The 144,179-nt window shown below is 29.3% G+C and overlaps 3 protein-coding genes across 12 annotated transcripts in view; all 3 read left to right on the top strand.

Annotated features, from left to right (window-relative positions):
- Positions 1-1,836, top strand: part of LOC142327352 (uncharacterized) — an 80,031-nt gene extending 78,195 nt beyond the window's left edge. The window contains exon 8 of the mRNA XM_075370322.1: positions 1,658-1,836. Coding sequence (XP_075226437.1) covers positions 1,658-1,733 — 76 coding nt within the window. The 3' untranslated portion in view covers positions 1,734-1,836. The remainder of the gene's footprint in view (positions 1-1,657) is intronic.
- Positions 1,837-5,313: 3,477 nt separating this feature from the next.
- Positions 5,314-49,995, top strand: LOC142327939 (coiled-coil domain-containing protein 149). 5 transcript variants are annotated; one of them, XM_075371331.1, is made up of 11 exons: positions 5,314-5,455; positions 5,794-5,955; positions 11,956-12,105; positions 17,875-18,155; positions 27,846-27,918; positions 33,654-33,743; positions 39,636-39,726; positions 41,095-41,239; positions 42,210-42,403; positions 46,549-46,707; positions 49,556-49,993. In XM_075371331.1, the coding sequence occupies exons 1-11, from the start codon at positions 5,423-5,425 to the stop codon at positions 49,675-49,677; spliced, it is 1,500 nt and encodes a 499-aa protein (XP_075227446.1). In that variant the 5' UTR covers positions 5,314-5,422; the 3' UTR covers positions 49,678-49,993. The 5 variants fall into 5 exon arrangements, with proteins under 5 accessions (XP_075227446.1, XP_075227448.1, XP_075227447.1 ...); XM_075371333.1 differs by lacking the exon at positions 39,636-39,726 and having other exon boundaries at positions 41,100-41,239; positions 49,556-49,995; XM_075371332.1 differs by lacking the exon at positions 33,654-33,743 and having other exon boundaries at positions 49,556-49,994.
- A 13,251-nt stretch (positions 49,996-63,246) lies between these two features.
- Positions 63,247-137,864, top strand: mtm (phosphatidylinositol-3-phosphate phosphatase). Of its 6 annotated transcripts, XR_012757263.1 has the most exons (14): positions 63,248-63,641; positions 76,430-76,614; positions 84,106-84,207; positions 96,162-96,371; positions 101,365-101,472; positions 103,995-104,147; positions 106,408-106,724; positions 111,863-111,993; positions 117,149-117,324; positions 118,732-118,839; positions 120,367-120,551; positions 123,652-123,969; positions 132,049-132,132; positions 137,614-137,864. XR_012757263.1 is itself a non-coding variant. In XM_075371963.1 (13 exons), exons 2-13 carry the CDS (start codon positions 76,489-76,491, stop codon positions 131,995-131,997), a joined length of 1,995 nt encoding a protein of 664 aa, XP_075228078.1. In that variant the 5' UTR covers positions 63,247-63,641; positions 76,430-76,488; the 3' UTR covers positions 131,998-137,226. The 6 variants fall into 6 exon arrangements, 5 of the variants coding, with proteins under 5 accessions (XP_075228078.1, XP_075228082.1, XP_075228080.1 ...); XM_075371963.1 differs by lacking the exon at positions 137,614-137,864 and having other exon boundaries at positions 63,247-63,641; positions 131,937-137,226; XM_075371967.1 differs by lacking the exon at positions 137,614-137,864 and having other exon boundaries at positions 132,049-137,225.
- Positions 137,865-144,179: the final 6,315 nt, after the last annotated feature.

Genomic DNA, 144,179 nt, shown 5'->3' with positions numbered 1-144,179 from the left:
TTCATAGTTAGAAGTAGTTGTAGAATGAATTCTGATTATATCATTATGTACCTTTAAGTATAAAACTGAATCTCCCATGTTTCTTTACTGGTACAGTTTTGCTGTTAATCTGAAATTATTGATAAACACTTAGACTTTGTTTTTTTTTTAATTTTGTTAAGCAAACAACAAGATCTTTGAAATCAATACAAACCAATATATATGGTAGTATACTGAGAATCCAGTATTTTAATAGTAGCAAAATTAGAAGTAATGAATACAATTTTGTTAAGGAAAAATAGTTTAGTTAACTGGATTTAGTATTATTAATTTTAATAACCCACCGGGTTGGTCTAGTGGTGAATGCGTCTTCCAAATCAGCTGATTTGGAAGTCGAGAGTTCCAGCGTTCAAGTCCCTGTAAAGCTAGTTATTTTTACACGGATTTGAATACTAGATCGTGGATACCGGTGTTCTTTGGTGGTTGGGTTTCAATTAACCACACATCTCAGGTATGGTCGAACTGAGAATGTACAAGACTACACTTCATTTACACTCATACATATCATCCTCATTCATCCTCTGAAGTATTATCTGAACGGTAGTTACCAGAGGCTAAACAGGAAGAAAAAAAAGTTTTATTAATTTGAATAACTACAAACAATTTACTGCTCACTTCAACTATAAATTTGGATGGTTTATACAGTTCTGTATACACAGATTTAAATGTACACCAATTTAACCTGCCTGCATACTTGTGAACTCTCGACTTCGAAATCAGCTAATTTTGAAGTTTAGAGTTCTAAGTTTATATATATATATATATATATATATACATTGATGGAATATTATTAATTAAGCTTTATTTGCTCCAATAAGTTTTAACACAAATTTCTTCCTTTTACACTAACATTATTCCAGAAAAAATGTTGTAGTCAACCTTGACTTGATGAAAATTTTCTGTATTCCTTTTTTATTTCTGAAGCTATTTTTCCCCATTTCTGTGATTACACTGTAATACTAACTTCAAGTTCAGGAGGCTGTACCCTTTTCTTCTGAACAAACATAATTTTTTTATAGCAATAAGCACTTATTTACTTTTCTTCTTATTTATGGAATTTGTGGAGATATCAAATGGTTTTTCTGCTGTTTCGTATTACCAACACAGATTGTGTTGCAAAAATATTATTATTAAAAAATAATATGATTCAAATCTACAATTTTCTTTATAGAAGTTTATCAAAAGATTCTGGATGTTAAATGTTACAGTTTTCTTTATAAAAGATACCTTTTTCTGCAGAACTGAGTGAAAATCTTTGATTGTTTTTACAATAAAAAAAGGTTATTTGGTAAGTATTACAGTTAATAAAAAATGCAAGGATATATAGCCTCTTTTTTCCTATTGATATTTTAATAATAATGTTAACAGGGGAAAGACAAATTTATATACAATTATATCAAGTGAATATTTTTTATATAATAGAAAATTTATATATAATAATAAAATAATCTATAAGTTAAGCAAAGGTCAATAATAAGATAACAATAATAACAAGTATTAGTTCTATACAACAATATTAACGATACACCCCGCCAAATATATCTACTCTTCCCGTCAACCAATAGAATGGCAGGAAACAAGATTTTTTTTATGGTTACTTGTATTTTTTTTTTCCAAGATACAGCTCTCTGCCTGGCAACCTAATAATGGGCAAGGCAATGGACTCAATTCAGAATCGCAAGTTATGGAACTGAAGGTCCAAAAACAGGGCACGTAGCTAACATCGGAAGTGGATAAAGATCGTAATATTATAATATATTTGGCAGGCTGATTTTTCATTTTATAAATTTTTAAAATTGTATGAGTTAAAATTAAAAAAAATTACGAATGTGAAAAATGTTTTGCCTATTTATTTCTTAAATAACATTGCTAATTTTTGAACTTTTTAATGAAATCTTTGGCTAAGTAATTGTGAATGGTAATGAGTGGCTACTCATCACCATTCATTGAGTAGAGGTGCAGTAACTGCAGGAAGGACTGCATTCAAACCTGAAAGAGATCTGAACAAGGATACACATTAGGTTTGTCTAAACATTTGCTATGTTTCTGCACATGTGGTGGGTTGATAAAAATATTAATTCAAAATTTATTCCCAAATTGTAGAATTACTGAGGATGGTTACAAATATAACTGAAAACATTTTAAAGATTAAAGAAATGTTTTATTGTAAAATATTGTTAATTTTGTTATTACTAAGCCTTAAATGTTAAGCTGATTATTAGGTTTCACGATTATTAATCCACTTTGCATGTATATGTGTGTGCATGTAGATAGGTGTATTGTTTTTTTTTAACAATATTTCATATGGAAATTGTCAACTTGGCCTTACTCCTACTCAATAGGAAGAAAAAAAATTGATAAAACATACTGGAAAAAAGACATTGATATAAAAAGAAACATTTAAAAAACTGCACATGAAATTAAACAAAAATACGTTCACAATAACAAAAACATTTATCTACCAGGGAAAATCTTTTAGGTCAAATACCTGAATACAAACAAAAAAATAACTTTTAGATGTGACCTTTTATCAAGGGTAAAGTGCTGCTACCACGCATTGATAAAAAGTTACACTACATTACAATTTTGGTTTGGTTTGTAATAAGCCAGTTTTTTTCAATTTTACTATCGTCTAATAGACTATGAATACATAGTGTTATGCATTTTATTTTTTTATAGCCAAGAGAAAGTGTGTGGTAGATCCTTAACAGAAATTTGTAAAAATTACCCTGCCCTTCCGCAAAAAAAAAAAATATTTTTAGTCAATTAAGTTATGCAATGCTCAAGATTTTGATCACAGGCAGTAATTAAAAATTACACTGATAAACATAATTATTGTTTCTTAACATGCGATACATGATTTTAAACTGTTTTTTGATGCTGAAAACAAATGTGAACTCAGATTCTTTCAATCACCCACCATTTTTGAAAAATGTTTAAATTTTAATTAAAGGATTTTTCATGTATAGTTAGCATTTTAAGCTCCTATATTGTATATTCAGCTCATTTTTTATTGTTTGACAAAGAATTATATCATAGTTACATATTATGACATATCTAATCCTGAAGAGTGAACCTTCATGGACAAGAGTAATCATGTCTGTGCAGGTCAAAATATGTAGCTGAAAACACAGCTGTGTTGTTTGTACTAAGCACTGAATTTAGGAATGAATTAATTTTATTTAGTCTTATTGCTGTCTCAAGTTTGTTAACAATCCAGTGTCATAATGCCTTGAAATTGTATAAACGTTGTGGATGCCTTTTGTTATGTATGTGGTGAGTTTGCTGTAAAATCAAACAGAAAAAACATTACACCTTTAATTAAAAAACCATATCATCTGTACTTTGTGTAAAACTGATGATCAGGATAAGATGTGGGCTCCTCATACAGTATGCACTAATTGTTCTGTATATTTAAGAGGATGGCTGAAAGGTTTATGAAAGGCTTTGCAATTTTGTGTACCTATGATTTGACATGAACCAAAGGATCATGTAAGTTAACCATTGTTACTTTTAACAAGTGTGTCTGGAATTTCTAAAAAATCTAAAGATACTGTAAAATATGCTTCACTGCAATCTGCAATCAGGCCTGTACCTCACAGTGAAATTGTTTCAGTTCCTGAGCCACCTGTGAATGTATTTTTCGAAAGCAGCGATGAAAAATCAGCCAGTACTGAAGAACACAACAATGATTTTGATTTTGAATTATCTTCCAATAAGCCACAAGGTGAATTAAATGACTTGGTTATGGATTTAAATTTATCAAAAAATCAAGCTGACTGTTAGGATCAAGATTGCAATTTACTTCAAAATAATACACTAATTTTGGGCTTTCGAAGCCAACAAAAAGAACTTTCTCAGTACTTTATTGATGAAAATAATTTGGTCTATTGCACATTGATGAGTCTTTTGATGAATTATGTTGCACTTAGGTCAAGTTCATAAACCTGAGGACTGGCGTCTTTTCATAGATTTGTCCAAGTATAGTTTAAAAGTGGTTCTACTACACAACAGTAATAAATATCCTTCCATACCAATCACTTATGGTATTAATTTGAAAGAGACATACAATGTGATGAAAGATGTTCTTGAAAAAATAAATTATAGAAAACATAGCTGGATCATATGTGGTGATATGAAATTTATAGCTATTTTGTTAGACTGTACTAAGTACATGTGTTTTCTTTGCAAATGGGATAGTCAAGCTAGGGATAAACATTATGTTGCCAAAAAGTGTAAGAAACACGACAACTTAACTACAAATGGGAAAAATATTATTCATGAGCCGTTAGTTACACCCAAAAAAATATTTTTACCCCCTCACCATATTAAGCTAGGACTAATGAAAAATTTTGTAAAAGCAATGATTAAGGATAGTCCCGGATTTTCGTACATCAGGCAGAAATTTCCGAATGCAAATGAAGGAGAAATTAAAGAGGGAATATTTGTTGGTCCTCAGATAAGAGAGTTTGTCAAAGATGGTGTATTTACTCATTGTTAGATAATGTAGAAGGTGCAGCTTGGGCTTTATTTTAAGACGTTTGCAAAACTTTTCTCGGTAAACAAAAATCCGACAATTACCACGATCTTGTTAATCAAAGTCTTACTTCATACAGAGCAGTGGGATGTAATATATCTTTAAAAATGCATTATTCCGCTCACATCTGGATTTTTCTCGGAAAACCTCAGAGACGTACGTGACAAACACGGTGAACGTGTTTGACTTTCCACCAAGACACTTTGGTGATGGAAAGCTGCTATAAATGAAACGCAATCCTAACATGTTATCTTATTACTGTTGGACATTAATTCGGGATGTGCCCGAGGATATTTGTAAGAGAAATCATCAGCGAAATCAACACAGGTATGGCCATGGGAAATTATAAATTTTACAGATTTTAACTATATTTCCCTTCATTTTTTTTTAAGCGTAATTTATTTAAATTTAAGGGTGATAGAAAAATTGTATTTACTGATCTGTAATGTACGCAAAAAAGTAATTCAAAAAATGGTATCACACTTAGAGAAACATTAAAAAGTTTTTTTTTTATCTATCAGCGTTATCGGATTCATAGTCAACGACCATTTTTCATTATATTCTAGGATTTGTGAAATAACATTAAATTAAGCTTTTATTGCTGTAATACCCTTTGGGAAATATATTATTTTATTTAAATGTTGAATATTTTAAACATCTAAACATGAAACACAGTTGCAATATTGTTAATATTTTTTTTTACATTGGCTACACTGCTTTTGGTTTGTTATGCTATAACAGTTTTCTGTTGTCTGCTGGTTAATTCGTGAGTATAAATGTGATCGGTAGATTTTTTTTTTAACAAAATTTAGTTAAAATTTTAATCCAGTTTATAATCGAACAGTCATGGATCAGTATTCTGATAATTATATTTCTGAGGTAAGTGTGTGAAAACAATAATTTAATACAGTATAAAATTTTATAAAGTGGAATTGCGGTTATCAATGACACATAATCTTATCAGTTTATTTATACTCTTTTATTAAATAAATTTGTTTTTAGATCAATAGCACTCGAATAATGGAATCTTTTATTAAAATAAATGTACTTGCTGATTGGTTATGTAATTAGTTTTATTAGATTAATTTTCTGTAACATATTTATAAGATGCAAATGTGTACAAAATTAATAAGTCATATTATTTACGTAATATGTATATTAAATTAATTATTAACAGTAGGTCTTTCAATATCTGTTAAAAACCTGAATAAATTTAGAATTCTGCTCTTCGACGTAAACTGCAAAGCAAGGCAGAAGCACTTCTAATACTAAGTCAGCAGCTGGAGCAGTGTAGAGTTGAACGAGATCAGTTCAAAATGATGGCAGAACAAGTGCAAGATAGATATATGAAACTAAAGAAGATGTCACCTGATATTTTGGTAAGTTTGGCAAGATGTTCATAAAATATTATTGAGTTTAAAATATTTCTGATTTAACTTTAATTACTTATTAATCTTAACTCAACTTATTTATCTTTTAAAATTATATTCAATTTCAGTAGATATTAAATGTAGTTACAGTTAATTGCTGAGATTATATTGTAAGTTTGGTTTAAAAGTTAAACATATTTTCCCTTCAGTTGTAGCAAACATCTTGACTGTTAGTCAAGAAGTTTAATAATTACACAGTCACACTGTTGCTTCATTCATTTTGTAGACATATATATTCCATATGAACTATAGTTGATTCCAGAGCACAAATTTAATTGTGATATTGAAATAAAATATGTATGAACTTTGCAAATTCAATAATATCTAAATTAATTTTAGTAAAATTATAAAACTAAGTTTATGGCATTAATATTAGTAAAAATCTAAATGGAAATCATACTGATCTGTCTGGAACTTATCAAAGCTTCTGTTAATCCATATTTTCAGCTCTCTGCTGCGTTTCATAACATTCTATTCATAATAAAATTGTCCTCAGAATATGCATGACCTGCATTTAGCATAGTTCAGTATTTTCTGAAAGTTCAAGTACTGGTAAGGTGATGCCATTTTATTAGCAAAGAACATTATTGGCAACTAGAAATCTTCTTAAAAACCTTCCTGATATTATTTTTTAATGTAGTCTAATAGAACTACTTTTTATTTTTTCATATGGCTTGTTTAACTGTTATTTATTATTTAATTCATGATAGCTATTCACTTTTCTTTATTTAAAAATATTTTGTTAAGTTCTTTACTTCCATTTATTTTATTATTTTGATATTTTAACTTTTTACCTTTTTTATCCAAGGAAAATCACAATATTTGATGCTGTAGAGCCACATACAGATTTCTTAACTTCAATGCTGCTGATTAAGTTGTTATAAATTTCTAGCAAATTACTATAAAACTTAATAGTAGGTTGTCATTTAACTAAAATTTGTTCATAGTATTATTTGCATGGTCACATTTATAAATATTATCTCCATTTCACCATGATATTTTTATATTTACGCCAATCAGATTCAGCTAGTCTCATTTCTTGTGGATGAGATCAAAACATAGGATTTTATCATTAGGAAAACTCAGAGACCTATGATGTCTGGGTTTTGCTCCTCCAGACTTTGATATTTTTGTATTAGTCCTCATTTATAGACTACAGAGTGGCGTAGAACCTGAATTTCTAGATTAAATAGCCAGCTGAAACAAGTGTCTATATAGTCAAGGTTTATTTTCACTTTCTTTGTATGAGATTATTCATTCTGACTGACAGAATAGTCTAGAAGAATGCTTTGTAAAATATCTGTGTCACCATTCATAGAGATATAGAATAAAGTGGAATTTATTGTTTATAGACTTAGAATACAAATATGGATTTTGACTGCACAATTTTTATGTATAAGTACAAAAATGTTAGATATAAAATATTTGAGGCCATTCAATAATTTGGAAATGTAAGGGCACACAGTAATCATTTTATTCCAGTAAAAAATAAACAGCACAGCATAGACATGCATTCACAGACATGTGGTAAGCAGATCTTCAGTCAGCTCAGTATGTCCGCACTGAGCTATGTTGTATGTTGTTATGACCATGTACATTTGCTGCCAGGATCTCCATCAACAAGATGAACCAAACTTCATACCAAGAGTCTTTATTTACGATCCAGAAATTAAAATGAGTCATCACAGTGGAAGAACTTGCACTTTCCAAGACCAAAGAAAGCAAGGCAGGTTAGGAATTCAAAGAAGGTAATCAAGACCAAGAACATGCTTATAATTTTATTTAAATTTGTTGTGCTACATGAATTTGGACCTAAGGGTTAGACTGTCAATGTTGAGTTATATAGTAACATGCTGACATGTCTGAGGAATGATGTTTGAACTGTCATTTGAGTCAATTGGGTGCTCTACAATAACAATGCTTTCATCCTCATTTTTAACAAAATACATGAGTTTTCAGCTGCAAGTTGATTATTACTAACACCCCACTTGTTCATATTTTCTTCTTCCTCTTCCTAAAGTTAAAACTCAAGTAGAAGAGTTTAACACTTGATAACAGACTTATTGTGAGTCTGTGATTGATACACTTGATATTTTTTAAACTTTATATATTTCTCACTATCATCTGATTTTTTTTTTTTTTATTAAATGGGAGATAATTCTTTTCTGTAAACTTTATGTTATGCATACATAACATAAATCCATTTATTAGATTCCAGAGATTTATCATTTCTTTCAAAAAAAAAACCTTGTGGTAAAAATCTTCACTCCACTTCAGTACTCAACATAGATAAATCTTAAAGTGGCACATTTATACTTTCAGATAGTGAAAAATTACCTTGTACTTTATAAAAAAGAGAAAGGATTAAAATATTCAGCATGCCAATAGCTGTTTGTTAAGAAAAAAATGGAAAAAAGAAAACTAATCATACACTTGTCAGTGTAAGAAAAAAAACAAGCTGTGTGCTACAGAAGGTGAAAAAGCACCTTAGTTTTCCATTCATTATTTAACATATTGATTTAGTATCATATTTGCTCATGATATTTGATATCTATCTTTTAATTGTTGAGGGCAACAGAAGACCTGTAACTTGATCCTCTTGAACAAATATTATTAAATTTATTTTCCTTTTTTGGGTGAGAGATTGCACTCCATCAATTATTCCAACAATACATGATAATATCTTAAAAGATGTATTCAAAAATCATATTGTTGTCACCTAGGTGTTCTACTTTGTTACAAGTTCAATTTAATTTTTTTTTTTGTAATTTAACTCTTATCAAAGTTTACACATTACTGAATTTACATTTATTTACACTACAGTCTGATTTACCAATTACAATTATGTTTTCTTTGTCGTAGAAGAGAATAAATTTTTTATAGTGTGTGAAAAAAAATATCAGTGTTTACTGGTATTCAAACCAGTTATAGAAAACCAATAGTTATAGAATAGACTTTAAATCAAATCTTTTATATGTAATATTCAGTAAAATTGTAATTTTTTTTAGATAACAAAATTATGTGAGAATAGATTAAAAGAAATTAAAATTAAAGATGTTAAATATATATGTTAAATATCTATATGTTAAATATAGATTTGTATAAAATAGTAAACAAGAATAAATATTCTTTAATTGTTTTTGTTATTTGTGATTGCTGATATGACAGTTGAAACCAACTGAGCTAACAAATTCTACACCTGTGGGTTATAATTTTAGTTTTCTTAATGAGTAACTTGTCATTTAAAATCTTGATGTTACTCATTTTTCATTGACAAAGAACAAAGTTATTGAAAACATTTTTTAGTTGTTTGCAGTTATATTTAAATTTTTTTTAAATTTACTTATTGATACTTGAAAATGGTTCTTCTGTTTCCGGATCGATGTATGCCAGCATGGATTTGATTTAATTACATCAAGATCACATATGATTGCACAAATTGTATTCAAATTTTATGTCTATAATTAAAAAATTCATTTCATTGTATTCTTTAAGAATTAAAGCATTAGATAAAATGTTGAACTAATTAGTGATTTTTTTTTTTTTAGTAGACTATTTCATTAATCTCCATTAAATTTAACATTATAAGTCTTATTAAGTAACAGATAATTATTTATCAGTTGTTGACTTTCTTGTACATAAATAGCTAATAAAATGGGCTAGTATTTAATTTTGATGTTTATCAGGTATTTCATTTATACACAAATATAGTGGAATGTTTATATATATATATTTACATACACACATAATTTTCACATATTGAATTATTTATCTTTGTATTATCTAAAAAGAATAAGCTCCTATTTAATTTTGACCTTATTCAAAATTATCAAGATAATGTAAATTTTTTTCATTTCTTAATAATTTTCTGTTAAGCAAACTTTAATCTACTAAACAACTTAAAAATATAGTTATATATTTGATTTAAATATTTTTTTTTACCTGGCTGTTCCTAAAGGAGGACAGTATCTTAAGCTGATTAATTTGTTTGTGTGTTCTGTCCATTTGACTGACCAATTTTTAACAAATATATTTCGGATGATTTCTGTCATTCAGTTGCTTAACTAACACTGGGTATATGGCAGTTTGAAGAAAACAAAAATGTTTGGTTTTATTTCAAATATGCCTTAAGGTTTTTAAATCCCTTAAAATGCCTTAAAAGTCAGCAATATATAGAATACAACTGCAAAAATTAACTTATTGTTCAGTAAAGCATTTTGGATCCCAGTTGACCCTTTTAACCAATGATCTTATCAAAATTATGCAGTATTAAAGTATAATTTGTAAAAAACAATAATCAAAATTTTTAATAAAAAAATTGGGTCTCATTTGACTTTCCTTGAAAAACAAATAAAATATCAGAAATTACAAAAAAATTTAAAAAAAATTTAAATCCTAAGTCAGGTCCCATGGAACCCTCATTTAAAAAAGTTATCATGCTTTGTACTAAGGAGGGTTGGGAAACATTGACATTTGCAAACCCAAACTTGCAACACTCAAAGTTTTGGCTGATCACTATACTTTTCCTTTACAGTGTTGTTGCTTCAAAAGCAATAGAGCTCTAGCCGGAAAATAAAATTAATGATATACATTATCTTCTAGGAAAAAATTTAATTTAAATTCCCTTTTTTATTAATCTACAAAGAAAATTAAAGATATTATACATTTACGAGGGTAAGTCAATTATTATCCACAATGTATTTATAAATTTTATTGCAATACAGATAGGAAACTTACATGTACATAATTTTTCAACATAGTTCCCTTGCATTTCAACGCACTTGGTCCATCATTGCACAAGCTTCCTGATACCCTCATAAAAGAAGTTTTTCGATTCAGCTGCAAGCCAGGAATGCACTGCTTCTTTCACTGTTTAGTCCGAGGTAAATCAACAACCCCTTAATGCTCCTTTGAGTGGACCAAACAAGTGGTAGTCAGAAGGGGCAAGATCAGGACTATATGGAGGATGAGCCGGTACTTCAAAGTTGAGTTTCTGAAGCGTTTCAGCAGTATGTGGACGGGCATTGTCGTGCAACAACTCAACACCTTTCGACAGCAGTCCTTGGCATTTGCTTCGGATTGCAGGCTTCAGCTTGGCAGTAAGCATCTCACTGTAATCTGCAATGTTTATTGTCATGCCCCTTAATTGTCATTTCCTTATAATGTTTATAAGGTTGTTTATAAATGAAAATTTATGTCGATTTCTTGAACAATTAGTGAGCTTGTGAATGGCAATTTATGTTAATATTACTTCTGTCATTCATGTTTTCATACAATAAATGGTAATAGTATGCACAGTTCAATTTGACTAGGTTTTAGAACTTTTGAGACTCACATTCTAACTAAGGAACTAGGAATCACAAAGATATTGTCATATTATATGAGAAGTGTTGTTTTCTGCAATTGTGATGTGTTTTGTGGACCAGTTAATTCTAAGCTTGTTGGTATAGTTCTTAGGCCATCTGTTACTGTTGGTACTACCTTGGCCTTCTTTTTCCGTAGTTGTTGGATTTCAATTTGTAAGTCCTTGCATCATGTTATTTTTTCAAGTTCTTTTTTGTGGAGTCTACGGTTACCAGGACTAGCGATAGCTATTAGCCAAACATGATCTTTTTCCACTACTGTGATGTATAATGTGTTTTGCCAAATGACAGTCTTTGAATTCCAAAGTCCCAGAGGATTTTCAAATGGTTAATTTTTTATTATTATTATTATTTTTTTTTTAATTGCATATTTAGTAATGAAATTTTATTAACCAGTTTTGTTTTAAATATAAATATTTTCTCTCTTGAGCTTTGTTGACATCCAATTTTACTGTCTAATCAGTGTTAGTTCTCTAAACCTTTAAAAGTTTTCCAAGTTTTGACTATATTTATAGAAATTAATTTGTAATTTTGATTAATGTTGCAACTTTTTTTATTAAAATTTATTAGAAAAATGTATGTTTAGAGTTTTGATGGAGGAAACACCAGCAGATTAAGTTTAAGTGGTCGTACTGTGTCACAAGTTTTTGAAGAATTAAAAGAAAAAAATAAAGTTTTGCAACTTGAAGTTGAAGATTTAAAACAAAAATTAAGAGATGCTCTTGGAGATATGAAGGTGATGTTTATTAAAATTGCTACCTTTGATTATACTGATAAACTTTGTGCTTGCAATTTATTATACAGCTGACCAAAAAGGAATGTAATGTATTTAGTTTGTAATGTATGTATCTTCCACCATAGCAGCTCAATGACTGAACCAATTTAGATGCAGTATGACCCTGTGTTGGAATTCTTACATTACTAGGGTTATAGGTTATATATATATATATATATATATGTAATAATGTGTATAGTAATGGAGATTTGCCGGTTGAAGTACAAAATTCAATGAATTTTATTAATGAACTGTAAACTGAGCCTTTATTGCTGTGTGAGCTGGGTGTGAACTGAGTAATTCGAATCCATCGAATGAATAATATTACAAAAATAATAGAATTAAATTTAACTTAAAATAAAATAGTTTTAAAATAATTTTTATAATCTTTGTTTAATAATAATGGGGACTGCATGTAAAGCTAGAGTGGTGAGGTGATGTGAGGCTAGACCAATCATCACCACCAGCTGGGTCCTCCTAGGGTGGCACTGTTTTGGGAGGTGCAATGGGGTGCTCTTATACTATATCTGCAAACAATTATCTGATTTTCAAAATTCAAATGGGGTATTTATTAGAAGGTTGAAAGATAAGTGGCCAAGTGATTGGAATACTGCCATGAACAATAAACTTCACCCAGTTAAGAACGTTGATTCACTGTGGAGCTCCTTATGCAGAAATAACCATCGATAGGAGGTTATTATCTGATATTTATTTATGGGCACACTAGGCTCACTCATGGATATCTGATGAATCAAACAGATGCACCAGTTTGTGCTTACTGCGATTGCCGGCTGACAATGCATCACATCCTTGTGAATTGTATCTGTTATGCAGCATTAAATCACAAGTTTAAACTGGGAGCTAACATGCGAACTATTCTAGGGGATAATGAAATGATGTTATCTTTTTTTTTATGATTTCTTAGGGCCATCCATTTACATTCAAGTATTTGAGTTGACTGTAATGTGTTTCATCTATTTATGCCAGTTGGCAGATAGCAGATGGTAATTCTATTATTCTAATTGAGACATAAAATGTGGTATCTGTTTGTTTATTACAACAGATATGTCGTGTCTGGGCAATCATAGCACCGAAGCATTTTTCATACACTCTCGATTTAACAGATCATAGTTATTTAGAAATGTTATATCTTCGCAACCAATCTTCCAGTTTTCAAAATTCAAAGGAGTATTTGCTAGTATCACAAATTATAAAATATATTTGGAAAATCACAATGGAACCGAACCAGAAAAAATTAACTGAGATACTCAGAAATAGACCTTATTTAACACTTCATAGCATAAGAATGTACTGTTTACAATGCAGCATCTGTTAAATAAAAAGAATGAGAAAACATATTCTTAGATAAAACTACATCCATAGTTTTATTGAGAACAAAAAAGACATAATTCAGCAAATTATAATAATAATAATAATTATAATTATATTTATACCAATTTAAATGATCTTCGATTTTTAGGTTGAATGTATGGATGTTTGTTGCACCATAGCAGCTCAATGGCAGAACCGATTTATATATATGATCCTGCGTTGGAATCCCTACATTACCAGAATTGTTATAGGCTATATATGTATATATTATATCAATGTTTAAATAAATTTGAAAAAAAATATACTATATGTAAAATTGTCACCCACAGTCACTTTAATTATCCTATAAAAGAGCAATATTTGACAACAATGTGTTTTTTTTGGCAGTCCTGTTTTTTAATTTTAAATATTTATCTCTTGTTTTGAAGGTATTTTAATAAAATTATATTTCATTTAAAGTAGAATATATACAGTATTTAAAAAAAGGTCAAGGTTGGTTGTGAAATTATCTAAGTATTTTTACTGAGTTTTTGAAGAAACGTATGGTGTTACAATCAGCACACAGTGGGATTGAGGTGTGAAATTGAGTATTCTTTACATTTTGAGGTATTAGGAGTTTGAAAATACCAATCACTTAAAGTATAGTTTCCTTATGTAGAAAGAGAGAGGCTTATATACAAAATTTGTAGCTCAAAAATTTCTAAAACTACTTCATCAATCTCATTGAAATTACATATGCTGTAGAAGTATTTATAAAGTTGTGCATGTGAAAATTTGATGAAGATTGTTACAGTCATTCCTGAGTTATGCTTAATTTAATGTCAATAACAGACAATATAATCTCAATTTGAGATATTTTTTTCAGTCGCATGGTGGTATTGCGGTGTAAAAATGAATTTTTTTTTACATATTGAGGTATGAGTAGTATATAAAAAAGCCCATTCATATATAAAATTTTGTGGCTTGAAAATCAGAAATAACATTCATGTATATCTTGAAAATCTCCAAAACTACTAGATCAATTTCATTGAAATTTAGAGTGTTATAGTAGTGTAAATGAAGTTGTGCATGTGAGAGTTTGATGAAGATTGGTTGAGTAATTCTTGAATTACATTTAATTATTCCAAAATTTTTTTAATTTTATGGCTCAAAATCTCCAACACTACTGAATAACTTTCATTTAAATTTAGATGTTCTGTAGTAATTTATCCGAATTTGTGTATGTGAATATTTGACGAAGATTGGTTGAGTTGTTCTTAAGTTACGCCCAATTTAAAGTCAACAACAGACTAGTACTGATGCATTTTTCATACACGCTTATTAATACAAGATCCAGCAGCTGATTTCTGCAGGTATCTGTTTTTTTAATGAAATTTGATTTAAATGAATTATTAATGATACTTTAATACATTACTTCCGGGTTGCCTAGAAAAAATTAGCCGCAATTACCTTTAATTAAATATATTATAATTAATTTAACGAATTGCAACTATGTTTTTTTTTTACGTGAATTAAATGTCATTTGAAAGAAAATGATGTGAGGAATGTAAATAAAATGGTTGCCAACTCTCAGTCAGCCGCAACCTCCAAGTTGCCAGGTGTAAACAGATATGTTATTGTTAATTATTTATGCTAATCGTGTTCTTCAAAAAAATTATATACTAAATTGAACTTTAATCTTTTCTGTACATGATAACACATGGTTGCCTGTAAAAAGTGACTGCAAGTAGTAGTTGCCATTATTTGAACTAATTACTTTCAGTCTTGATGTGTGAACGAGAGAGATGGAATGCTTGCGCTGCTTCATTTTGATTAAATACATTGACAATCAATTTTAGACTTCTCATCTTTTTTGTTGTTTTCATTATTTATTATGTAATTAGTAATTAGTTCAAATAATGGCAACCACTACTTGTGGCCATTTTGATGACCGTAAATAATTAAAAGTAACATACCCGTTTACACCTGGTAACTTAAAGACTAACTGAGAACTGGCAACCATTGTTTTTTATATTCTCATTATTTTCTTTCAAATGACATTTAATTCATTTAAAAAAACGTAGTTGCAATTCGTTAAAATAAATAACTGTAATATATTTAATTAAAAGTAATAGCGGCTAATTTTTACTAGGCAATCCAGCAGTAATGTATTAAATTATCATTAATGATTCATTTAAATCAAGTTTCATTAAAAAAACAGATACTTGCAGAAATCAACTGCTAGATCTTAGACTATATACAATGAGTCACATTGTTGAGTGAGTTTAAACTTGTTGCTTGTATATGGTCTATTGATTATTTTTAATTATTTCATCAATAAATTATTATAACCATAAATTGATGAAATAATTAAAAATAATGAAAATTAAATTATAACCGTAAAATTTTCTTATAAATAGAAAGGGAGTGTAATGTTTAGGATCAGACTTTGTAAATTTTCTCCAAAATAACAACCAAAGTCGGATTGAGTCTCCATGAGGTGTGCCAGGATATATCTGAAACAAGTGGAGAAATTTTTCCCGTCTAGAAATGGTAATGAGGGAATGGCTCAGAAATTCCCATCAAAAGTAAAAATAGGCAGAAAAATCAAAACAAACTGTCTTGGTTTTACCAACGACTTGGCACACTACTAGGAAACAACATCAACGAAGCTAAATTGTACATATTAGAACTTCAAAACATTACAAATAAAATTAGCCCTAAAATTTCATTTGAAAAGCCAGATAGAACCCCCAAAAACCAACACAATTAAAAGAAGCAAACATAAATAGTAATAAAATCATAATATTAACCCAGTTTAAATACCTCAGAGAAATAGTACCATTAATCTAAATGAAAAAAACCTTATACCAAATAAGAATGAACAAACTAGATAAAGCTCAAAAATTAATCTGGTACACTTATAATAAAAAATTCTTATTAATATATGCAAAAATAAGACACTACAATCCAACTTAAGTGGCTTCTGGTTATGAAACCAAAAGTCACTTATGCAGCAGAAACACTCTTCCACTTGAACGAACAATGAAGGACAGACAGACTCAAGAAAATTGAAAGAAGAATTGGAAGAACCTGCATCAATAAAAGGTACCAGAAAGACAGGCAGTGGTGGATTGTGCCCTACATAGTCATGTACAAAGAGTTAGAACCCATCACTGATACCATGCATAAGAGGAGACTAGGATTCTTTAGACATATCATGAGGATGCAAGATTCAAGACTTCTGAAACAGCTAGTACAGTACGATCTCAACTCAAAAAATACCAAGACAGGATACAGATGGATCGGAGAAATAACAGAGGATCTGAAGGAAATTGGCCTAACACCAGTAGACACCTAGATAAGTTAAATTTAAACAAGAAAATTATGAACAAAAACACTTGCTTTACACTCAAAAGAAAGAAATCGCAACACGAATGAACATTTTCAACACTAGAAAGGGCACAAAGATTAAAACATATGTAAAAGTACTGGGAGAACTACAAGGCCCAAACAGTCCCATCAAAGAGACTTGCATAACAGACTGAATAAAGTGATCCAATGCGGTCATAAAAGATGATGATGATGACAACGACAACAATGATAATAATAAATAGAAAATAATTTTATATTAAAAAAAATAAAAATTTATACTTATTTTAATCTTCTCAATTCATATATATTTCTTGTGCAAAAAATCATACAAATTAAAATAATGAAAAGTCTGTCTTCTTGCATAGAACAGTGCAAGAATTTTTTTTTCAAAACTGTTCATCAATTAAAAGATAATTTTAATCTTGTTAATACTACATTATTTAATAATAAATCAAAATAAAAACATATCTATTAATCTTTTTATCAAAAGGTTATACCAGATTTATTTAAGATGACATTTACAAACTCATATCAGACTACTTTTAGTTGTTTTTATGGCTATCATCAGTGCTCATGTTTTTCATATGCCAGATTGAAAAAATGCTTTGAAAACTAAATATTGCATTTATTTATGATATCTGTTCACATATGAATTAAATGTTTCTTCAGTTCAGTCCTTAAAACATCACCAAAATGGCTCATCTAGCAAAAATTGACACTTAAATTTTCAAAAGGTGTGATTTCATTTATTAAATTGTTAATTGTAAATAAACATTGTAAATTTTATTCAAGTATCTTCTTTTTTTATTTGAATATTTATTGTAAATTATAAATTTACACGTATGGAAAAATCCAATTGCTGTTTCTATGTAAAGGAGTAATTCATTTAATAATGCGATTCTTTGTTTAATATGTGTCTTGATCTGAATATTATAAATGCACTCTGTTGTGAATTTAAAAGAAATAAAAAATTTAAGTAGAAGGTAAAATAATATGGTGAAGATAATTTAAATATATATAAAGCAAAAAGTTAATTGTTATCAGGTTTTGCGTGCTGGTATGAGCCAACAGCGTGGTGGCGGTGATAATGGAACTATTCCATCTCACCAACGTGAAGAATTAGTTCAACAATTAGAAGCGATGAGCGGACAGTGTGCACAGCTGCAGTCTGATATGCAGACATTATTAGATGAAAAAGAAGAACTTGTCATGCAAAGAGACGCATATAAATGCAAAGTTCATAGAATGAATCATCAGCTAAGCATTTTACTTCATGCAAATCCATCGCAGCTTTTTGATATAGATGCTTTAGTAACTGAAAACAAGTAATTATTTTGTTTATTCTTGTACTTACATAAATTTATGCATGCTTCTTTATCTGACTAGTTAACTAACAGTTAAGAGAATTTATGCTCTCACTTTCCAATTAGGTATCTAGTTTCAAACACATAAGTACTAAAGCCACTTTTATTAGTACTAAAGCAAGTTATATATAATTAATTTTACACAAAAAACAAGTCTTATTCTTAGTTTGCAGCATCACTGATTTATATGGTATATTATAACAGATTTGAATGATGATTGTGTTTTATACAATTGAATGTCTTTTAGCAGTTTCATTTAATTTGAAGGATGGTCTTAGGCAGAAATTTATTAAATTGCATTGTTGAGTTAGCAGGAAAGCTTAAACAAAGAGCATGTAGTAAATCTATTTGCATTTTTTGTGAAGTATAATTTTTAGTCACTGTTTATATCGTGGTGTGTAAGATACTTATACATGATTCCCTTGAAAAAGAATTAGGAAAAGTCTAAATTTTATTTTGTTACTTTTCCAGAAAGTCACAAAAAATTAATATGTATAAAACTTGATTTTTAGAGCTCTACATTATACTAAAATAATGAAAATAAACTGAAAAAAGAAATATAGATCAAATAAAACAATAGCAGTATTTAATAATTTTGATGGTAAAATTGTAGAAAAAATACATAAAAAGCAGAGTATTAAATACCATGATAGTCAAGAAAATAACACGGAGGATATTAATAGCTTTTTCTTAGAATACAATTGTACAAATAAATTAATAGATAAAATTTCTAATGTTTATGTTAAATATAAATATAAAAAATATTATATTTATAAATTTAAACAAAAGTATGAGATGATTAACCAACAGATAATATATGTTTTTCATGTTTTAATTAAAGACATAGTGGGTTGTAGCAGTTGGCAGCAATGTTTACAAATGTAGTTTTGTGATGTTTTAAATTTACATCATTCTAGTAATGGCAGTGGAGTTGTGTTGTTACAAATTTTGTGGCTGTTACAGTTTATGTTTTATAAATTATTAAGTTTTTATTTATTTATTTTTTTTTTTTATTTGTTGTATTTTAGAATTATGTACTGACTGATGATGCAGGACCCTGCGAAAGTTGACTTTTGGTTTTTTTTAGGTTTGGTTAAGTTACTGTTTTTTGTTTTTACATGCGCGCGCGCACACACACACACACATATACATAAAAGGAAAATGATCTTATTGAAATGATAGTTAAAGAAGGTACATTTTTTAATGTAATTTAACTCTTATTAGATGAATAAGCGTAGATCCCCCGAATAAGCGGAGGTAAAATAGTCCCCCGTTCGGATCTCCGGGTGGGGACTACTAAGGAAGGGGTCACCAGAAAATTAAAAAATAACATTCTACGAGTCGGAGCGTGGAATGTTAGAAGCTTGAAAAAGGTTGGTAGGCTAGAAAATTTAAAAAGGGAAATGGGTAGGACAAATGTGGATATAGTAGGAATTAGTGAGGTTCGGTGGGAAGAGGAAGGCGACTTTTGGTCAGGTGATTTTAGAGTAATTAACTCAGCGTCAAATAATGGGCAGGCAGGAGTAGGTTTCGTGATGAACAAGAAGATAGGGAGGAGAGTGGAGTATTTCAAAATGCATAGCGATAGAATCATTGTAATAAGGATAAAATCAAAACCTAAACCGACAACGGTTGTTAACGTCTATATGCCTACAAGCGCCCATGATGATGATGAGGTAGAGTGTGTATACGAAGAGATTGATGAAGCAATTAAACACGTAAAAGGAGATGAAAATTTAATAATAGTTGGAGATTGGAATGCAAGCATTGGAAAAGGCAGGGAAGGAAGTGTAGTGGGTGAATACGGGCTGGGCAAAAGGAATGAAAGAGGGGACCGACTTATAGAATTTTGCACGAAGTATAATTTAGTAATTGCCAACACCCAATTTAAAAATCATAATAGAAGAATATACACTTGGAAAAAGCCAGGCGATACTGGAAGGTATCAGATAGATTATATCATGGTTAAGCAAAGATTTAGAAATCAACTCGTTGACTGCAAAACTTACCCTGGAGCAGACATTGATAGCGACCATAATTTGGTGATAATGAAATGTAGATTGGGGTTTAAAAACCTGAAGAAAAGGTGTCAGATGAATCGGTGGAATTTAGAGAAGCTTGAGGAAGAGGAGGTAAAGAAGATTTTTGAGGAGGACATCGCAAGAGGTCTGAGTAAAAAAGATAAGGTAGAAAATGTAGAAGAAGAATGGGAGAATGTTAAAAAGGAAATTCTTAAATCAGCAGAAGCAAACTTAGGCGGAATAAAGAGAACCGGTAGAAAACCTTGGGTTTCAGACGATATATTGCAGCTGATGGATGAACGTAGAAAATATAAGAATGCTAGTGATGAAGAAAGTAAAAGGAACTATCGGAAATTAAGAAATGCTATAAACAGGAAGTGCAAACTGGTGAAAGAAGAGTGGATTAAAGAAAAGTGTTCAGAAGTGGAAAGAGAAATGAACATTGGTAAAATAGACGGAGCATACAGGAAAGTTAAGGAAAATTTTGGGGTACATAAATTAAAATCTAATAATGTGTTAAACAAAGATGGTACACCAATATATAATACGAAAGGTAAAGTCGATAGATGGGTGGAATATATTGAAGAGTTATACGGAGGAAATGAATTAGAAAATGGTGTTATAGAGGAAGAAGAGGAAGTTGAGGAGGATGAAATGGGAGAAACAATACTAAGATCTGAATTTAAGAGAGCATTAAAAGATTTAAATTGCAGAAAGGCTCCTGGAATAGACGGAATACCTGTAGAATTACTGCGCAGTGCAGGTGAGGAAGCGATTGATAGATTATACAAACTGGTGTGTAATATTTATGAAAATGGGGAATTTCCATCAGACTTCAAAAAAAGTGTTATAGTTATGATACCAAAGAAAGCAGGGGCAGATAAATGTGAAGAATACAGAACAATTAGTTTAACTAGTCATGCATCAAAAATCTTAACTAGAATTTTATACAGAAGAATTGAGAGGAGAGTGGAAGAAGTGTTAGGAGAAGACCAATTTGGTTTCAGGAAAAGTATAGGGACAAGGGAAGCAATTTTAGGCCTCAGATTAATAGTAGAAGGAAGATTAAAGAAAAACAAACCAACATACTTGGCGTTTATAGACCTAGAAAAGGCATTCGATAACGTAGACTGGAATAAAATGTTCAGCATTTTAAAAAAATTAGGGTTCAAATACAGAGATAGAAGAACAATTGCTAACATGTACAGGAACCAAACAGCAACAATAACAATTGAAGAACATAAGAAAGAAGCCCTAATAAGAAAGGGAGTCCGACAAGGATGTTCCCTATCTCCGTTACTTTTTAATCTTTACATGGAACTAGCAGTTAATGATGTTAAAGAACAATTTCGATTCGGAGTAACAGTACAAGGTGAAAAGATAAAGATGCTACGATTTGCTGATGATATAGTAATTCTAGCCGAGAGTAAAAAGGATTTAGAAGAAACAATGAACGGCATAGATGAAGTCCTACGCAAGAACTATCGCATGAAAATAAACAAGAACAAAACAAAAGTAATGAAATGTAGTAGAAATAACAAAGATGGACCGCTGAATGTGAAAATAGGAGGAGAAAAGATTATGGAGGTAGAAGAATTTTGTTATTTGGGAAGTAAAATTACTAAAGATGGACGAAGCAGGAGCGATATAAAATGCCGAATAGCACAAGCTAAACGAGCCTTCAGTAAGAAATATAATTTGTTTACATCAAAAATTAATTTAAATGTCAGGAAAAGATTTTTGAAAGTGTATGTTTGGAGTGTCGCTTTATATGGAAGTGAAACTTGGACAATCGGAGTATCTGAGAAGAAAAGATTAGAAGCTTTTGAAATGTGGTGCTATAGGAGAATGTTAAAAATCAGATGGGTAGATAAAGTGACAAATGAAGAGGTATTGCGGCAAATAGATGAAGAAAGAAGCATTTGGAAAAATATAGTTAAAAGAAGAGACAGACTTATAGGCCACATACTAAGGCATCCTGGAATAGTCGCTTTAATATTGGAAGGACAGGTAGAAGGGAAAAATTGTGTAGGCAGGCCACGTTTGGAGTATGTAAAACAAATTGTTGGGGATGTAGGATGTAGAGGGTATACTGAAATGAAACGACTAGCACTAGATAGGGAATCTTGGAGAGCTGCATCAAACCAGTCAAATGACTGAAGACAAAAAAAAAAAAAAAAAGATCAATACTTAATGAAATAATAGTGTAATAATAAAATATAATACAGTAATTATATTTATATAAAGTAAATGTTGGCTGCCTACTTTAACATTCATTTTAACTAGACATAAGAATTAGAAATATTATTCCTTAAGCTATTTGCTATGTTGATGTATTCTGAATACTTAAGTAAATGTCATTTCTTTAATACATTAGGAACTTAAAAGCCTTTCTTTTTTTTGAGAAGTATTTAAAATTAAATTCAGTTATATAAATTACATCATGTTTGAATTCTTCAGTCTATATATATATATATATATATATATATACAAAAATTATACCAATTCTGTCTGCAACCATTTTGCGGCCGCAGTATTAAACATACATTAACCAAACTTTACAGGGCCCATATTCCCAATTTCAGGATTGTTTTAAAACAAAAATTCAAAAGTTACAACTAAAAAAGTTAAGAAATGACTACACCGCCCTCTCCATTCCTAGCCATGAGTGGCTTAATCGGTGAACATCTTCTTGTTGGCATTCTTGGCCTCAGCTGATCACATTCCACAGTCATCAGTCCAGCCTCATCAGATGCCATCGATGCAGATGCCCAAAGAGACATCCACATCAATAAATTCCACTCTAGTCAAGTTTGCCTTCAAAGAAGACACCAAACACCTTACTTTACCACGTAGTTCTCAGGAACTAATCTAAAAGCCTACATGTGGAAGTTCAAAGACCCCGCGCCTAACTCTGCAGTTCTGTCACCAACTAAAACTGAATGTACCCACTTTACAAGCGATTGCAGTAAATTGTTTATGCTACGACAGCATAACAAATTCAGCCAAATTTTCATTGCCACATCAGCATATCGTTATAATTAATGATTGGAGTGCTACCAGCAAGAATAAAATGTCCCAGAGGACCTCAGGTCTGGTCCATTTGGGAGCTGAGTATAACCTCTAGTCTCCCACATCAGCTCCAACTTTGAGGACTGCTTGGATTTGCAGTTAGGTTGATCACAACCAACATTTAAACTTATTAGCACCAGTGATAAGTGTGCATTCCAATTCAACAAATCGCCATGCTAAGGCAGTAAAATCACACCCAGGAGAGTGAAATCACACTCCTGGGCACGACCCCCACTGAAACTTGAACTAATCTAACAGAGGCACAGTACCAAGCACACCTACCTCTGGGCAATTCAACTGCCTGGACAGAACCCTAGCCACCCAGGATACTAACCATGACACATTACCCACAGACACCAGTGCAGGTTAAAGGAAAAGTAAGCTAGTCAAAATGAGTTGAAGAAACACAACGGTAGAAACCACAGAGAAATTAGAAACTTTACCAAGTTTAACAACTAGTAATTACGGCACTCGGTCAAAGACTGAGACTAACACAAATAAAGGACATCTCTATTTGAGTTCGATGCGAAGGCGACCCTGCTATCACAGTCACAACCTGCAAGAAATGCCCACAGTCACCACCTAACGACAGTCACCCACTGTCGCCAAAGTAGCGATTTGGCATCAGACACCCAAAAACCTACAGCCCTCTACATCGAAGAGCAAATGGATCATAATGATACAGAAAAACGAAGCCCCGCATGACCTGGTGGATCACCCAGCTTTTAATGGGCGTTGCAAAAAGCAACCCTAAGACTCATAACATCAATTCACCTAACACTACGTACAAAACATCAAGCTTCAAACAAGGATACTAATTATCCAAGGAATTGAAATACAATTCTACCACATGTAAGTAACAGCCACAATCCTTACTGTTGACCAATTGTTTGCACCCTTTGCACAACCTTTTACAGTTGATGCAGGATAGAGGCTCAGCTTTCTGCAAACAGTCGTCATGCTTGTGACCTTCCTCGCCACAATGTGTGCAGACCGATGCATAATTACAGAATTTGGCTCTGTGGCCAAAATGACAGCACTTGAAGCACCTTTGTACATCCACGTATTCCTTAACCCTACAGGACGCATAATCAATATACAACCTACCCTCAGACACAAACTTCTTAAAGATGCCAGCACCAAGTTCAAACCCACCGAGATACTGCTGGGCATCACACTTACCAATCTTGAAGAGTAGCCTACACACTTTCCTGAATTTGGCCTCATCCATTTCAGTGTTTTGCTCTCTGATGACAGACAGAACTTCCTCATCGGATAGCTGTTGGTCAATGTCATAGACAATGACACAGGGCCTTTGCTTTCGCTTCGGGTCGACCTTATCATCAAGCTTCTTTACCTCAGGAGACTCTGAAATGACTTGGATTGTCTTCTTGTCGTTCGCAATACTACGAGACCCTTGCTGGTCTCTTTAATTTCCCTAATCCTGAGTTTTTTCCAGTCACTACAAAGTGGGCAGTTTTCAATATCCCAGACACCTGCCTAGTAACGTTCTGGTCGCAACATTGCCCCCCTCCCCCGTTCATTGCCCTTTTGGGCTTTAACAGCCTTGTTTTCAACATCTCAATTCCCCATCGGTAAAACTCACCCGAGATAGGTTTTAAGTTTATGCCTTCAAAAGAAGGCAACGGACGCCAGCAGCTACCATGTCGCCCTCAGGAACTAAGCTAGAAGCCTATCCGCGGAATGAAGACCCCATGCCTAGTTCTAACCATTAATAAGCCAATTTCATTGAATGTCTCGAATTCGAGGCAAACTAACCACTACAACAACTTTCCCACTAAAAGTGTTAATCACAGTGAAATTTGGTCCTAGTTCCCTTAAAGAACCCCGCAAAATTAACTCAACATGAGTACAAAGCTAACAGACTCCGCTCCGGTCTACCAGGGAGAGGAGAATGAACGCCTACTCCCACTCAGCTCCATCGCGGAGTCCCGCGTGACATTCATCATCTTTCATAACCGCCGTCAAGACGCCGCTGCATACCACCGAAGTGGCACCCAGTCACGTCCCGCTGACAGCGTCGTGTGCTCATAAAAAAAAAAACCCGTCAAAGCGGAACCGCACCCCCCAGGACAAGGAATACCATGCTCGTTGGCAGCGGCCGCAACTCCGCCAACAGCTTAATTCCAAAATCAAAATGACACCTCTTAAATCTAACCGAGGCACGCTACCTAAGCTCCTACCTTTGGTCAATCAATTGCCCAGGCGGAACCTAGCCACCTGGGTTCCTACTCTAAATCCCTTCAGCCGCCCTGCACTGGGCTCTTGTTTTCAACTGTGAAATTTACAATCATAGACTTATTTTGTTGGAAAATGTTTGCACTGATACTGCCTCTAAAACATTATCCGAATTAGGACTTCAACCATCTCAACGTGATGCTTTCAATGCGATTGATCTGGAGTTTGACAAGGAAACAAATTACGATGAAAATGAACTAAGAAGATTCCTTTTAGAGAATAAGGAAAAACTGACAACTGAACAACTTTATGTTTTTAACACCGTTGTTAATGCCACAACAAAATTAAATAGATTTATGTTTTTTTTTTTTTGATGCCCCTGATGGAACTGGTAAAATGTTTCTTATCAACTTAATCTTGGCTGAAATACGACTCAGGAAAGGAATTGAGTAGTTATTGCATCATCTGAAATTGCTGCTACACTATTGGAGGGAGGTTGGACAGCACATTCAGCTTTAAAGTTGCCACTTTATATTGACCACGTTAAAAAAGTTACATGCAGTAATTCTAAATCATCAGGAAGAGCAAAATTATTTAAAGAATGCAGTCTCATTGTTTGGTATGAATGCACAATATCTCATCATAAAGCTTTTGAAGCACTTAACAAAACGTTACAGGATTTTCAAAATAACATCTCTATTTGAAGGGAATGTATTATTATTTGCAGAAGATTTCCGACAAACCTTCCTGTTATACCAAAATCAGCATGATTTCATCAGCTGATGAAATTGATGCATGTCTTTGGAGAGAAGTTATGGTAATATCACTTACAGCTAGCATGCGAGTTCATCTTTTAAATGACTGCGAGGCTAAAACAATTTGCCTCAGCTACTAAGAATGGGAAATGAAATTTATCCGTTTGATAATAATCCTTTCACCTTTCCCAATTTTTTTTGTGTTTGTGTACAATTATCAAATAAATTAATTGAAAGAGTTTTCCTGAATTTCACTGAAAACTACAAAAATCATCACTGAATTCGAGAAGGGCAATTTTGGCACCTTATAATGATGATGTTAACATTATAAATTTTTAATATTATGAAATTCATCCCAAGACCATCAAAGATTTCCTTTTTATGGATACTGTAATGGAACAAGATGAGTCAGTTCTGTAACCAACAGAGTTTTTGAATTCCATCAACATCAACAGAATGCTGCCACATTACCTGGAGCTAAAGGTACTGTTATGCTCTTGTGGAATCTGAAGCCACCAAAATTTTGCAATAGCACTCGACTATATATCAAGAAATATCATAGAAGTAACATTTCTTACTGGAAAAAAAATATAGGTGTTTTCATACTAAGCATTCCAATAACTTCAACCAATTTTCCATTTCAACTTAAACGTTTGCAGTTGCTTTTAAGAATATCATATGCAGTGACTATCAGCAAATCACAAGGACAGTCTCTAAACACTGTTGGAAAATAGTGGTTTTGGTCATGGTCAGTTATGTGTGGCATACTTAAGAGTTGGTTCACCAAGAAATTTATTCATTCAAGCCTGAGAATTACCAAACAAACAACATAGTTTACAAACTAACCAATTAACCATGTGGATATTATTATTATTTTTTTTTTTTATTTGGCAATATTATCTAACATCCACGAGGTGTCGCTGGTAACATGTATATAAGTCAGTTTTAATTAATTTGATTATATTCATGGCTAATGAGTAGAATATCAATAAAAAAAATCTTACAGAAATTGTGGTTTAAATTTTTCCTTCAATTGTAAATCATTTACTCCATGAAAAGGCAATGGCCAGGATGGCAAAGCTGGCCCAGTTGCCTTACAATAAAAATTTAACCTTTTCCCTCCCTGAAAGGATAGGTGCTGCGCTAGCCCAAGTTGCTAGTATGGAAATATAAAATCATATGACATTTTACTTTTGGTTTTGCATTGTAACTTTTATCTTTATTTTTTTGTCAATTTATCAGTTATCAGATTTTGGTTGTCTGTTGCTTGTGCAGAATTTAAAATCATTGTATTATTTAGTAGAACACAAATTGTGTACTAAATAATAAACAATTTGTATTATTTAGTACACATAAAAGAGATACATGTATTTAGTACACGTAAGAGATATTGAGTCTGAAAAAAAACTCAATATCTCTTACAATTGAAAACAAAAAAATAAGAGTTATATCTTTAGTTTTGTTATTGTACAAAAATTTGTTGATCTTCGAGTATTATCAGGTTAATAGAAAATATTTATATCAATTTTCTTATATCCCACTAATTTTTCTAAAACTATTTAGTAGTTATAACAGTGTTTACTTAATATTAATTATATTTTCAGATATTTACATGAACATCTAGAACAGCTTAAAGAGGAAAATGAATTGTCACATCAAGCCTTACTTAAATATAAGGTAATGTTACAAATGATTGATAAATCTGTTTGAATGTTTTTGTGTTCTTGAAAATTATTATTGATATTTCATCTGATTTTCTTCACTATTAGATAATCTTAATGAAGATTAGATTGTACTAATGCAGGAAACTTTAACCATAGTCTGCCTTCCAAAGGAGCTTCCTGCACTGGTACATTCTAATCTTTATTAATTCATAATCTCATTATTACTATACAGCTGTCAAACAATCATATATTTATCAGTTTGGGAGTTTGCAATTAAATATAAAACATAAGTTTTATATAAAATATTTTGCATTGCTGCCCTACCAGTCAATATAATCTCAATTTTTTTTTAAATCTTGACCCTGAGTCACTCAGTGGATTGAGAAAAAGATTTTGATGCATTGTTTTTAAAATGAAAATTCAATTGTTTTTTATTTTGTAAAGTTCACTTTTAAAAAAAAATTGTCTAGCATTAATTTGTAATCTCAGAAATGTTCAATTAGCTAATATACTGAATAATATTTTTATCCTTCTGGCTAAAACTTATTCACAACAATTTAGAGATGCGTATGTATTACACAATGAGTAACACATTGATAGATGTTTGTATACTGGATTTATTTGTTGATTTACTCCTCCATAAAAAAAAAACTATTAGACAGGTTCATAAATCCCTTACAGTCAATGAATTACATTTCAATTTATAACTCCCTGCAAAACAAAAATATTAAAACTCATTTAAATTTTTTACATTACCATACCCAACATAGACAAAAATCGTATATTGAAATTATTTAGAAATCCACACACTATAAAAACAGCTACATTCATACATAAAAACAATACATAACTGCAATGCATCAGTTACCCCTAACACTGTGCAGCATGTAACTTTTTCACATGTAAAGGGTATAAAAAAAATCAGGGTTTTTAAGTGTACAATGTCTTAACTTTGACTTACATTAATGAATTATAAATAAAATGAAAATATAATTCTTACAATTTTTTACTTCCAAATGTTCAATGTGAGCACCTTTCATCATGTGGCATACATCCAACCCATAGCAGAGTTTGTTCCATAGCATGTCTCAAACAATGTAAGCGACAGCTGCTTCAATCCTGTCTTCAAATGTGGTAGATCAGTAGGTAGCAGAGATGCAAACACAAGATCATGTATAAAGCCCCAAGGAAAAAAATACACGGGATCAGATTGGGTGACCTCAAAGGCCACCACAAATAAGCTCTGTTATGGGTTCATGCCGACTAATCCATTAGTTCGGAAAAATGTCATTCTTCCAATTCTGTACAGTTATGCCACTGAGGAGGTGGACAATCTTGTTGCTGAATAAAATTTGTGGTTCATCTTGTAATTAAGGAAAGAGCTGTGTACACATCATAACCAAATAAGCAACACCTGTTTCACTTGCTTTAGCGAAAAAGAACAATTGTAAAATTCCCTTCAGGATATCACAAAGAAAAAATTTAATTTTGGGAAGTTCCTTTCGTATTGTAAGAGTTATGGGAATTTTCTGATGCCCATATGCGATCATTAAGTGTATTAACTTTTCCATGAAGATGAAATGTTGACTCATCATTAAACACAATATAATCAAGAAATTCATTTTCATACTGACATTTTTATTGTGAAGTTTATATGACAGGGTATTCGTTAGGCTTCAGTGCTTTTAAAATCTGTAAATGGTATGTACGCATATTCCTTAAAACATTTCTCATTGTCATCACTGCCATTGCTGGTTCTTGGCTGGCCTTTCTAACAGATATTTGTAGGACTTTACCAGAAATTCTTAGTAATGCATTCAGAATTTTTTCAGACACCCTTGGTCATCGTCCTATACTCTTCCCTTTACCCAGATATCCAGTTCTTTCAAACTAATTATGCCATCAATGAATGAATATTATTTTGTCGCTTGAAGGATCACAATTAAACTTTCTACAAAATGCACATTGGGTTGGTCTAGTAGTGGTGAACGCATCTTCCCAAATCAGCTGATTTGGAAGTTCAGAGTTCCAGCCTTCAAGTACTAGTAAACAATGATAAACATTAATTAGTTGTACAAATTTTTCAATATTGTGATATTAAATAACATTTATGGCTTTGTTTAATATTCCATTGTAAATAATGTGCTATAATAAAATTGAATTAACTATATGTAAAATAGATAAATCATTAAGAAGTTAATTTCAAAATTTGAATAACAATTTCTATATTATATATAGTATTATTATTTCTGCTTAAAAGTCCATATAACAAATACTGTTATAATGATAACGCATTAAAAAATCTATTAATTTTTATATGTACTAAAGATTGTGGGTCCTAATGGACATGCAGAAAAGGTTTATTAACAAGAGTACATGATCAGATTAGCACTGTTAGCTGTTCAGTTGATCTATAAGTACTGTGTAGGCCAGTTGCACATTCATTGTTATAAAGAATATGCAAAAAAATCCTGTTATGAAAAATGAATACAGTTAAAAATATATTTACCAAAATTTTAAATTTTATACATGACCCATGAAATCTATAAACTGAACATTTTTAAACAAGATGGAGTTGTTTGATATACCTAATTTGATAAAAGTGAGATATTAGTTGAACAAACATAATACAATTGACTTGACTCCATATTAATGAGATTTACTTAGCACTTAAATCAGATACCATTAACCACAGCATAACCAGCAACACCACTACGAAGTAGTGGCTGAAAAAAATCATATGAAACATTGCCATGTATTTAGAAACCAAGTTGATTTTTTTTTTTTTATGTTGAACCAGATTTTGTTTATTTTACACATTTAAGTGATTTTGAGCTACAAAATACTTCTATAATTTTAACAATTTTTTCCATAAGGGGTGGTTATTAAGGGTTGAAACATTACAATAAATCATAAATTATATTACAAACAGTAAAGGTATTTTATTTTAATTCATTATAAACGCACCATAAAACATTCCAAACTGTTGAAAACTATTTTTTTTTATTTTACCATAAGAGGTGGTGGTTTCTAAGAGTTGAAACATGTAAAAAAATCATAAATTATGTACTGCACATAAAAGAATGTTTTTATTCTATATATTTAAACATGATTTTAATCTGTGAAATGTTGAATTTTTTTAAAAAGGATAGTTTCACCCCCAGAAACAAAAAGCACACATCAAGAACATATTACTTTTGAAGCAGAGGGTTAGATAAGCTTAATTACAAATTTTCATGAAAATTGATGTTGTCTGAAAGAATTCTGAGATAATACTCTATTTTTACTGTCAAACACTGGACTATTTGTAGCTCATGAAATAGAAAAGATGGTTTTAAGTTTTAAGGTAAAAAACTGCTTTTATAATTTATTTGCTCAAAGTTAAAATCTTTAATTAAACATTATTAATTAATTACATTCTTAGTACCACAATTTGATTTACTGGAGACTTAGCACTGATTATGAGGAGTTCCATTATCCAATCTGTTTTACGAATTGGAACTATCCATTCTGGTTTCATCCAGATACAGTTTCCTTAATAATTTTTACGTTATGTTTACAGTTTATTTCGTTTAATTTTTTTGTTGTGTAGTAAAGCAATGCAATTCGAATTAGCATTGTATGACTTATCATCAGAATATTTTCATTTGTTTCTACTTCATAATATAAATTACAGATGTTTTTAGTAATAAGAAATCATTCTTTCTTTTTATTTATATAATAAAGTACAGGAGAATATACATTCTATTAGCAAACTTTTTACTATTTTTGTAATTTATAGAAAAAACAATTTAATATCAATATTATCTACTTTTTTAAATAATTTAAAAGGATTATTTTATGTTTAATATTCTTTAAAGAGAAATTTTTTGTTTCTTTAAAAAAAGACAAGTTTAAAGTTATGTCTATTCAAACCTAATCTTAAAGTTGGGAGAAAACCAGGTGGGATGTAGGAAGTTTCTGATCATACATGACCAACACTAAGAAGGTTAATCAAAACTTCAGTACTTTGCAAAAATACTGAAATTTTAAGTTGAAAAATAAAAATTGAAATTGTTATTTGAAATTTTTGTTAATTCATCAGTAAATTCAAATTTTACTTATAATAAGATCAACTTTGTCTAAAAAAAAAAAAGAAGGAAAATACTAGGAAGTATTTTGCATGGGTATAACCACACATTACAGTCACCTTTAATGAAAAAAATTTAATGATCTCAATATGCTGTGTGGTTTCAATGCTTGCAGTCAAGTATAAAAATAAGTTTCTAGTTGATGAATCTGTAATCTATAATGTTTAATTTACTGATAAGTAAAGTACAAAAAAAATCTAGATTTTTTTGGTTTTAAAATATTCTTCTTCCCTAATTGTCTTGGGCAACTCTGCGTATTCTAGGAATCATATTTTCCTTGGGTGACCCACATTTATTTATGTGACTTCATGGTTGATGTCTCACTGATAATTGAGTCAACCTACTTTCTTCCATATATTCCAATTGATTACACAAAGCAATTTTATAATTCTTCATTTTATCTGACAGTCTATAATTTGTAAATCCTGCCTTATATCTTAATTCCTTATCTTATCTAGCAAACAGCAGCCCACAAAACTGAGGGCTTTTTTACTGCCCTTAAAACTTCATTTCAGCAACTCTGCATTTGATCCTGATTTCTGTTTAAACGACCCTATGTCTTTAGTCCCATATAGAAGAACAAATACTATCATAGTCATATATAATTTTACTGACTTTTCTTCTTTATTTTATTTTTTAATGTTTTATTAATTGTCTATATATACGAGGTGCGACAATAAAGTAATGAGACTGATTTTTCTTTACAAGATGTGGCAACCCTGCAGCTTGTGTAGGCACACCATCTTTGACCTTGGTCTATAAGCTACTTCTAGTCCAAGCGGCACATTGATGCAACTCTTCAGTCGTGAGTTGTGCTGTAATAAGTATATGCGTGTTTGTGTCCCTCGTCACATACAGTAACCCTGTTTAATACTTTTGTTTATCCCCACTTCTGTGATCAATTCCCTGCCTGTGTCAGTTATAAAGAAATGCCTTTGTACAAACTTTTAATAGAATTAACAAGATGGAAAGGGCATCTTCTTTTGATTAATATATTCCATAATTTAAATCTATCTAGCCTCTCAAATCCTTTTTGAAAATCAGTAAACACATTATGAGTCTCTAGATTATATTCTTTTCATTTTTCAATCAACTGCTTTTCTGGAAAGATAGCATCTATAGTTGGACTAGCCTTCTCAAATCCCATTTGGTTTTGAAAAGGATTAATAAATGAAATCCTTTTTATTGTGTTTATCTCATAATTTTACCACTAAATATTAAAAAAATTGAACTATATTACCAAAGAGATCGGGATTCAGAAGTTTTGTAAAAAGTAAATTTGTTTTTAAAATATCTATGTATCAAAGCAGTCTGGAAGAACTGAATCTGAATAATCAGGTTATACTTTATTTTTATTGCTTATTCAGCGCTAGAATTTTAATATTTCTTTTTACTTTATATAAATAGTAATTATTGCCTTGTTCAAAACTTCCTCATTCTTATTCCTTAAGGCATTTATTTTTTTATTTTTAAATTATTTTTTCAGACCTATAATTTTTATATATCTTTTATCTATTAATTTTTTAGACTACATACTATTACTTTATTATAATTTATTTAAACATTTTGTTCATTACTTTTCTTACCTTCTTTTTTTTTATATATTTTTTTTTAACAGCAAATGGATACTAGTTATTACCCTTGTGCTGAACCTAATCGACTCCTTTCAGATCATACTGATCAAATTCAAGTTAATATATTGACCCGGGTAAATTGACTTTTATTTTTATTTGTTTTTAAAAGTTTTACTTTTATTTGGTTAATTTGTTATGATTATTTAATAATTATGTTTTCCCAAGTCAATTCTGTTTATTTTGTTATGGCAAAAAAATATGTTTAATTATTTAGGATATTATATATGAAGAGTTAAATATATTGTTCTAAACAGTGTATGTTAATAAATTTCACAATATTTTTAATAACTATTATTTTAATTTTCTTTAATGTGATATAATGATTTTTACTTTCCCGTCTAGATAGCGCTACAGCACAGCTATAGCTCTAGAAGGGAAAGTATTGTAATCAGTCCAATTTTTGCATATGCGGTTTTCATCAGATCTTGATGTTTTAACACCTAAGAAGCCCAAAAAACCAGATGGAAATTTTCTGGATGTTAATGTTCATATGTATGTGTGTGTGTTCAGTTGACCTCTAAATCACCTTATATCTCCAGAACTACCGGACCGATTTTGACCAAACTTGATCAGATTACTTTTATATAAGGGACATTAATGCCAATAAGTTTTCAACTTATAAGGTCGCCAGGGTGAGGCTGTAGAGCAAGGTCGCCTTTAGTTAAATTAAGATGTCCATGTTAAATAGCTACACTCTATTCAGTGAATGATTGCTAATGTAGAATTTTCTAATACTGTTAAAAGTGATCTAATGTGCATGCATACTTGCATATACACATCCTAATTTATCTTTAAAGAATGTGCAGAAAGATTTCAAAATAACATTTCTGAATGATAATCTTAATCTACCATTCTAATTGGGTTAGAAATTGAATAAAATTCTGTATTAATGAGGTGTTTTAACCATTGTCAGTATTTACTATCATTATTAGGTACTGTTACCCATTTTATTGATAAAAATGATTTTTTTGGGGAAAAAAGTTTTAAATTCAGATTTTGAAGCTAATATTTAAAACAGAATTTATATTAATAAATATGCTAATTTTACCAAAAAAAGGTAATTTTTTTCTCAAAAAAAAAAAAAAAATTTTTTTTAGAAAATGAATTTTATTTCATGTAATTGTACGAATGTTGGCATTTTAGGATACATACATTTTAGTTTATTTTTTAAAGATGATATCTTCCAGGTGACCTCCTCTTCTACGTAAACACTCACGAAGTCTCTTTGTTAAATTGTTCATGGTTTGACGTAACATCTCAACTGGAATTTGCGCAATTGCTTCTTGGATTTTTGCCTTCAGTTCTTCCATTGTAGCAGGTCTACTGCGGAACATTTTGCTTTTAAGGTAACCCCCACAAAAAGTAATCGCAAGCTGAGAGATCAGGCGATCTGGGAGGCCATCTAATGTCACCGTTTCGTGAAATGACACGTAGTCCAAACAATCGGCGTACAGCTGCCATCGATATTCGTGCAGTATGTGACGTTGCTCCATCTTGTTGAAACCAGGCTGTGTTAAGAATTGGTGGAAATCTCTTTTGTTGTTCCACAACAAAGGTTTCAAGCACGGCTACGTAACGAGCCGACGTCACTGTAATCGCAAGACCGTTGTCATCCTCAAAAAAATAAGGGCCTATAACACCGCAAGATGACATAGCATACCACATGGTCACTTTCTGGCTGTGCAATGGACGCTGGTGTAGCTGCGTAGGATTTTCTTGTGCTCAGTATCTGAAATTTTGCTTGTTAACAAATCCACTGGGGTGGAAATGCGCTTCGTCTGACATCCACAGTTCGTGAACAAACTCTTCGTTATCATTTATCTTCTGAAGCATTACATTACAGAATTGTGCTCGCACAACTGCATCGTTCGGTTTCAGTTCCTGGACGATCTGCAACTTGTATGGATGGAATTGCAAGTCCTTCACTAACATTCTTTGAACACTTGAACTATGCAATTGTAAAGATGCTGAGAGACGACGGATTGTCCAAGATGTGGACAGCATCTTGTAAAGCTTGAACATTCTGTGGTGTACGAACGGTTTGCTCACGGCCTGAAGATTTCTTTTTCATTGCCGAACCAGTTTCCTCAAAATTAGATATCCATGTTTTAATTGAATCTGCTGATTGAACATGGTCATGCCGTCCCAGATTAAAATGACAGCGAAATTCTCTACACGCTCCCTCCACACTGTCATTGTTTTTTGTAAAACGCTTTGATAGCAAATGCACGTTGCGCACCACTCCAAGGATCCATGACAACTAAATGGCAAGTTAGGTAAGAGAGGCTGGCGCCACTTATCAAGTGGTACCAATCGCCCATGCCTACCAACACAACATTCAAAATTTCCCGTTTCTTTGAATCACTCTGTATTTATTTTAATTAGTTCCAGAGTTATAGCCGAATAAAATTTTAATTAATGAAATATTTGGATCTTACAAGGGGGCACATCGGTTCAATCAGACTTCATCTCCATCTTTTTTTTTTTTTTAATTTAAATATATTGATTTATCAATTAATTATTAACCTCTGATTGTAAAAAAAATTCACAATAATTCACTAAAACAAAAAAAAAAAAATTATGAAAAAATATCAAAGTTATTAATGAAATCAAATTTTATGTACTTTTCATTTTAAAAAAATGTGGATATATAATTTAATAGGCGTACAAGGAACTCATGTGTTGTCCACATCAGATTTTTTTTAATTTACGTATTATACTGACATTTTTATATAAAATTAGTTTATGTATTACCACCATTTCCCTTTTTTTGAATAATTTTATATTTTAAGAACAAATGAAATATAAGTTAAATACAAGAGGCTATTAAAATGTTTCACAACTAGCTCGACAAGAAACTGCTTTATTTATCTAGATGCACACACTGTCACCATCAAAGTTTACCCCTTGCACAACAATACAGCAATCCCAGCATACTTTCCTCTTTTGGAATGTGCCTGGAAATCCATTTCCCAAAGCATGGCAAGTACCTTCTGTTGTTCTCTGGATCTTCGCACTGGTGTCAAAACAGCACCCTTTAAGTTGGATTTTCAACTGTGGAAAGAGGGTAAAATCCTCAGGAGCCAAATCTGGAGATTACAGCATGTGCTGAAGTGAGATCATGTTGTGTCTTGTGAAAAACCACTTCCATTGCGGGGAGAGAATGGTGACAGGGTGCATTGTCATCATGGAGCATCCAGTTTTTTGCATGCCACAACTCTGCTTGCTTTCACCAAATGTCCTCCCTTAGCCATGTTAAAACTTGGCAGTAGAATTCACTATTGATGAATTCTCAATGCACAATGCCGCAAATGTCAAAAAAGATAATGAGCATGCACTTATTTGAACTACAGACCAGCCTCATCCTTTTCAGTAGTGGAGATGATGATATCTTCCACTGAGAAGACTATTGCTTCGTCTCAGGGTCATACCCATACACCCAAGTTTCATCACCAGAACGATCCTCAACATGAAGGATAAGTCACCTACAACACACTAACGGAGTTCATGGCAGAATTCAACACAGTATTCCTTCTGCTTCAGGGTCAGCAGTCTGGGAATGAATTTGGCAGCCACAAGGCATATGTTCAGATCACACGTCAGGATTGTCTGGACTGTTTCATATGATACATTGACAATGGAGGCAATGTTGTGGATTGTTTTTTGATGATTCTCATGTACAAGTTGCTGAAAGGTTTTGATATTTTCCGGTGTTGACCTTGTTGAAGGTCTTCTTGATCTTTCATCTTCCAGCAATGTTCTGCTGTTTTTTGAAGCACCCATGTCATTCAGAACACCTTGCATAACTCATGACAGCATCACCGTAAACTTGCTGCATCATGTGTGCAATGCCTCAGTCGCAGATTTGCTGAGTTTCTTAAAAAATTCTATGTTCACTCTGTTCAACCTTGCTATTCATGTTTAAATCACGAAAGTCATAATGCACAGTCATAATAGCATGAGCTGCGCAGTTGCTGATGTACACAGTGCAATTTCTCTTGGCACACAAAAAAAAATCGGTGCACCCTGTGATTGTGCATGCAGCCTTGTGCTGCTATCTGTTGGTGTATTACAGAACTATCTCTAAACGTTTTGATCGTATAATCTAATGAATAATAATTATGTGAAATGAACATATAAAATTTCATAAAAAATTTGACACCAATGAAATTTATGGTGCTCTTAGTCACAGCCTACTCGGCATATGTGGAAATCATGTATGTTATATGTATGTATAACTCATAAACATAGCTCGTTAAATTTTTTAATTCTTAACATTTTACCTATGGAGGGGAGCAGACCCTCTCCAACTTATAAACCTTCCAGAGAATTGGATATAAAGTCATTCACCAGATGAGATGAATGTTTGCAGACTGACTTCATTTAAAAGTAATTTTTAAAAAAATTTGTTTTACTTAACAGTAAAAATGTTGTATGAAAATTAGGCTAAGTTAAGGTGATTAATGCAGGTGTTTATTTATAGATGTTTTTGTACAGTTGTAATTATACTAAAAATTATTAATAATATGTTTGTTATTTAAATACCACTTCGTCTTAAAGTCATGCAACCCAAAAAATAATAAAGCATGTATTTAATTCGAAAACAGATTATATTAAAAGTATTTAAACAGAGTTGTAAAAATGCACACCAGCTGCATCTAGATGTACTTTTAATTGTGTGTTTGTATACTTCCTAATACAGCTTCTGTAATTTTTTCAGTTTCATTTTTATGTTGATATTCATTTCTTTAGTGGTGTACTAAAGAAGCAACTCTAGGTGTATTTGCCCGCTGCAGCAACTCTAGGTGCATTTTATAAAAGCCCCTAAAGAAAAAACATGTGGTGATAAACTTGGGGCCATAATCCTTTTAAAATTAGATGGTCACCAAAATCTTCTTGGATTCAGTTGTATTTGCTGCATCAGTCTTGTTATACATATCTTCAGCTATTAGATAGAAATTAATTTAATTACTTTATCTTGGAATACAATTACAGTATTGTTTAAAAAAAATTAGTAATATAATTAATTATCTTCATTTATGAAATGAAAAGCTAAGCATTGATTCTTTTCAGTATGTGAAAGTGAATTTTGGAACACCATGGATTTATATTGCTTCAAATTTGGTTATTCTGTGTATTAATGTATTTGCTTAGAATGATACATGCTTCATCACTAAATTAAACAATAACACTGTACATTTACTTCTAATAAATGATTAAAACCACTTGCAGCAGTTAACTCTCTTTTATTTGACTCTTTAATTTCTTGAACAGCACTGATTTTGTAGGTTTTTTATTTTAGGTATCATATTTCTCTGAAATCTGTTGTTTAAGAATTTTGATTTGAGGAGATGGTTTACACATTGGTATTCCAGTAAACTCCAGCAGTTGCTTTTTTATTACATTTTTAGTACACATAAATTTCAATTTCATATTCTTACCAGAAATTTAAAAAAAACAATGAAAAATTATCATTATAGGATTATCTCCTATCCCTTCATTTTTATGAAAATAATTGATTTATTCTATATATGAGTGTAAGGGATTATACTGAAAAATAATTATTTCGTCAGCATATAGGAATCTCTTCCAAGATAATTTTCTAAAATAAAAATCTGTTGTTCTAGTGAAAAACTCATTTTTCACTTCTATTTAACAAACACTTCTCAAATAACTTATGGCATTTCAAGAAAAAAATTCAGTGTTTTGGACACCATAACAAGAATAATTTCTCTACATATCCCTGCTTTGAAGAAATATATTTTCAATTCTAGGTTGCATGATTTTTGGACACCCTATTATTATTACTAATCTTTCACCTAACTGCTAATTCAATTCAGATAAATAATATTTTGTTTGCTGCTTAATATTATTTTAGTGTTATTATTACAATTATTGGCTTTTAATAATTATTAGTGCTTTTAATATGATCGTTGGTATTTATTTGTTGTGAATACTAACAATAGAGCATGCTGGATAAGAAACGTAATAAAGGAAGTGTTCGTCTAGGTACTAACAATTGTAATTCATCTGGAATGGTTGTCTCACATAAACAAGGTAATAAATTGATTTAACATTTCAGTATTATCCTTTTTTTAAATTTGATTTTTTTTGTATCATTTGCTTTATGTTTGATGGTTTAATTATAGGAATACTAAGCAATCGCTAAGAATTTTGCTATCTTAGTTTCAGTTAATATCAACACTTAGTAATTTAATTAAATAATTCTTAATATATGAGGATGGGGTGAAACGTTCTGGGACTGAATTTTTGTGAATACATTTTGATTTATTTTTCAATATAGTCACTATTAAGGTCTATACACTTAGTGAGTGTTCCATAAGAGCATTTAATGCTAGTTTGGTACATCGATTTATCCTACTCCTTAAAATAATAATCTACGGCGGCATTCGTTATTGGTTGAAAATCTCTGTCCTCCAAGCCATTTTTTTTGGTTAGGAAACAAGTGAGTGTCACTGGGAGCCAGATCAGGTGAATGTGGAGGGTGTTGGAGCAGTTTGAACTGTAATTCATTGATTTTTGGCATTGCAATAACTGAAGTGTGAGCTGGAGCATTTTCTTGATAGAAAGAACTTTTTTTTGCCAAATGCAGTTGTTTTTTCTTAATTTCATTGCCGAGATGCTGCAATAGGATAAAATAATATTCACCATTTACTAGACATGCAGGTCTAATAAATATCTCTTAAGTATGTGGAAAATAATTTGAGCTTGTGTTCTACAGTAAGTTGTCTTGATACCCACTGCACACAGACTTTACAGAAGCTGAGCTCATCGTGGATGATTTGATGAGCAGAGCCATTAATGATGTTTAAAGAAGACGCTACCGCACTGATGGTAACTCACCTATTCATCAGAACCTCTCTCAAGCTTGTTGAATCTTGTCGTCCGTGGTAGAGGTTGACAGGCATCCTGTTCCCTCTTCATGCATCACACTAATCAAGCCCTTTTAAACTACTTGATCCATGAAAAAAGTTTTTTCATGATGAAGCACTGTTCCCAACCATGTTTCAAAGCAAATTTGACACAAGACTTAGTCTCAGAAAATTGCTTCACCAAAACATGCATTAATACCCTGGTGATGCTAGTGTGTTGAAACTCATACTGTTCGTACAAAAATATGTTTAACTAAACATCACGTGAAAGTGAACCTGCAGTGTTGTAATATTTTTCCTTACGGAAACAGACTCATTACTCTGTTAATAGACCACTTAAATTTTGTGGATTCCAACTAACATTTTATTCTATATAAAGGTTTACTAACTTTTTTCAATTCAACAACTGAATACAGCAACCATTTTAATAATTATTTTAATTATTAAAAAGTTAGTCAAACACTTATGCAAGGATTTTCTAATGTAACAATTTTTCGTGCTGTAAGTTGTTTATTTTATTTAATGTTTCTAGTTCAGCAGCTACTAGAGAATGGTACTCCAAGTCAGCTACCTAATACTGAAGCTACACTTGCAGATCTGCGTTCACTTTGCCTTGCATTATTAGAAGCATTACAAGATAAATCATTAGCACTCTCTCATCAAAAGAAATCAAACAAGTCAGTATTTCATTACGTTATTGATTATTTTAAATTATACTCACGGGCGTGCGCACAACAACTCACCAAAGTTTCATCACAGTCAGATGAATGATATAGGAACACATACAGGACAAACAGACAAACAAATATTCATTTATATATATAAGATTATTTTAAGTAAATTTCATTCTATTATTTTTGTAATATTCATTCGATTGATTCAAATCATTCATTAATTCAATTCATTAAAGTTTGTGCTTTAACTAGCAAATCTCCACTACTACATACATATATATATATATATATATATATATACTTTTTTTTGAGATGATATATATGTAAAAATGTTCTCAATTATGCCAAGAAACATGGGTAAAAATTTGGTTGCAATTAATTGAGTAGTTTTTTTTGTTTATCCCCAACAAACAAAAACCCTCTTCCTCTTTACATAATAATATAAGAGTACATTGTTTAATTATAATTATTTTCAATTGCTATAAATTTTATTCAGTTAAATTCATTTAATTCAATATCATAATCTATATAATTCGGTTTGGATGATATTATATGGATTGAATTTTTTCCATCTAGTTTAATCATGTTGAAAATGAGTTATTAAACTTATTTATTAATCAATAAATGATTAAACTAGGGATAAGTAACCCTTATGTGTGATAGAAATAACTTTTACTAAATATATTAAGAAACCATAAATTTTTAAGGGATTCAATTTACTAAATACCTAAAATTTATTGAATATTTAAGTAAATTATTGAAATATTAAATAATGAAATGTCTACTAATTGAATATTTATATTTATCAAACTTTAAAATCGTTTTGGTTCAGTTAAAAGTATGTAAACATTAAAACAATAAATCAACCATTCAAAGGAAATGGTGCTGACTTAGAGAAGTTTCATTACATAATTATTATTATTTTGTTAATAATTTACTGTTAATTTTAAAACAAATTGTTCTAATGTTTTAGGATATTAGCTAACCGATTATATGATCTTGAACAGCGGCTTGCCAATGTACAAAATGGAATGCCAGTATACCCATCACAGATATTATTAAATGGATATTCTGGTTCAAATGTTGATAAAGATTTCCAGTTACATCAGAATAATAATATTGATGATAATTCTGATAGTAACATTAGCAATACTGATGATAACAATAGTAAGTTCACTGTATTTATATACATATATATATCAAAACGCAGTTAGTTGTATTTATACATCCATCTGAAGTCACGTGCCATATCTGTGTTATGTGCAATGTAATTTATTTGTTTTATATAATTCAAAACAGTATTTCCATTCAGTTACATGGAAATACTTAGCTGATTTGCGACATTAATATAAGAAAAATGTTACTTTAAGCATATGTCTAGAACGCATGCTTTTTTCGAGTTACAGCCAACAGAATATTTTACCCTTACTTCTGCTCCAGAGATAAAATGAAGCCATACTTAAAATTCTTTGCAACTGTAATTAAGGGAAAAATTTGAAGGTTTTACAAGTTTTATAATCTGGAAAATTGAATAAAATACATCCCAGAACTGTATCTTTAGTAATTTTCAAGAAAACGTTTGCAAAGCTCGAAATATTTGACTAATTGAAAACAAATTGTAGTAAAAAGATATTTATACATTTAAACAGAGTAAAAATCCTTTTCATAATGCAAAAAAAAATTGTCAAAATTAAATTTAACTATTGATCTCAAAATACATAGAATGAAATAAAAACTATATTTGAAAAAATGAAAAAATGCTTTAATAATTGCAATCTTAGGATGATTTATTATTGAAATACTTAGGATTTATGATATTGAAATGCGAACATACATTCAAAATAGTTGGTTGTTCAGTATGGCCACCATTTTGTTGAATTTAGTTTGATGAATCCACTTCTCAAGAATCTCTCATAGCATCACGAGTGTTCTTAATTGCTGCTGCAGCTTCTGTGATGTGATTTCTTTACAGTTCTTATGTGCCAATGCATATAGAATAAACCATCGACTTTATCAAATACCTAAAAGAAATAAGTAGTTTGATGGTATGAGTAGTTTGGGTATGAGATTGGGACATTGTGATCACCATTCTACTGGTCTATTTTGAATAATCCATCTGTTATATTTATTACATAAGCAATTTGTAACATTAGAAGAGAAGTGAGTTGGTACACCATCATGTATAACCATTCCTATAGTACATCTTCAGTTGGATTATCTTCAAAGAGTTCAATTAGACTAATTTTCAAGAAACATAGTTATTCTACTCCTGAAATACTGTTTAGTAAAAAAAAAAAGGAACAATGAATTGTCACCAAGAAAACTGCACCACATATCAAACAATCAGTATGTAAAAATGGGCCATATCATACAGGTTTTCCTTTAGCGAAGCAAGTGGATTTCTAAAACTGAAAAGTTCATTTATCTGAAAACACAGTTCATCAGGAACAGGTATATGAACTTAGAAAATTGGTATTGCATGCATATTTTCTAATTAACCATTGACAGAATTTTTATTCATTTACTACAATCTGGCAGTAGTATGGCATGTACATATGTAATATGGATTGGGTACGATTGTTCTCATAATTTTCACCATACATTTAGTTGGGAAACATTTAAATTACATGATAAACTTCAGGTGCTTATGGTAGAAGATGATCACATAATATCATACAGTATTTCTTGTATTTGCATTTCTTACAAATCATTGTCAGCCAGCATCTAAAAAACAAGTAAGTATTTTATTCTGACACACAATTATACATTATGAATCACTTCAGAAGTGGATAAATATGCTACTTCTTTGTTAAAAAAGGATTTACTTCACTATTTACCTTCTTTTCTTTTTCCTGTTTAGCCTCCGGTAACTACCGTTTAGATAATACTTCAGAGGATGAATGAGGATGATATGTATGAGTGTAAATGAACTGTAGTCTTGTACATTCTCAGTTCGACCATTCCTGAGATGTGTGGTTAATTGAAACCCAACCACCAAAGAACACCGGTATCCAAGATCTAGTATTCAGATCTGTATAAAAATAACTAACTTTACTAGGACTTGAACGCTGGAACTCTCGACTTCCAAATCAGCTGATTTGGGAAGACACGTTCACCACTAGACCAACCCAGTGGGTTACTTCACTATTTACCTGGATAGATCAAAGGAAACCATAGTAATACCTTGATCAGAGCAACATCATAGATTACACAATTAATTATAATATAAAAAATAGATATGAAATAATATTAAGGTAAACATATGAAGATATGAAATTTAAAAAAATAACTACAAAATAATTCAGAAGGCATTAATAAAAATTATGCTATTCATGGTTTCAGCATACCTATTTCTCTAAGACTTTTCTCTACACCATCAAATATTTCATGATTTGGTATTCACATTAGGAAGTGGATGTTTGTCAGTATTTTTGAACTACAGTCATAACATTATTATTTACGTAACTATAAATTAATGACATCCATTCATTTGTGTATATAAGTTGATAATGTCTCCTATTAGATATAATAGCAGACAAAAATATTTTTTAACTTGTTAACACAAAACCACTTGCAAAGTTATATGCATACAATTTACAAATTTAATTTTTATTCAGCTTTTATTGCCCACAAATCTTTCAGATTTAATGTTTTAGATGCTATTTTTTTTATTTTGAGTTATTATTTAACATTAAGACGATTTTTGTTCTATTTACTATTGTAATTTTTTCCATATTTTTATTTTGAATTAAAGATGAATTTCTGAAACTTGTATTTATTTTCTACTGACTTTTTGTATCAGTTACTCAAAATTAAATTCTGTTAAAAAATGTTATTTTTTTATCATAACTTAACAAATTTAATTTATGACAAAACAAATAAAATATTATTTTTTGCTCTAATTTTTTGGTCCATGTGTTCTCTCTTACTTTTGATTAGCCTATAAAAGAATGCATTAATTATATGAATTTCTGAAAAGTATGCTTTCATAGAGTAAATGCCCTGACAATAAATTGAGAAAACAAAATGAATTGAATGCACCTGTTCTTTATCATTTCTCTCAGTGTCCAATAAAGTAGAAGACATGCATAACATAATTGTTACTGGAAAAAATCAGATACATCATTACCAATCAGAATCAAAGCATGATTCATTATAATGATAAACATTCTTCTTTACCTTTATGCAAGAAATCTTCAAAGTTGCATCCCCTGCTAGTAAGATTATGCTTACATCATTTTGAGATGCTCAAAGAATTCTGCTAACTAATTGTAGAAGTGAGGTGATAATGTGAATGGTGCAGTAAGTTCTGTTGATGCTTTTGGTAAAATTTAAAGAAATTGAGACCTAATGACTAGATAGTTACTATTACATCACACCTCATATGCCTTGAATAACTCAGCAGAAAACTGATGAATTTAGAGGTAGGTTGGTAACTTTATCATCTGTCTTACAGCTTTGATTTAATTCGAAGCAATTTTCATCAATTTGGCTAGCTAAAAATTCACATAGATGGTTAGTTTTCATGGATATCAAGATTTTGATTATGAGATATAATGTAACTGAGTCAGCAACCCAGAAATATTATTTTTATTCAGCATGTTCTGGGGACTTTTTTAATTATCTTGCACAATATTTTTAATAACCTATGTGGTCCTACATATTTCACTTACATACTTCAACTAGTGAAAAATATAAAAGAGTATTTGAAAGTGAATTAGATGCACTAATGCAAGCACTTGAAATCAAGAGTTCTAAGGTTCAAATCTTAGTAAAGACAGTTACTTTTATACGGATTTGAACACTAGATCGTGGATACCACTGTTCTTTGGTGATCAGGTTTCAATTAACCATACTTCTCAGGAATGATCGACCTGAAACTGTACCAGATTACACTTCATTTACATTTATACATATCATCCTCATTCATTCTCTGAAATAATACCTTACAGTGGTTCCGGAGGCTAAACAAAAAAACAAAAGAGATGCACTAATGTTGCAGCTACCTGTTTTTATTTATTGATAGTAGATATTTTACAAATAAAATAATTTTCTTTATATCATGTCAATAGAATAAAATTTTTTTCATAATAATATTGAATTAGTTATTAATTTGGTGACTGAATATTTTTACTCTCTTTTGTCTAATCAGATCTAAATTTCATTATTTGTTATTGTTTCCAGTAAATAACAACTGGACATGTCTTTAAACTATGATTATGAAAGCTTTTATTTTTGCAAAAATATTTAATTATGTGTGGTATATTCTTTGATAACAAATATGTTTATAACCTTTATAACTTGTTTTTCAGTTTCAGAAAATATTTGTTGTAATATAAGTGAAAAATTATGTATAAACGATATTAGAGATGGTGCATCAAATAATGTATCTAGTTTAAACCAATCTCCTACAAATCATGATCTTAAGCAATATCAACATTCAAAGTCAGATGATGATACTTCAAGTACTGGTAATTATCATTACACTTTATTTACCTTTAGTTTAAGTAAATAATATATTAAATATGGATTCACTTTTTTATGACCTCCATTATTATTTTGTGTTAAAAAAAGAATTATCTGTTTTATATATAAATACATATCACTCCATAATTGTGTATATGATGAATGTTTCTGCTGAATCTGATGAGTCTCAGCATTCATGCCTTTATTTCTTCACGCACTTACAACCTTCATGCTAGTCAATCTTTCATTAATTATTTTGTCTTCCTGTACTTCTCTTCCACCTTGATATTATCGTTAGTTGAAACCTTATCTTCCTTCTACAGTACTATATAGAGCCTCAATTAATAAACATTTGTAATGTCAGCTTATTATAATGCTTATATTAACTATTTTGAAAATTTTTTTAATATAATATTTCATGTATTTTCACCTGTTTCAGGTAAAATTATTTTAAATATCTAAAAAAATTTGTCATGCTCTTCTGTCATATTCATCAGGTGGTATGAACTAGTTTTTCATTTTTTATCCTTTACTTTTGCCTATCCCTTTTTTAATAATTGCTGTGTTTTCTTCAACTTATGTCTTTTACAACTTGCTCTCTCCATTTCTTTCTGGGTTTCCAATGTTATTGTGCCAATAAATTTCTTTTCTAAATGCCATTCTTGCTATCCAGATTTTATTTGTTTGCTTTATATTCCCAACTGTTCGGTTTATTTTCCCTTTAGTATTTCCTACAAGCTATCCATTTTGAGTTATTACCATGATTAATTTCACTGTTTGAGATGTTCATCCAATGACATACATCAAACCTAAACTAAAGAAGAGATCTTTTCCACCAAAATAATCTTTGATTTTAGTAATCTCTTATCGGTAGATAATGGTAAGAGAAGTGAATTGTCTTTTTTTTTTTAATTTTCATCTCTCTTTTAAGCATTATCAGGTAAAATCTGTCATATCTATAATATTTATCTATAGAATGCCTTTCATTCAGAAGGTTCCTCCAGGTTTGAATCCTGGTCAGACTTGGCATCTTTAAAATGCTAAAAAATTAATTTTTCTTACTATCACTCAAAAAAATAAATAACTCTTATTGAACAACAGCATTTTACTATATAAATAAATAATGTAATAAATATTAATGAATTAATTTTTACATTTCAGTGTTACTTTTATTTTTTGCATGATTCTCAAATTATTCTGTTTGTTCACTCTCCATTCAGCCTTCCATATCTCAATGCCCTGATTTATATTCTCATCACTGTCTCTTAACATCCTTTAATTATTGTGAATTTTAAATCTATTATCATTTATTTTCATAGCTTTACTCATAGCTTTTTAGCCCTTTTTTTAATATTAATCTGAACATAATTATTGCAGTATATTTGGAGATGGTGATAAGAGCTAATCATTTCTGATTCCATCATATCAATACTCATTATTATTCCATTTTTTTGAGTTGCCATGCAACTCAGCATGGGTTTTTGCTGACTTCAGTTATGATTCATCCCTGTTCATTGGCACTATTATCCAGTTCCTAACTCCCAATCCACTTTCATCCCTCATCCATCTTGTTTATGCTATGCCATAAATATAGGTTTGCCTGTTATGTACAAGGCATATCGAGAATGTAAGTACCATTTTATTATTAAAAATACATTTAACTTTCAACAGAACAATTTTATTATTACATGGAAGCACCTACCTTAAACTTATTTTCTACATAATTTCCAGCATTGCACTTTTCATATCTTGTAATTAGAGTTTTCATTCCTTCCTCAAAGAATAGTACCACCAGAAAAGATAACACAGTTTCAGCATTTTTCAAATAGGCATCATTGTCATAGCACTGACCCACAATGGATCACTTGAGTGGTAGTCATTGGGCACTAAGTCAGGACTGTAAGGTGTAAGATGAGTGCTTAAATTGCCCTTAGTCAAATTGTTCATTCGGACAAGCTTCACCAACAACATGTTAATGAGCATTGTCATGAGTAACAAAACCCCATGCATGCCTCTCCCCCATTAAGTTTAAGTGAATGCGGATTGCACAGCGCAGTTTTTTAAGAATATCACAATGAAGTGAAGCATTTATAGTCTCACCTGTCACAAGAAATCAACCAACAAAACCCCTTTTTTATCTCTGAAGATAGTACACATGATTTTTTAAGTTGAAATAGTAGTGAACTACTGTTTTTTTGAAGATGTTGGGTGTCACCATTCCATAGACTGCTGATTGGATTCTGCACAATGTGAGAAATTCAGGTCATTAGTCACTATTTGGCTCAAAAAATCATCACCTTTTCCATATCAGTTAAGAAAAGATTGGCAGAGTCTAATCACTTGGTACTGTGATCCTCTGTCATATTTTTAGCACCCAACAAGACCAAAGTTTATGATAGCCTAGGTTTTGTATTACAGTCTCATTTAGAATTATTCATGAAATTTTAGGGAACTCTGTACATAATGAAGAAATTAAAAAACATTGATTTCCTTTAAGCTTTTTATCTACTTGCATAACCAGATCATTATTCACAACAGAAAGGCACTCACTATTTTGCTCATTATAAATATTGCTGGGTCCCTCATTGATATACCCATTGAGGGTACAACTGCAATTATATTTTAAAAAATTATTGAAAATTTGTAAATATTCCATTCAAGAGGTTCAGATTTCAGATTAGGATATATTGTAATTTCATATTCAAGTCAGCAACAGTTTTGAGAGAACAAAAATTTATGGAAGTAAAAGAAAACATAGGAATTGGTGAATGGGTGTGACCACTGTTTTTAATGAATAAAAAATGATTATTTATAGTAAACTTTGTGTTATTTTAATTGTTTTTGTTATTACAGTGACAAATGCCATACCATCTGAAACGGAAGAATTAACTGTTGATGTTCTTCCTCCACAGTTGCAAGAACTAGTTTTGAATGCTTTAAAAGATATTGAAGATAATCAAAATTCAGGGTCATAGAAGAAATATTTTATAAATTTATTTTAAATATTTCATTTAATTACATAGGAAACTGGTTTTATTTTTAATGTTCCAGTAACATACTGTCAATGCTTTAATTCAGTTGAAGAAAAATTTATTCAATTTTGGTTGCAATAATTAATTTTTTTCTGCATAAATCTACTCTAAAATATTTAAATTAAGTGTTACGCCTTATTTTGATATTTAAAATATTGGTTTATAATGTATACAATGTATTTATTATTGTCATTATTTATTGTATAATACTGTATATTTTAATGTTACTACATTATGTACTTATTTGAGGTTATTTATTATATTTCTTTACATTAACAATTTACATAATTTTTACTTAATTATCCCTACTTATTGTCATAATTATTAACTGAAATTATTATTATTATTTCACATCATTATTATTTTTTCACTAGGAGAGAGATGAAATACTCTGAGGAAATTTTGAGGTAAATGAATTAAATTATTTAGGTATATTGTAAATCAATTTGTCAATATATCCTGCAAGTTTTATTAAAAAAAATATATATAGTTGTTGTTTTTCCAAGTTTGAATAATCAGACGTGCACAAATAGAAATCATTTTTCATTCATTCCAAGAAATTCATAAAATCATGTAAAATTTTTTATCTTCCATCATACTCCACACTTTGTATTACAATGAATGGTATGAATTAAACAGGTATTTTTAACTTGTTGAATGTGAACATTAAGTTATACAATTATCAGCAATCTTCTTCTAAAAGCAGCTATCTCCTCTTATAAATATGTTGATAGTATATTCTTAATGTGCCAATGTCCAGATAACCGGACATCTAAAAAATAATAATAAAATGAAAATGATTATTTCCATTTATTATTTTTTTATTAAGAAAGAATCAAAATCTGAAGTGAACAGTTCAGATTTGGTCATATCAATAGTTTTCTAGTATCAGTTCCGCACACCAACTGTCAGCAGAATATGTTGATTACAGCATAATATACATCAACTGTCTTTCTAATGAAATAGATATAAACTCATTTTATAAAGAGAGAAAAACTTGCAGTGTAATCATTATAAGAGTAAGAGGTAAACACAAAAATCTACTTTTCAATATGTGGAATGCAAAAAAGGGTTGTACCTTAAAAACTTTTGTGAACATATTTGTTAAAATTAAAACAAAAATGTACATAGGTGTATATATATATGTATATATATATATAAAATTATAAATATATATATATGATATAATAGATTATATTAATTATACATTAATAATGTATATACTAGTATTAATATATATTTTATATAATGTAGTATGTATAAATGTTGCTAGAAAGTTTAGGACAGACCTAAAAAGCCACAAACTTTTGAAGGAAAGTAGTTTTAATGATTCAAAATAAGAAAGTTATGTAATCTACACACAGTACATAGTTCAGTAGTTAATGGGGTCATCTCCTTAATCTTGTTGCACTCTTTCATCCTCTCTCATTGAAATGAAAGGTCATTTCAAATGAAGCTATCCAGGACTGCTTCGCAAAGTGGAAACACTACCAGGAAAAGTGTGTGAATAGAGGAGGGCGTACTTTGAAAGGGACATGAATCAATAATATGTAAAATTAATAATAAAGATAAAAAAATAAAGTTGGTTATTTTCTGAACAGACCTCATAAGCTTCTGCTACGTTTTTTCTTAGGCTTTTGTTTGGCTAGATGTTGAGCCATCATGTTAGATATATCTTTAATGGAGTTTAGATCTGAGCTCCTTGCTGGCCATCAAAGAATCTCAACATCTAGCTTAGAAAATCAGCCCTTGGTGTAGTGAGAGGTGTGACTTGGGGCGTTCGTCTTGTGGGTAGATAAAATTTTCACCAAGCAATTTTTTAACCAACAGTAGCATGACTTCCTCCATTGTTTGGCAGAATTTTACACCATTTGTAGTCCCTTCAACAAAAGAAAGCTTCCTTGGACCCTCAGATGTGATGGAACACCACATCATCAGGGCTTACCACTGGCCTGAACTGCCAGAGCAATAAAATCAGGAAAAAAGTTTTCACTCTTTGTACATCTGACTCTGCACCTAGAAATAGTTAAAATTGGTTTTCATCTGAGAAGACAACAATGCCTCCAAGCCTCATTTTGACCAAATTTTGTGTCACTTTTTAGTCAGATTATTTAGCAAGGATTTGCAGAGTGCATAAGAGTTCTTATCTACTTTCTGAAACCTTGAAGACACACAAATATTGAGTGTCTTCAAAGTTATCTTCCTTCATAACAAACAGTAAATCACTACAACTTGCATTTTGCTTTTTACAACTCAAAATTAAAAGGTTTTGATCTTGATGAGGTGAGGTTTTGCACAGTCTACCACTTTGAAGAGCTTTAGCCTCCTTGAAATGTCTTACTCTGTTCTCAACATACATTTTAAACACATTAAGTTTAGATGCTATTAATCAGTATCAGTTGCCGCACTTTTACTTACCTATAATTTGCCACTTGGTACCTTCAAGGACAAATGATCACCCCATTTCCATAGAATTTACTTTCACAAAACAGTAAAAAGTGTAACGAGGTTATAAACAATGATCTGACATAACATGGTCATGAAAGAATGCATATGCAGCTGATCCATCACAAACAAGACATGAAGAAAAGCAGCTGTGCAGTCAGAACAGGTCTAAGTGTTGCCAAGCAGGAGTTATCGCAGAATGAAAATACCCAATTTTGCCACCAAATTTCCTGAAAAAAAGAATTTGTTTGAGAGGCGCCCAAATGAGTTGGAATGTTTTGTTCCCAGATTTTATTGTATTTATTTTATATGTATTATTATAGTTATGCCACAACAAAGCTGCAGTAAAACTTCCATAGCTGTAGGACTAGATGTTGTTGAGAAAAAAAAATTAGTCTGCAAAACAGGGTTATTTTAGCCCTGTTTTAAAAATAAAAAGCATTTTATCTCCAAAAGTATTACAGGTGGAACAGTGAAATTTTGACTGAAAACATGTAATTAAATGCCTAATACCATCATGTAAAAACACTGACTGAATGCTGTATAAAACATGCATAGTCAAGGTAAATAAACATGAAAAGAATATACTTAAATGTTTATTTTTATTTAAATTTTACTTTATAAGGCTGACAGTTATTATTTTAACTCATGTGTAGTAACCACAAAAATTGCTGAAATTACAGTACTTGAAAAAACTTCATAATTTAATTAAGCTTAAAAATTTTAACTAATCTTGAAAATTGGTTTTAGTATACAAAATTGTTAATTGAAATAATTTTATGTATTTAGAATTTTTTTATTAGCAATTTTCTAAGAACAAATTACAAAAAATTTAAAGTAACTGAAAACAAAAAAAAAATTTACTAACATTTTTATTGTAAATTCCAACAATTTTTATAGGATTTTATTATCAAAATCTTAAAAATTATAATTTTTATTTTAAAGAAGGTATGAATTGTTTTTATGCTGCAAATTGCAGCAGTAAAAAGTTCTCTGCATTCAGAAGAAGAATGGCAGCATCTTATATTAAATGTTGGACAACCCTACCACTAAAATTTTTACTTCCTTGTACAAAGTAAAGGAATGTATGTATGTTGCATAACTCAAAAACAAATAGCCATAGGAGGATAATTTGGATTAGGAAATTTTGGATTAGGACTAATGTAGCATTTAGTTGTGCACATCCCTTTTTGATTGCAATCGACTGAACCAAAAGTGTCAAAAAAAAAGCCATTCCAAAAAAAATTGGATTTTGGACTTTTTCTTAGCTGTAGTAATAAGCCCTCATTGAGAGCTTTTCAACAGTATATCATAAGTGGTACTTATTTTCATTGGTTCCTGAGTTATAGCCAAATTAAATTTTAATCAATGGTATATTTGGATCTTATAAGAAAAAGGGACGACATCAGTTCATGTATCAGAAGTTTTTAATGAACATTTTATGTACTTTTCATTTTAAAAAGTATAAATGTAATTTAATAGGCGCACAAGAAAGTTATGTGTTGTCCACATCAGATTTTTTATTCAATATTTGGGGATGTATTTATATAATTGTAATTTTATAATCTAAATTTTTTATTAATGCAGAAGGTAATAAATCTTTCAGTTAGTTTTTATAGTTATTGCAGGAATTTTTTTTAACGCCTGTTTTTATTAAAATCTTTATATTAATAAATATTTTATTCATTAATGTGGTGTATACAGCACAACTTGATCTCAGAATACAAGGCTAGCAAATATACAAATGAAAAAAATTATAAATACCTTTTATATAATATTTTTAACACTAATACAAAAGGTTATTACTAAAGAAATACTGTTTCATTGTAAAAAAAATTTATTCTGAAAACTTCATAAATATTTTTTATTTCTCTTAAAATACCTTATACTACTTCTCTATATAATTGCCACATGAATTAAGACATTTATTGTATATATTGTGATAGATCAGCGTTCATTGTATTCTAATGCCACCAGTCCATTTAGCCACTGATTAACATCTGTTTCAAGTTCATTGTCACCCGCGAATTGCTTGCCACTCAAAAATTCTTTTAATTTCCAAACAAATGGTAATCAGAAGGAACTAAGTCCGGACTATGTGGTGGGTGATCGTAAATTTTCCATCCAAATGTTCTCAGTAAATCACATGTCGGACCCGCAACATTTGGACGAGCATTATCATGCAGCAGGATAATGCCATCAGTCAGCCGCCCATGTCACCTATTTTGAATGGCACGCTGTAACTTATATAGAGTTTCACAGTTGGCTTCTGCATTTATAGTCGTTTCACGTGGCATGAAATCAGTCAACAGTTTGCCAAACCGATCCCAAAAGACTGTGACTGTGGCTTTGGATCAGTTTGCATCCAAATGGCTGTGGCTTGATCTGTGTTGGTCTGGTTGGTGATTGAGAATGACGCCATTCAGTTGACTACCGTTTTATCTCTGGCATATAATACGAAGTCCATGTTTCATCGTCGGTAACAATTGAATTAAGGAACTTATCACCTTTTTCTGTGTAGCACATCAAAAATTCCAAAGCAGATCCCATTCGGATTTTTTTGTGATGTTCCGTTAAAGACGTGCGGCACCCAGCGTACATAAACCTTTCTGGAGCCTAAATGATCATGAACAATGTGACCAATAACAGCTCTTGAAACATCAGGAAAAAGAAGGTCAGAAATCACTGAGCGATGATCTTTTCTAATTTCATCATTGATTCGTATCAACAAGTCCTCGGTGGTTATCGAGTGCTTCCCCAAACGTTCATCGTCATACACATTAATTCTGTTATTTCTAAACTTTTTATACCATTTTCAAACGTTTCTTTCATTCATTCATTCATTACATTATCACCGTACACAGCAACTGCCTATGAATTTCAGCCATCCTAATGTTTTGATGGTTTAAAAAACGTATGACTCCACATATTTCACAGTTGAGAACATTGATTCTCCTATTCATTTTATAACGTAATAATTCACACATAATCAAAGATATTACAATGCGACAACTTACAGACAGTAATGCAGTGTGTACATTAATAGTGAGGCCTTGAATGACATAGGTTCACCAACCTTAAGGAGAGAAAACTTTCAGCGGTCTACTTTAGAGATATCCCTCACATATTACCCCAAATAATGATACAAAAAAATAAATGAAAATAAAATAGCAGAACAAATTAAGTAATTTGGCTCAAAGTTGCACATAATTTTGCAATTTATTAAAATTGTGTGTATTAATATTGTCCTATTCAAACAAGTAGACCTGTGCAATTCAATGAAACAGAAAGTCATTGTTAAATGGATGATAACAATATTTACTTTTAAATTAATGAGACTTAATTAACTACCAAACAAAATTAATGTTTTGCTGTTAGTTGTGTGATGAGCAGAATATAAATAGCCAGTACACAGCACAGTATTAAATGCATATTACATTACAAAACACTTCTTGTTTGACAAAGTGATAAAATTTTCAAATAAGTATATTAATTATGGTGTATGATATAATTTTTTGTTTATTGATTGTTTTTTAAATTTGAATTTGCTTTTAGAATAGTTTCCAATGTTGTATTTGATGGAAGTTGCATAGGATGAAAACCATTTTAGTTTCAAAAAGAGAAAAAGAATTCAAAGGAGACTGTTGTGGCCCACAAACTAAATTTTCAAAGGCAAACTGTAGAAGAATAAAACCACCTTAATGGCATTAACAGATCTGGAGAAAATATTTAATGATAATAATAAATAGAATGAAATGTTAAAATTATGAAAATGAAAGTTCAATTATAAAAATAGGGGAAGAAGAGTTATTTTTGATCTGTTCAAGAGTTAGGTAGCAATTATAAGAGTAGGAGATGAAGAAAAACGAATTCTAATTTCTTTTGTCTTTCATGGAATAAAAATTTGCTAGTATCAGATATAAGGTCGTTTCAAAGTTCTTGGAATATTTATTTTCAGTAATTAAAAAGGTTTTAAAGTACATTTCCTTTGAAGTAGTTTCCTTTGACAGCTACACACTTTGCCAATGTTTTTAAAGTTGGAAACATATCTGGAACCCATTTTTAAATATTACCCTCAGCATTACATCATCTTTTCCTCTTCAGTGTATTTTTCAAGCAAGGAAACAAGTTAAAATCTGCAGGTGCTAAGTTGAGAGAATTCTTCCAGAGTTGGTACATTGTGTCGTACCAAGTACTTTATAATCATGGATCATTGCACCAGTACATTGTCATAGTAAAGATTCCAATTTTTTATTTTCCATTTTTCAGGACAGTTCCTTCTTACTTCATTCTGTTCATGAAGAAGGATATTAAAATACATTCCTTGTTCACTGTCTTCCCAATAATGAATTCATAGTGAACAGTACCTTGCAAATCAAAAAGATTTCCAACATAACTTTTCTTTTGCTTTATCCCAACAGAATTTCTGCGACCATGAAGGTGATGTTAATTTTCACTATCACAAGTGAAATTTTGTTTGTGGATCGTATAAAAAACACATTAACACGGTTAAGGTGTTTTGAGTGAAATCCTGGTATGATCTTGCTCAGAAAATTTTGATCTTGATCAATCATAATGATGAAGTACACTGCCAGAGTCATGCATGTTCAGATTGCTATGGAAAATACTGTGGCAACTTCTGACTGATTTCCCAGCTGTTGATGCTGTTTCTTTGTATCACTTTCAATATGGTCAATATTTTCTTCATTTATTGAGGTAGACGGAGATCATTAAAAATGTTATCTTCAGCATAATGACTATCTCTAAAACTTTTTTTTAATAGAGTATCGTACTTTATGTTAGTAAAGAGGAACTGTAAGAACAACTGCAAAAAAACAAACTAGAGACCTTTGAACTATGCTATTACTGAAGGATGTTAAATATTAGAGGGATCAAAAAAGAGGAAGAGGAAAAAAATTTGTAATGAAATTTTTTAAACAATTTTTTTTTAGTTGGTAGGCCACATGTTAAGATATCCAGATATGATTAATGGGGTAATCTAGGGATATGTATGAAAGATAGATATTGTTAAGGAAGGCAAAACTTGAAATATATTATAAAGCAGGTGGTAATTGATGTTATTTGTTTTATATGAATGTGAGGGTTAAAAGATTAGCACAGCATATAAAAGAATGGGTAGTAACATTGAACCAGTCTGATGATTCCAAAAAATAAAATTAACTTTTATAACAGAATTTAGATTACCTGTGAACACACCAAAATAGTGAACAATAGTGGAATAAACTTACCAGTTTTTATAAAAAAGTTTGAATCCATGGATCTATCATTAATTATAAAATACTATTATATCAGGTAATGTGTCATCATCATTTCATGTAAAAACTGATACTTAACATGATAGCTAACTGATAGTTATCATAATCAACTGAATAAAATAGAATTAGTTTCGTTAAGCTGGCTGTTAAAACAGATATCTTAGTTTAAAATCTCATCGTATTTAAAATTTATGTATTTATTCATAATTGTATGTTTATGTTTATTTCACTTGTAAGTATGGCATATCTTTTATATCTTAGAAATGAAATTCATAAATATGTGGCTTGCTGAATTTACACTTTATGGTAGTATATTACAGTAGATCATTACAGAAATAAATATTATCAGTATTATAAAAATTAACTATAATAATGAAACAATATATGCTGTTTCTCTGCATATTTTAAAGGTTAAAACTGTGAGATCTAAAAACCGATATCAATTTTAAGCTTGTATTTAAATGGAGTGACTTTTTGGATTATTTGTGTTTAAATGAATACTTTTACGAAACTCCTCTGAATTCTGTTATTAGAATTCTTTATTATACTTGTAATTAAAATAATCTATTTTTCTTTGGATAAGTTTATTGAAATAAATTTGTAATAAAGATAAACTATTTTTTTATAGTTAAATTTTAATGAATTTTTTTTTATATCCTATTTGAACTTCAGTTAATTGTTGTTTAATCAATATTGCATTAAATATGTGGTGTGAGTTATCATATAGTAATAATTTATTTTTAAACTAAGAATACACTTATTGAGACAACGATACAGAATCATTTAAAATATACAACAGAGTTACAAATTAGACAACTTAGAATTATATAATTTACTTCAGTTGACCTGCAACAGTTTGCACCTATAGCTTCTAATTGGACTACAACAGGCTGACAAGAGTAATTATAGTTTTCTAATATAAAACTGTGATGTAATAATTTATGATGAAATAATCATTTTTGTGATTAAATAATAGTTTGGAAAATTAGATACTTCTTGAGGACAAGAGTCCTGTTTTAGCAGTTACCATCAATTTATAATTAAAACATTGAAGATTATTAAAGATATATAAATGAGAACAGAAGTGGCTGAGTAGAAATTTAAAAATTGCTTTAAGTAATAGAAATATTCATTCAGTTTATATTACAAGTTAAAAGGTGATTCACAGAAGCCATAAGCTTTATGCTTCCGTAGGATAACTTGTCAATTTTAGTCACAGCTGAATCAAAAAAGAACACATTCAGTATGTATTCATACTGAACGAACCAGTGCCCAACGGAAATTATGAACAAATTTAAACCTAGACTATCTTTCACACAATTTGGCAAAAAATTATAAACCTTTGGTGCCATATATGTGAAAAATCTATGAAACCACTCCTTCCAGGAAGTACAAAATTATCCTTGCTTCACATATCGTGGTCAGTTAATCTATATTTAAGAGCCTTATCTTCACTCGTAAGAATGAAAAGTTTAAGTACCTTTAACAAGTAAGTATAAATGTCTCAAAGGGAGTAAGTTCAAGATAGAAAAAAAAACATATATAAATTATTATTATTATGAATTAAAAACATAATATTTAAATTAAAAAACAAGGAGATGAAGTCTGATTTGAACCGATGTGCCTTCCCCTTACAAGGTCCAAATATTTCATTAATTAAAATTTTGTGTGGCTATAACTCTGAAACCAATGAAAATAAGTACTACTTATGATACATTGTTGGAAAGATCTCAATGCAGGCTTATTACTGGAGTTAACAAAAGTCCAAAATCCAAATTTTTTTGGGTTTTGCGCTTTTTTGGACACTTTTAGTTCTGTCGATAGGAAGGTGTGTAACTAGATGTTACAGCAGTCCTAAATCAAAAATTTCAACATCCTACGGTTAATCTCTTTTGAGTTATGCAAGATAAATATAAACGTACAGACATCACACTGAAACTAGTCAAAATGGAATCAGGGATGATCAAAACAGATTGAAATCAATTGAAATCTGAAAACCGAAATTTTTCATGATCACAATACTTCTTTTATTCGTACAAGGAAGTAAAAATGGTGGTGTCAATGAGACCTGGACCTTCTTGGCTCCTAGAACTGTTCAGTTATTTCACATTACAAAACTGATTGAAGTTTTGTTTTAGCAAACAAAAGTTTTAAGTCTTATCATAAGAACAGTTAGGTAAGCTATAATTGGTCATAAGCCTGTTATTTGCTGAAGCTAGAATAAATAAATTACAAAATTCTTATATTTTAATCTTTTGAAGTTAGCACTAAATTAAGTGTTCAGCGAATTATGGGTAGTTGTTTTTAGTTTCACACTGACAAAAAGTAGAAATTTGAGAGGAATTGAATAATAATATTTTTTTACTTTACAACTGTTTTTTATTATTTTAGATTTGATTTTATTTTTAATTATTGCTACATATTTTAATGTACTGTATGATTTTATTTTAATGATTTGTGATCTTAATGTACTCATGCTTGCCCATACTCCCAACTTATTTCAGTAAAAATTACTGGAATATCATCACTTAAAATACTCTTTTCCAAAACAGACTTGTGTTACAGCAAAAATTTAAAAAAATTAAAGGTGAGATAATTTGATGTATCTTTTAAACTGTTATACATGATTAAAAGTTAAATTAATGAATTACTGCTAAAGTAAGATAAAATTTATTAAATAATAATTAAATAAATATAAAGAACAGAGTGATAAATTACTATTAAAAATAATTTAGCTGACTATTTTTCCTGTTTAATTTTTTTTAGTCTTTAACTATTACAGAAGTGTTTCTCAACCTGTGGTGTGCACCCCCCTAAGGGGGGGGGGGCGTGATAACTCTAAATGGGGAACACAAGCATATTGAAAAGAAAATATTTAAAAAAATTGGTTAATTTACTGAAAGGAAAGAAAAACAAAATACATTCTGACATATTAAATAATAAGATACACATTTATACTGAAATAATACACCTACAAATAGGATTGTATCAGTTCTGCACAATTTATTTGTTATCAATACTAAATTAAAAACAAGTTAAATAATTATTAGCGAGTCCCTTGGGTCTGTCTTGCAGAGCAAAGTTTTTCAAAGGAAGGTTTAATATTAGAAATACACTCAGTTCTTTTTCTATATTTTGCTGAGGTTTATATTTTATTTTCAAAGGAGAAAATCCAGTTTTGCAAAGTTAGGTTGTTGAAAATGGTAATAGTATATGAAATGCTCCTGTTTTCAGTGCAGAAAACTCATCATCCACCCCTGCCCAAAATTCAAAGAGTGATTTATTTTTCTAAATTGTCTTTTGATTTCGCCACTTGCTGTGAAGTCTATGAAGATTTCTTCTTTGGCAATTGAGAGCCCTTTGAGAGTATTTTGAAATGGATCCCTAACCCACTCATAACTTGCTACCAAGTTGTCATCAGCAAGAAAATACTTTTTAAATTTCTTTGCCAGCATGGCTAAATGATTTTCAATGGTTACAAAAACAACTTTCACACATTGTTCTTCAGCCTTGTAAGTATTAACACGTTCATCCACATTTGCAAACATTTCTAGGTTTTTTGCTTTAAATTTCTGCTCCACAATTCCAGTTTTATACAAAAACCATTAACTTTATCACTCGTATCCAATGTATGTGTATTTGCTCCTTGGAGTTGAAGATTCAAGGTATTTAATTTGTTGAATATGTCAACCAAGTAGCTCAATTCCATCACAATTAAACCATCTCGAAACTTCTCAGCTTCAGATAGCAAATAATGCAAGTGCTGTTGCTTTGAGTTCTATTGGTTTGCAGAAAAGTCTTTCTTCTATTGCTGACATACCACCACTAAATTGAACATAGGCAATGAAATGAGAATCTTTATTGCACTATCTATTGCCTCATCAAACTGAATTGAAAACAATTTGTTCCACTACTTCCCAAAAAGCTGATGCTCTACATTTTCAGCTATATCACCAATTCAACAGGCAGGAGTATCATTTGATAGAGGTATGGACTGTAATTGTTCCAAACATAGTTTTTACAATCTTAATTGCAGCTGGCAAAATAATTCTGAACCATGGTCTACTTTATATAAAACTTTGCAAGAAGCAAGTATAGCTTTTTCATTCAGAAAGTTTTTTTTTTAAAATGATGTTTGCTTTTCATGTGATTTTAATTTGGAATTGAACAAGGTGCAGCATTTATACAGGGTCATGCATACGTTGAAGAATGTGCGAGATAAATTGGAACTTCTTGAAAAGCTGTGACAATGTTTTATATGGTTGGTGGATGTAAGAGAGAGAGAGAGAGCAATAGAGAGACATAGATTCAGATTTTGTTGGTGCAACGGATTGGTGTTGCCAAATATCAATAAATCTACTTATTCTTAGTAATTTGTAAAGTTTATAATTAAGATCATAGTGTAGCTTTAGCATCAGAATACATTATTGCATGAGAAGGGGGCGCAGTGAAAATTGGGTCGCAACTACTCAAAAGTTAAGAAACACTGTATTAAAGTAAGAAGTACTGATTTTAGATTTACATGTATAAGCATCATCAGTATTCACAAAGTGCAGCATATTTTTTAATACTTTTCTCTTTGCAGATTATATTAAAACAGTTTATAAGATTTAGCAAACAAAATTTTTTTAAATATTGTAGAAATTTTATACCTTGGCAGAAGTTTCACATTTCTCTCTATAAATTAATTTGTTCAAAACAAATTATGATTTCCTCTTTTAAGTCTGTTCCAAGGCTTTAAATTTATATATTTTTATTTTTCTGATATAGACAATTCTGTTTCTGAAATGTCATCTGCGATATAATCAGAACCTTTTACCCTATGTCTTTCATTGTACTCTACCTGGACTGTAGTATATATATTTTTCACTATTATGGAATTGTCTATATTTTGGTTGCTTTTTGAGTTAGGTAAGCCTAGTTTCAAGGTCATAATTATTGTTACAGTTTATATTCTTTAAGAATTGTTCAAGAAAGTTATGATTGTAGAGAACCAAGACTGTTTTAAAGAGCAAACCAAAGAGATTATTTCTCAAAAACCATAATAAAAAAAATGATGCAGAAATTCTTTCAAGTGAATGGAAGAAAAACTCAAGATAGATATAAAAATCCAGTGCTCAGAAATATAAATGAACAAAAAGAATAAAAAATTAGAAAGAAAATATTTCAAATACTCAATAAAGTTTATTTAAATTGTAAGTTATCGGTGGGAGTTAAAAAACGCAGCTAGAAAAATTGAAAATGCAAAGTTTCTTTGTTAAATTCTAATAAGGGTTTAACGGATTTAAACAAAAATGAAAAAAACTTGTTAATTTCAGATATATAAGGTTAGTTACTCTAAGAAATATAGGTTTTTTCTGAAATTAACGTTTTGTCTGCAAGAATCTTTTTTTGTTTTCGCTTCATTTTTGATTCAGTGAAATTAATTTGAAACTGCATTCGAATCGTATAGTTGCCAACATCACGATTATTATTGCTCTATTTCTGCTAAATACCTAACTGCTAGTATTAACATTTCTACGTTAATTTTTTAATACAATTGAAGTAATTTGTCTCAAAATCAACTATGAATAAATTATGAGAGCTTAAAACAACATTAAACCATGATGCAGAATTTTCGGTCGAGTAATATATTCGTTTTAATCAATGCGTTACAAAAATAAAGTTACGAGTTGTATCAATAGAAAAATTAATTATAAAATATATTTTTTCAGGGAATTAAATTAATAAATGGTTTTACTATTGCTCATTCGTCATCAAACAGTGCAATATAGCTGTTGTTGGTCACCTGTTAACCAAGTGTTTGTATTCAGTTTTCCGGAGGAGGTTATATCTATTAAGCGTTTTTGTTTGTTTATTGTAGTGTTTAATTTTTAATAGTGATGTGTTAAATCGTAACGTAATAACAGAATGTAGTTATTAAATAAATCTCACTTGTTCAAGTATTAGTTTTTTATTAAATTATTTTGCTTATAATCAGAATAAATTTAGGCTTTAAGTACATATTTATGAGATTAACGATTAATGTTCGAGGATTTGTGTCATGTTTATTCATTTCAGTTTTGCTATGTTTTATGTATATTTTCTACTATAACAATTCTTCACATTACTCAATCAGACTCTTTTTACTTTGTGGAAAATTGTTAATTCTTGAAGGAATATCATTCTTTGCTACGGATGTTTTAGGTTAGTTTAATATTCATTTTATTCTATATTTGAATGACACATGAAGGTATTTAATAGACCGCCCGTTTAAATCAGCATATCATTATATATTTTTGTTGTGATTAATGTATATTTTATCTAAATATTAATTCATAGACTGTGGATTAAACTGTACTTTATGAGAGATATTTTTTGGCATGATTATAGTGTTTGGTCATGGACACTTTACCATGCCCTGCTTGTATTTATTGCATTGATTTTTAATGTTAACTGTTAAATTTGTGTCATTTTTATTCAAGCAAGTTTGCAATGAAAATTATTGGAAACTTAAACTTCTTGAAATGAAATCCAATTTTTTTTAACAATTTCAAAATATTTTTATTTGCCTTTGCAACCATCTTCAGTGATTGATATTTATGTTCTAATCATGTTATCAAGTGACATTATTGCTTATAGCATTATTTGAGGAGTTTCTAATTAAGCCGACATGTGGTTAAGTTTTTTTAAAGATAATATCAAGGTTATTGTTGATATTAGTGGATTTATGATTTGCATCAATAGGTAGTAGCAAATGCCTCTATATAATGCTTGTTATGCCCTCCGTGAGAGAGTTACTATGAAGTACTCAATGATTAACTCTTAATATCCATAAACAAAATACACCATGATTGTGAATATAAATACGAAGTATAACCAAAATACAACATTTCAACCAAATGTGAAGGCAATAAATGAATGATTTGTTTTTATCGTACCATTATAAAAAATAACCAGCAAAAAGCCTACTTTTAGAATCTTCAGAAGACTGGTAGTGGTAGATACTTTCATTCATGATAACTTAAACAATCTGATCTTGTCTAACTGTACTAAGTGTAATCCACAGACTGCCAGCCATCATAGATATAATCATTATATCATGAGTATACAACACATAGATAGAAAAATCACAGTTGCACAATCAACAACCTTGTACTATATATATATTCAAAAAAGGACCATCCTTCTACACTTGAACTTTTTAATATATAACTTAGACACAAAAAAAAAACCATGATATGTAAAATGAACAGACACAATTAATATCCAACATTTTATGAACATATTCTAAATACGTAACTGCAATCTGATCCCAGGATGTGAACCAGTCTACACCTGGCCCATCTACACCAGTCACTGTTGATAGTTGTAAGGTGATTTAAAATGTTTTAACTGAAATATTTGTTCATAATAAATATTAGATTTGTGAAATTAGTGTAGAACTGTTTTACTTTACTGTAGTTTGGTTCTTTGTGAACATTATTCATTCTCTCCAGTAACTCCTGGTCTACACCCAATTAAAATTAGTTAGCCTACTCATGTTTTTGTTAAATGAATAATTTTTAGCATGATGAGAATGAATTTTGTCAAATCTGATTTCAACCCCAGAACCATCTGGATTAAGGTATAAATGCTACCAATCATCCACACAGATTAATTATGAAATAATAGATTTCAATTGTGGTTGAGGGTTTAATACATCCCATGTATTCGGTTTAAGTTCTCTCAAATTAAGTTAAGGTTTCTACATTTCCTTTTGATTATGTTAATGATTAGGATTACATTGGTCCATTTTATAAAGTTTATCTTGGGTAGACTTTATGAATTGAAATTGCATGAGGTAAACCAGAAATGGTTTACCCGAAATGGTAAATTGAAAGCAGCATTTTTATCATTCAGTTCAACACAATCTCAAATTTCTTTTTCCTTTTATATGAAGGTTACTCTAAAAAGGAAAATGTTTTTATTTATTATTTTTTATATGTTCATTTGCTTTATTTATTGATACAAAAAGGGTAATAAAAGAGGTAACTGTTGTGTAACATACAGGTTATCACTGAACATTCTTTTATATATATATATATATATATATATATATATATATGTAAAAATAGATTACTCTGTGATTTTTAAGTCTATATCAATTCATTATTTAAAGACAAACAACTTATATGGTTTAAGTAGTGATTTTCTGCATCATTTATTATTAAATAAAAATGTGATAAATAATTGAGTTCACTGTTTCTGATATTCTGTAATATGGAATACAGTTCAGAGATTATTAATTTATGATAACTTGTACTCATGCTTAGTAAGACTAAGTAGTTTGAAATGATGACTATTGTTAATGCATTATAACACAATGGAATCAGAATCAAAGAAATTATAAATACATGTAACTGCATTAGTGAATTTATTTATATAAATAGTTATTCCATTTCTTGCACCATAACAGAAAAAAGAAAAACATTTTATCTATTTTGTATGATTACATTTAATTTTATATTTATGTCACCAAAATGCAGATAAGTATATCGTTTCATGCAGCATTAAAATTAAATTATTCAAATATAATAAAAATAGTAAAATTAAAAATTATATATTGAAATTTTTTTTATGAATTAAAACGTAATTTGGTAGTATTTATAAATTACTTATTTTGTGTGTTCAGTTGAATCAAGAGAATTATGTGTGAAGGTTTTTATCCAAATGTAAATATAAGAAAACACATTATCAGCAAATTGATTAATGTTATTTAAATGTATTTTAAAAACTAAATCATAAATTATAATCGTATTACTATTGTAAAACATTCTTTGTGCAGTGCATGAATTATTATTTCACTTAATAATAATTACAAGATTTATTTTTTAAGCTTACTACTTTCTTTTTGTGACATCACATTTTTGGTAACAAAATAGTGTAGTTATGAAATAAGTGTTTTTATAAATTTATTGAATTTTTAATTCTTGTTAATTTGTTATTTTAGTCGTATATTTTTTCACAAAAATTTTAATTTAAGTTAATTCTATTTTTTCTTTACATTAAAATTCTTTATAAACATGTTTGGGCAGTTGTTTTCTATTTAGATGTTAATGCAAATGTAATTAAAAAAATAATATTGTGAAATAAGTATAAACATAGAAAGTCATATGATAGTGTTGCAATGAATTAATTGACACAATTCAAATCTTCCTTCTCTTTTACCCTCATTTAAACACTTCTCTTTTACCTTCTTAAATATGTGACTACTAGCAGATCCATCAATTGATGTGTGTAATACATTTATTTGAACATTTTGAAATATATAAACACATAAAAACACACAACATTGATTTACCAGATAGGCCAATCCAGTAAAGTGCCCAAAAAAACCTAAGTTGGTTGCTTGACCAGTTCAAAAAAAAGATTGAAACTTACTCACTTGTTTTCCTGTGTTTCAGGTCCTTAAAACTATTTTTTTTTTTAACTTTTTGTTTAATCAGTTAGCTTTGGTGGCCATTTTTGTTATGATGTGCACACCTATTTTTGTGATTGTAAGGGTTTATGGAAAAAATCATAACTAAAAAACTATTGGCCCTAGAAGGATGGAACACACAGCAATTTAATAGGTAAAAGGTTGGTCCAGTGATTTATTTACATATCTCTCTTCTTTCTATGAGAAAATCTATATATATAAAAATGAATGTTTGTCTGTCTGTATGTCTCTTATGCCTTCCTAAACCGTTCATCCGATAGCGATGAAACTTTGGGGAATGGTTGGACGCATGCCAGGGAATGTTTCTGAATTAGTTTGGACCTGCTAGGTGGCGCTGGCGTCAAGATATTTCGAAAAATTGTATTTATGGTCTGATTTGCCTCATATTCAGCATACTGTTACTTACATGGAAAGAATTATTTCTGCAAAAAATGAACCTGCTAGGTGGGGCCGGTGTTGAGATATTTATGAAATAAACAAACAAATATACAAACAGACTTTTTTATTCTATGTATATATATATATAAAAGGCATGTTCGTATGTGTGTCCGCTAAAGACCAACAAACTAATGGACCGATTTACGCACGGGGAAAAAGGGGAAAATTGAAAACGGGGAAAATGTGAAAGGGTAAAAAGGAAACTGGGGAGGGTGAGGGAGAAGTTGGAAAGGAGAATAAGTGAAAGGTAAAATTTGTGAAGTTCTGTTTTCAATTTTTTTATCAAATTTTAAATTGTGTTAATTTAAACTCTCTCTCTCTCTCCCACTCTCTCTCTCTCTCTCTCTCTCTATATATATATATATAGCAATAGTGAAGCATTGCCAAGTCTGTTCGTTACCAATAAAGTTGAACATGAAAAACAGCAAAATTTCACTTTTGGTAATTTTTTCAAGAGGCAGGGATGGCATACACAGTTTGAATTATTTTTTTATTTGTAGGTATATGCTAGTAGTTTTACTATAAATAATATTAATGGTGATATACTTATCCCTAAATTTTTATGAATTTTTGAAAACTAATTTTTTTTTTTTAAATTCAGATTTTTGCTTCAAATAACTCTTCAAATTTGGTGATAAAAATCTCAAATTTGCACAGCTTGCAGTGTTTTTGTACATATTTATGGCAAATAAAAAAGTTTTTTGTGTATTGTACTAAAAAAAAGTTATAACCTCTCAAAAATCATGAAAAACCTGTTAAAAGCAACACCATTTTGACTTACTAAATGAGTTTCAAGGGGGTTTCTTGTCTTCTTTGCACGTTACATTTATTATATATTTTTTATATTTAGCTCCTATCTTGTTGAAATTGATGTTTTCAATATTTTTAAAATAGTTTTTTTAAAAATTATTAATGATAATTTAATCAATACCAGTAACCTAATACATTTTTGTTTCAAAAATGATTGTAAACTTACTCAGACTGAGATTTCAATGAGTGATTTCAGTGGTTTATTATTCAGTGAGCTCAACCAACAGCTGTGATATCTTTTCTTATAATTCTATTGAAATTATGTGAGAACAACCCATCACTGTAGTTAGTTCAAGTGATGTCAGGTTTCTCAGGACTTTGCAGATCGCTACCTACACTTTGTCCTGTTCAGACTTTTGAAATGATGTACATGGTCCAGCTGGGTGGAAAAAATGAACTGTATATCGTCATTTTTGAGGCTAATATCTACTACCAATTGTTCAATATTGTGAGATGGGGCAATGTATTGCTCTTGGTCTTCACATTCATATTTGTTCTGCTGAGAAAAAATACTTTTGAAATAGTTAATACAAAGAGACTTTCCAGGAAATAAATTTAAATTTGGAAAAATATGTTGTTTAAGAGCTTGCTGTAGTTTTATTTGTCTTAAGTTTTTCTTAACTGTTTTTTTATGAGTTCTCAAAGGATCACAAGATAACTGTCCATACAGGTGACTGAATTTTAACAAAAACCTTTTTTTCATGATATTTACAAACACTAGTGACATCTGAATTAACCCGTAAAAAAATAAGTTGGTTTTCATCATTAAATTCATAAATTTTGATGAGTTCTTTTGGGGCTGTACCGTACACTGTTTTATGACACTCTTCTTTCACATATATTCCTATGGAACATTGCCCTTCAAAACTTTTATATGAAATTACCTGTAATTAATGTGAAAATTTAACCAATTTTAAAATTTGCAGATATAATATTATTAAGTAAAACTTATTTATTTTATTTAATAAACACTTCCAAACACAGGATGAAATTTCAGACACTTGGTAAAGATGTGAACAGGTCACTGACTAATATCAGACTGACCAATCCTGTAATGGCAAAGCTAAATGATGCAACAAGCATAAATTAGCATGTTGCAACATGAATTTTCCTGATGACTGAAAATGACTTCAAGCATGTTTTATAACATGAACACTGCAGTTGAATGGTTCAAACAAGTCTCTTCAACTATAGTAATAAGTATAAAAATATTAAAATGCCAAGAAGACAAGAAACCCCCTTGAAACTCACTTATTTAGTAAGTCTAATATCGATTTAGTAAGTCTGACTAATATCAGACTGACCAATCTTGTAATGGCAAAGCTAAATGATGCAACAAGCATAAATTAGCATGTTGCAACATGAATTTTCCTGATGACTGAAAATGACTTCAAGCATGTTTTATAACATGAACACTGCAGTTGAATGGTTCAAACAAGTCTCTTCAACTATAGTAATAAGTATAAAAATATTAAAATGCCAAGAAGACAAGAAACCCCCTTGAAACTCACTTATTTAGTAAGTCAAAATGCTATTGCTTTTAACAGGTTTTTCATGATTTTTGAGAGGTTATAACTTTTTTATTAGTACAATTACACTAGAAACCTTTTTATTTGCTATTAACATCTACAAAAACACTGCAAGTCATGTAAATTTGAGATTTTTATCACCAGCCCCATCTTAGTTATTTGAAGCAAAAATCTGAATTTAAAAAAAAATTCGTTTTCAAAAATTCATAAAAATTTAGGGGAAGTATATCACCATTAATACTTAGTTTTTTGAACATGGCACCGTTTGGTATAATAACTATTATATGTAATTTTAAAAAAAACAGCTTATGAAATTCCAGTTTAATTTCCTCGAGCGCTTTCAGCTATTCTGCCATCTTCAAGAGGAATATAATTATGATACAACAGTTGATCATAATTTTATTATTCATCAAAAGATAACAATTGAGAAATTATTAATAAACCATTAATATTATTTATAGTAAAACTACTAACATATACCTACATATAAAAAAGTAATTTAATTTGTGTATGCCATGCACAAATATTATATATGTTTTTAATGTTCAACTTTATTGGTAATTTTCTCATAGAAAGAAGAGAGATAGGTAAATAACCATTGAAGCAATCTTTTACCTTGAGAAAATATGATTAAATTGCTTGTTGTTTCATCTTTCCAGGACCAAATAGTTTTTTTAGTTAAGATTTTTTCCATAAACCCTTACAGTCACAAAAATAGGTGTTTGCTCCGTAACAAAAATGACCATCACAGGTAAACTGCTTAAATAAAAAATTTAGAAAAAATAGTTTTAAGGTCCTGAGACATGTAGGGAACAAGTGGGTAAGTTAAATTTTTTTTTGAATTGGTCAAGCAACCACCCTTGAGTCGCATCAATTGGATTGATTCGGATGTAAACACAGATCAAATCACAACACTCTTCAGCCACATTCTTAATAAGCGTCAGCCTAATTAAAAAAAAATTGCCAGCAGTAACATAAATGTAAAAACAGCAGCATCAGTCATTGAGGTGGTTACAAAGATGACTGAGAACATTTTTGAATATGATTTGGCTCAATGTATATCATAAAAAAAAAGTAAAAATTTCAATTCATGTCATTAGCAACTGTCAAGGGCAAGAACATGTAGTATATATATTGAAAAATAATTGTTTGTAGATCAAAAATTGATTGAAGAAAAGAAAATTCTATTGGAATTCATTCTTTAAATTTTATGTTGTACTGTTATAATGTCTGACATGTTATTAGTATGGCTTGGATATCTGTGACCTAAAAATTCTAAATCTGTGCTTATTTATACCTAAATAATGACAAATTACCAACATATTTTTTTTTTAGAAAAAGTGAAAATAAAAAAAAAATTAGTTGGGTATATATACAGAGTGAACATAATTCAGCTCATTTTAGGGTTTAATAAAAAATGAACGAAGCAATGTAGTGTGTGTTGGTTTTTTCAAACATTAGTGTAGGTTCTGGAGTTATTTTGAATGAACATGCCAACACAATGTAACAACAGGGGGATCATCAGTTAAAAAATTGCTACCATGTAGGAGAAAGCAGTGTTCATAAAATAGTTTCATGAAAATAGATCTGTTATTACTGGTTGTAGTTATTTCTGTTTAGAGTATGGCTGTGATCCTTCTAAATAAAGACTGTTAAACATTGGTGTCAGCAGTTTAAGGATACAGGAAATTTAGTGCATAAAAAAGGTGCTGACTTACCTCCTGTCACCAAGAAAGTTGTGAATTGAGTAAGAAAACATTTTCAGAGAAGCCTGGGTAAATCAACTTGTCATGCGAGCTTTGAACTGGGAATATTCCAACTGACAATTGTGAAGGTTCTATTCAAGCACCTAAAACTTCTTGAATACAAAATTCAGTTGGTGTATGAAATTGAAGATTTCAATTAACTATGTGGTTTCAATTTTGCCATGGACATTCTTGATAAAGTGAATGAAGTTGATGCTTCATCTTTGATGAAGCTACCTTTCATATTTCTGGTCATAATTGTCGGATTTGGGTTTGTGAGAACCCTCATACCTTTTAACAAACAGGACGTGATAACCTAAAAATTAACATTTGGTGTGTGTTGACTGCTTATAAAGTGATCAGACTATTCTTCTTTGTCTAGCCAACCATTACTAGCACTAGTTAACTAGACGTGTTACTGGAGTATGCAGTACCACAAATTGAACATCCGCAATCCAGCATTTCCTTCCATCAAGATGGTACACCACCATACTAGGGTTTACAAGTTAGGGACTACCTATTTGAACAATTTCCTCATTGTTGGACTCACCATGATGGACTAATTCCCTGGCCACCTCGATCCCCTGACATTATGCCACTCAATCTTTCTTTGGGGTAGTAATTAGTAACTAGTAATTAGAGACCTTCACAATACTACACAAACCAATCAACCAGTAATCAGATTATTCAATATAATAAAGAGTGGAATTTAATATATCAACTGTGTATAATGTTTTATTAGAATTATGATTGTGGGGTGTCAAAACACTAACTCTCTAAAGGTTATAAGGTAAGCTGCATGGAATCCAAAGGTGCATTTCTGGTATCAGTATTTTTATCTTATTTACACATTCATCTGTAATAGTTATAAGAAAAAGACAAAAGTAATCAACAAAGTAATCAGAGATTCTACAAACAATATCTTTGGCCTAAAAAAAAAAAAAATAAATATTGTGTAAAAACAGTCTGAAATGACAAAAATTTTTTTGTATACATTTGTTAGACAATGTATGATACAAAGGTAATCAAAATATACATTTATATGAACAGATTCAATACCATTAATATCAAAACTTTCATCGTGATTTGGTGTTTTCCTTGTCAGCAGATCTCTTACACCACCTCTGTCTCTAGCCATTTCTGTTTCTACCTTCCCTTGTTTCCAATCTTCACCCCATCTGTCAACATCATATTTCTTCTTCATCACTTCCTTTCTTCTTCTACCTACCCTTCAAATGGAGTTGTCAAAATTCCACTTCCTCTAACCACATTCATAACCACTTTTCTTCTCATTTTTTGAACTTCCCAAATAAGTGCTCTTTCTTTTTTAAACCTGTTCATTACTTCCTCACTCCTCACTTGTCCATTTGTCATACTTTCTCAGTCCTCCATAATGATGCTATACACTATATTCTGTGCACGATAAAATGATCTCACTTTATATTTCTTATCATCTTCAATGTAAATGTTGAATGAACAATGTCAGTGAGAGGCAGTATCTTTGCCTAATACTTTGATCTAAACCCACCTTTTTCCTGTTTAACCTCCGGTATCTACCGTTTAGATAATTCTTCAGAGAATGAATGAGGATGATGATATGTATGAGTGTAAATGAAGTGTAGTCTTGTACATTCTCAGTTCGACCATTCCTGAGATGTGTGGCTAATTGAAACTCAACCACCAAAGAACATCGGTATCCACGATCTAGTATTCAAATCCGTGTAAAAATAACTGGCTTTACTAGGACTTGAACGCTGGAACTCTCGACTTCCAAATCAGCTGATTTGGGAAGACGCGTTCACCACTAGACCAACCCGGTGGGTTGATCTAAACCCACCTAGTTAGTCATATTCTTACTTTCATTGCTGCCGTTTGTTTCATGTATAAAATTAACCTTCTGTCTTCAAATTTTACTTTTTTTCTTTAAAAATCTTGTATCGTTTTCTCCCATTTGACTATCAAATGCCTTCTCTAAATTATGAAATACCGGCTCATTCCTATTCCTCTCTAAATATTGTTTACCATCCTGGTCAGTGGCATCTCTGGTTCTTTTCCCTTTTCTGAAGTCAAACTGTTCCTCTCTTTCATTATTCTTACTAATCTCTGGTTTAGTATTCTTAAAATATTTTAGCAGAATAGGGTATTAAACTTATTTTTTCTCCATTCTGTGTATTTTTTGGTATTAATTTCTTTTGGAATTGGTATCATTACTGTTTTCACAAAGTCGTCAGGCCATTCACCCATATGATTTATCCCGTTACACAATTCAACTATTTCTTTCATACCTTTTCAAACCTTCATTTACCTTAAGCATTTATAGAATTTTATGGGAAGTTCATCAGTTCCAGTCGATTATTTATTCTTCATTTGTTTAGTCGCTTTCTGCATTTCACATGTTCATATTTTAACTGTCTTTAACCCTTCACCTACCTCCCATTCCTTTTGTGTTTAGTTCCAGGTCCTATACAGGTCCTCCACATTTTCCTTTCATCTTTTCTCTCATTTCTCTTATGTAGCATTTTACCACCCTTATTCTCAGTTTTTATAATTTTTATTATTCCCTTTCCATTTATCCCTTTTAATGCTCTTCATGCTGCCCTTTATTTTCTAAATCCTCAATGTCATTGGTTTCTTCCATCAATCACCTTTCCCTAGATTTTTCTGTCTCCCTCCTTATCCCATTTAATTTGTGTTATATTGTTCTTTCACTTTCATTTCTCTTATTTGTATACAGTTTTCTGCCTATTTCTTCAGCAGTTCTGGTTTTAACTGTGGTTTCTTGGCTCTATTTTTCTCTTAGCCTACTTCTTCCTCTGCTTTTTGTACTGTGCTTTTTTTTTATTCTTATCCAGATCTCCTCAGCGTTGTCATTTTCCTTATTGCTTATTTTAAATGCTGTATCATCTTTTTGTCATACAGTTTTTTTCAACTTTCCTAAGTTGAAGCTTTCATACATTATGTTTCTTAACCATCTTTACTTTCTCTACCTTCTTTAAAGCTATTCTTATTTCCATCCTAAGTAGCATACAGTCACTATTGATATCTGCATCTGGTAATCCAATTGCTTTCTTAACAGCATTCATTTACTAAGATGTGGTCTATTTCATAATTAATTTTGTCCTCAAGGGTTATCCACATATTTCCTCCTTTTATGGTTTTTCAGCCAAGTGTTGGTTATATATAATTTTTTTTCTTAAAAAAAAAAATTCTATTAATCTGTTCCCCTTCTATTCCGTACCCGTAAGTCAAGTTTTCCTACCATACTAATTCATCTCTGTCCACAACATTCTATTCTCCCATCAGTACATTACAAGAATCCTTTTCCAGTTTTATTACATGTTCGGTACATCTTTTATATACATTTCTTCAGTATTTTCTTCATAATTTGTTGTTGGCAGGTATACTTGTACTATAACTAAATTTTTTGGTAATATCCTTAATGACATTAATCAATTATTTACATAACATATTTTCCACAGCCACTTTGCTACTTCATTTCACATAATTATTGCCACTCTGTTTTTCCTTTCTTTCTTCTGTAATAGAATATGGTAACTTTTCCACATTTCTTCTCTTTGCCCCTCCCACCTTGCTTAGTTCAGTTCTAATATATTCATTTTATTTGTCTTCATTTTCCTCTTGAAATTCTCTAACTTTCCACTCTGTAACAATCTTGACAATGTTAAGTTCTGCACTCTGTCCTGTAACTTCTTTAGTTGCTTCTCCTGGAAATCTGAATGGGAAGCTATTTTAACTACGGAACATTTAACAGAAGAAGCCAGTATCATTATATAATGCAATGAATTATCACCAGACTCTTTAATACAGTGGTTTTCTATTGCCTTTTGTATTTTAATACTGTTAACTTCCTTATGGATTTCCCTGCTTTCAGGGTTACTTTCCCATGCAAGGCAATAGAATGCCTTGTTCCCATTTCTACTCATTCACTTGTTTGAGGAGGTCATTGGCATTTGTAATTATCCATAATTGGCGTTTATAGTAATTATAGTTAATTATTGGCTTTATTGGCCTTTATAGTTATTGGCCTGTATAGTCATTTATTATCCATAAAAACTCTTGAAAGGTAATTTGTACAGTTTATTGAGATCATATGTATAGTTGAAGATACAAATATGTAGACATAAATAAATACTTTTAATTTATTTAGATTAAGTTTTTTATTGCCCATTTTCTCTTTTTCCTCTGTTAAATAACTATATATAATATAATATTTTCTCAGCCTCCGCAAAGTACAGAATTATGTAGAAGAATTAATTCTGTACTTTGCGGAGGCTAAAAAAAATCATGTGAATAAATATTTGTATATTAAACTGCCATTACTATAATATGGCCTGACATGAGTACAAGTCACTTCCAAACAATGACATAGAGACATATTTAAGAATAAAAGGTTCTACCCTATGGTTACTCAGAAAAGTGACGAATAAATAGTTTCTTGTTTTCTTCACCAAGCCAAACATACAATTTTATGTTGGCATTAGCTTGCCAACATATTGAAATGCAGCTAATATTCACCATAAAAGTGACACTTTTGTTCTGTTCATCACAAAGACTGGCTTGTGTAGTGAACATCATTATTTTCAAAGAAAGCCCCAGTTTGTACTTCTGGTGCAAACCTCTAGTTGCTTTCATGTGTTACTGATATAAGAAAAGTTGGGATACAGTATAAAGCGACATATTAATTGCCTCGCTCCTGGAAATGAAAAAGTGTATATCTATACTATTTCAACTCAGCAAGGAAGTGACTTTAATTAGTCTACATTATTTTTACGTAACATTATACTTATCTATATTCTTTAATTTTCTATAAGATTAAAGTATTTTGTTTTTACTATGTGTATTAATTGCTTTAGTAAGTTTTTTTTGTAATTTTTGCTTTATCCATTCTATTATTAAATCACTTATTTTTAATGCAATCATCAATGTCAATTTTATCAGAAGGTTTGCAGTATGTTTTTATTTGCTTTTCAGATAAATCTTCTCTGACTGAATTGATCTGTTTTTTGCGATTTTTTTTATTTTGAAAAATCATGGAAAGGAAATCAAACAGTGATCTGTTGGAAATGGAAAGTCTTAATGCAAAGCATGCTAGTTCAGATTCACTTGCATCCGACTCAAAATCTAGTTCATTAAATTCTAAACTTGGACAAGATTCAGTAAGTAAATGTTAATTTTTTATTGTATTGCTTTATATGGTTTTATTACTGTAATTTTGCTTGTTTTCTACAGTTTTAATACATTTCAAAAATTGTTTCTTCTTTTTTTTTTAGCAGCTGAATATCTCTAATATGTTTTAATAGTTGTCATTTTTATCTAATTATAAATTGTTTTTTGTAAATATCATAATGATGTTTCACATTTTCAGAACTTCTCACAAAACCTTTTCTACATTAAATTTTATTGTTTGTTATATATTCTTTATTTCTGTAAATTTAGAGGGATTGGGTAGTGTGCAAGAATTCGTTAGAATATTATGTGAAGAATTCGAATAAAGTTTTTGATAAATTTCTTAATTCTTTATTCTATTAATTCAAATAAACCTAGTATAATGAAATGTGACAGAAAGGTGGTATTAAGCAAATAAATATCAGTAGTACTTAATTTACCAGTAGTTGCAAAATTTTATTGTTTAGGTAGTAAAAAGCAAAGGATGAATAAACTAAAAAGACATCAAAAGCAAATTGGTGTTTACTAGTAGAGCTCTCACACTTAAAAGAATTCTTCTTATCAGTAAGTATGATCTTGGAATGTAAATAAAAATACAAATAAAATATGCTCCATTCAAAGAAATATTGTTCTGACATTGAATTCCTTCAATAAAAGCTTAACTGTATAGTTTATATTTCATTTGGTTATTTTCACATTTTGATGGTTATTCTGAAACCGTTAATTTGTACCTCACTCAGCTTGTTACATCTCTGATGGATCGTGATGTACTAGACAACTGTTTTACTATATTTCTAAGATGGTCAATACAAAATCATTAAACATTAATGAGCGTATTCTAGGCAAAAAAGCCCTTATCTCCTGTGGGATTGTGAATGGAACAGGCACAGGAGGCTAGTTTCATCCTACACATAGAGGAGTTTAAGACAATGTTCATTTCACATTGATTTATATTGGTTTCTGAAGATGTTAGGTTCTGTAGGTCATGGATGCTTGATTTGATCTGAGAGCAGAGACTTCCTTGGCCCTCTGATTTCCTGTCTGGTCACCGGATTATAAATCTTAACTGCATTAAATAAATTCAGACCTTTTAATTATTTCTAAAATATAAAACCTATTCAAAATGAAGTTTTTAGAAACATACTAGAGAAGTGAGAACTTTTGAGCTAAAATCTTGAAAAATGAACTAGGTTAATTACAGCTACTACTAGAGGATTACTGCTATTAATATAAGAACAAGAAGATTAATTACAAGATATAACTAGGGAAAATAAATATTAGACTATAGGCAATAAATGATTTGTAATATAGGAAGTTTTAAAAGATTAGTCGAGAACAGAATGGAGTGAATAGCATTAAACTAGTAGATTGACTAATGACAGCCAAGATAATTTGTTCGCTCTCAATCAAGTAATCAGATAATTTTAAAACCAGTAGGATTAATTAATAAATGTACAATCATGGCTATTTGCCGTTTCCAATCATGCCGTTTCATCTGAAAACACAACACACATTTTGAATATCTCATTGTATGGAAAATGACATTTCTTTATTATGGAGTAGTCCAATTTCTAGGTTTTAGTATTATTATTTTGAGAAATGTTAGTGGTTAAACTAATACATAAAATAATTTTCATTTCCCTAATTAATTGCATTCAGTTGTACCTCATCAGTCATGATTAATTTATTTATCAACATTCCTTACAACCATGGTCAGTGAAATGCTAGGCTAGTGTGAAAATATTTTTAAAAAATAAGATAAAAAGCTAAGTTAAAGACAGATCAGAAAATGCTGTTTCTAGATCAGTTTTGAAAACATACTAAATGTATCATAATCCATTAATATCTTTAAATGACTGTAGAAAGAAACTGGTTTTATGTAATTAAAAGTAAATAAAAAATTATTATGAGAATAATGTACTGTATGATTAGCATAGTTATAAAAAGATGCCAAATTAAAGAAAAAAAGTTGAATGATTCTTGTTCCATTTAATTTCTGTTATTATACAATAAAAAAATAAACTGTCAATTATTTCCCTTTATATGGTTCAGTAGTTGATCTGATTTGTTTTATTATAATAATGAATTCAGTATCCAGAATAAATTTCTATAATTTTAGTGGTGTTGTAAAAACTGTGGTTTTTAGGCATACTTTTGCTACATTTGATTCATACTGTCTTTTTGAACAAACAAAAAACAAATCTTTTAATACACAAAGTTTGATAATTTCTTCAGTTACATCGTTATTGGTTGGTGAAATTATTATATTCTCAATCCTGAGTTATCAGTTATTGCTAAATTGCTTATCAATTCAAAAAAACCTTAATTAGGAATTTTTTGTACTTTATGTAATTTTTATGGATATTTTGATTTAGATTTTTAATCTTCATTTTGGTTGTTTAATTTTTTTAATTTTTTGGTTTTATCTGAAGATTTTTCCAACTGGCATTTTATTACCTACTGTGAACATTTTATTTTTTGATTGCTTCAGAATATTTAATATCGGTTTATTATAAAGAACTTTATATTGAGAGTAGCAAATACTTTTTGTCTAGCCTTTGGGAGATGGCCTTTATGCTATGTTAGAATATCATAGTATTAGACTAGAGAATATACATAGTGTATGATTATCTTAATGCTTTGTGTTGCAGTATGACAAGTTATTGATGCCAAATATTATTTATTAATTTTGTGATTAAAAATTCCTAGAACTATTTCATTGTATTATTTGTGTTACATCCTTAACTTTCACTGAAAGGTGCATTATGCAGTATTATTAATTCATTCTTTACCCGTTTTTTTCTCTGTTTTATGTGAGTTTCGCAAATTGTTAATGCAGAAGTATAACTTACCCTCCTGGTCATGCAAACTAAATTTTTGATTTCACCAACTAGTTGTTTAAACAACTGTAGCAAGACCCTCATCTTCTGTTTCCTCTAACTTATTTAGATTTTGTAGATTTGAAGTGGTGGTCTTTGTCATTCTGGTAACCTTTTGTAACTCATTCAGTCGTGAATCTTCTTCTCTCTTAACTATGCATCCTGCCATCTTGGTCTGGTCTTCTTGCGTTAATTTCTGTCATTACATCCAGTTCTCTAAACTCAATTTTCTAAATGTATTCTTTCTAATTCTTCACTCACTGTTATCATAAACTGTACCATAAATCTTAGTATTTTATTTTCAAAAGCTGCCATCCTGTGTTCTTGCTCTGTACTCATGTTTCTCTTCTATATAATGAAAATGTTAAAGTATTGTATTACAGATTGTTATTTGTCCTAATTAATTGCTTTGTTTCTAGTCACTTGTTTTTACTGAAGAAAGCTTTTGATGCAGATTTTACTACAGTCTATTTCTAGATCGTCTTGAGTTGCTACTGTTCAGAACTATTGCTAAATATTTTATAAATCTGTCTCTTCTTTATCTATGTTAACTTCAATTTCAATATTTTCATGCTGTTTCCATTAACCTGAATTTCTTTCAATACACATATATTTTGTTTTTCATAAAGTTCTTTTCCAGTCCCATTGATTTAGGCTTTTTAAAAAATACTTCTGCCAGTTTTTTCTGGTCTTTATGTTCTCAGTGATCGTAGCCACATCATCTGCAAAAGCCAATGTGTTCATACTAGTATAAATAAAAACTTATTTCTCTAGTGAAAAATTCACATAAAATTTAAAAAATTCTGTAAATATTTGCTTATGCATTAAACTAAATTTGTGACAAGCCAAATCCTGAACAATATGAAATGATTATTATAATAATTCTTTTTCAATGTTATAGAAGTTTCTAATCAAAATTTATAACACTGACTCTCTTAGAACACTTCTTATGACAAGAAAAAAGGAAAAGCTACATATCTTGTCTGTTAATAATTACAAATAGACATGGATTTTTGTATATCACTGTTGTCTGTAGAATGAATTTAAAGTTAGTGTTAATTAGATGTCTTGATTAGGGTGTGCAGAGGAAGTGGATGTAGCCAGTCATTTCTTAATTGATTGGTATTACTCAGGATATTTGCATTATATGCCATATTCATGCAAATGGTTATCTGATTTGGTTTTACTGAGATGTATTCAAGACTTATTTTGTGACAAAATAATTTCCAGAACTCTACATTTTTTATTGTTGTTTACTTTAATCTGCTGTTGTCAAATTCAATATATTTTATTAGTAGACAAATTAAAATGTACTGTAATCAAGGGTTAATGAAATGTTTGTAATGCTTTAAAAAATTTGGAGATAATGTTGCCAAATTTGACCACTGTTCATGTGAGTTTAATATTTAATGCTTTACTCAGTATCAAAGTTAAAAATTGTATGCACTTACTATAACTTAACTTATTTTATGATGCATTGAAAATAATTCATTATGTTAAAAAATCATTTTCAAAATTGAATAGTTGAACCAGTGAGAAGCATAAATATTCACACAAATTCAACCTTGTACCAAGGTAATCTATCCTACATAGATTCTAACTTATACAGTTTATAAAATTCCATCTAAAACTAATCAAGTGACATTATTTTGTGCTATTTAAACAAAAACTTTAAAAGAAAACTAAAAATTTATCCCTTATTATTTTCACGATAAAGTTTGAAGATTAAATTTCCAAACCTATTTACAATATGATGAAGCTTCATTTGGAAAAGATAATAAAAAAGTTTGAAGTTAAAGGTTTGAAACAGTCAAAAAATTGTAGAATTCAACCTGTTAGTGGTAGGGATTTATGGTGTATACCTTATGCCTATGATGAGGTTGAAAATTTTTCTCACTCTGTTAACACCTCATTTACAGGTTGAAGTAGTTACAAGTTGGTATTAAAACTTTTACTTTCCATAAAATTAAATTTTATGGAAAATACCTCTCCCTTTGTGTTACGTTGAAGACTTTGGAGAAAAACAATTAAATAAATTTCCAATCGGTTAAAATGATAAAAAGTTAGAGAAATATTTTGGGAAATATTTCTTCTTTTTTCAAAAATATTTAATTGTTATTTTAGAAGCATTTCCAGTGTTATTTTTTTAAAAAGCTAAAAATCATGCGCAAGTAAGTTTTTCATAGAGTACAACCCTCAGTTGTTTCTTTCTTCTTTTCTTTTTCAAAAATTTAGTTATCAGTTTTTTTACATGCAAACTATTACATAAAATTTCAATTGTAGATAAGTATACTGGAGATATTAAGCTCCAGTAACCTACATGCATAGATAAATTTTGTTGCCAGGATTTCAGAACTTTTGGTTTCATGCACTTCAAAATGTCAAGAAATATACTAATTTGGGGAGGGAATCATCTTTTTACTTCTCTGGTAGTACTTTCTGCTTTATCTTTTAATAGCCAGAAAAGTAAAGTAAAAATCAGTCAGCCTTCGCATGCAAGAGGACATATAAGAATTATTCTCCAGTAAATGTCTGCAGTAGCTTGTTCATTCCAGTTCATTTTTCCTGACTCCCTGAGAAGACAACTACTTAAAAAAAAAAAACTGTATTTATGTATATATAAACAAATATATGTAGCATAATATATATACTTTTCTTTTTGATGATTAATTTACTACTTAAGCCTAAAAGTTTGTGCATGGGAATATGGAATGGAAATTTTGTAGAATATGAAAAATGCCATGCCTGATTTGAACTGGAAACTTTCAGATGAATAGCTGAAATGTTATCTCTCTGCCATGGAGATGGGTTAACTATAAAATGGTTAACTGTAAAGATGTTAATTTTTAGGATGCTGTGAGATCTTCCAGACATTGCAGTACTATCAGATTGTCAGGGGCTGCAGTTTACGGTTTAACCATGGACCCATCAGATATATTTGATAGAGTAAACTGAGGTCCTGATTTAGTTCAACTTTGACATTTCATTATTTGAATGTTTGTGATACAATATAGCCAAACACATTTTTAACTGTTACAAAATTTTGCAGTAAGGCTCCTTGCTACTTGCAGAACAATATATGTGTGATGATGTTTCATAGATTTGCCATTTTGAAATGTTGACTAGCTTCTGGCAAGAACACTGTTTGTTAGCCTTCACTCACTGGGTCACTGCCTGGGGTGCTATTTGTACTTAGTACTTTATAAATAACAGCTGTGTTTTATTGTGTATACTGTAAATGGAAAAAAATATAAAAACAATATTTTTTTTTTATATTAAAAAAGATTTTAGGTTAGCATTAAATAGAAGGTATAAATAGTACTAAAATGGAATTAGTGGAACTGCTTCCATGATAGTCATCTATCAGTGGTGTCCTCTACTTCTTTAAAGAATTTAATTTATTACTAATACATTAGTAACATTCTGTGAACAGTAGTTATCATACATTTTATATTGAATTTAACAAATAAAGATCCACAATTATATTATATTTAATAAAGTGAAAATCAAAATGAAGTATAAAACAGAATTATCAGTCAAAATAGATTGAGATAGGTGTAGAATAATATGTGTAATTAATGTCATACACCTTTTTTCTAAGGACACTGTACATCAGTGACTATCAAAAAGGCTCTTCTGTTATTTCCCCTTATTTATTTATTTTCTGATAGTATATTTCAGTGTTTTTATTTTAACTACCAGTATATATCATAAATATATAGCAGTTTACCATAAGTGTTATGTACTAAGAGTACCTGCCACTCACTGACTCAGTGAATTTGAGAACTAAGTCAGTGATCTTCCTGATTTTTGTTCTGGCTAAATTTTGAAATTATCACACGTATGTCATTCCTCCTAACAGCTAGGAGAACTCAGAAGAATTGTATAAAATTTAATAAAAATCATAAATCTCATTTCGCTATAATTGCATCACATATACATAAGTAGGTGAAATTCCAAATGGATTAAAAAAATCAAATTAAAATTGGATCTTGCTTAGCTTGGTCAGTTATTTTTAGTGTTAACTACACTTTCCACAATTGGTTATGGTTTATATTTTCATGTCATGTTTTATTTTAATTTAGTTAATTCTGTTTAATTAAGAGCTCAATTTGTTAAATTTGGTTTAAAATGAAGGAGATCTACTAGTTATAGAACTAATAGTTACATATTTTAATTTTGCTGTTGATAATAATCTAAAGAATGATTTTCTGGAGAATTTTCAAAATTGTAGGGTTGACAAAATAAAGGCTAGTACTAGGCTCCAAATTCCCTTGGCACACATCTAACTTTGGGCTCTGCAACTTATTTATTTCATCATCATCATCATCATCATCATGTCAAGATAAGTTCAGTGCAGGAGGCAGTAAATTTATTATTGTAGTTTTAAACTCATTGATGATAGATTTATATTAATCAATTCACATTGCTTTAATTGATTAGTATAAAATATACTTAACTTTGAGTTTGATGGAGCTGTATATTTAAAAATGATATGTTATGGTTTATTTAAAAAAAATTTCGTTACAATTAATGAAGACGAAGAAATCGTTTGAAATTAGGTTATTAAAAATTATATTTAAAATTTATTATCTTCTTCAGGTAAGTTCAAGCAAAGGATCTCCTTCAAAAAGTTATTGTTCTTCCAGTTCAACATCTACCGGCAATATCATCTCAACGTTAGAAACTAAAAATAAAGTAAAAGTAAGTAGGTGAAGGTTGCTGCTAGGTGGTAGTGATGCACTAATTAGCGCAGTAGTGATTGGTGGTGTGGATAATATTTTGCTGATATTAAATAATGCAGATTTTTGCTTTTTAAATTTCCATTTCTTAGAAAAAACTCAGTAAATTTAATTGTAGTTAAAGCTTAATAATTTGATAATCATTTACAGTAGTAGACTTCCTCTCAATTGGTTCCTATGGAATTGGAATCCATGACTAAATAAATTAACTAATTAAATCAAAAATTTCTTATAAGTTTATTAATGATATAATCATGGAGAAAAGTAGTTCCCATTTTATTGAGCTTGTAAAAATGTTCCGTATGGAATCAGTAAAATAACTTTTGAAAGATTTTCTAGAAATTCTATTATTTACACATGTGTTTACTTCATAATCTTTTCTTTAGAATCCAAAGTTATGTTAGACATTTCCTTTTTTTGTTTGCTATAAAATCTCTTCTATTTTCTGTTTTTTAATGATTATTATTGGTAGTTTTCTTTTAATGCTATCAAATTGACCAGTTTAGTTTTCCTATACAATTTAGTTAAAGTTGTGAAATATTGTTGAAAAATGTTTTGATATAGATAATTATGAAAAAAAAACTTTTTGTGAAGCTCAATTTATCTGAAAAATTTATTAAAAATAGTCGCTTACTTTTTATATATTTGAATAATATTATAATTGTAAATAAGATAGATATATAAATCAATAAATAATTAAATCATATAAAAAAATATTTTAACTTCTGTTGCAGCTTATTTTATGCTCTTTATTCATTTATATATTTTTTTGCTTAGAGATTAATAGAAGGGAAAATAGAAAACATTTTAAAATTTGCTTTAAATTTTGTGGATGTAGTTTTTCCTGAAATCCTTTTGGAGATGATTATGCATTTCTTCAGTAGTGCAATTCCATTAAAAACTGTCATTGGTAACTCTACTGGTAAAGGCATTGCATAATTAACTTTGAAGATATTATTACTATTACTAGATACTATTTTAGATCATTTATTTCAGCAATCAATAAGAAATCACCTTTGGAATAGCCCTTTTAGATAATTGATCTGTTATAATTTATTTGAAATCCCTCATATATATTGTCACTATTTAGACAATATATTGACAAGAATATTGAGAGCTAGCACATGTTAAAATTCTTACAGATGGAATTTATTTTAATAGAATACAAAATAAGTAAATTATATATTGCAAATACAACTCTGATTTTACTGTGAATTTAAAGTAGTTAATAAAAATGAATACGAAATTAACAAATGATTGTAATGGTGAGATTACAATAAAAAAATTAATAATTAACTTTGTACAAGAATTATTTACTTCTACGGCTTCTAAAAAGAAACTAGCATACACTTTTATCAAGTGAATAATGTTACCATGTTCCCTGTTCGTAGTTAACTCACCAAACAGTTTCATTTACTTAACCACAGAAAGAAATATCTCATAAAGGAATATTCTTGCGATACACTTTTCACTCGTATACCCGAATGTTACTGCATACTCACTTCAAATGTTTCGACATTCATTTCAATTGTTATCACATATTTTTCGCTGGTCCAAAACAGTATTTATACCTCTGGCCTAGGGCTGGACCTGTACAGCAGCCGATCATCCTTTTGTTTATTGAAGCATAATGATTTCTATTGTGTGAACCTTTTATATTATTCTAGAAATTTTTTCTGTTGCTCCTTTGATTTGTTGTTTCTGGATTTTTCTTTTTAAATCTTTTGCCAATATACATTCTTCATTTTCTCATTCTTGTACTTTCCATAAATTGAAGCTTCTCTACCTGTTACAGTATATATTTTTATTCAACCACCAAGTTGTGAATGGATGAGAGGGAGTGTACTGTATAAAGTTTTTTTTTTTATTTTAACTAAAATTGAATTTATTTTTTTACTTGTGATTAAAACTAAGACTCATGTAATTCATTAAAACCTGTAATTTTTTATGGTTCTATTGCCTAGCATCAGTTTATTTAGGTTAGATTCAGAAATGATGACATTATGTGGTCAACTACAATTGGTTTTTTTTTACAGATATACTGATTATAAGTAGTCTATTTAAAACATTTGTAGCATATTCAAATTATTGCTGAAATTCATGCTTAATTGGGTGCTGAAAAAGAAGTCGGCTGTGCATGTCCATTTAGCTAGTATTACTCATTGATTGAAACTTAAGCTTCGTTGATTTGCTATGTAATCATGCTGTTTTACAGCTTATTGATGATTTTTAATGCTGTCTGCACTGTTGGAAGCACTAATTTGTATTATGCATTCTGCATTTTGTGTACTTTTTCTACCTGTTAATTTCAAAGATATTTTGTGTATTTATTGATGTTAAATGAGACTAAGATGCTTTTTCATTGTTGCACTATGTATTATTGTACTTTCAAGTTATATTAATATTTTGTTTATCCTTATCAGATGATGTCCTTATCAATGTAGAAGAGTATATCGGTGAATTATCTGCTTGCTTTGTTAATAAATATTATGAAATTTGTGTTAGATGATTACCAGAATTTTGTACTAGCTTATTTTCACCAACAAAAGGGATTAACAAAGTTATCCTACATGTCTCAGATCTACAGATTTTAGGATGTTATTCAACAAGTATGCGCGCTATCTTTAATGACGTGTGATGCCAATAAAATTAAAAAGCTCATTTTAATAATTTCAATTTCTCATAAAATATGGGCACGATTAATGGTGCAAAAATTAAAGGTATAGCTAAATTTCTAGTAGTGCACAATGCTCTTATGCTTACTGAACATGACTGAAGGCATATGTTCTTTCTACCACATATGAGATATAATTTTACATAGCTATGATGCAGGTGGCTTCATTCATTGTTATTGAAACCATTCATTGGTTTTCCCCCTCCATAAAGTAAAACTAATGTAAACTTGATCAGTATGTAATTCATTGCACTGTAATAGGCACTACCATCCACCTTTCACTGCACTCCACTTGTATTGTAACTGTAGCCTTATGTTGTTAATCAGAAAATGATAGTGAAATTAGCTAAATGATCGAAGTACATAACTTTTATTATATTTTTCTAGTTTAGTCTAGGCTTTGTGTAGTAATTTAATTTATAGTACTGAATAAATCAAACCAGTCTTTAGGCTAATACTCATACATATAGTTGCATAACACATTGATTATTTGCTTGATACGTGTATTTTTTATTAGATTTCTTCTATTGTTTTTGTAGTAGTATTGTTGTATTCATATTAAAAAATGCTCATAATATTTGAATTTATGTGTAAACTTTATTACTTGTTTATATGCGTGTGCATTTCAAATTTTTTGTTTTGTTAATGAGAATTTACTTAATGTTTATTTGCATTACGGTCATAGTGGAAATAACAGCATTTGCTTTACAAATTGCCATTTTAAGTAAAAATAGGATAATAATCGTAATTTCATTGTAACATCTTATGCTATGTAAAAATTTATTGCAATTTTGCCAAGTTTACATGTAGAAATAAATATAAAAATTATGATTAAAATGTAAATAAGTAGATTTTTTTGTTAATTTCAGCCAAATAATAAATAACATTAGTTTTAAGATAATTAGCTGTGATTGATAGTGTTGTAAAACATAACATATAAAGTATATTATTAAGTAAAAGTTAGACTTTTACTTTGACTTTTATGAATTTGTATTTTTTTGTTTGTTTTGTAAATTCACATTTAAATTTATGTTACTAGTTTATTTGTTTTAAGCTGTATAAATATCCTTCCAGTGGGAATCTGGCTACATAGTTTGTGTTTGGAAATTTCCATGTTCTGTACAATTTTGGGGATAAATAATGACTTTCATTAAAGAAGCTTGAAATTGTTCTTAGGTGGTACTTTATTGAGGAAAAACAATCTTTTTGCAATTTTTATTTGATAATTCAAAATCATTGATTCATAATGTGGTAATTTCATTCTGTGTAAAGATCTTAATAGGAAGCTCATAATTCAGGTATGAACTCATAATCTGGAGGGAGGAGACTTTGCAGTAATTCTTTTGGGTGGGTTTAGCTTGTTTTGTAGTCACACTTGTAGGTGGTACTTTGTTATCCATCCTTTTCTTCTATCTGGTGGTTATACAGATCCAACCTGTGACAGATTACTTATTGGGTAAAGCTGAACCTTCCCAATTCCTCATAAAAATTAAAAAAAGAAAACAAAACTATTTTCAATTTTTTATTAATAGTCAGCTGAAATTTGTCTACAAATTAAAGACTATTTTTTTAAGGTAATTTTTTTTATAAATATTTTATGTAAATTAAAAAAAATAATGATAATCCTTCCTGTGTTTTAATTAAATTATTTGAAATGATAGAATTAAAATAAATAGTCGTAAGAAAAAAATCAATTGTTATTAATTGAAAAAAAATTTGTAAGCTTATAAAAAATATTAAAATAACAAATGATCTTGATAAACATGTGTAATATAATACTGGTATACTTACTGGATCTCTTTTGTATTGTATGCTGTTTGGCAATAACAATAACACAATATATTTTATTAATTATTAAAGGTTTCATTAAAAGAAAAAGAAAGATTCCAGTTAATTTTATTAAAATTATATTATATTTAACAGTTTAATATATTTAATTTGATGTTTGCCCCTTCTTGTTGTCAAACAAGATTTTTGTTTGACAAAAGAATAATGAAATAATAAAAATAAAATAACTGATGTGAATTATTAAATGCACATAAACAGTGTAGTACATACATGTAATTGGCGTATGTTACTGTTGTTCCATAAACTAGTATTTCTGAAGATTGATAAATTGTAATTTTGATTATTAAGAAGACATAATAGATAAAAATATTTATTAAAAATGTCTGCTTATAAAGATGTTCAAAATCTTGACAAATTTGTTCTAATCGCATCTTACTCTTACTGTTTACAGCAAGGCAAAATAATTTATTATTATATTATTTTTATTAAGTCTGGCAACTTCTTTTTCAATATTACATTGCAGATGTTGCAAATCCTTAGTTTTTCATGAAAAACCTTTTTTTTAATATGCCTCACTCAGAAAAATCACATGATGAAAGATCATAAGATTATGGTGGTTAGTTGGCAGTGACCCAATTTAGCAGTCGGCTTCGAATCCATTCTGGGAAGTTATTGTTAAGATATTTTGGCATATCTTGACTGTAATATGGTGGAGCACGATCTTATTGTCAAATGATATTATGAGTTTCATACAAAGGATTATTTTCCAGCTCTGGCAAAATGGTTTCAAATAATACACGGGGTATTTTTCTTCACTTACAGTCCATTAAAAAAAAAAAAAGAAAAAAGACTTATGATACCAATTGCTCCAGAATTTCCAGCTACACATTTAATCCAGGATTATTCAACACTTTTTACATTATTAAATGATGATTAGAAGTACTTGAATAAATATTGTTAGTCCTATTAACTTAGCTGTGTAAATTTAAATGAAGCCCACAAAACATTTGTGAAGCGTCGTTTTGCCTCATAGTGAATTAAAAACATTTCTGAAAATTCTACTTACTGATCTAAGTCATTCTTTGTAAGAGGCTTTACAAAAGACAAAGCTGTACGATTTTAAGTTCAACTCTTAAAATTCATTTGACTTTGGCAGTAGGAATGTCAAATTCCATAGATTCCTTTCTGATGGACTGTTTCTAGGCTTTTTTGTCATGGCTTGTGTCACTGTTGTCAAGAAATTTTCTTCTTTAATGATCATCAATCATCAAGGACTTTTTCCACTTTGTACAAACCATGAACACCACCCATACAAACAATTTAATTATAAGACACAATCTAACCATATTAACAACTTAATCTTAAGTTGTTTATTTAAATTGTTGATTATTTTTTGTGTCTGTACTGCTGAAATCTTAGGATATTTTTACAGAAAAATCTCAGAAACTGCTTCATTACTTTAGTCTTCCACCAACACTAAAATAAACGCTTATTACTTTGCTGTTAGTATTCAATTCATTGTTTTAAGAGAACAATCATGCTGAACTGACAAATAAGGTTAGGGATCTATTTCACACGGTAATGGTGTTCATATGTTTGCTATTTATTTTTCTTATGCAACACTGCAAACAAGATTTTTTATTATTTATTTAAATATTTTATATATAAGTTACACTATTTAACTACTAAAGAAACTGAAAATTAATGATTTCAAATTATAAGTATTTTGATGTAATTTTTTACAGTATATACTATTTTACAAGATACTATACTTAAAATTACTGTATGATATCGTACCTTAGTGTACCATAATTACTATAGTGTACCATATTATAATGTGTGTATTACTCCGTACATTTTTTGTTCATTATGTCGTTTTTCATTTTACTTTTTTCTAATTTTGTTTTGTTTGTAATTTTTAACTTTTTTTTTTCTTGCATGCAATGCTTTCACATTTATATACTTGTATATAAATATACTTGTGTGAGTTGTGAGGTTAATTAAAAAAACACTTAAGCATGAAAAAATGCATCAAATTTTGAGTTGACTGTTGACTGATGACAGATAAGTTAAACATGAGTTCTGATTTCAAAGTATTGTGTCCAAATGGTTGTCAAACTTGCACTTTATATAAAAACATTTTACATATTTCATAATCTTTTTCACTGTGTATGTGTTTTTTATTTCATTTTTTAGAATTAATAAGTTCTGTTTCTTAGATTCATCAATATCCTTTATTTATCTTTATTAATCATTTATCTCTTTATTTACTATTAATTTTAATATTAATGCTCTAAATCTTAATAAATAATTTCTGATTTGCATCATGGTAGCAGAATGTAAAAAATTCTTATTCAGATTACACTTACTGATTTTTAAGTGTGTTTTATTTTCCTTATCACAACTGTTTTTGCAGTGCCTACTGCTTCATCAGATGAATATATTAATTGATTAGAATATTTTTTTTAGTGTAAAAAGAATAATTTCTTTATTCAATCATAAATTAAAACTTCCAAATTTCAATTTGTGACTGCAAAAAGAATCATTCATTTTCTTCTTTTTTTTTGAAAAATGTTTTAATCAGTTATTATGTTCATCTGATAACACGTCTGCACTGCAAAAGCACTTTTAATTAGAAAAATTTAAATCAATAAATAAAAAAAAAGCAGAGAGTAAATATATTAATAATTTACAATTCTTTAAGTACATGTTGGGAAACAGAGCTCCCCTATACAGTACTGTAGTTATTTGTTTTGCTGATCTGTCATTAGTTTATCTTAAAAACTAATAAGGCTTTCTCATGAAAACATTTATGCTACTTTGGATCAGTGCCAGTAAATGCATTTGATTGTTAACATTTATTCATTTGCTTATTTAAAATAACCACTTTCATGTAATCAGTCTTTCGTTAAAAGAGGCAGCCTTTGTTTTAATATAACAGGTAAATATTTTATAATTATAAATTTATTATTGTATGGATATAATTTATATGATTTCACTTTTATAAATATTTATTTATTGTTTGCTTGATGAAATTATACAGAAGCTTTGAAGTGGTGGAATGTAAAAATGGAATTTTGTAGACTATTAAAAATGCCATGCCTGACCAGGATTCAAACCTGGGATCTCCAGACGAAAGGCTGAGATACTACCACTCTGCCTTGCAGATTGGCATTATTTGATGATATATGCATTATTTTACTGTCATATAAATTTGAAAGTATATTATCAATTATTAAAGCCTTTTTGGTTTAATTTAATGGTCTTTCAAATCCAGATGATATTGATGTCTCCTTTGAAATCATCATCTATTTCTTTTTCCTCTTCATGGTCTTTATTAAAGATTGTCCCACTTTACACTATTAATTATTCTTGCTCTCTTTTCTCCCTTAAAAGTGGTTTTCATACCTGGATCTGTGTTTTTATTTTTTGGCTTCATTACCCCAAATATTTCCCTTTATGTAATTGTTTTCTTGCATCATCCATAACTGCTTCTCTTCATCATCTACCTGTGCGATCTTGCACTTTTTACATCACACACACACGCCCCCCTGCGCACACACACACATATACATAGACATATATATATATTTAATTATTTAATTTTCTCTTTTAATTGTCATTCACTTTTTGTTTATATTCTATGCCATCCTCAGTTTTAATGTATTCCTTGTTTTCCATAGTTGCTTACCAAGTATTAATTTTCTACCTAAAATTCTCCTGTCGTAATTAAATCTATCCATTTATTTTTTTGCCAAATCCACTGCTATAGTAACTTTTAGTTTTTTGTTCAGATTTTATTTTCAAATAATTTCCCTTTAGTTTGCCTATTTACCATCTGTTTATTTATAAATTCATTTGTGGTCATAATCAATTTCTCGATCTGAAATTGTTTAGTTTCCCTTTAAATCTCTGCCTAATCTTTGTATAGTGTATCTGATACCATCCCATGAATTTTCATTTCATCCTTGTGTATTTTCACAGAATCGACAATTAATGAAGGACTGGCTTATATGATCACATTAGCTGTTAACAGGTTTTAATATTTGCAACTTGAAACAGGTTGCAGCATTTTGCAATCAGGATTGTTTATTATTGGTCTGTCAGAAGTGGTTTATTAAACATGATTTCAGACCACTGGAATTTTACTATACTTTACACCCTTCAACAATTTATAGGATGCTACTCCCTGAAACAATTCAGGTATTGGATAACCATCAGGCTGAAACGGATGAATATTTCCAGTTTACCCGGGAGACTAACTTATTTATTACCGTTATAATTCTTACTTCATTCTTGTTATCTCCACTTTTATTTTTGTTTATTATCCTAATATCTTCTGACCTTTGTGTGATTTCTTTCTACTTATTCTTACTAATTTCTAGAACATCTGGCTTCAGTCTATCCATATCTTATTTTAAAATATACAGTCTTACATTTTTACATAAAAGTAAAAAAGCATGGCAATCCAAGCTCTACTTATGTAGTGTTATTATTCTTATATTTTCTGATGACCTTTTGAACAGTACCCTCAACATTTACTGAAGGATTATTACTCCCTTAATCTAGCTTTTGTACAAATCTGTTACAGTAGTATTCATGATATGGCTGTTTGCTTATTAAGCAAATAATTGGAAAACTTCCTCATTTATTGCAAAACCCTATGATTTCTATTCAGAGAAAAATTAATATTTATAACTAAAGCAAAAGAAGATAATTACCATTACATAATTATTGTAAACTTAACCATCTTTCTACACTAGAGTGAATGATCCTGTCACACAGTTTACAAGACTGTTGTATTAATAAACGGAAAAGGAATGGCAGGAATTAGTGGGAACAGTAAGCATGAATCATGCAAATACACTGCAAAAAATGTAATTAAAAAATTGCAGACTTAGAAAACTCCACCTACTTTTATGGAAGATGTTCTGTGAAAACACAAATATATCCTAATCTTATAAACACCTGCATTTATCATTTTAAAAACCACTGACGTCTTTTTTTAGTGTTGTATCTTAAAAATTTTCTATTTTTAATTTGTAATTATTTTCATAAAGTAAAAATGTCTGATCATATTTCTTACATCACCATACCACCTTTCTTCATATGTCACATATTCAACCAATCTTAGAGTTTGTTCCATACTTTAACCTGCATGTGTAGAGTAATGAAAGGTTTAATCCTGTGCCTCAAATTGGGTAGATCAGTAGGTAGCAGAGGATGATACTCAAGATTCTTTATAAAACCCCAAAGGAAAAAATTTGATGAGGTTAATTCAGGTGACCTTGGAGCCTGTTGCAAACGAGCTGTATCATTAAGTCCGTGCCAACTAGTCCAATGGTTGGAGAAAACATTCTTCAATCGATCCCAGAGTTTACTGGGATTCTAGCACCATTATACAATCATTCCAGTACAGAGTTATATTGGTGTGGATGTGTGCTATCTTGTTGCCAAAGGTTTTTGGTTCATCTTGGAGTTGAAGAAAAAGTTATATCCAAATAAGCAACTCCTGCTATTGTTGCTTTAGTGAAAAAGAATCCATAAACTTGTTGTCAGGATATTGCACAGAAAATATTTAATTCTGAAATGTCCCTTTGACATTGTAAGAGTTCATTGGGATTTTTGAACCCCAGATACAGACGTGTGTTAACTTTTTCACTAAAATGAAATATTGATTCAACCACTAAATACAGTAAAATCAAGAAAGTTATTTTCATACTACAGTATTTTGATTCGAATCAGCTGTACACATCATCTAAACAATGCCGTGCACTTCGTTTAAGAGATATTGTAAAAATTAAAACCCTGATTTTTTTTTTGTACACATGATATAATAGAATCAAACTCTGTAATATAAAAGCAATCTCACAATTTCGTGTTTGTTAGTTAAACTATATCTGAAATACAAAGCCAAATAGATGCATACTGAGATATATATATATACATACACATACTGAGTTTTCTCGACTTTTCAACTTCCTTGTTTTATGTTACTGATTTATAAATCACACTTAGCAGACTGTTGGTTGATGACTCAAAAATTATTAACTTATTGATAAATTATTAATTATTAACAGATATTGTTTACAAAATGGCATTAAGTTGAAGTCAGTATATAGAAAAATATCACACTGTACATTCAACTAAGGTATCAGGTTTTGCTGCTTCTACACAGAAAACTATGCAAAACACACTTCTGTAATAAAAATATCCAGTTATCGTTTCTTTCTTTTTTTGATGACAATTTCATTTACAGACTCTTGAATTCTTATTGATCTTTTCGTTATAATTTTTAGTTCTTATTAAAAAAAATTGTAGCTGTCAGTATTTACATTTTTCTGCACAAATTTTTATAGGGACATTTATAAGTTTTAGTTTTGATTATTACTTTGGCTAGCAGCCAGTTGAAACAGTAGTTTGTTACAGTTGCTAGCCGCCTGTAGCAGCTCAGTTACTTCCAAAGATCTGGCATTCTTTTATTTATCATTTCATTTACTTCATCCCTCTTTTGTGAATATTTGTGAAGCATATTTGAGAGTTGTTATACCAACATTTAAAAAAAATAGTGAAAAATGAGCCTGAGCAAGATAGTTAACTAATCTATTCAGAACTAGTCCCTGTGTAGGTTGATCATTCTTCCTCTCTTTTCCTCTCTCCTACCTTTTCTTTATTCTTTGTTAAGTTCCATAAGAATGTCATATCCACTATTTTCATCTTTGACTTCTCTTCCCCTCTCCTTCCTTTTCTTTATCCTTTATTCTTTCTTAAGTTCCATAAGTTTTTTTGTCACGTTCCACTCTACTTTCATCTTTGGCATCATTCTGACACTTTCTAATAGGCAGCAGACCATCTATTTCATTTTTCGGGCTCACTGGAGTAACAACATTTTTTTTGAGCCTATAAAACTGTCCAAGGACTTTGTTTCCTATCCAGAAATTGTACAAGTGATTCAAATGCCTAACTTGTATGACTAAAGCCTAGGTCAGATCCATGCCTTCTGTTCATTATAAAAGTTAATCTAAGTGAAAAATACTAGAGACATTAAATAACCAGTTAAAGATACAGGAACTAAAATTGGAACGAAATAGCACCTTTTTATTTTAGTTTTATATTACTTTTTATTCATTGCAATAATTTATTTTAAAATTTATGATATAACCTTTTCATTTAAAGGGGTTTTTTAATGATTGAAACACTTTTCAAAGAACTGTGAGAGGTAATGTATATTTCTATTTAATTTTTTGCTTTATTTAAGTGTTCTTTGTGTTTGTTTATACATATATATATATCTTAATTGTGATATTTTTTATGTATATTTAATATCTATTATAATACTGTTTAATATTCTTAATAATATTTGTATTACTGACTTAAATAGTGTTATTTTTCATTAGATAGATGTAAAGAAAAATATATATTTAATTACTCTATATGATTATTGTTTGTTTAAGTCAAGTGTTGGAGAGACGAGTACTCCCAGTCGTCTGGATGATCCTCCTTTGCTACCTGGTGAGAAGGTACAAGGTGTTGCTAGGGAGGTTACATACCTTTGTCCATATAGTGGACCATCACGTGGTGTATTATCTGTTACTAATTACAAATTACATTTTAGAAGTATGGATAAAGAAACACCATATATTATTGAAGTACCTTTAGGAGTTGTAAGTTATTTCATTTTTTATTTGCCACTAGTTATTTTAATTAATCTTGTATTTTTAATTTATCTTTACCCCATTTTTCTAGTAGATGAGTTACCAGTGAAAATGGTGGAGATTTATTCATTTCGCTATTTGTAATTTTATTCAATTATTCTGAAATGGTTCAAATATTAACAGGAATTTAATAGTTATAATTTATTTATTGAGTGTGATGAGGTGATATACAAACTATTTTTTAATTTAATCTCATGCCCCTGCACTTTTTCTATGTCTAGGAAGCTTCTTGATCTTAGAAAACAAGTGTTTTCGTTATCATTTCGTTTGAGTCTAATTTCGTTTCCTTTCAAAATTCAGATGATGACAGATGGTAGTGCAGTGGCATTAAATCTGGGCTGTTTGGAGGATAGGGTAACACTTAGTATGTGAGCTTTTATTGTTTTGTTTCCATACTTAAAAAGGAAGTATAAAGGCAAGCAAAGGAAACATAGAAAACTGAATGAATGAATGATTTTAATAATATATAATTCTAAGCAGTAATTATTCTTTGAAAAAATCAAGATAGAGTATCTTCTGTAAATCTAAAATAAAAGGTATTTCCCCAGTGAAGATGTTACTTAGATTGTTGTTACTTGTTTACTTTCTGTGGTGGAGTTATTCTTGAACATTGTACTGTGTGCTTGAATGTTTTGACTGCAGTAAAATAATAGCATGTTTCCTGACAAGTCATTATAATCTGTATAATTTGTATCACTGAAGAAGTTGTTTGGGCAACTTATTTATTTTCACCCTACAAAAGACAGAAACCCACCTGTTACTCATTTTGTATTATTTAAGATAATTGTTTTTTTTCTTACATTCCCAACATTTATTTCAAACTCCTCAGAGATATCTGCAATAATAATTTGCTAATGCTCTCAAAACTTCATTGATTTTGGTTCTTGGCAAGTGAATGTGATTCATTTGCATTTCTCTCTAAACCTTTTAATGGCTTCCAAAATTCATCCACTGAACCAAGATAGACACTCATCTCCAAACTAATTTTTAATTCTTGTAAATCTGATGTAGAATTTACCCTTTCATTTTAAAAATAATTAATACTCAAGAAAAATAACTATGCAAATTTGTGTATACATCATGCTCAGACTTGACTAAAACTGATATGTACTCTGTAAATAAAAGATATGTACTTCGTAAAACTAATATGTATTTTGTACACGTATAAGGTCAGATCATGTTAATTACTGCTTATATTTAAACTTTCCTTATACCATTTAACAATTGATAATTCTGTGGGGCAGCAGTTGGCTGAACAAATCCATAATCCTTGCCTAATAAACTTTGCCTATGCCCAGACTTTATATAACAGCTAATAGTAGCATTGTCATGCCAACCTTTGGGATGTTAGATTTCAGTTTCAATAAGAAAAAATGTTCATATAAACAGAAAACAGTTGGTTGGTTAATTTTGGCTCACAAAACATTTAGCCCTGCTTTCTGCCCCCTCTTAGAAATTAAACAATATTAAATTTCTTGAGATACAAATCTAGGGGTAAATTTGGTGCTTCCTTATAGTTTTTAATTAATTGATTGAATAAAAGTGGTTACCTTACTTAAGTTTTAAGAAAAAAGGGGTAAAACAAGAAAATGTTTTGTCAGAAAATACACTTTTTAGGTTTGGAATAAAATAAATTTGTTAATTTACCAATTAACAAATACAAATTTTTTAAACTTTGTAGAGAATTTAATTCTGAGAAAATTAATGTAAATAACATGTGTTAAAATTAAACACAAATTTGGTGAATTACTCTAATTAGAAACAAAACACAAACTGGATCGGAGAAGTGATACAATTTTAAACAGAAAAATTTTCATCAATGTTTGAACAACATAATGTTAATCAAAACAATTAGAAAATTTAACTATAACAGAAAAAATAAATAAAAAATAGATTTAAAAAGTAAAAATCACATATTTTTTTGTTTTTTTCAAAAAATAATTAAATATCAAAATGGTTACTTGATAAAGCTGCAAAAATTTCTTCAAATTAGTTGCTCAATGTGGCCACCATTCTGTTCAGTGCATAGTTCAGCTTGGCGAAACCATGCTAGCTGGGCATGTCTAATAGTATTATTGTTATTCCTAATAGTTGCTCCAGCTTTTATTATAAGATGTCACAATTCTTCTTGTGTGCCAGTACGAGCTGAATAGACTAACAACTTTATCCTACCTCAAAGGCGAAAGTAGTCTACTGGCGTGAAATTGGGAGATTGAGGTTGCCATTTTACTGTTCAGTTTTGACCAATCCATTGCTCACTAAATGTGTTATTTAAATGATTCATCACATCATGACTGTAGTGAACAGGTGCTCCACATTGAAAAACCACATCTACACTCTTGCACTCTGTCTGCAAGTCTTCCAAGAGTTCCGTCTTATTTGTTTATAAAAAATGCAAATACTGTTCTCCATTGAGCTTTGGCAGTAAGAAAAAAGGGCCTATAAGATATCACCAAGAAGACCACACCACACAGTAAAGGAAAAAGTGTTTGAAATGACTTGTAGCAGTCTCATGGGGATTTTCTTCTGCCCAAGTTTGTGTTTCTATGATTTACAATACCATTTCTTGTAAAACAAGATTCATTAGTAGTTAGAATATTACTTAGGAAATCAGGATAATGTTCACATTTTCTAATTAACCATTGACATTTTCTATTTGATTTTTTAATTAACTATTCCATCCGTTTATCAAAATCAGGTCATAATAACTATAGTACACTTGGTGAAATGGGTATAATTTTTGCTCCCGTAATGTTCACCACACACTTGATTGCAAAACATGAAAGCAATGTGCAACCTTCTATTGCTTGAGATGGGAGTTGTTAATTGTACCATATTTAGTATTGTTTCTTCAGCATTGACATTTCTCACATAACGTTCATGACCAGCATTGAATCGTTGTGGTTGAAGCATATGTGTTCTTTGAACTCACCTCTCCAAAGCCTCAAATGTTTTACGATCCAGTACTCTTCAATCTGGATAATATTCCCAGTTGTTCACATACAGCAGCCAATCCATTTTTATTTACTTTGTTATAAATTAACAACATGAAAACAAACTTCAAATGAAAACCTCAACTTCAAATGAAAACAAATTTGTAGTATCACCCAGTGTGATTGAGGAACTGAACAATAAAAGCACAAACACTCTCAATTGAATATTCAAATGCTGGACACTAAACTTAATTGTTGATCAGCACTTTGTTCTTGGTAAACATCATTTCTCTCAGATGTTGAATCTATTGTATTCCACTATGTTAATGGGCTTCAGTTCAAAATATCTCTAATAACAGAAGAATAAGTGGTAGTGGAAAGTGTATTAGATGTGGTTGGAGTAGGAGAAATGTTCTAACCCTAAGGTTTTATCACAAAGGTTTTTTCATTGACATTTTTGTTAGTTATCATTCTTTTTTAACTGATAATAAAATTACTAGTTATGAAAACTTCATTCTTCTCTTCTTTCCTCTCCAACCATATATAAAATATTCCTTTCCCCTACACTATTACTATCACTATCTATTTACAGCTCTTTTAAACCATTACCAATAGAACAGTAAAATTCTTAAAAACTCGTAAAACTGCAGAATCAAACATATACATCAAGAATAAATTTGTGCTATGAATGATTTTGTTGATCTAAGTTTAAATTAAACCACCTAAAATCCTATGTACAACAAATTGAATAGGAAATGTTTAACAATGATTAGACCTAAGCAAATCAAAGTCGTAGAGATAGAAATTTTGTGTTGTTTGAAAAATTAATTAGAAAAAATGTTTAGAATGAATTAAAAGTTTAAAGAATAATTTCTCCGGTTATCATATTGCTTCAAGAATCTATTTAAAGTTAAAGGATTGAAGTACTGCAAATTTATTTTATAAATTTTTGTGAAGTTAGATTGAGCTTCATTAGGACCCCATTTTGAAAAAGATGCTTGGTTTAAGAAATTTGGACTAGAAGTTCTAGAATCTTCCTTAACCAGTGTAAAGTTTTGCTATCCATTCATGATCTGCACTACCTTTCTATGGCGTAGGATACAATTAGTTTGGACTGAAGAGGAAATTTATCTAGTATTACATAAAACATTGACTATGTAGAAAGTATAAAAGTATTTAAATTTTTCTGTTAAGCAGAAATAAAGGCTATAAAATTCAAAGTGAAAGGGTTTTAAGGGGTGTAAAAAAAAAATTAATGTCACAATTTGTTATAGCACATGAGGTTGTTGTAAATCTCTAACAAGAAAAATTTAAGATTGTCAAAACTCTGATCTGTTTTATTTGGAGCAAATCATCTGCAATATCTATTGAAACATGTAATAATATGCAATTGTGTTTGCATATGCTCTGGGTCAGGCTTAGCATTATTGCTGACCCAGGCAACCCAAAAAAATGCCATCTCCAAGCTTCAAAAACATTAAAATTAAAAAAAAATCAGAATTATAAAAGAACCACGTTAACCAGAAAAATGACATAATTGAATTAAGATAATAATACTAATACAGATTTACGGAAAATTGTTTTATTGAAAATTAATATTTACATTTTTAACGAGCTAATGACAATGAACTTACAAATTAAAACTAGTACCTACTATTTTCAGAGATAATTTAAACATACTTTTAAAACAATAAACAAAACAAGTACAATAACAATATTATTGTACTAATAAATAGTAAATAATATTATTTTCTAGATTCAAGTAATCGAAATATATTTTTGTGGATTGTGTATATATTTTTTTTTTTGAGCTCTAGTTCAGGTGGTTTTACTGCTCCTAAAATTTACCATCATAGGGATTTGCCTACCTCGCTTACTGGTTAGGGCCAGCCCTGATATGCTTCTGTTTTTCTCGAGAACACCTACAGGTGTTTTATTATGTTATTACTTATCAAAAAATATTATGTTTTTTAATATATGTAATTATAAAACTGATATTGATTCTGTAGGTAAGCCGTGTTGAGAAGGTTGGTGGACAATTTAGTAGAGGTGAAAATTCTTATGGTATAGAATTATTCTGCAAAGATATGAGAAATCTTAGGTTTGGGCATAAACAGGTAATGTATATTTTTTATATTATTATTTTCTGTAAACAAAAATCCTTAGTTACACAGGGTTTATGTTTCAAAACATGTGGGGCAAATTGAAGCTCCCTTGATATGCTCTGAGTAAATGTGAATTTGCAAATTAGATACTGACACTTATACTTAATTAATGATACTTGGAAAAGTGATATATATTTTGTAAAATAAGATATATTATCATAATTTTTAAGTCGACAAGTAAACTGGCAAATATTATTACTATAAGTGAGGATGTTTCCTCCTTGTGATAAGTATTTTCCAAGAATATTGCTTTGTAAAAAAAAGGATAATAAAATGAAAAAGTTATAAATACATAGTTTTATTTAATTGTATGTACAGTAATTGAATAAAATACTGTTGTAGTAAGAAATAAATAACCTTTATTTACTAATAAGAAACACTTGAAAGAAGTAAATTTTTTTTTACAACTTCTTTAAACTTTTCTCTTTTACGAGTATCAAAAATTTGTGAAAATTTTATATTTAGAAAAAAAACTATCTCGGTAATAAATTTTTATATTACATCCTGCAGTTTATTTTCTGTGAATTAAATAAAATGAAAAACCAAGAACATACTTTTGTAAAGTTGCTAAAATTATAATTATTATTAATATCTTAACACATTTTCATTGGATCTACCATCATCAGAGTCATAATAATCAATTCTTGAAATAAATTGCAGTCTGAAAATATTTGTTTAAACAAATGATGATATTGAATAACATCGGTTTTCTATGTTAATATTACTATACTAATATTTTTCAAAGACAAAACAGTAATTCTTTATTCAACATATTTGGAATCATCAAACAAATGATTAATCTATCAATGTATTATTGTAACGTATAAGATTATTTCCTCAAACTCGAGGAAATAACTTCACTTCGTTTTCAGCTAACCTGATGAAATGAGGTTGTACTGAAATTTTTAAGACTTAATTAAGGGGCAGAGTTGGTGACTTTTTGTGGTTTTTAACCTGAAAAATCAAATTAAAAATAGGTCCTAGAATAATATGCAGTAGTTTTTGAGAAATCCAGAATAAAAACTAATAAATTGCAGTAGAAAACCCCTGTTTTTTAATGTTTAACGGAAAATAACTTTGTGAAATGGGTAATAAACTCATAAAAATTTTAAACAGAAATGTAGCAAATTTAATTCTGAACAAAATGGTCTAAGATAAATTGAATAGAACAGAAAAAAGGTAGAAAAATTAAAATTTTATTTACAATACTATAAAAGCATCGCCCAAAAGATTTCTTTGATGATTGTGTAAGGGCAGCATTACTAAAGCGGCATGTTCATTACCTTTTCCTAGGATTTGAATGTTGGAACTCTCAACTTCAAAATCTGCTGATTTGTGAAGACGCATTCATCATTATACCAACCTGGTGGGTTAGCATGTTCATTATCTCTAGAGGTTTTTCTTCGCCCAGACCGTCTCTTGTTTACATTCTCCACTGTCCCATTAGCTTTAAACTTGTCAGAAATTCTTGCAGCCTTTAGTCTTGTGGTGGTCTTTTTCTGAATTCCATGCCCAATGTCTATGAACTTCTTTAACATTCTCAGTTTTCTAATAACACTTCAAAAGCCATTTATATGGGTAAAAAGATAACTGAATTTCACCTATATTTCTTACAGAATAAATAATCATACAATCCAGCAATCGGTGACAACAACGAAAAGCAGATGTTTTGAACTGTCAGCTGTTACGGGTTTGTCATTTCTATCCCTGTTCCTTTTCTAGCTATAACCATTTAAAGAGTGTATACATTTATTTGAGATGCTCTGTGTAGAAAATTATGGATGTTACGTAATTATTTATAACAATTTTTAGAAAAAAAGTTTTTTGATCCTGGTATCTATGAATACCTGAGTATTGGCTGAGTGCAATGATAACACTACCCATTTTTTCTCATAGTAAAATATTATGCTGTAAATAATATATATTATTGTTTTTATGACTTATGTACTTTTGATATTGAAGTTCAGTTGAGGACTGTGATCAGGATTTAGTTAAGAACTTCACTTTTTTTTGTAACATGTTGATTCTACAATTCTTTGAGCATCAATATTAAATTTGAACAGTGGATTATGTTAAAATATTTTGTTAATTCAGAAAAAAATATCAAGCCTAATTATGATTCAAATAAAAAATTACCAATACCTAGTTCAGGTATGGAAGGTTATTCTACATTGCATTAGTGTTATATGTATTTAGTCATTAGAGAAGTTAAAATTGGGCTTATTAGTAAGCCCAATTTGATTGTTATTTTCCACTTTGAAACTGACCAGTCCACTGTATTAATCAGATTACAATATGTAAAGTACACTGATAATTCAGGCATTCAAAGTTAATTAAAAGTACCATACTGGTATTAGGCCTGATTACAGTCTTGTGGCTTCGAGTAGCTGCTATAAAGCTAGTAACTTTTAGGTTAATGATTGTACGAGTATTTGTTGTTATTTAGTATTGTACTTTGTTATTGTTTTTCATAGGAAAATCATTCTAGAAGAAATGTATTTGAAAAATTACAACAATATGCATTTCCTTTGTCTCATAAATTGCCACTGTTTGCGTTTGAATATTCAGAAACATTTCCTGATAACGGTTGGACAGTTCATGAGACTATAGCTGAACTTAAACGAATGGTCAGTATTTTTAATCATATAATATTATTTATTCATTTCAGTATCTTAAAAATGAATTTCAGTAAAACTTTTTACAATTGAAATAATATGGACAGGACAAATTTTTATGAATTCAGGGAGATTTTGTTTGTAAGAAAAAGAATGTTTTATAATTGCTAAATAATTTTTTTCTAAAGTTTACCATAACATTTAATAATTACATTAAGTTAGTTTACAACATTAGACAATATGCAGTGTTTTTTTTTTAATTTTTAATAATACTGTCTAAAAAAAATAATCAAAGTAAGATTTAGAATTACATTAAAAACTTAAAAATGTGTGTTGCATTTAAATATGAATAAAAAAATTATTATCAGGAAACAACATAATTGTGATTTTGTATTTTTATTTACAGAATTTATTTTTAGTACTGTTACACATAATTACAATGGTTATGGTAATTACTGTATTTCTTTGTTGTTTATTTTTTTTAATGTTGTTATCTCGTAGAACTGGAATTTGGTTAATACACCATTGGCATAGATAAATCGTTTTATACATTTCTGTTTTTATTCTCAACTAATACACTTTCCTGTTTAAGATATCAGTTTTCATTATCCCTTGACAATCATATAAAGAGTCACTTTATAATACAGTACATTAAACTTAATATAATCATATTTATTGAGATTTTCCTAGAAGGTTTTAAAATTATACAAATAGTAATAGACTAATTGAATTTTATATTTGTTTATAGAATGAAATTAAGTAATATTTTATACAAATTTTCACTCTTACTGGAGCACAGAAGGAAACTAAATTATAACAAATTTGAATTTTATTATTTTCCCAATTATTTGTCTAGATTTGAGAGAATCTGTATATGAGAAGTTCAGATGTAGGAGGTTATTCTAAATTGCATTATTGTTGTATTTAATAAGTCATTAGAGAAGTTAAACCTAATTTTGGTAAGTGAATGTTTTGTACATTTTCGTAATAGAACATTTATGAATTAATATTCTTCACTTTAAGACGTTGAAAATTTATTCAACAGTAACACAGCTCAACATTACTGCGATACTAGGTACAGGCTGAATTACATATTCTCAGTACATGGACCAATGCTGTCGCTAAGTTCCTGTTATCTGATACTTTGTGTACCTCATTTTATTCCCAAATTAAATCAAAAGCATAGCAGCAACTGGGATCTTTTAAATAACTCGCTGGTTATTTTGGAAAATCCCTATTGTTGTGTATGGCTTCTTGATGAGAAATGAAAACCATTAGTGGTCATTTCATAACACTATGTTCTTTTGGTTCATTAAGATTCTGAGTAGATAAAACTTGAATCTCATTTTTTATTGTAAATATGTTTGTATTGTGAGGAATACTGTTTATAGTGCTAAGGTCTGTTGGGATTTGTTCTTTTTGTTTTAGTTTAAAGGTTATTTAAGCATATATCCGATGTAATTAATGTTATTTACAAAACAAGGAAAATAAATTAAGAGGGCTAGGAAGCCAACCTTTAACTGATCTGCAGTTTGGCCACAAATCGTTTTTTTTCTGCAGCCATTGCATTGGGCAGAGCTGCTGAACCTATTGCATACCATGGACACTGTATCCTTAGAACTTATAAGCAAAACTTACAGATAATCACCAGGAAGTTTGGGGAACTTTCACTATTTTCGGGTGGATAATGAGGAAGTAAGAATATGTTCAGTTGTCAATCTGTATGCCAGAAATGTTTTACATAAGGCGTTGTATACTACAAAACATCCTTCCTAGAGGGACAAATAGACATCTTTGGTTGATCATCTTTTTCTATTCAGGAGTCTGTGATTGAATTTTTCTTTTTTTCTTAAAAAAGATAAGTTATGCAGATAAATTAAATACAAACAGACAATTATATTGTCATGAATGTTTTCTTTTGCGTTTTCATCCTCAAACAATAAAAATTGTAAAGCAGTTAGAATCCAATGATCAGCATAATTGATTTAACGATTTTGTAACATGTTTATTTCTGTTCTCCTCCTGAATGCCACTAATTTCATGGTATAGTTTGAATTTGTTTCACAATGCTGCACGATACATACAGTTAACCAGGATAAACTGTTGTTAATATAGTATTACACATCATTTTCTCTGTAATCATATGAAAGACATTGTCAGTGATGTATTCATGATTGTAATATGAAATAGAAAATTATTATTATTATGTTACTGTATTTATATTGTTCTTATAAACAAATTGATTTATTAAGTATAATTTGTTTATTTACAGGGAGTTCCAAATGATATGTGGAAAATAACCAAGATTAATGAAAATTATGAAGTATGTGATAGTTATCCTGCAGTTTGGGCCGTACCGGCAGCAGCAACAGATGATGACTTGCGACAGGTAGCAACATTCCGTAGCAGAGGTCGTGTACCTGTGCTTTCATGGATACATCCTGAAAGTCAAGCGACATTGACTCGTTGCTCACAGCCATTAGTTGGTGTTTCAGGAAAACGAAGTAGAGAAGATGAACGATATATTCAGTTAATAATGGATGCTAATGCTCAGTCACATAAGTTATTTATAATGGATGCTAGACCAAGGTGACTGAGATTCTTTATGTAATAGAAATTTCTGTTGTGATAATTCTTTTTTCAACTTAACCCTTGTACATAAAAATTAGGCCCATAGAACAATACTGTATTACTGTCCAGTTCTGTAAATTTAAAAAGTCAAAATTTCAGTAAAAAAAGAAAATTATTTTTCTTCTGCTTTGAGTTACTCAAAGATTTGACTGTATTTTTAAGGTATTTTATAGAGCAAATTTATTAAACAATAATAATTACTAAGCATTAGTATATGATTATATTACAGTTTTAAATAATATTAGACAACTTAAATTTTACTTGTTACTGCTCTGTCTAGAATTTTGTATATTTGGCCTTCTATTTATTATATATATATATATATATTTATATATACATACATACTAGAGTTCCCCCCATAACGACTTTGCCCACGACATCAATGCAGCTTCACTCAAGCCGCCAAGTCAGTATTATTCTAGTAGCAGACTTATTTATTTATAAATAAAAATTGTTTAATCAAAAATACTTTTTTTTTAACTTTCATTAAATTAGCAGTAAATACAATTTTTTATTAGAAATAAAAAAGGAATTACAATAAACAATGAATTGCTATTCAACAAAATGCTGTTCCAGTATTTATTTAGTCGTGCTTCAATCAAAGTTTCGAATAAGATTGAGAAGTAAAATATCCTAAATACATTGAAAATATGTATGAAAATATAAAAAATTGATATCTTAATTCGTTCCCAATAAAATGCACAAAAATGTAAAATATATATTATTAACATTTAAACATTTGACTGTCATTGTTGTAAATTATACTAAACAGATTAAAAACAACAAAGTAATGCTTAAAAATCAATACGTGTGCAAATGCTATTCCAATTATTCCAGTATTTCATTTCGCTTCAATCAACCTTTTGAATAAGACAGGTTAGAAATCCTAAAAATTTTGAATGTGTATATAAAATACATTGTTGTATAAAAATATAAAAAATATGATATCTCAGTTCATTGCCAGGAAATGCGTGAAAATGTAAAGTATTGTTTTAACGTAAGTATTGTTTTAATGTAAGTACATTGTTTTAACCCTTTGAATTCAGAATCTCCTTTTCTGCTGTGTTCATTAAATTGATGCTTAAGTTATGCTTAAATCATGGTAAAAATGTATTTTGCGTGATTCTTAGAGTTACCTGACAAACACTAATAGGAGGTGGCCATACTTCATTTCTCTTTTTTTTTTACATTTTATAATTGCGTATGTGCATTTTAGTCAAGTAGGCAAAGACAGGTGCAGCCAGTCACATTACACATACAGTAACAATGGCTGTGTGGTTGAGCCGCCGCACCGTACACTGTTGCATTCCTTAAAAAAACAAGAAAATGTTTTTTAGATATTTATATGAAGAGTATTTGCAAGTCCCAGTCTACTGAATATCATGATTTGTGTAGTCAGAAATGGGGAAAATTTGCAAACATTGTTCATATTTTTTTTTTACCTTTCTTTACCCTTTCAAGGTCAAATTTTGAAAAATCTAGAAATTGATTTTTATATATTTACATGAAACTTACACAAATATACAAATTTTCATCAATTTATCTTCACCTTTTGCTATGTTGATGAATCAGTCGGTCAGGACAAGTGCTTTATAGGTACAGGTGCGTAAATTTCAATTGTTAGATTACATCAGACTTGACAGGAGTTAATTTCAAGCCAAGCTAATAAATTTGTCTCTTTTCTAATTTCTGTAATATTACCTTTATTCATTTGTTTTGCTAAATACTGCATATATGTGTTATATCTAATTCATTCATATTTTTGTCGCTGAATATATGAAATTACAGCCTCAGAAATATGAATGAATTATATTGTAGATTAATTATCATAAACAAATTAATATGCACTCACGTAAGTGTAACAAGATGCCACAGACAAAACATGAAATTCAGTTGTTTAAGATTACTGCTTTCATGATCTTTCTAGCCTACTAGTGGCCAGTACTAAAGATGAAAAACTAAACCAGTCTTCCAATGTATAGTAGTTGCCCTTTCAAGAATAAATTGGTTTCACTGAACAGGAAAAGGGGGACTCACCTGAAGTTCTGGCTGTTACTGAATCTGATAATGAGAAGCTTGCATCTAGGCTATACGTTTAGATTCTTGTACAAACACTGATCAGAGTTTCTGAATCAACAGATGGTTGTTAGTCCTTATTAATCCCTAGAGTTACAGCAGTGACTATTATATCATCTAGTGGAATTCAGGCTTGTGAAGATGTTACTGGCCTTTATCACTTTATTTCTTTACAAGAAGGGAAGTTGTTGTATTTTCAAACTTGCTCTGCCTTCATCTAGGTTGTCTTCTATCTGAATCTGACCTACAGATCAGATGGTTGCATATCATATTTTACTTGCACTAGGAATAGGCTAGAATTGGTGGTGACTGTCCCAAGGTAGGATTGACCATTACAAAATTGGCAGGAGGCTCTGGAGTTGGTTTGCCCTTGATGAAAATCTACTGAATGCAAGGAGATTTCTTTTAAAAAATAATAATTAATTTGATTGATCTGAACTTCTGTTGAGTACTACACCAAGATTGCTTATCTATGAATGTTTGTATCTACTGATTATACAACAATTCTTTTTGATCAATCTTGATTATTTTTCTTATAATATTGATTTTGTCATAACAACTGCATCAGTATAAATTATTAATTGACAATAAACTTATTGTTTTGTACAAAATTTTGAAAGATACAGTTGAATGTTTTGATTTCTATGATTTTTATGTTTTGATTTCACAAAATTTGTTTCAGAATTTTTCCTAATTTTTTCACGGTTCTTCCATATCAGTGATATTGTAGAAACCTAATTCTTGGAAATGTCCTTATTAGTTTCATCATCCTCTAATCTTCTGATAATGTGTGCCTTTTCCTCTATCGTGAATGTTTTTAGTAAAATCATAAATAAATCACTATTGAATGAATTACATAGTAAATGTAAAATGAAACACTGTAATTGCTTCAGTTTACAATAATCTGGTACAGGAAGAAGGTTAAAAAAAAGAATTACAGTACATATGTAAGAAAAAAGGAACTGTCAAATGTTTCTGTAGCTACAATGTAGATATACTGTATTATGTTACTGATGAGTCACTTCTGTCCGTCATTATAATGATAAAAGGTTCATTGCAGTAGGAAAAGTAGGTCATAGTAGCCGATATGTCACTACAACCAATATCATTGTAAACAGTATACATACTGTATTTATGTATTAACAGTATACCAAACCAACCATGAAACAAGTTTTTGGACACTATATCCAATATGTTATTATATCTGATGTCACTATAAACTATACTTACTGTGTGTGTGTGTGTGTATATATATATATATATATATATATATATATACACACATATATATATATATATATATATATATATATATATATATATATATATATATATTGTATTTTTTATATCAAAAACCAACTTGAGCAACCCAATACATTATATTTACATTATTACAATCCATTAATACATAATACATTATTTACAATCCAATTACACATGGACTCTATCACCTTCGAAATAGTTCCCTTGGGAAGCCACACCAAACGGTTTTCCCACTCTTCATAGCAGTATTGGAACTCAGAAACCAGAATATCCTTCAGATGGTTGGTTAAATTTTTTTTAATGTTTTTTACTGTTCCAAAATGATATCCTTTGAGGTGTTTTTTAGTCAGGAACAGGAAAAAGTTCCAGGGACTCAAGTCAGGTGAATAAGTTGGTTGAGGAACTACAGAAGTGCTTTTCTTTGCCAAAAACTCATTAACCAAGAATGCAGGGTGACAAATTGCATTATCATGATGCAACATCCAGTTGTTTTTGATGACTAGTCTCACACGGGCAACTTTTTTCCATAGTCTTTCAAGAATTTCTCGGTAAATATATTGATTTGCAGTCTGTCCTGTAGGCAAAAACTCCTTATGGACAATGCCATTACTATCGAAAAAACAAATTAGTATGGTTTTTATTTGCTCACTTTTGCTTTTTTAGGATATGGTGAGTTTGAAGTGTGCCACTCCTTGCTCTAGTGTTTTGTTTCTGGTTCGTTCTCAAATACCCAAAATTCATCACCAGTAATAAATATTTTTAGAAAATCAGGATCAGTTTCAATTTGTTCTAGAAGATCGTGGCACACTTCCAGCCTGTTGTTTTTCTGTTCAACAGTAAATTTTTCATGTCCAATTTGTTTGTCAAAATTTAATGGACTGTGGTATGGCTCAAATTCAATTGTTTTGTAATCATTCTGACAGTTAATTGCCGGTTATACTGTATCAAGTCTCTGATTTGCCCAACATTGTCGTCAGTTTTTGACATTCACGATCTTCTAGAGCATGGATCATACACAACTGATTCCTGGCTATCTGAAAATGCTTTAAACTACCTAAAAACTTGGGATTTTGACAGAGCATCATCTCCATATGCCCTTTTCACTTTTGAAAAAGTTTATAGCATTCTCACTGAGTTTAACACAAAAAACTTGATTGCCCAATGTTGCACATAATTAGTATCACTCATTATTGTAACGGATAACAAAAACTTGTTTCATGAAAAAATTTGTTTATGTCTCAGGTGGAAAAAAATATTAATACCTAATATAAGTCAGCTGTTCATATAACCATATGTTTACTAGTAACTTTACAGTGGTGCCACCTTAGCTGCCAAAAAAACTAGTCTCATTTCTTTATTTACAGACTTCGTATGTATATATATATATATATATATATATATATATACACACAAACACACAAAATGATTTTTTCTGTTTTAAGAAAGAATGAGTTTTAGATACTAAATTTTATCTAATTACACATTCCATTTTTTAGAAATTAATTTTTGGTATTTTGATGTTTTTTACAGTCATGGATATTAGGCTGATTTACCGTTAATAATAAAAAAAACTTTTAAAGTCGTAAGTAAGTTTCAGAATTATTTCTTTGAAAGTTATGAATTGTCAATTAGTAAGTTGATGATTTATACTGGATGCTACTGATCTGAATTTTCATTTTAATAGCAAAAATCTGTAAGAATGTTTGATATTATTATTTTGTATTAATAATAAACGTGGTTGAATTTTATCATTTCAGCGCCAATGCGATAGCAAATAAAGCTAAAGGAGGTGGATATGAATCTGAAGATGCATATCAAAATGCAGAACTAGTATTTTTAGATATTCATAATATACATGTTATGAGAGAGTCACTGCGAAAATTAAAAGGTAGCGCATGTTAAATTATAAGTTTAATAATGTATAAATGTATAATTAGTCAATTTTAATTTCTACCAGGTGTAGAAAAATGAAGTAAAAATGTAACTAAAACGTTTGTGAAGTATCACTTCTTCTTCTACAGAATTATGTTAATTACACATTAAACAATATTAAAATAAAATTGCTAAGACCAAATATATACCTTGTCATTCAATAAAATCTCCTTCTTTGACTATAGTTAGAGTTGGAATGAACTTATTGAACCTAAAGTTACATAAATTATTCTGTGTACATGATTAAATTATTAACGATTTACTGCTTTCTCTAAGATTCATTTAAAAGTGATATTTTTTTTAAATAACATTTGTAAATTTGATATTTGTCATAGGTGCAGCATAGCAAGTTGAATCATCTTCAGAGATATCCAATTAATCCTACGGTTGAGCTTATTATAATTAATTAATATCTAGTCCACCCAATTTAATTATATCATCAACTAATAAAATCCAAGTAGTAAAAAATACTCAAAAATTAGATATTTTTTTAATTTGTATTTACAATATATAAAATTCATTTGCTCTGGTGTACATTTATATACCTATACTCAGTAGAAGGATTTAAGTTATTAAATAACTTAAATATCTAAATTTAAGTAATAATAAAACCATTCCATTGTGCTTCAGAGACGTAAAATTACTAATCTTTTGTATGAATCTCCATTTATGATAACGGTATTGTTGTTAACAAATATGTGTTGAAATATGAAATTTCTTTGTGTTTTGTTTGATGACAGACTCTTATGGAAAAATTAAATTATTTTTTTTTGCAATAAAATGAAGCTGTAATGTTGTTCCGTAGTATCTTAGTAAAATGCTAAGCCTATCATCATTATTGAACATTTATCATAACTATTTAGTTTTTCACATGATATCATCCCTTGGCGGACCTTCAAAAAGTCACAAGTTTGCAGATTACAAAACTGGACTGTCCAGATCATAGTTAGGTGCCTGTAAATACGGATCATCTAGACTGATTAATAAATTAAACCTGAACCTTCTTTCTTTTTCCTGTTTAGCCTCCGGTAACTACCTTTTAGATAATACTTCAGAGGATGAATGACGATGATATGTACGAGTGTGAATGAAATGTAGTCTTGTACAGTCTCAGTTCGACCATTCCTGAGATGTGTGGTTAATTGAAACCCAACCACCAAAGAACACTGGTATCCATGATCTAATATTCAAATCCGTGTAAAAATAACTGACTTTGCTAGGACTTGAACGCTAGAACTCTCGACTTCCAAATCAGCTGATTTGGGAAGACTCGTTCACCACTAGACCAACCCGGTGGGTTAAACCTGAACCTGCCGGGTTGTTGGACTAGCGGTTAAACTCGTCATCGTAAAATCAACTGATTTTTGAAGTCGAGAGTTGTAAGGTTTGTGTCCTTATAAAGGGAGTTGCTTTTATTTTATTTGGATTTTAATGCTAGACTATGGATACTGGTTTTCTTTGGTGGTTGGATTTCAGTTAACCACATGTCTCAGGAGTGGTTGACCTGAGTCTGTTTAAGTCTACATATTTATCGGTTCACTTATTTTGCACTACATCTGCAACTATGTAAGGTCTGACCAGCCAGTAGCAGTTATTGTAGTTGCTAATCTATACGCCTGCACATCCAGACCTGGTAGTAGGTTGAAAACTGGTTGAAAAAAATAAACATTTATTAAATTAAAATTTTTTACTTGTTATTATATTATATATATAATACTTGTTATTATATTTATATATATAATATTTTACTTGTTATATTTATATTTATTAATGTGAAAAATTTGCACAAAAATAGTATTTGCTTATTCTTAAAAAAAAAATGCCTTCTATCAAATCAGATAATAAAATGCCTACAAGTATTACTCTGCTAAAGTAAAAAAAAAAAAAAAAAAAAAAAAAAAAACACAGTACTTCAACTTATGAGAAAAGGGCCTTGTTATAATTATGCTATTTTTAACAATCATTGAATCATTTTAAGATCTTTCCACCAATTTATTATTTTTTAAATTAAGTGGATTTCCTTCATTAGAAACAGTGTTAGTCTATGAATTTTTTTTAAAACTACAGTAATTTAAAAAAAACTAATTTCTCTATACGTACTTAAATAATTTTCATTAACATAGTAATTGGGGATTCAACGGTAACAGGATCTGTGTTATTGCATTAGGCCATGGTGGTCACCCATGTCCGGCAAAATAGATGTTACTTCAAGTTGCCGTACTATGCCGTCAGGCACATACACTTTGTATTTTACTATTTGCAGTGACCAGCATGGTCTATCTATAATATTACCACTAGGTTTTCAAAACTTTTTTACATGACTAGTGAGTGGTCCATAATTTGGAGATAAATATGAAGTAGAAAAATACTTAATGGAATATAAAAATACCTTTTGTTTTTTAATCTTTTTTACTTGCATTTTTCAAAAATGAAATAAATAAAATATAAATGATTTTTAAACAATACATTAAAAAAGTATATGAAGTAATATTTAAAAAAAAATATATAACAGATAATACAAGTCCAAAGTTATGTTAGAAAAAATTAAATGTAGAAGAATTTCAGTAGCAATGTTCTTTATTGAAGCATGGCAGACAGTAATGAGACTGAGAAGGACATTCAGTGCAAAATTTGGGGCTTTTATAGTTATGTTTTTATTATATTTTCTGTCATGTGTCCATCGCATTTGTCTTGTAGCAACCTTGCCACCACTTTTTTGTCTTCCTAACTGTATCTTCTGTGCACTTTAGTTCATGTTTCAGTCATCTAGGTCTTAAAGTCAAAACACTTTCCTGATGATTAGTTTCAACACAGAGGTAACGAATTATTGCTTTCCTGAACTGAACCACTGGCAATTTTTTATTTATTAGTCATTCATTAGATTGTGAAGAATCATTGCATTTATGATAGCAGTGTTTAATAGCAGTTCAATGCCTAATTTACTAAACCATTTGACAGTTTTTCTCGGTGGTGATGAATAGGCACTTACTTGATCCAAAAAATCTGTAGCAGATTTCGTTTGGTTGTAATCTTGTGCAATTTTCAAATTGTATTTTCTTGTCCTTTTTGTTAATAGTCTTCACAAATTTTATAGAGTGTTTTGTTGATAATAACAAAATGTCTAATTTTTCCTTCCACTTCATAACTGTTATGCCGTTTTGGTTTTCTTTAGTCTTGCATTCTCCAGTTTTCAATTTTGCCTATGTTACTTCTTTCAGTAAATTTTTTGTAAGTGTGCCAACTAAGTACGTTTCATTTTTCACAAATTTTTTCTAAGTCAACACTCGTGTACCAGTTGTCTGTATATAACGTATGGTCTTTATTCATTAAAGATTGACATATATTGAGGAAAACATTTATTGATGTATTGTATACATTGTCAGAGGTTTTACCCACATATATTTAAATTTTATATGTATAACCTGGAACACTGCATAATTTGAAGACCTGTATGCCATACTTGTGCCTTTTTTGTTTGTAATAGTGCCTAATTATTATTCTGTCACGAAATGGCACCATGCTCTCTTCAACACATTGATTCATTTAGAGTATAATGCTTTGCAAAATTTTTGCTTAGTGTATTTACTAAATTTTTTATCTTGTACATCTCTTTTATTGGAGACTTCATTATCCTTAAAATGAAGCATATCTAAGAACATTTCAAAAAATCTATTCCGACTAATTTTGCTTTTAACAAATTGCTTTCCTAACATTGGTCATTTAACCAGTAATCACCCAATTTATTTAGTTTTGCTAATTCCGTGAATTAAAAATCTCAAGGTTTTTATCAGTTTGTTTCCACCGATGTAGTCAAGAACATATTTTCAGCATCACTGTATGAAGTGTTTTTGGGCATATAGATTTGTTGTAAAGCACTATTGTCAAGAATTTTGTCTGTCACAAGTAGTGAATAAAAATTTTCAGTTTATTAATTACACATAGAATATCTTAAATTTAAAGGCTTCATACCTGGTATGTTGGTATTTGGAATTACGGAATTACATTCTGTTGATAACCCTTAGGTTCTGACCATTTTGATGATGGTAATGAAGTTTCATCTGACGTGGCTGCTTTTGATGATATTTCATCCTCACTTTCATTGTTTCTGTTTCACCAGTGAATCATCACTGTCATATGATAATCTCTGTTTATTATGGCTCTGTAATTCAACCTTATCTAATATTTCTAGTAGAATGTTTTGAATAAAATCATCATCATCAAACTCCATTTTTCTAAAAAATTAAATATATTATGAAAATAATAAAGAATATGAATATAACATACAACCCATACAAACAGCAAGATATGGAATGGTTTTACATCAGTACAGCAGTTTTTCAGCCTTGAGTGGACCACTTGCCTTACTACATGTCTGGCACGGCCACTGTAGTAAAATAATTCTCTTAATGTCATAGCAGACACCGATGTCCAATAAGTGTTTTTTTGTTGTATTAAGCATAATATGACACAAGACTCAAATTTAAGCGTATCAAAATATTTAGTTTTATGTATCGACTCTGAAATCATAAATAGCCCATTAAGCAAAAATAAAAAAATTAACATTGGCAGTTAAAATTTTAATAACTGAATTCTGATTTATTATATTCAGAAAACACAGTAATAGTTATGTGTTGTCTTTAATGTTATATCATTTATTTACATCTTATAATATTATTATGGACTTCAATCATATGTATTTTTTATTTTGTAATTAATTGTGCATTAATTAAAATGCTGCTGTGATCAAAGTTTTACATTGGTTTCCTTTAAGGAAAATGCAGGGGCAGTTCTTTTTTTATACTGATCAGAACAGATTTATTTATGCATACTATTTTCACTTTTTAATTGTCATGATGCTGGTGTTTAGAATTTTTCCTAGTTAAGATTTTTATTCCTTCACATAAAGTCCTGGTATAAAAATTATACTTATCATTTAACTTGGTACTGTAAAAGAAAAAAAGATTTCTACCGTTTCACTTTTTTTTACTACCCATCTTCAAACTTTTAAAATTATATTAGAAAATATTTAAATAAATGTTAAAGTGTTTCCTACACTTAACTGATATAACAATACTAACTACTTTGTTAAATTTTTTGTTTAACTTTTGCAGAGTTATGTTTTCCAAATATTGATGAGTCACGATGGTTATCTGGGGTTGAACAGACATATTGGTTAAAGCATATAAAATGTATAATTGCGGGGGCTTGTCGTATTGTTGATAAAATCGAAAATCATAAAACATCTGTTCTTGTTCATTGTTCTGATGGTTGGGATCGAACTGCTCAGGTTAGTTTTATTAAATTATTTTTAATAAACTTTCAATACGTATTAGTGAAGACTATTTACCCTCAAAATTTCATGAGTTTAGGCTCTTTTGTGTATTTGCTATTGGATGGAGGGAGAGTTGAGTTCATTTAAAAAGTATGTTAAAAAAAAGACAAATTTTTGTAATAGTATGCCAACTGGTCCATGAAGCATGTTTTGAAAACAGTGCTGTCTAGTGGCAACTTTCAGAAACAGTCATTTTCTACATCACTCTATCATTGTTAGTCATTGAGCTAACATAGTTAAACATTGTTAAAAAATGTCATCTGATCTTTTTTTAATAAAAATCAGAAACCTTGAAAAACATAGTGTTATGTTTTTAATTTTTCAGAGATGTCTCAAATTGTTCAGCAAACTCATGGAGAATACTGTAAGTCAAATGCTGTGCTAGTGATGTTCAAAACTAGCAAAAAATTCACAAACATCTCAGAACTGAATTACCTTTCACATCAACAGAAAACCATAACATCAAAGAAGTTCATGGAGTTACTTGTAAAAAATTGCTATTTAACTGTCAAAGAAGTTTTTGAGGAAATTGGCATCAGCATAGGATCATGCCACATGATTTTAAGAGAAAAACTTGATATCAATCATATGATGCAAATTTTTGTTTATTGATGGATCAGAAACATAATATGTTAACATCAACCAAGAACTTTTTATCTGTGTTGTCAATGAAAACTACTGATAAAAATTGCAACGACAAACAGCAGATATATGGTTATGCTATGAAACCAAGGAGCAATTCTCTCTCAGTGGATGAGGAAAGAGTCACCCCAGACATCTAAAGCCCCCATGATTTAGTTAAGCATGAAGGTGATGTTGTTTTTTTTTTTCTTTACTGGTAAGCAAAATAACATTGACTTGACTAAAAATTCTCACCAAAATAAAAAATTAGTATTTTTTTCAATATTTTTGAATTTGGTGCCAAATTCAAATATAGGAATAGTAAGTTTGTGGTAGTTTTTTTTTAATATGGTTTAAATATATTAATTTTAAAGATTTAATGATTATTACATTTTATTCTTATTAAGTTTTTTTAAAGACTGTTTATGTTTTAAACATTTTATTTTATTAAGTTCTTGCCTTAATTAGTTAAAATGTGTACTTATAAAAACCATCTCTTGGTAGAAAAAGAATATTGGGAAATTTGTTGGAAAGTTATCTCATTGTTGTTCAGTTTGAATTAGTTTAATCGTGGGTGTAGATTTATGTTAAAAAACTAAATTAGTTATTGCATATTTTCACAACTTATGTGATTTTATACCCTCAGGGATTATAATTATATTACATAAAAATAAGGATGATAAAAATTTTAACTGCTTATTTTAATGTTATTCTGTAATTCTGTTATTTATTTTTTTACAGCTGACGGCTTTAGCTATGCTTTTACTTGATCCTTATTATCGCACGGTTCAAGGATTTGAAGTACTTATAGAAAAAGAATGGCTTAGTTTTGGTCATAAATTCCAACAGGTAAAGTTTTTAAATAAAAATAAAATGTCTTGATAAAATTTAATCAGGTTTATTTTCTTCAAAATCAGTAAAATCTCATGAATTCAGTGTGCAGTTATATCTAACATTTTGTTTTTTTCTTAACGTGATAATAAGCACGTTAAGATCTATGTTTTATTTCTAAAGACAATATTTTTCAGTGTTAGCTTACATATTTTTTTTAATATGTTGTTTTTAAAGGCTAATTAACTGATAAACAACACGAACTAGTTGATCAGACTTTATGGAACATAAATCAGGTTGCCAGTGATGATGATGATGATGATGATGAGGAAAATAATGAAGGTGGTTGCAAACTAGAACAAGAAAATTAGAAAAAAAATTAGTTGCAATACAACAATGGATATATTTGCTATATTGATTGTTTTAATATATGCAAAGTTAAAATCTTTAATAAAAGCTGTAAATAAATATATATGATGTGTGACATCCTCCCTCTTGCTGCAAATATATTTTTTTAATAATACATATATATATATATATTTTTTTTTTTAAATTCTATAATATAAACCATCTAATACAGAACATTGACTTAAGTTGATCTTACCTTAATTTTATCGTGAAAGTACTTTCACAAGATTCTGTATCATCAGTCATGATTGAATTATATTATTAAACTGCTTATTAAATTTAAAAAGATTAAAATAGACTATTTATATGGTGTAATGTTTGTTACATTACATTTTTAACATGTGATTTAATTAAACAATTCAATCATGACAGAATGTATGATTCTGCGAAGGTACTTTCATGATAAAATTAAGGTAAGATATGTCTTATCTCAATTCTGTACTAGGTGATTTATATCATAGAATTTAAAATATAATTTAACAATACAGAGGAATAATATGAATCTTAAAAAGATTAATTTCAATAAAATAATATATATATTTATTTATTTATATTTTAATTCTAATATCACATTCTTCAAGTTTTAAAAAATAATTTATTTGTGTTACACTGTAAAACAATTATTATTTTACCATGATGTAAGCATATTTGAAGTTACAGACTATGGAACTCGCCAGGTTTGAAATGAGTAAAAAGTAAAATAACAAAAAGTAAACCAGAAAGAGCTTAAATATCAGAAAATAGTTGTTTTTTTTGCTTAAACTATAGATAGATAACTTTAAAAATAAGTAAAAAGAATTCTCTTGTTTCAATTATTCCCACTTCATCTAATGTCTTGGAGTTTAATGATTTTCAAAAGTATTCAAGGATAATAACTTAGAAAGGGAAGGTGGAAATAAAAATTAAACTTTTTTCATATAAATTTACCTATTTTTATCCTAGTGATGGTGTAAATTCCATTTTACTTAATTTTTAACTTACTGCTTTTTTACATCATTAAACCAAATGCTTCTCTGTTTCCTTAGTCACTGACTTGTCTGTCTTATGTTAAATATTTTCTAACATTGTAACTCATAGAAATATACTGCTGAAATTGTCTTTATTTATTTAAAGAAATAAATTTATTTTTAATTTTAGCGTATTGGCCATGGTGATGATAAACATTCAGATGCTGATCGATCCCCAGTTTTCCTCCAGTTTATAGATTGTGTGTGGCAAATTACAACGATGTATCCTAATGCATTTCAGTTTAATGAATATTTTCTTATTACAATATTGGACCATCTATATTCCTGTCGATTTGGAACATTTTTATTTAATAGGTACGTTCACAATATTTTATGTTTTTTATATATTACATTTTTTATATTAGATTTTTTTCATAACAAGATTTATATGTTAAAATGCTCATAAATATTTTGAGTGTACAGAATATTTAAAAAAAAATTCTATAAACATTATTATTGTTCAGTAGTAAAGAATAAGTTGTGAATTACTAGATACTTTACCTCATTAGATGTTAAGTTTTGAAACAAATGGTAAAGAATGGTAAACCATCGTCTAGTGTTTTACCTCGAGAAAAACTCCCTATTTGTCCCTGAACAGTGCAGTTTCTGCCAAGGCAGATTATCTCTCGATCATGTAGTTGCTCTTGAATCTGTCATTCAGAACACCTTCCTACTTCGCCAATGCCTTATTGCTGTTTTTTCGATATGCAAAAGACGTATGACACAGCTTGGAGGAAAGGAATCCTAACTAAACTGCATGGATTGGGTATACAAGGAAATCTCCTTTCATTTATCAGGGGTTTCTTCAGTTGTTGGTCCTTTTGAGTTCAAGTTGAAACAATGATATCTGAAAATTTTACACTAGAAAACTGAATACCACAACAAAGTGTCCCTATGTCCCCAAGTGTTACTTTGTTTTATAATATTATAACAAATTGTGTGTAAAAACCTGTTGTGTTCTTTCTTTATTTGTAGATGATTTTTCAATTTACGGAGCTTATAAAACTTTAGCCAGTGTTGAGAGGCTGCTCTAAAACACAATAATCCATTTAGAATTGTGGTATAAAATGATTGGAATCATGTTTTCTCCAGAGAAAATGAAATGCATATGCTTTTCACGCTTGAGGGAATATGTTGAACCTCAACTGTTTCTTCATGGTGAACCAGTTGCATGCCTGCAGGTTACATTTTTAGGAATGTGGTTTGACCAATGACTAATGGGGTAACACATTTAAAGAATCTGAAGGTAAAATGTTTCAAAATGCTAGACAAGCTTAGAGTTCTATCTAATACTCATTGGTGTGCTGATTGAATATACGTGTTGTGCTTCTACAGTCATGCATTGCATGACAAATAAGTCATGCAATGCATGACTTATTTGTCCGCTCAGGCAACCGCACTAAATATGCTCAATGCATGGAGTTCATCATTCATTTATCAGTCTTGCTACAGGCTTGTTTCGCTCAAGCTCCATGGTAAGTCTACTAGTGGACAGTGGTGAACCATCTCTTTCGAATAGACAGAACCAAATGATATGCTCCTACGTAGCTTGCATTAAAGTTTAACCAAATCATCCTACCTTTGGGGAAGTATCCTCCAACCAGCATGTTAATTGATATGAGGAACGGCCAAGATCTGCTGCTCCTCTAGCCATCAGAGTTCATCAGCTTTTCTTATCTCTAAATATATAATTACATCAGTCTATAACAAAAAATGGGCACAAATCCAGTTATCTTATGAGAAATTTTTTAATATTGTAAATAGTGAATCCAGATGCTATAATGTACATAGATAGCTCTAGACACAATAATTCTGTTGGTTGTGGTTTTGTGGTTGCCAATAGAACTTTCGTGTTTGGCTCTCCCTGCATTTCCAGTGTTTTCGTTGCGGAGCTGTATGCTATTAACAAGGCCTTAAGTATACTTAGCCCAGCACTCTGACACACATGTTTGCCTGTTATATACAGTCTGTTATCTCTGAAATGACTCAGCGTAACACAACCGTGAGCTTCTGCCGGATCCCTAGTCATATTGGAATTTCAGGCAATGAGCATGCTGATCGTGCTGCAAAAGAGGCCTGTTTGTTGTTATTATTTTAGTCCCTTTTACTAATCATGTTGTTTTGAATGATCATACTTGTTTTCTGAATAGGGTGGTTCATGATGAGTGGCAAAATGTGAATGGAATTCTACCATCAACAATAAACTTGTTAAGAACACTGTGTCACCGTGGGGCTCTTCATGTAGGAATAACTGTTGTGAGGAGGTTCTGTTTGCGATTAGGGCACACAAGGCTCACTATGGCTATCTTATAACTCGGACTGATGCATCCGTTTGTATTCACTGCAACTGCCAACTAATGGTGCACCATATCCTTGTGGACTGTGTCTGTTATGTGGTATTGCATCAGAAGTATAAACTTGGGCTTAACATTTGAAATAGCTTAGGTAACAATGTATTGATGTTGTTTAATGTCTTACAATTTCTTAAGGCTGTGATCTGAATCCAGGCATTTGATTAAAACATGTATGCTTCTGCCTTTTGATGTTCAGCAGTTTTATTGTTTCATGCTAGATTTTTGATATTGTGTTTCTTTTGAACCTAGCATTCTGCATAGGTGTCTTACATCATTTTAATTTTCAAGGGAAATTATAGTTGTTAATTTTTAATCATTTCTTATGGTTATTTGTGTCCAGGCACTGATAATGTCACTTCATTGTGCATCCAGGAAAAAATTGTTTTGTTTTAATTACTTATTTAAATATAAATTATGGAGTGCAGTGAAAACATGAAAAGAAAATAATAAATTATATATTATACTAGTACTGTAATAAGTATTGTAATAGGACTGCATACGTCAGTTTTTCCCCATTTAAGGATGTTGTATGTAATGCATTATTTAATGAGGAAGGTAGCATATTACTTTGTTGATTTTCTGTATCTGCCCCAGTCTTTCTTATGGTTATATGCATTTAAAACATGTGAGATGTACAAGTACCACCAATTAAATATTTGCCTTTTCTGAGATCAGTGATATAAATAATTCAGCCAGTCCCTGGTGAACAAAGTGAAATTTTTAATTGTAGGACCGAATATCACTTGGATTTTATTTGGGCTAAGCATGCTGATATGTTACCGTGTATTTGGTTTAGTGAAGTAAATAACTTGACAACATTTCACACCACATGTTTCTTGTTATGTCTTGTATTATATGTTTATTCTTGAGGTGGGCTATGTCGCTAGGATTAACTGGTATTTTGTCAGATCAACTATGGCCATGGTTGATCTTATAATATACATTTTCTAATATGTATTCATAGATTAGTTTTTCTTTTATTTAAACATCAGTTAAATTATTGTAATTTTCTTTTAATTAACATAAATATATCATATAAAGTTCTTTTACATTTCTTCTAGTGATCGTGAAAGAGTGGTGGAAGAAGTTAAACAACGTACTGTATCATTATGGGCCATGATAAACAGTTCGCTTGATTTATATCGTAATCCACTTTATTACCCTCAGCAACAAGCTTTAGTCCCAGTCGCAAGTATGCGCTATATACAACTGTGGCGAGGATTATATTGTCGATGGAATCCGAGTATGAGACCTCAAGATCCTGTGTATCAGCGAACTAGAGAAATGCTTGTCATGAAGGAACAACTTGATAAACAAGCTGAAGAAGGTAGACGTGAAATTAGATTGAGGACGGCAAGAAATATGAGCACACCTACTAGGTTAGCGTCGCCGATACATGGCTAGTAATCATTATTATGATTTTTAATGGTATATTTTATCACTGCTGTCTGTAAATTCTTACTTTCGTGTGCGTATTGAAGGTCAAGAATAAGGTAATTTGGTAACATTCAATGCTAGTGAATAATTATTTCTTAATAGGAATAATAATATAAATTTATGGAGCAGGTCTCTATTTTGTTCATGTTTCATTGAAAAGAAATCCTTCCATTTATCTAAATATAGGAACATAATAGCATGAGAAATACATTAAATGACAAGGTTCTAAGTTTTATCATAATTTTCATAATTGAAAAGTGTTTTAATTTTGTTTTCAAAGAAGCATGATGAAATTTGATCTAGATTTTTATAAAAAAATTAATTTAATAAGATACCATCTAAATAAATAGAAAAATGTTTGTAGAATACCTCCCAGGACTATACTTCACTTTCTTCCTCATTAACATTGAAGGTGGGCCATCTGGAAAACCACTGAGGAAGGAACTGCATCGTAATCGTAGTTTTGAGAATCTTTTTAAGAAGCATGTTTTTAAATATTTGTTAGAAAGTGAGTCATTTTTAAATATATTGTTTTATTTTTTCTAATGCTTTTTTAATATTTATTCATTGTCTTAATAATGTAATATCTGCTGATAATTACAACTGAATTGTATTGGGTTTTAGTATCAGTAATATATTTTTATACTTCTAACAGTTGACCTAAAAATTATTGTCCCTAGCATATGGAAATGTATTTTTTAACATTACAAATACTTTGGACTTCGTTGATAACACTTAACATTTTTCATATTGAACCTTGTTAATTTTATAGCAATCCACAAAGTTTAAACTTATTAGCATTATTTTCACTTGTTTGATGCTGCCATTACTTTGATTCACTCAAGCAGAAACCATATGCTTGATCGTATTCATAGAATTGGAGCCTGCACTATAATAGTGCAGGCTGTTGATAATTTTATTAACATTTTAAAATCTTCTTTGCATTATCATCAAAAACTTTTTATAAAAATTATATTTTCAGGTTGGAATTTCTGAAACAGCAGTTTTAGAGAAACAAGATGCTTTTAATTTTGGCCTGAGAAGTTATTTTGTACAGCAATCAGATAATCAAATTTAAAAATTATGTGTAGTTGTTTAATTATTCAGTTTGTGCGGCCAATGTAGTTTATATTTTTTATGGCTGTTTAATTTCAAAAAAATGGTTCCTCCTAGTCTTCCAATCTTACATTACAATTTTTTGTGAGAGCTTTAGAAAAATTCTATTTATAACAACTCTTATACAATTATAAATTTTCTCGTGCATAAGAAAATTTTGTAATTTTAGTTATAAATTTTTTATTGCTAAAAAAATAATAATTTTTTTCAATATGTATCTTAATATAATAGTGTTAATCTCATGTAAAATTATTGAACTTGCGGAAAATTTAAAGATATCCATTAAATTCTCCATTTTCAAACTATAAAAAAGTATTAATGAAATGATTAAATATTGAACTGTCCATTTGCTCATATATCGAGTTCAGATATATTTTAACATATATTTTGAAACAGATTATATAAATATAGTCAAATTTAAAACCCACAGTTTTTTAAATACTATTAAAAATAGCTTAAATAAACATTATGAGAAGCGTAAACATGATAGTATTATATAATTTTCTTGTTGAATTAAAAATATTTGATGGTATATGTAACAAAGAGGTTATGTAAGGTTCTTAAGTAAAATTCTGTGAAATTTCATGTCTATTATTTACTAATATTTATTTGAAATAAATATAATGAAGTGATAAGCCTTCTTTGGAATAGTGTAATACTTTTTTTTATCTTACTGATGCATAATGACTTGGATGGGAACAGTTTCATAAGTTTTTAAACAAGAGTTACACATTGTTGTGCAAGGTCATAGCCAATTTTCTTACAATTGATACTTTTTTAAAACAGTTACATTTTATCATTACAGTTGATTTTGTCATTGTATTTCTATTAACTCAACTGTTTTTCAATATCATCAATGTGTTTTGTCATTTTGTTAAGATTTAAAAATTTCATTTCATTCAGTGTTCAGTGCTATGAATCTCTACCTTTTAATTATAACATTTTGAAATATTGTTTACGTAAGTTTATGTTGGTGTGTAGTTTAATGAAAGAGATCGATCTAAAAGTGTGCAGTCAATAAATTAAGTTGTACATAAGTTGCTGCCCTGGATTCAGTTTCTTGGGGATAGAAAGATCATACAACTGCAGTGTCGGCACCGACTAAAAGTTATATTCAATTCTCCATTTCAGTTGCAAGTTCAATTTTTTTTTTTTTAAATAGGTTTTTCTCATAACCAATTCTGGATTCAAATAGTACAATATTATTGTCTTGAAAAGAATTTTGCCTTAGAGTTGCAGTTACAACTCCAGTTATCTTGAAACAGAGGTTTTCCTGTAACAGTTGTCATATTGCAGTCATTTTAATAAGTCCATTAAATGTATCTTTATGCATCTCTGATACTGACTAATAAGATTAATTTTCAGTCTTTTCACTACTTTGCTTGCGTATCACTCACTTTGTTCACTCCATCAAATAAAGTTTGAGATTTTCACTCGGCATCAAATTTTAATTAATAATAATCCAAGATAGCATTCAGTCCTTAGTATCCATGACCAGTGTAGAACTTGGACTTGGATTTTAAGTGTTTTTTTTCTAAAGCAAGCAATATTGTAAATCATTACACAAAATTAGTTATCTTTATTATCCATTAACTTCATTTCATATCTATTCTGATAACATTTCCATTATAGAATTCCTCAGTCTTGTAACGAGCACCTTTTTTTATGTCTATATAAAAGGTGTTTATAAATTTCAATATAAACAATAACTGGGTCTATGCTATTCAACAGACTGACAATATTTAGTAATTTTTATACATTTTTCAAGAGACAGTAAAAATGGTTTTTTCATTAACATGATAAAATCATAATGCTACAATAATTTAATACTGTTAAACTATATTTAACTGTGAAATTTTATAATTATATAGTCACCAGTTGATTTTTATTTCAAATTTTAGTTTGGAGGTGGCCAGTTTTGGAAAGAAATTTGGAGTTGGCTGGTTTTGAAATGTACAAGATTAAAAATAAAGTTACATCCTGATTTACATAACATATTTTGTAAAAATTATTAGTCAAAATTTATTTATTATACAAGGTAATAACAATTTGGTATAAAATTTTATTTTAGTCAATAATATTTTTTATGTACATTATGGGTCTTCTTCTTCTTCATATTTATCACTATTTTCATCTTTCATCATTAGCAATAAAAAAGATGTTTCTGTATGCTTTGTTAATAATCCAATTTTCTGTAAATTAAGTTCCATAATAATATTTTTTCTGCTCCAGATAAAAGTTTGGATTTATGACTAAAATTTACCTGGAATCAGATTTAAAAAAATTAAAATAAACTATAAGTATACTGACTTTTACAGTGTAGAATTCATTCTAAACTTTAATTTTTTATAATGTTAAAATGCTTAATACATCATTGAAAAGAATAAAGAAAATTTTTTACCCTCTTCTGAAACTAATTTTGCAAATATTTTCTGTTATCTTTGATCAGCTTTTCCTCAAATAATTAATATTTCTCTTTTTTAATGAAAAGAACTGCTTAATCTGGTCAATTGGAAATATCACATGAGATATTTGGGGTTTTTTTAAATGTAAAATTTTTTATCTCTAGTAATGTAATATCAGTCCCACATTTTGAAAATACTTTTAGATAATCTACTAGGTTCACTGTTATTACTATTTTTTTTTTAACTATTTTCTCTACTTGACAAAATCTGGTTCATTGATAAAAAGAAATGCAAAATAACAGTAAATATATAACTTCTGTAGTTTGTATTTGAGTAGAAATATTTTTAGTTAAAGATTAAACAATTTTTCCCAGGTGATAAATTTATTCCAGCCAAATCAACAGACGTAAATAAAACAGTTTATGCGCACTGTCAATAAAATACACCAATGCTAGCCACATTAGAATCTTTTCAATAATTTTTCTCTCATTCCACAGGTAGATGAATATGTTTTCCTTAGTTTGAAGACATTTTGATTGACCAAAAATATTGTTTTGAAATAGTTGGTTTTGTAATACATTCATTGATCTGACAACTTTTTTTTTATAAATCTAAGAAAAATATTACTATTCTCTCATCTTTTTAGCATAGAAATTTATGAAATGCTTTAACTGATAATTTATCAATTGCTTCAGCAAATTCTTAGATAATTTTTTTCTACCTTCTTTTTACTGAAACACAAACATTCAAAACTTACATTACTCAAGAGTGTACACTGTATTGGAATTTGACTGTGTAAAAGTTTTTCTCTTTTAAAACAGACATTATTAGCTTTGTGCTATAATCTTAACATTTTTTAAACATTTGATTCTGAACATAAGTCAGCCCATTATTCTGCTGTTTATTTCTTTATTAATAGCTATCTGCTGCCTTAAAACTGCTTATTAAAGAATTTTACTGCTTACCCCTTTTTTCAGTTCATAATATTTTTTTTAATTTTTCAGTTCATTAATATTTTGGTCTTTTTATTCATTACTTACACAAGGAATTTGATTAACTTTGATTAGAAAATAATTAAGGTAGATTAAAAAATGTATTCAGTGTAATTATAAAGTAAAAACTTATTTCAAAATTACACTTAATATTATAAAGATAGATTTAATCCCATTATATTAAAGTTGATATACGTTTAATCAACTTTTAGAGCTGTATGTAGCAAAAGTAATGTTACAAGATTCATAAACTTAAACAAAATACATATAAAGCATAATTTATGAACATTTAAAAAATAAATACATAAATTTAAAAGGTAGAGAAGCATGGTACTGTTCAACTAGCCATGAAATTGTGAAGTTCTGCAGATTGATTGGTTTTGAAATAAATCCTCATTTTACAAGTGTAATAATTATAAGAATTTGAAGAAAATTGTGCTCGTGGTTTAAGCACTTTGCTAAATGAAAAACATGATAAACAAGTGAATTTCCAAAACTTTTGGATATGCTGGCTTTGGGATTAAGTAATTGAAGGGCCTAGAGGTCAAGGGAAACAGTGCCAAATATCGGTTTTTGAGAAAATCAAGTTTAAAGGTTAATGGAAAAATTTAATTCTAAGTAAAAAAGGAAGAGTGAAAATGTTATAATCTTTACAAACAAAGGGTTTTAAAATTAGATTATAGAACTGTGTTTGAATATAACTCATATTTTGACTTTTATCATCCATTATGAAATAAGAAGTCACACTTGTACTCTTGTCCTGCAAATGTAAAAGGAGGTGCAATAAAGCTAATAGGTTTTAAGTAAGATCAATTATTGTATTTATTATAATTTTACTATAAACAAGTAAATTAAGTCAGAACTCTAACAATATTTCTTGCATTGCTGTGATTTAGTCCAAGTCACTGTCATAAATATTGTCCACTTCAGGTTCTTCCTCCATTTACATTGAGATATCAGTCTCACCAGACTTCTGTTGTTCAGCTCTTCTTTGTGAGGTTTGCTGTCTAGTTTGTACTACTACTTGTTCATTATCATCCACAGTAAGTGACTTGTAAAAGTCGTCTTCTATGGGGAAATAACAGTAAAAAATTGATATTTTTTTTCTCTTTGCTAGTGATCATAGAGGAGTTCATTAGGAGATCTTCATACTACATTGCACTTTAAGAATGGCATGTCTTCATTGAATGTTCTTTTGTAGAAAAGTGTGTATGGTTTGTTCATTTTGTTGTGCAGCCATTGCATGCTTTATATCAAACTGATTTAACATAAAGGTATTGTACCTCATCAAAAGTAGTGAAGGAGGTCCTCTTTCATATGTTACCAAGAGTTACTTTCGGCAACAATCTATGCCCAGTGTTCTGGAATGAACACACATCGTCCTTTATTTTTTATTACATTTTCAATGGTAGTGAAATCATGGTCATAATCATTAGAAGAATGTCCTTATAGGAGGAACATGTGGAATACAGTTTCTATAATAGTCATATTAACAACATTCATCAAGAATTTGACTGTAAATTGGCTCTTATTTTGTCCCCCACAATCATTACTGAAAGCTGTTAGGTGTGTAACTGTAGGGGCCAGTGAATTAATATATATTTAAAAACAAGACATGATTTCTTCACAGTCTTGCTGTTTGACCCTCATGCCATAAAAACATACATGCATTCCCTATAGCAAGACTTTGAAAGACTGTACGTATAAGTTGTACATCCAAAGCTGCCTAGAGTAGTATGCATTAAAACCGGTATTGGCAACATTTTTTGAAGGTCAGACTGCATTGCAATATGGATAGAATTGGTTTTACATTGTTCTTTATCCTGTGTCATGGCAGATCTATCACTTACTGCTTTACACAGATGGAGCTCTTTTTCCTTAATAGCAGGATTTTTTGCAATAGTTGATCCATGTTCAATAGTGTTTTATAGTTTGTCACTTGTTACTGAGATTTGTGAAAACTGAGATTATAGCTTGTGTTAAAAACATATACAAAGATATAGTCGTAGGCTGTTTGACAGTTTCTTGACAAAATTCCTGATACAAATCATAAAATTTAGTTAGATGTTAGTCACTATTCAGATATTTCCTGTTTGGGGTTTGTAGCTTCAAATAGTGGCTCTATAACATAGTAACAGTGAAATATGTTCCTTAACCAAATCCACCTTTTCCTGGGAAGTTTTATATGTTTAGCTTTGTGGCCCATTTATCTTGAGGTAAAATACCACTTTCTGATTTTTTCTTTTTCTTAATTATAACATTAGTGATAGATACGCTGGTTTGAAATATAAAGAGTTTTAAAAAAAATCTTTTTACACACACTTGTTTCTGATTGGTAATACTTGCTGCTTGCAGATTTACCACAAATTGCATTATCTTTATCTTGACTGAATCATCCAAAACAACTGCAGAATTTAAATATGACGATTGTGATTCCCAGTTGCTGAGACCGCAATACTTATCAAAAAGTATTTTACATTGATTCCTCAATCACATTGATATAACAGAACATTTCTGTAAATTACATTTTTATTAAATAGAGAGGAGAATTGTTGCTAAATATAACAACCTCAACACAATTTTGAGAGAAATGTCAAGGAAAGAAAACAAACAGTATTGTAAAACAATTCCTTTATTTAACTTGTTAGCAAATAATATATTAGGCTTACCTTCGAAAGAGTAAGATTTACTGGAAATCTCCTCTATGCTATCACTATAGGTTACATCTTTATTGGTATTATCTGTAAACCTCATAAAGTAGTTAGGCCTAGACTACAGGCAATGAAAAACTAAGAATATAATTTATATAACTTATCTTAAAAACATGCCTTATATACCTTCAAATTGATTAGGAAGACTTTCTTCTGAGTCTGATATGGTTATGTTTCAGAGTCTAAACTTCTAAATAAGGAACTATAATAAGCAATAAAATAACAGCTAAATTAGTTGTTGAAATGTAAAATTTATCATAAGAGGTAATACTAAAGAAAGCAGCTCAAATTAGTTAAACAAATAAATTGAACATATCAGCTATAGTTTAATGGTCAAGGAGTACAGGTGACTTGTATCCCTCATCCTCTCTTTAAAACATTTGGTTTAAGAAGTGGTTTTTGTATTTGCCACTACTAGATCTTAGTACTGGATATAGATAGATTTAGATCTCTTGTTCACAACATTTTACCTGTCTTGTTTACTTGTTTACCATTTTTACTGTATTGTTACCTTATTTATAATAAGGTAACAAGACAGCCCTATTCCAAAGAAGAATCAAGATACTTTATTAAATGTTAATTATATTTATATAAGCAAATATTTAGTGGTCAGAAATGTTTGTCATTCATTTCATAATTATAAGAATGTTTCATTAACTAATATTAGCATTCTATTTATTTGCAGTACATTAATTAAATATGTGTCTGTTAATAAATATAACATTAATGAAGTAATCAAATTTTGACAGAAAAAAATATTTAAAAAAATTAATTTTGTAAAAATTTGTTTTTAAAAGATATTAATGAAGCCAGTTTTAAGTAACAGTATTTTGAGTATTTGTGCACTGTTAAAAGTGGATGGAGATGGCCAGTATAATGAGGTGAGAGTTGTAGCTTCAATATTACATTTACAATTTTTTTTGCTTTCTTTCCTATTATTCAGACATCCTTACCAACTAAAGATTTTTACATGAAAAAAATAATTCTAAGTTAATATGAATTGATTTTATTACTAAAATAAGATTTTTATTGTAATTTACAAGTAATTCAGTTTATGTACATCATATTTTGCACTAATATATTTAAAAATGTATTTTAACCTTATTTTTTTAAATTACTGCTTCAAAAAATATAAAAATTCTGATAAGTGAAACAAGAATAAGAGCAACTCAAGAAATACAAATATTATGTTAACGATAGAATAAATATAATGGGTATCATAACAGTTTAATGAAAAAAGGGTGCACCTACACAGAATTGCATTATTTTTATAACTTAGTTTTAAATTAAAAATCACTAAATATGTTGCGCAGCATCATGTAATGTAAAGATTTTCAGAATTGTGTAATATTTTTTCTTCAGTAGAAAAGAACATAAAATTTAGGTACAGCAGAATTACAAATAGTTTTGGTAGAAGTGAGGTACTAGGGATGTAGCAGTGAGGAAGATAAGATGTCTGTGTAATCTTAGATTAAATAAATGGGTTGTATGTGAGATGCAGTGCACTTGAAAATGCTTAAAATTATACATATAATATTTAGTAATTGTGTGGTTGTTAATCTTACAAAAAATTGTTTTAAAATTATATATATGAATAGACCATAGAAAGAACAAGGAATCTCACTCTATCCTGCTTTTCAGAAATTAAATTTATAATTTTTATACAATACTGTTCTAAATTTAGGAAACCATTATTGTATTCTATTACTAATAATTAAAACTATTTCTTTCAAAAAGACTCTCCATTGTACCATTGAATTTAATGATGACTTTCAGGCAAGAAGGTAACATCATTAAGACTAGAATTATAAATTCTAGAATTTTCAAACAGCCTCCAATAAGGGAAACAGATGCTGACCAAAATGCTGCTCGCTACAGGAACAGACATGTTTGGGTTTTGATTTCTGTGTTAGCCCATGGGTGGTATCTTATTTACCCTATACATCTGTAGAGCCTTCCCTGATGTGCCACTTGAGTACATGCCTGATAGAGAAACCTTTCCAGGGTACTTAATCTCAAAAAAGAGATTAAGGAAGTTACCAAAATTTTGATTTCTGATTTCTGTGTTAGCCCATGGGTGGTATCTTATTTTCCCTATACATCTGTAGAGCCTTCCCTGATGTGCCACTTGAGCAAATGCCTGATTAAGGAAGTAACCAAAATTCTAAAAAACAAAGCAAACGAAGAAGATAACAACATTATTGCAGAGATGCTTAAATTTGCTCCTGATATTTTACCTGAAGAACTAAAAATTTATGTATAAAGAAATCTGGGTTAATGAGAAAATACCAGATGACTGGAAGAATGCACTGATACATCCACTTCTTATAAAGGGCGATAAGGCAGATTTGAATAACTATAGAGTTGTTTCTCCCTTGTCAGTATCATAGAAAATTTTAACCAAGGTTCTATTAAATAGAATTTAACCAATCTGTGAAAATGAAGTAGAAGAGTATCAGATGAGTTTTCGATCAGGAAGAAGTTTTGCTGAATAAATTTTCAGTCTTAAAATAATTCTGCTGTACCATAAAGTTAAAAACCAAAATTGAGTAGCATTTTTTGTTGACTTTAAAAAAGCTTATGATTCAATTCATGGAGTATCATGTTTCAAAGATTTCCAAGAATTTAGTCTGTAAAAAAATTGTAAATATTATTAAAAAATCATTTAAAAGAACTTTTTCTAAATTAAAATTTCTAGGAGCAATTTCTGATCCTTTTAAAATTAAAACTAGGACAGGGAGATAGTCTGTCCCCAATATTGTATAATTGTACTTTGGAAAAGGTTAGAGAATGGATCAGGGAGCTTAAAGAATTAAATATCTATGATTCTGTAAAATTTGGTACTAAAAATAAATCTTTGTCGACCAATCATCTCGCTTTCGTGTATGATTTAGTAATCTTTGCCAACAACTTAGAAGAAGGAAAAACTAAACTAGTAGAATTAGAAAAATGAGCAAGTAAAGCAGGATTTCTAATTTCATATGAAAAAATAGAATGGATTTCAAACACAAAAAGCTCAGTCAGTGTAATTAAAATATCTCCTAATGAGAATATTAAAAGAATATCTAAATACCTTAGAGAAGTAATCAAGTCTTAATGTTCTAGAAGTAGAAAGCATGAAAGAGAAAAAAGATAGAAAAAACTTATCATGTAACAGCACAAATTTATAATAAAAAAATCAGTATTGAGAAATGCTAGACTTACACTATAAGACGATAATTTTATCTACAGCTTCATATGAATCTGAAAGTTTGAATTTTTTACAAAAAAAAAAATTAGAAAAGTGGAGAGAAAGATACTAAGAAAAATGCATAGTTCGATTATAGAGGAAGGAATCTATAAAGTTAAAAAAGAGGAAGATCTTTGCAAAAGCTGGGAGAATTGATCACTTTTGGGGAAAAGAAGATTAAAATTTTACAGTCATCTGTGTGTAGAATGGAAAACAGTAGATTAACAAAACAAATACTTAACTTTTTTGAAAACTTAAACGAAATGGTTTCAAGAAGTCGAGAAGGATCTTCATTTATTGGACTGATCTTTTTTCAGAACATTGATTTCAGCAGTTAAATTTCAAAGGAAAGAACATCTTACAAAGCCTAGCATGGACAGTAGAAAGAAGAAAGAATCATCGAAAAAGAATTATTAAATATTGGAAGGACAGAAAATTGAATGCTATTCATTGTGACCCTTAGTTGGTCCAAACGAGAGAAGAAAAAAATCCAAGCAATAATTTTTGTTATTGGAACAAAATTAAATAATTTATTTTTTTTAAAAATAACACCTCACAGGCTGTGTATTCACAAAATTGTTATTTCATCTCATCCTTTGAAGTAATATCTAGTGGTGGATCTGGAGGCTTAATAAAGAGCTGTGCTAATTGGCTAATAGAATAAATTGGAAGATAAGATTGTTTTCAGAAACCATTTAAAAAAATTTTACATAAAATTACAATTTCAGTTGTTAAATAAACATCCTTTATTATTTCTGCAGAAAAAGTATAAATAAATTATTAGTTAAAAATAAGTGTATTTTATTTATATTTTCTGCAGTATTTACTGAAGGTAGTTGTTTAACAATAAAAAATTACCATCTAGGATTGTTAGATTTTAAATTAAAAGATTTTATAGAAAGTTCTTTTAAGTGTAACTTATTTGTATGAAATACCTAATGTAAATGTTTTTATCCATGAATTTTGATATCATGAACTGGTTGGTTTTGAACTGCACATACTTAGTAGTTAAAAAAAGTGCCTAACTTTTAATAAAAGTTTTTATCACATTCAGTTACTAAAGACTGAATGTGTTTCTGCATAAATCTTTAATAACTGCCTTGTGCTTTTTTAATCCAATATTTTATCACATTTTAGATTCAGTACACACATGAAAAGAACATTGAGTGAATTAACCTTTACTGCCAAAAATACAGTGTAATAAACAGACCAGTAAATTACATTTCTTATTTTTCCCCCTAAGATGCACTGATTGAGAATGTAATTTTTAACTGCAGTTTTTTTTTATCACAAACTTTGTTATAATGATTTTTATTATGTAACATAATACTTAACAATCAGATACATCCCACATAGTACTACAAAGTTCTAAAATTTTTTGACTAACCTTGTTTTTACTGTGAAACCTTAAATGTATAAAACTACTTTCAGTAATTTTAAGATGTAATTAACAACCATTCAATTAAATTAAAGAGACTGGAAACTTAAATAGCTGATATTATCTGTGATGACAATTAAAGAACATCAGATAAAAAAAAAACAAAACACTTTTAAGTGTTATTACAAGAAACCAAATTTGTACTAACAAGATTAGTTTTCATCTAGTGTATGTTAAAAATTAATATTTTTGAGAATATAACTGTAGATTATACTAGCAATCTTAGAAACTGGTAGAAATTTACTTATGAAATTTGGTATACTTCAAGATAGAAATGTAATTCTGGGGATCTGTCTTTCCCAAGCATAGATTCTTATCTCTATCAGAATCTACCTAGATGGTCCAAATTTGAATATTTTTAAGGGTTCACAACCCTTAAAAATGATGATTTAAGTGAAACAAGCAATGAACAGGTTAGGCGTGAACTAGTAGCCTTAATGAAGAAATATATAAGGTTAAACCTGCTCCTTTTTAAATTGAATTTAATCTGAAATAATATATACTGTACAAATGCTAAGTTGAACATGGGTAGGAGCAGATATTTCTATATTTATAAATAGTTTTTTTTTTATATCTTAAGTTTATTTATTTTCACATACACGTACAGCATACACTATCATCCATCATTATAAAAAGGTTAACTGAAGTGCCAGTTTTACCAAGCATTATACATGTTAATGCTTTAATTTCTGTTTAATTACCTCACACAATTTAAAGGATACTATTATGAAAAATTAAAATGTAAAATATTACTTTATAATAAAGGTAAACAAAAAAAGTGGAAAATTTTTTTTAATACATCTTGTTTATTATAGAACAGAAGAATGAAATTTTATTAACTTTTTTTTTTACATTTGCAGTAATGAGAAATTAGTTTTATACAATGACTTTCTTGTGCTTAATGCTGATTTACTTATATACTAATATTGTTTAATAATTTTAATTTTTTAAATAATTACTAATTTTACTGTTTATAATCATAGAAAGATTTTATGAAATTCCTAACTGTTATAAAGGTTAACAAGTTATTGTTTATTACATACTAATCTGTTGATATTTTTATATACAGTGTATTTAGTTTATTTACATATTCAGTTAATTGTATAAAAAGAGTATATTTATCATAGTATTGTAAATATTATCAATAACTGTTTATAATATTAATAATTTTATTTGTGATATCTAATAAAAATAATTCTTATATATGTTCCATAACTAATTCTTCCTAACTTGTATTTTTCCTATTGATTTTTTTTTTAACAGACTGTTAAAAGAAGGAGGCGGTTATCCATTTTACTGACATTTATTATAATATTTATAAATAATCTTATTATTCATGTTTGTTATAATCAATATTTTGTATCAATTGCAGTGATTCTGATGATTCCTTTTTATTTTGTAGAGAAAGTTCTTATGATAGTGGTTCTGTAGCAAGTATCTTTCAGATAACTTAAGTGGAAGATTTTTAAAATTGGAAGGTAGATGATTAAATAGATATTTGAAAATATTTTAATTTGGTTTTTTTGTCATCATTGCTTAATATTGGATTTTTATAGCACAATGATGTACAGATAATATATAATTTATATAATAAATTAATATATAAAACTAGACAAATAAAAAATATATTTATATAACAATAATTAGTAGAATTCCGCATTTTATGTTTCTTTTTCTATTGGTCTGATGTTTTAGGTACTAATTTAAGAAACCTTGGAATGAGTGAAACCACCACTTGAATATAAACTATATTTGTTGATAATAATGCAGTGCTGTAATAAAGTAAAGGAGCTTATTAGTTGAAAACTATTCTTATTTTTAAGGAATTAATGTAATGTAAAAGGTAAGTCTGTACCAGAAATCCACAAATCCATTGTGCTCCAGTTTTAAAAATATTTTCAGCATTTGTCATGTATTTAATTGGGCTTAATAAATTATTTTATCATCAAAAATTTTTGTATAAAATATCTTTCAATCATGAAGTGGAGTGTATATCATACGCTCTGCTCTGTGTTGTGGTCAACATGTACTATACACTTTGCATTTACTTCATGTACATGAAATATATATTAATTCCCTTTTTATCTCAATATAGCCATTTTCAGATCATATGGATGATATAAATATAATGGAATATAAACTTTGCTGTTTATAACTTGTAACAATAGTTTTTGCAATACGGTTCCATAGACAGTCTTATTGATAACAGTTAAGCGTAAATAAAATCTTTAGTTTTTTTTTAAGTACAAAAAGTTTTGCAAACTTTGACTATTGATACCTTCATTTAAGTAGAACAAATTAAACTGTAAAATACAATTTGATGATTCCCTTGGATTCAGATTGTAAAATATGGTAAAAAGATATTTTACTAAAGCATTTCCCATTCTTCAATCAGGAAACAAATAACTGTAAAATAAACACAGATTTTATTTTGATGATGCAAAGCAATCACACCATATTACTTCCTGTGATATTTATTTTTAGATAATTTAGACTCTACAAAAGAATTATCGTAATGTTACATTTGCTATTGACAGTTCCTGCCACAAGAGCAAGTAGTGAAAAGTTATAAGCAGACTGGAAAGAATTAAAACCTACTTTATAAAATCTACAAAATAATAAGAACATCACTTTTAAGCCCTTTGGCGATAGAAAAATATCTTTTAAGCAGACTCTCTGTAAATCAAGCCTTTCAAAACGAGTGCAAAATATGTCTACTGGAAGATCCCCACCAAGTTGAGTTGATCTACAAAACAATACAGTTAATTCTAAGGTATGTATTTTGAATTTATATACATGGTTTAGATTATAATTTTAACACCTGAAAAAAAAAATCTGTCTACATTATTCATGAATAATATCTTTACTATTTTCGTACTGAATATTTAACATATTACAATCTAAATTTCAGCCATTATTAGTTACTTTGGTCATTCAATTACTATATTCAGATTAGTTATCCTTGATTTAATCTGCCATTGTCACTTAAAATATATTATAAAGAAGCAAAATTTAAGGCAGCAAACAAGATAATTTAAAAGTAAACAAATAAAAGAGCAAATATGATTCATACTGATAAAAAGGTTTTCTGTTTTAATTCCTGAATGGTATGGGCCTTTGAATACAAAATAACCCAGAAGTTCAGTTTTAAGAATGAAGTTTTGAAATAATATCTACTGAAGCAAAATAAACAAAAAAGGTTTAATAAGATAAGAGTGTAAGACTTCAAATTTCAAACTCTTACATAGTAATTGTTCCACAAAATGCTTTGGAAATAACATCCAGGAAATTAAAGTGCATGAAGATGAAATGGCCAATCTTAAACTTATTCCTGTAGATCACCATAGTTAAACAATGTTAGGCGAATTTTAGTTATATTTTTTGTACGTAATGCTTAGTCAAAGTTAAAAATTAGTAAATCAATTAACTATTGTAATTTATTGGTATTGCTGTACTTTTTAGTCTAATGTATACAACATAGCTCCCAAGTTAATTTGAATTATTCAGCATTAAGAAGTACCTTTTTATTAATTAATTCACGTTAATGAGATTATAATTTACAAACATTTTTAATTATGTAAATTAAAAATTGGAAAACAATATTATACTTGAAAATATTTGCAAAAATTAATTAAAAACTAGTTTGCCATTTCAATTTTTAAACAATCAACATCAGTGGACACAGAGGAAAAAATTAAAATAAGTAAGGAGCTAAAAATATAAATAAAAATAGTTAAAATATATAGAAAAAGCTGAGCTCAATAGTTATTCCAGAAAGCCCACTGACAGAATATAGAAAAAATTTCATATCCTATACATAGCAATAAGTCACAATATTCATATCAATATTTTTAAAAAGTCACAATTACAAAAACAATAGCAATTTAGAAATCATAGACCAAATGAAACACAACATTAAAAGTAGGATAAAAGAATATTTGTCACATTATAAATATATATGAATAAAAAAATTACCTGGATACTGATAGAAAATTAGTTTTCTGAAAACAATTGTTTTAAAAAATTTACGTAATAAGCAGGAATTAATTTTTCCCTTAAATTCAGTTTATTAGCAGTCACTGCATATCACTTTGGTTGGTTTAAGGTTCATGCTATTTTAATTTTTCTTGAGCTAAATTTATCTAATTTATATAAGTTTTAGTTATCCCCAATTTAAATAAAAATGCGTAGATTAGATTTGTGATAGACAGTCTGAATTGGAAGCTTCACTGGTGTACATGTTTTTCTTTTTCTCATTTTGAAAATATTAATTTTATAACATTTTGTAAGTACTATTTATTCTCAATTAATGTATTTTATAGTTATTTCTTCATTATTTGCATGTAAATAACAAACAATCTAGGTATCAATAAAAAATAAATAACAGACCTTTGCAGTTTAAATTTATTTTTAAAACAACACAAAATTATTTTTTTTTTTATTACTGCAGTAATAAAGAACAATAATTGATATTAAAATAAATAATTACTAATTATATTTAATGATACCATAATCTAATAGGATTTAAGTTATGGTATTAAATTTTATTAACACAGAGGTCAATATGTTAATGACTTATTAATTTACTAATTGACTTATTAATGACTTACTAATTTGTAAAGAAATTGTTAAAAATCTTTAATAACCACCACAATGCCAAATACAAAAGTTTATTTTTCTTATTTGTTTTAATCCTCTAGACTGTCATCATTAAATATTAAATTAAAATTTTGTACACATAGGGAATTCCTGCTTTAATTGATGTGTAATACATTACTTGCAAATCACTACTGGTGACTACTTCTCACATTTGTAAATAAGTCACTATTACATTATCCGATGTATTTATATGGTTTAAATGTTATAAAACATAATGTAACGTTGGTTAAGTGGATTACATTTAATTGACATTTGCACCTCTAACAGCTGTTCATAATAATAAAACTACAAGTCTATGTAGGCACACAGTTGCCTAAGTGGTTGTTGAGCTTCAGTCTTACATTTTGATACAAACCACTTAGTAGATTGTGAACATAAGATTTCTTTTAATAAATATACAATGAAAGAAAAGAGAAAAAGTGATTGGAACTAATACTCTATAATTTCCCTGCAAAGTCACTCTTCTGGATTGCTGTAGCTAAATTTTTTCTTTCTTTTTATAAGCGATTTACAGCAAATCCAGAAGCAATGGTAGTTATAGTGAAGACTTATTACTTACATTTAAAACCTGACTGTAATTTTTTTAATAGTAAATTTCCTCTATTTTTGCCCAGGTTTTATGTAAAAAAAAAAGAATGAAATAAATAAGTAATTATTAAATAAATAAAAATAAAATTATGCCCACCTACTCTATTTTAAGCAAGTAAGTTCAGATAAATAATTTTTCACTTTCATTTAATAAAAGTAATCCCTACAACTTTATGAAAATTGTTTCTTATAGAGAAGCAGATTAATATAATTATTATATATATATAATAATATATTATAATATAATATAATATTATAATATAATTATATATATATATATATATTTATAATATAATGATAATGTTAAAATTAGTTTGTTAGAAATGTTACCCTTTATAATAACAGTAATGATAAGAATAATAGTTATGAAGATTATAATAGTGTTAATTTAAATTTGAATAATAAAAGTGAAAATAAAATATTTCTTTTAGATATTTTTTAACTCTACTGAAGCTAACTTTTACACTTTCTGCATACCTTTATAAAATACTCTGTCCCTGTTTCTTGCTGTTTTTCGTGTAAAATTGGTGGCACAAAAAGTTAGTATTGTAGGCTATGATCTCCTCATCTGACGAGCATCCCACTTCTCAATTGGTCTACTTAGCTAAATATATGTTTTTTTTTTATTTTTTAGTTCAGCAGCTTATAGAAATTTATTCATTTTAATTTGTTGTCACTTTCCCTATTCTCCTATTTTTGCTGCTGACCTTTATTGCCTTTTGTATTATCTTGTGTCTAGTAGTGTACTAGGGCATCAGGCATCAATTTTGTTAGTAGACATAGTAAAGTTATTTTGGAGAGAGAGAGAGAGAGAGAGCATGTTTGGCCATTTACTGTATTGATTTTATAATAGTTCTTTAGCATTTTCTTTGTACTTTTCTTCTTGCACAGCTTTTAATTTTAATTCAGCACAGTTAACTTTATTTTTATTTTAGTTTATTCAAGTTTTCCTCAAAATTTTGTACGTACAGAAGATTTTCTTTTCACAGTCTTACGGCTTTCTCCAGTTTAGTTTTTAACCATTTTCTCCTTGACTGTAATGCTATGATCCTTGTTAATTATTCTATATGTTCGTGATGGAATGTATCTTCCTTTGTTTTTCAGGAATAACATTTAAGTTTGATAGAATGCCACCAGAAGAAAATTGTGTTTACTAGAGTAACTTATTATTGCTCTGATCAGTTGTGCTTTTATTTTTTCTACTAGTTCTTTTTTCTTGAATTTTTTCAATCTTAACTTCCTTCTGGATTATTTTTTCTTTTAACCTTCAATCTATGATTATGTTTTTTGTTGACCACCCTTCTTTTTGTATGCTATTTCATTTGTTACCATTTATATATAGTTCGCCTATCGGCAAGATCACTATTTCTATATTTATGATTATTGCTGCATAAGCACTATGATTGAATCGCTAAATAATTTAACAATTTACCATAAAAAACGTAATCTCGAAAAGCATAACCTCAGTAATTATTGTCGTGTTTTTCTTTTTTATTTGCCCAAGTTCTATCATTCAGTAAGGTAAATTTTAATAGTTCTTTTATGTAGAAATCTTTTTTTCATGCTATGTCGAACACGTGAGCCTTCAGTCATATACTTAAATTCACGTGATAACTGAGCCTAATCCGTAAGTAATAAAACTAGGAAATAAATAGTAAACCCAGTGGCTACCAAAAATATATTTTAAAAATAATATTAAATTATATTTTTGATAATCTTTTCGATCGAAAACAAAAATACTTTACTCATAAATAAAACAAGCTTTTGTTAATAATGAAAACAATCCAGTTAACTGCAAAATACAAAATTCATATACACTGTATTATAAAAATGACACTTATTAGCAGTATGTCAATGAATGAGAGACACCTGGCTGAATGTCAGGTGTTAATTTCTTCTATAAAATAATGAAAAAATATAATAGACAGAATTACTTAAATGAAAAAAAATATAGCAAGATAATTTTTTAATTTTATGGCACAGTTTATATTTATAGTGTGTATGAAAATAGTTAATGATTAATTTCCTGAGTTCATTGATTATATATAATTGAGTTTACATTCAATTTTATGTCCAAAATCATAGTATTACATTTTCCATACTCTAATAACAAAAAACTAACCGTTTATAATAAAAAACATCTGATATAAAAAATCAGTTTAAACTAGTACATGCTTTGTTCTCAATTGATTTGGGTACTAACTTAAATACTTAAATTTTTGGGTTTTTGCAGTACTTTAATTTATTAATTATGCAGTTATTAATAGAATATAATTTTAACCTCCAACAGAGAAAAAAATTAAGGAAGTTTAATTATCATTCACTTAAATCTGTAATCAGATTTTTTAATTTCTTTAATAGTTATTTATTTATACTTTAATTACTTGATTACAATTAATTTGAAGGTTCAAGAAGATTTAAGATAAACATGGTTTACATCAAAATGTTGCATGCCTAATTTATCAAATTTATGTTTTTTAAGTAATTTTCATTATTAACTCATATTGATCCCTTAGTAATATTTTTCTGTATGGCGATTAGTATTTCTATTTTAAATACTTTTAAGGAATCATGTGCAATTCTGATAGGACTCCTTTTTGTAGAAGCTGTAACATTAAATTAAGTAATAAACTAGCCTTAATATATTATCAGAATTGTTTCAATAAATTATGGTAAAAAGTAGTAGCCATTGTATGTTTTAAGCTAAATTTACATAACAAGAAATATATACAAACTTTTTACTACATTCCATTTTTTTTTTTAATTATGTAGGAAATCCAGGTAAACACATTTTTAAAAACTTACACTGTTAATAAGTCAAAAATTCTATTAATATAAGGCATTTCTGACAGCAAAAAGAGAAAAGTAATTATTAAAAGTAAAAAAAAATTATATACAGTATTTTTTAAATAGGATAAAAAAACTAATGACTTATTAATTTTTATGTTCACTAACTTATAAAACAGACTTGTATGTGTAATATAACTATAACAGTATAAGCTAAGTTAACTTCC

Source organism: Lycorma delicatula, chromosome 7 (genome assembly GCF_047948215.1).
Source record: "Lycorma delicatula isolate Av1 chromosome 7, ASM4794821v1, whole genome shotgun sequence".
In the NCBI taxonomy this organism is placed as follows: domain Eukaryota; kingdom Metazoa; phylum Arthropoda; class Insecta; order Hemiptera; family Fulgoridae; genus Lycorma; species Lycorma delicatula.
Note: the sequence above shows the minus strand (reverse complement) of the source record. Positions and strands in the feature narration are given on the sequence as shown.

Bases quoted from the DNA above. Each gene is read 5' to 3' on its own strand.
- mtm (XM_075371963.1), top strand. From the start codon at position 76,489: ATGGAAAGGAAATCAAACAGTGATCTGTTGGAAATGGAAAGTCTTAAT. The intron at 76,615-84,105 runs GTAAGTAAATGT...TATCTTCTTCAG, and splicing joins CTAAACTTGGACAAGATTCA to GTAAGTTCAAGCAAAGGATC. The intron at 104,148-106,407 runs GTCAGTATTTTT...GTTTATTTACAG, and splicing joins TAGCTGAACTTAAACGAATG to GGAGTTCCAAATGATATGTG.
- LOC142327939 (XM_075371331.1), top strand. From the start codon at position 5,423: ATGGATCAGTATTCTGATAATTATATTTCTGAG. The intron at 5,956-11,955 runs GTAAGTTTGGCA...ATGTATGTTTAG, and splicing joins AGATGTCACCTGATATTTTG to AGTTTTGATGGAGGAAACAC. The intron at 46,708-49,555 runs GTAATTATCATT...TTGTTATTACAG, and splicing joins TGATGATACTTCAAGTACTG to TGACAAATGCCATACCATCT.